The sequence below is a fragment of the Cinclus cinclus genome, chromosome 2, assembly GCF_963662255.1.
Source record: "Cinclus cinclus chromosome 2, bCinCin1.1, whole genome shotgun sequence".
NCBI classification, from domain to species: Eukaryota; Metazoa; Chordata; class Aves; order Passeriformes; family Cinclidae; genus Cinclus; species Cinclus cinclus.
Genome location: NC_085047.1, coordinates 32,002,857 through 32,111,690, shown reverse-complemented (window position 1 = coordinate 32,111,690; position 108,834 = coordinate 32,002,857). Strand labels below are relative to the sequence as shown.

The window sequence follows — 108,834 nt, the reverse complement described above, 5'->3', positions numbered from 1 at the left end:
TCAATCCCCTGTGTTCTCTGTGGCTTGTGTGCAGGATGTCACCACCTTGCCATACCTCTGCCTTGCTGCTCGTATTTATGGCCCTGGCTGTAGCGGGGGCCGAACAGTCAGAAGAGAGGAGCTGTGATGTGATTGGTGATGAGAGCAGTGAGTCACAGATGGAGAGAGCCCTGCTGAAGAAATTGGAGCCCCTGAGCCACATGAGGTACAGCACAACACTCTTCAGGCCTCGGGGCTGCACAGTGGGCCAAGGGGAAGGGAGGATTTGGGTCAGACTGCAGAGTGGACTCCCCTGGTAGTATGGTCTCTGATTGGCTCCCAGCTCTGAAGTGCCCACTGCTCTGAGTGTTCTTTGTAATCCAAGAAGCTATCTCTTCTCTCCCTGCTGCAGGTTTAACGTGACTGTGGAGAAAGGCAAAACAGAAAATTACGTCTACCATTTCAGGGTGTGCAGGGAGGTCAACAGCACCTTGCACGACTTTGGTGGCCTGGTGCAGATAGATAGACAGAATGGAAAGACCACGGTGATAGGAAGAATCAATGAAACCCAGGTCTTCAATGGAAGTACGATTCCACTCAATATTTTGCCTTACTCAGTAGCTGCCTTTTCCTGCTGATCTGGATTTGTAGCCTATATTGTTTCTTTCCTGGCAGGTGACTGGATCATGCTGATTTATAAAGGAGGTGATTCATATGGCAGGCACTGCAGTGGTGAGAAGAGGCGAGCTGTGATAATGATTTCTTGCAAGCAGGGAGTTACAGCGGTGAGTGACACGTGGTGTGAGAGAGCATCAGGAGGCTGCCAGACCAATGGTTGGTTGTGAGCAGAGGAGTTTTGAGGGGACAGTGAGCTGGCCTCCAGTGTCTGGTGCCCAGCTGCACCAACAGTGATAAAACTGTCACCTAGTAAAGTTCAGCATGCACAGGCATATTTTCACATGACTTCACTTTTCCCAAATTGCAGAGTTCATTCAGCATAATTTCTGAAGAGCGGGAAAAGGAGCAGGAGTGTTTCTACCTCTTTGAAATGGACAGCAGTGTGGCTTGTCCAGCTGAGAATTCCCACCTCAGTGTTGGCTCCATTCTGCTGATCACGTGAGTCATTTGAAGAGCTGTTTGTGCCTGAGTCATAATCTCCAGTGCTATTTAGAAACATAGCAAATGCTATAGTAAGACTAAATTACTGCAGTGTATTTTCCCACAGCCACGATTAGATGTTACCGTGCCTCTGAGCATTTTGGACAAAAGATGTTGCTCAAGGTATGATGCAGGGCTGGTCTGTTCCCAGTAAACATTTTCCTTCATAGCTTACAGACATGTGCACTGAAACATGGGAGATTTGGCTTCCTAAAATTGTATGATGGCTCTTTGCCAGAGCTGGGAACTCAGACCAGGAGTCTTGATTCATTTTCTGTGTTTGTGCTTCGAGGCACTACTTCATATAATGCTGCTAAAAGATTTATACAAGCAAATTGATAACTTGGGGACCTTTTATGGTCTGGTGTGTTTACAGCTCTGTTCTTGAGTGGTGCTAGCATTGTTCCAGTGCTAATGCGAGGCAGGTAGCTGGCTCGGAAGAGATTTTCTATAGGATTTCCTCAGCTTTGATTTTTCCTTTTTTTTTTCTTTTTTTCAATTCTGCCTTTTAGGTTTGTGTCACTGATTGCAGTCTACATCATTGGTGGTTTCCTCTACCAGCGCCTCATTGTGGGAGCAAAGGGCATGGAGCAGATTCCTCACTTTGCCTTCTGGCAAGATCTGGGCAATTTGGTAGCAGTGAGTAAAAATTCTTATGTATTCTCAGCCTGGCCCATGTTAGGAGAAAATGGCATTGACTTTGTCTTTTGGGTAGACTTACCACCAGGGTGGAGTCCCTTGAAGTAGAAGAAGAGGGTATCTGTTTCCTTTTTCTTGTGTATACCATTTTTTAGTCCTTGCTGAGACCAATTTCCTGCCTCTGTCCTGCAGCTGTTACATAACAAACTAGAACGTGTGATCCTCAGGAGTTTACACCTTCCAGGTAGAAATGTTCACCTGGTGACTGTGAAATGCATACTTCTGACTCCGTGAAATCATTCGTTGTTCATTGTAGGCAGTGCTATTTTCCTTCATACTTGCCTTGGCCTGATATTGCTGCATTACTGTCCATAGCTTCTAAGACTGAGCAGGATATTTTCATGTCAGGTTTTGGGGAGACGTTTCAGGTAGCACAGGGATAGGCATAATCCCTTAGCAAAAGAAATGCCAGCAGCTGCTGCGGTTTCAATGCTGAGTCAACTTCAAACAGTCTGATGCTGGTGCTGTGTCCTGTGCTCGTAGGATGGCTGTGACTTTGTGTGCCGCTCCAAGCCTCGGAACGCGCCAGCCGCGTACCGCGGCGTGGGGGATGACCAGCTGGGAGAGGAGTCAGAAGAACGGGATGACCACTTACTGCCCATGTGACAGGCTTTCCACACCAACATCTTTTCTCCCCATCTCCCCATTGCTTCTTTAGCCAGGTGCCTCCCAGCCAGTTCTCCTTCTCTCACTTCCGATTTTCTTTACACTTCGCTTCCGCTGTCTCTGGTGTGTCGAGTCCCATGGATGCCTCTGGATGTGAACAGCACTGGTTCCTAATGGCATGTCTTATAAATGTAATGCTGACTTCGGTTTTAGAAGTGCAGCAGAGCTCAGAGGAGAAGTGTTGGCAGTTGAGCAGAAAACAGCAATATGAGTGTTCAGCACTGAGCAGGAATGGGAGATGAATCACTAAGAGGAAAAAAGGGGCATGGATGGGTGCAGAAAGGGAAAAAGGTTATGGGTTAAAACAGCTGACACTGTAAAAGGGATATTTTGTGTCTTTTTTATTTTTTTTCCTAAGGTTTACAGGATCTGTAAGACACTGGAATTACTTTTCTTTGAATGCGTTTTCAGCTTTTCTAGCTTCTGCGCTGTTATACAATTTCTGCCAGCATAACTGGCACAGAGTGCTCTATGCCAGACTCTGGGGGTGAAGAAGCATTAGCACCTCTTCAATCTTTTGTTTTCCCTAATGGCAGTGGTGTGTACTTCTCTACAGTTTGCTTCACATCTGTAAAGGGATGCGTGCCATTCTCTTAGACTGGAGAGGGGCAATGCTAAAAAACCATAGGAGTTAAATGGAGTCTCATTACTTCAGTCAAAATATTGACTCAGTCTTCTCAATCAGTGAGAAGCAAAAGGAAAAGATATGCTGCTAAGGAAAAGGAACATTTGCTGAAACTGAAAGTGACATCAAGACAAAATGAGACAGGTAGTTGCCACTTGACTTCTGACACAAGTTTCCTGAGGTGACTGCCCCCACACCTCAGTCACTGTCAGCCTTGTGATTTCATGCTCTCCAGAAGTTCATTGTTTTGTAGAGGGTTTTCCTATGAAGCATTCAGTATTTATTTTTATAGCAAAGAAACCATGGAAGCCTGGGCTAAGAATGCTAACACATTGAGAACTGCATAAGGGACTCTTACATGGTCAGCTCTCATAAATCACTGTCCCATTAAGCAGGGTGCAGGCCAGTCTTAGGACACTTGCCCTGTGCAGATGGTACTTAACATACTGCCACTGGCTGGGAGTGAGAAAGACCTCTTTGGGCCCTGGTGAAAAGCAGGTACAATTGAGTTGTAGACTTAATGGGAACCTTCAGGAACTTCGCACCTTGATTCTAAATTGCTTTTTTATTTGAGAGGCTAGACTGAGCAATCCCATTCTACCCTACTGTGGACTGGCAAAGAACTGCCCTCAGTCTGGGGGGCAGAGACTGAATAAGCAAGCCACCACTGTGTTAACAGCAGAGTACAGACAAGGTTCATGTATTTTTAAGACGTAGAAAAGGAGTGGCCCTGCTTTCTTTCTGGATTTGGAGTGGGCACACAATTCCTGCTTTCTTTGACTTTTGTTACAGTCTCTACATGGGAAAAATAGGAAGTCAGTAAGTCTGTTACTGTTTTCATGGTGGTGTCTGAGGTAATTTTTTTTTGTACAAAATACAACTTTGAAAAATAAAGTGACCAAAAAACCTGATGAAGTGTTGTGGTGATGGAGCAAGAGCTTGCTTTGGTGCTAGAGCTGCTTTTGGGTGAGAAAAAGGCCCTTTAGTGTGTGCTTGTGCCTGAACTCTTGCTGGTAATGAACACGTTCTTGTTAGTTCATGGTTTTTGCTGCCACATTGTTTCACTCCAGGTCCTCTATGGCCTGCTAGGGAAGGCTATCCACATCTTTCACAACTGAATTTAGAGGCTCAGGTAGCTGCAGATGCATGGATTATGCTCTGTATTTTTCTGCAGAAATTACAGTCAAAAATAACTTAGTGATGAAGTTTGTACTTTCCAAACACTTAGGGGTTAAAAAGCAGCCAGACCTGCAAAGCCTGATCAAGCATTTTTTTATTAAGAACATTGAACATGAAACGAAGAAGTGAAGCCTTCCCATTTGACTGAAATAAAGTCCAGTCCTCAGGAGTAGCTGGTAACAGTGGCAGGCTACCTGCCTGCCGCCCCTGCCAAGCATCAAACTAAACAGGAGTTCTATCACACCCAGCCTGCTAAGAATAAAATGGGTCAAGGGCAGCCTTGCTCTGCTCACTGCTGATTCTAACCTCTCCCTCCCCTGACCCCAGATTACATCATACCAAACTGTGGTCCCAGGGTGCAAGCATGGACGGCTTCCTTTGGGCCTAGCTGCATTCAGAAAGCCTCAGAAGTCTTCTCACATGAACAAGGATGTCACAAAAGTGAGATTGAGCAGCACAGTTAAGACTAGGAAGCTGCTGCCACATTTTATCCATCTAAGCACTTTCATTCCTCTCTTTCTAACGTGGGTCAATAAAGAGCCCATTTCAAAGACCTCTAATGTTTTCCTACCTATGCTATTAGGCTTTCTCCCATGCCACTACAGGTTTCCTACAACAGTAGGTGCTTAACACAGAGAACAGTTTTGTTTCACTCAAATATTCATGTGAAACTTCTGAAAACAGAAAAGCTGAGAATACATGGTTTATAACACCATCTTGCTTTCAGGTATTTGGCTCTAGAGGGCACTTACCTCTTCATAGTTTGTGTAACTCCTTCAGGTATTTTGCCTGTTTGAAGTAGAGATGCTTGTGGAAGAGAGTAACGCTGCCCACGTTTTCACCTTTGGCAATTTGGCTACAAAACCGCAGAATACCACATTTGGCCCTTAAAAAACAACCAAAGAACCCCTAACCAAACCTGGAGGGGCTGAGTAGGAGAAAATCAGCCTATAACATAAATTCTACCCTTTAAAAATGAGAAGTCACATTAAAAGATTAGCATTCAGTTCGTGTAGGGTGTGTGTTTGGTTTCTTGTAACTGAGAAATACTTGTTTTACAACACAAAAATAAAATAAAAAGGCCTGAGGCAAGCAGTACAATCCTGCTAGCCTAAATTTTGTCCAATAAACTCTCCTGAGGATGATGAAGACAGACACAAAAAGAAAATACAAACTGGTAAGAAAACACACAAAACAAAATCCCAGCCCATTTAATGAAGAGCCTTGGTGCTTCTGGAGACTGCTTTGGATCTGTAAATTATGCTCTAGCACAATGGGAAGACACACCTAGTGCTGGAAGGTTCCCCTAGTGTAAAACAATCCCCTCCCCTTCGAGTTTCCCATCACTTTGTCATAAGTACTCAGGAAAAATCCTCTGACTGGTTCTGAGAGGAGCACCTGGAGTGAATAGCTGCCACAACACTTTAGCTTTACTGTCTCCTGTAGACATGCAGTGAAGACAAGACAGCTCCTATTGCCACAGGCTTTCAAGTTTGGTATGCATGCTGGAATGGCTATTAAACCCAGTTCATAAGCAGCCTAGGTATTTTTCAAAGTGGAAAAGCAGCAGCCCCTTTTGCTCAAATTCTTGTCACCTCTCTCACTTGCTATTTGCTAGTTGCCATTCATAAAAGCCCCAAGCACAGGTGCTCCCAAAGTCCATGTGGGGCCAGCTCTTCCTATGCCTTGAATTCTGGCAATGATATTCAAAGCTAAGATCTAGCAGACCTGCTGTGGCAAAAACGGTTGAGGGCAGTTCCCTTTCAGAAGTCTTTTAAGACAGAAAGAGATCCCCTTAACATCTTTATGTGGTGTATATGGGGGAGGCATATTCAAAATCAGGAAGAAGGAAAGTTATTTAAAGGCCCCAGGTGGCAGTTTTCCTCAACCTTGTAGCACCATTAAGAGACCAAGAGATGGGCTTGTGCATGGCAGTTTCAAGCAGTTAAATTCCTTCTCATTCTTGAATGCAAGACCACAAGGGACTGTGTCCCATTCTTCCCCGCCCCAGCAGGATGCTCCAAAACTGGCAGCTGCCCTGGGGTCAGAGCAAAAGTGAGACCTCTGGCTTCAGAGTTCTTAGGTCTCCTTGAGGACATTGATCTTGGCACAGATCTTGAGAGCTGGTCCCAGCTTGATGTTCATGGCACTCATGAGATGTTCCTCCTTCAGAAGCAACAGGGCCTGACCATCAATTTCCTGTGACCGAAATTCCTCAGCAATTTCCTGACACCCTGTGAAGCAAACAAACAAAAACAAAAAAGTGAAAAACGTGTGCATTGGGCACTTCCCTCATTCCTACTCTTTGCACCTCTGGCAGGTATGGAAAAACATGCTAAGAATCTAACCAACCCCTTTTCCCGTTCTAGTCCACAGTCTCCTTGAGCACAAGGCTACTTGAGAAATAAATCTTGAGAATTCATCTCTATGATCTACTCCAATTCAGAAACATGTTCAAAAGCAGTAGGCACCACTAACAATATTTTCTTTCCAGAAAGAGAGCCCAATCTCCCCATGCTACTGGATCACAGGAGTGCAGGAAAGGATCTTCACCTTGCAATGATGCAATGAACTCGTACACTTCCTCCACACTCCAACGACTAGGATTGCTGGACAGGAAGACTGGGTTGATGCCATGTAGATCTGGGGTAGGAGGGGCCATATTAGAGTTTGCCAGGTCCCTCTCTCCATGACTGGCCCTTACTGACAGGGGTCCTGAAGATGTAGGGGACAAAGCTTCATCATAGCTGGAGTTATCAGAGCCTCGACTTGAGTCTTCTTGGCCCTACAAGCCCATAGGAAGGAAGGAAAAGAAAAGGGGTTTTATAAGAAATTCACAATTACAAACTGCAAAACAAGACACTGGGAGCAGCAGCTGTCCCAACAGTCTGGAACAACTGTCTCAGGCTGTTGGTCCAGGGGCAGCTGACACAAGACCTCCCTCTTCCTCACATCAGACCTGAGGCTCATTCAATTCTTCTACAGCCCAATTCAAGTAATTCATATGAAAGACTGCTAATTAAATGGGAAAAGTGGATTGTTTCCTGCCAAGGCTGTCAGTTTGCCTCACTCACTGAGACCTTCAAGATGCACACGGGAGCGAACACAGAGCGCACGGAACAAGTACAAACGTGAACACACTTCCTGCAGTCCATGAGGGATCAGAACAGCTCCCCGTGCCTTGTGTAACAAGTGTGTCAGCGTCAGCATTCCCTCGGCACATCCTGCATGACTGCACCCACTGTGACAAAAGTGGCATAGCCAGCAGGGCCAAATCTACACAGACCTGCCTTGACAGGTATGTGTCCTCACCCTGTGGCGCTTGCCCTGGATCTTTGTTCGAGCAATTTCAGAGCTGCTGCGCCGTGGTCCCCGTCGGCGCACACGGGCATAGTTGGCTTCCTGGAATTCCTTCATCTTCTTTCTCTGCAGCCGAAACTGATGGCTACAGCTGACATTGTACCTCAAGTAAGCAGAAGCAGAGCAGCAGTTAGAAAGCAGCAACTATTTAAACCTACTACTTCTCCTTGCTCTAGATGGGGATAAGACTACTTTTTACCATCAAGTTCTGTTCATCCTCCTTCTCAGATTCCCCCTTGGAAGGAACCAGTCCAGACTTCTGACACAAGCAATATTTGGACACCAGAGTCTCGATCTAACATCTGAAGGGTCAATTAAGTCATTCCCCTAAGGGAAAAAAGACCCATAACAAGCACTCCACTATCAACAGGAGGCAGCAATGACTAGTCTAACTTCTCCCCATTTTTTTCTCCAGTGCACCCCTGTGTCTTCATCTAATACCAATGCATCAGACAGCTACTAGTAGGCATTTATTTAGTCAGTCAAATGTACATTTCTCTGAAGAGAGGGTCTTCATAGTCCCAGAATTTCCCCCTTCCCACTTCATTGTCTGAGAAAGCCAGACATCCTGTTTATACTCGGCCTCACATCCACCTCTCCAGACCTCGAAGCATTTACAAATCATTTAAAGTGCTAAAGAATCTCTGTGGCCAGCACATGCCACAGAGGAAGGATCAGATGTACTGAAAGGTGGTACATGACTTGGAGAAGGGGCACATGCCCAGTTCCAGCAAATGTGTGGTCAGAGATAAGGAATACTACATCTTGCTCTTATTACCTTTTAGCACAGGTCATGGAACAAAACCTCTTAGAGCCACGGAACTGGGTTGCTGGGGCATACTTCCCACAATATTCACACTTCAACAAGTTTGCCTTCTTGTCAAGCTCTGGTGAGATACAGAAACACACATCAGTTGGTATCTGAAGTGAAGCACATCACACACCCAGTGATTCCCCATTCCACTGCTCTTCTGCACAGACGGATTCCAAGCACCATTTTCTACTGAATCTAGTAAGTCATTAGCTTGGGGAAGCAACAGGGAAAAGACAAGCACAAGCTCCGCTAATTAGAACCCCAGGATATTGAACAGAGCAGTTTTTTTCCTCCTGGTCAGTACCACTTCATGGAACAAAGCAAAAAATAGTGCAATCCTCACATCCTACAAGGCTGTGGAGAAAATCTCCATCACTGCACTCTCTGCTCTGTCCACACATCCTTCACAGCTTACAGTCATTAAAAACAGGTACAGTTCAGAATCTCCTGCTTATTACTGACATAAGTTAGATCATATTTAGAACAAAAAAAAGCACTGTCAATGTTCTGGCACTCAAGAAAAAGTGAGATCCTAGTTCCATAGCTCAAGTCTCTAAGTCAGGAAGAGATACAAGTCCATAATGCATTAAGTTAGTAATACAGAGCAGAAACTTTCAGTAACAGTAGCTAGTCTTCCTGGTCCTGAAACTCACCCATGGAAGCACTATCTTCTCCCAGAGAATTGCTGGACAGGTTTTCATTCTGGCCAGGAGGAGCCTCGCCCTGCAGTGGTTTCTCAGATTCTTTCAGCAGCTGAGAACAACCCACCTGGATAAGGAGAGAATGAGTTGGACCCATCAGTAAAGGGTTTCCTGTGTCCACCACCCTCTGCCAAGGTATATGAAGTTCAAAATTCAACTCAGAAGAATCTCTTTGCCTAAATAGGGAAGGAAAGATGCTGAAACAAGTCATTACAGCTTCCTGACTCACAGGCCTGGTTATTCACTTAAAGATCCCCAAGCATTATCTGCCTTGAATAATGTCCAATTCCATGGAACTCCATTTCCCCTTATTTACTTCAACTTCACTTGCTGCCTGCTCAATAATGCATCTTTCCCTCACAGAGAGGAGAGCCTTCTTACAGTACCTGCATTAATTACTGCTTTAGTGACTACTGGAATGAGCAGTTGCTGTAACACTTGTTTTAATCCTTCAAACCCCTTCTCTTTAATGCCACCTCTTAAGGGCTTGCTTCATTCATGACACCTACTTCCCTTCCCTTCCTCTTTACTGCCTGTGTCTCAGGCTAAAAATGCTGAATTTGAATATGGGAAAAGATACTCCTATGCAAAGATGGAAGTCCACCACCCTTCCAAGAAAGTGCTACAACTCCTTCCCCCACAACAAAAACATCCCTACTGGAAAGGGCTCTGCTCCCTCCTGGATGACAAAGCCTTCAATGATGTGTGTGAGGATCTGGGGCTTGACAATGGCTTGAGGAGGTTTGGAGTCTCCCATCTGACGTGATGCCAATGCCAGGTTTGGGGTGGAAGCAGAGGTGGGGGTGGCTGAGGCTCCTTCACTTGATGTGGCATTTTGGGTTGCAATGACAGCAGTATCAGAATTATCTGGAAAGTTAACAGCACAGGAGTCAGTTACCTTTGCTCCACCTACTTCAGGTCATTAGCACACACAAGCAGAGCTCTCCTTTGTACCTCACCTCCAAGGCCACTCTTCTCCTCCATGTTTTTGGGGCTATCTGTTACAGGAGAGGACCTGGCAGGCAGGAGTGCGTTGACACTGGGAGGCTCTTCCTTCTCCTCCTCTGACTCTGCCTTGCGCTTTACTGCCAAGGTCTGAGATTTGCTCTGCATGAATAAAGAGGAACACATAAGTAGATAGAAAAGCTCCAAAGCAAAGAACAAGCCAGATTAAAAAAAAAGAGAAAAAAAAAAGAAAATATATGTCTCTAGCTCCCTTAGTACCTACCTCTACTTGGGAGCATTTGCCTAGCAAGGAACAAAGCTTGAGAAGACTCACTACTGTGCCACAGACTAGGGTCTGGTGTCCCAAGTCATGTTGATACACTGGTATAAAACCAAGACACTGTGTGCACCTCAAAGGATTATTGCAGGAAGAAATGGAATGGCATTCAACCAGCAGTTTCCAAACATGTTTTTTTGATAAATCAGATCAGTTTCAATGGAGAGTCAAAAGAGCAGAGGACAGACATTCATCAGAAGCAGAATTGTCCCCCTGCTCTAAAAATCAAGACAAATCCTACATCTCCATGAAGAAGCAGACAGAGTTTAGAGAGTCAGCAGCTGGCTAAGGAGGCACTCAAGGCAAGGCTGGATGAAGCAACCTAGTCTACTCAAAGGTGTCACTGCCCATGGCAAGCATGATGGAATTATATGATCTTTAGGGCTCTCGTTAACTCCAGTTATTTATGATTCCATGATCTGAGTGCTGTTTTCTCAGAGATTTAGGTAGGGCCTAGCTGGACAATCCACAACAGCATGGACAGGGCCTATGGAATTTGAGTTTTCCACTGCATAGCCTGTAGCTAGGGGATTCTCTGAGGCCTGGAGCTGATGGCTGGTACCACACACCAAGGGATCTGTAACCCAGAAATATCCACACTGGAGCAGTTAATGAAAAACTGCAGCCTGTGGGAAAGACCCACACCGGAGAAGGGCTTTATGAAGGACTGTATCCCATGGGAGGGATTCCCCCATGCTAAAGCAAGGGAAAAGGATGAGGAAAAGACAAAACCTTATGAACTGACCACAAGTCCCATTTCTTGTCCTCCTGAACCATTCAGGGGGAGCAGGTAGAAGAATCAGAGTTAAGCTGAGCCTGTGAAGAAGGGGGAAGGTGTTTTTTGCATTTTCATTATTTCCAATTATCCTACACTAAATGGGCAGCAAAATAAATATATTCCATAAACTGAGTTTGTTTTGCCCATGGTGGTCATTGGTGAAGTGATCACCACATCCTTGTCTCATCCAACAAGCTCTTCACTGTATTCTTCTCCTCCTGTCATGCTGTGAAGTGGGAGTGATGGAGCAGCAACTTGGTGGTGGTCATCCCGCAGCCAGCCAAGGTCAACCAAACCCCACTGTTAAGTAGGATACTCAGTATGCAATGTGGACACCCACCCCACCTGGGGCAGGTTCTGAGCCTCATCTATTAACTTTATGCAAGCCTATGAATGTGGAAGAGTAACGCTTGTAGTCAGTAACCCCAGGGGTTGGATTGGAATTAGTGGTTTTGAGGGTAAAAAAGTCTCCACATCCCTTTCCCCAAACCCCTTACCCATCCCATCCCACTGACCTGGGCCTGGACTGCGATTGGTGTCCTAGGAATGAACAAAGAGAATCCATATGCTATTCTCCTTCTCAATGGTATCACTTACTGGCAACTGGACAGACTGCATGTAGAATGCTGCTGGCATCTGAGCCACAACTGGAGAGGAAGCTGGGCTCTTCACCATGTGGGCTGTGCCTTGAACTTGTGCCAAATTCACCCCTGTGGTGAGAGGGGGAGCTTCCTGTGAGGATGCTGGAGCTGAAGATGATGATGGGGAAGCAGCATGGGTTTGGGAAACAGGCTGGACTACAGCTGGCATTCCCCGGGATGTGGGCACTGCTGCAGCAATCTGAGCCAAGCCCAGTGCTTGGGCTTGGCCTGAGCCCTGCTGCCGAGTGCCCACTACCTGCACTGGGATGTGTGGCGGAGGCTGCTGTGTTGCTGACATTTTGACAGGCCCAAGCTGAGGGGGTTTGATGGGGGTGACCAGAGATTTTGACTGAATAGGAACGGGTGACTTGGTGGCTGGCTGGCACTGACTGTCCTGCTGGAGCTGTAAATGCTGTGGCTGGGACTGCAACATAGGCTGCACCACAAGGGTCTGTGCCTGCTGCTGGTTTGGAGGGGGAGCCTGCTGCTGCAGAGGCTGAGCTTGCTGCTGCTGCTGGGTCAGAGATGCTGCTTGCTGCTGTTGCTGCTGTTGCGCCAGTTGGAGATGGGTGGCCGTGTGGAGGAGCTGGGACTGGCGGTGCTGGAACTGCTGCTGGTGATGAATGGCTATCTGCTGCTGGATCACCACCTGCTTCTGCAGATGGATCTGCTGCTGCTGTTGGATCAGTGAGTGTGGCTGGATCTGCGTATATGTTGCTATACAAAAACAGAGTAAGAAAGAACAGAGCACAAAAGTTAGCCACATTGCAGCTGGGAACAACAACAACAACAAAAATAAGGCAGCCACTGCACTGGTTTGAGATATTAAACTCCAAAACAACCGACAGCTTACTTGCAGAGGACATGAGGGATTAAATCAACTTCTTGTGCTAATAGAAAGGGATAACCCCTTGAGACAAGTCTCCGGGAGGACAGAAGCTGGGAGATGTGCTGGAAAAGCTTTTAACACCAGGCTTCCAAATGTCATTTTTGTGAAGGCCCAATGACTTGGAAGAGAACAAAAACAGCTGAGTGCTTACCTGAGCTGATCAGCGTCTGGCTGGGTGCTGGTGTAGCAGTCCTGGTGAGGTTCATGCCCACTGTTTGCTGTCCACCATTGTCTGTGTCACCCTTCTTTGCAGCTGCATTCTCTGTCTCTGTCTGGCTGCCCTGGCTGACAGTCACGGCCTGGGCAGCCGCCACCGGCAAGGGTTGAACCACCCCGGTGCCTTTCCTCTGGCAGCTGCCAGCGGCACCTGCCGAGGAGCTCTGGCTCAGTCCCATTGAGGGCTGGCTCCCACCACTGGCCACCACACCTCCGGAGACACCATTGCTGCCCACAGCTGCCTGGCTCAGGTTGAGGGACTGGCCTGCCCCGCTGGAGGAGGCCTGGGCCACTGCCATGGTCTGGCCTGTGCTGGTAGCCTGTGGTAAGCCCGAAGCCTGGGAGCTCCCCGGCAGGGCTGTCTTCTGAGCAGAGCCTTGGAGCTGGGCGTTAGTGGCGGAGGTCTGCTGGCTCCTCACAGCCAAGTTCTGCACCTAGAGACACACACACCAAAGAGGATCCATTCGCTTTATACACAGTACTTGCTGGGAATGTGACAGAGCACGAGCAAGCAACACACTCTGCTGGGATGCAGGCTGAGTTGATGCCTTGGGTCTCTTGTGAGGAGCTGCTAACGCTGCAGGGCAAAGCTCAGCACGGCCCTCTCCAGGGTGCACATTATCCTGAACTCCCTCCTGCCCAATCTCTGATGGAAATGAAAGAACTCATGGTACTTTGTGAACAGGATCTGGGGGGACAGTCTTTCTGCAGGGCATGGGACAGACTTCAGACCTGCCACTCCTTGACATTGGTAGGACCCAGTTCAGCACAGCTGTAGAAGCACTGAGATACCCCTTTAAAGACTGGCCATTCCTTTTCAATTTTTGTGCCACCTGCCTGCTCCAGGCCCATAGATCTACTCATGGCCCACATTCCTTCCGATTTCACTGGTTCCTCTGCATTTTGGTGATTCCACCCTCTGTATTTACTTCTGCTCCAAATGCCACATTATCTCTAAAATTTGATCAGAGCTGACTTTTCTTCAAAAAATTGCTTCAGACAAGTCTGTGGCATCTTTACAGCATTGAACCACATGGATGAAGGAATTCTACCTCTGGCAAAGACTTTTAATTGCACAGTGAATGAAAACTGTATGCAGAACTCAGTTGTTCTTTTCACACAATCACAGCCAAGAAACTGTGGAGGTGGGATCAATCCAGCCTGTGCTCACCTCAGAAATTTTAAGCAGAAATTAATCTCATCTCTGGAGGCAAAAAGCAAACATGAAAAACATGGTGGCAAAATCTTCTGCCTGACCAGGGACACAGGCTGGGGATAAAGTAGCTCTAATCTGCTGTACAGGGATAGCTTGAGACAAAGACCAGAGTGTGGGGTGGCAGAAGCATGGGAAAGGGAGGACTCTGGGAGGGTGCCACTGACCTGGTCTGTGTCTGTGTGGACCCCAGGAGACTGAGTGGGTTGTACATCCTGCTGGACAGCAGCCACAGCCCCATTGGGCATCAGGATGAGTTGGGAGGCGAGAGGCACATTGCGGCCCAGGGTCCGGTTCACCTGCAGCAGGTTCCCCAGCTGCGGCTGTTGAAGATCAGGTGATGTGCAATGAAAGGAATGGAAGTGGAAGAGAGAAAGGAAGAAAAAAAAAAAAACACAAGCAAACAGATTATAAAGTAATACTAAGATGCAATGTCACACATTGCAGTATCACCAACCCTTCCTGCGCTATAACACTGAACATAACCCTCCGAAGCAGGAAACTGTGAACTGTCTCCTTATGGAAACAAGCACTCTTCTATCAAACATAGGCCGGGGCTAACTCCCACAGACTGCCCAAGGCTGTATAAGTAAAACTGGTTGCACAACAAGTGATGAAAAACATACATCCAAGATTAGTGTTGCTTGAAATGAACGGGATTAAAATTTGTATCTGAAGTTGACTAAAAAACAGAAATTATTTTGCAAGTAGGTAACCAAACCCCAGACCAACTCCACAGTCAAGCCTAAGCTTCCTACCTAGGTGCGCTTCATAGCACTTAAAAGGATAACATTTGTTCACATTGATTTATTTGTCTAGGCTTACTGAATTTTGACTTGCATCCCTGAACTCAGCAAGCAGTAAAAGAGTAATTTACCATGTATCTGTTCCAGCGTTGAACCAGAAAAGTAGCTTTATTTCTGTGAGCTACATTCAAGTCTAGGACATATATTTCAGAATTACAGTCTAGTGAGAAAGTGCTATGGAACCTTTAACATCTATGCAGAGCAGAGACACACACAGTTGTTAACATTCTCACCTGAGCCACAAAATACAAAACTCATCTATCTCAAAGGCTGAGCCCAGAATCAAACTTGTGGTTTCAGGGATGAGAGCTTCCCCATGCAATTTTAAAATATACTGCAACATCCTTAAAGCTAGGTTAGTCCATAAGTGTTGGTAATCCCAAGCAGTGAAGCTCTGCAGTGGCTGGTAAGTGGGGCTCACGGTCAGGACAGACTTCGATGCACATCTCTTACCCGAAGGTACATCTGTGCCTGTGACTGGTTGAGAGGTGGTGACGTGGTGTTCCCAAGGAGCACAGACTGGGTCAGCGTTGTGGCGCTCGGGGAACTCACACTCTGGGACCGACTGATCAGCTGAGCAGCTGAGGTGGTGGCAAGGTTGATCTTAGAAGAGGAAAAAAAAGCTTCAAATCACATATGAAGAGATGGAGGCCAAGAAATAAGTACAAATGCACTTAGTGGGGGTACAGGCAGAACAGACATTTTACAGTTTTTTCCTGTATCCCACAGGGGACCAACAAGAAGAAAGTTCTTGTCTTAGAGGGCTTGTCCTATAGGCTACACAGTCTAAACTAGCCAAAGCCCTGAATACTGACCTCATTTGTATGCTGAGCTTGAGAATCACTGTTAGCATGCAACTGCAATAAGAGATCCAAAAAAATACATAATTTTCTCCAGCCCCCTAGGTAAAGGTAAAAAACCCACAAAATCTTTCCTACTGACTCATCTACTCTGAGCAAATCCAAGCTGCTCAACACTCACTACAAAACCAGACATCCTCTCATTCAACAAACTACTGCTCTGCCTAAGACAAAAGCTGCTCATGACTCTTCCTTCTTACAAGTCCTGATCCTTTTCTAATCCATGACAATGTATCCCCAAAGCCTCAGCAAACAGAGATCCACGTCTACATTTCCAGCTAAGAGGCCTCTCCCACCCAAAAACCTTATCTGGTTTCCTCAAGCCCCACCAATAATGACAGCACCCCAAATCCTCAAAAGTTCTGCATCTTGATTCCCAGCATTCTTAGAAGCTGTGTGCATCCTAAAAGACAAGGAGACAGAACAAGGCAGGGAGCGGGAGGGAGGCTTCAATTTGTGTGTGAGGGAACAGTTTTACTTACAGAAGCCTGGGTGGTGGTGGTCTGTTGCGAGGTGCTAGTGTTGGGGGAGCTGGCCTGTCTACTGGCTGCAATTGTAGCCTGCAAGAGATTGGCAGAGAAATGAGTGCCTGAACAAACTTTTCAATCCAGCCCAATTATTTGGCTCTGTCAGAACACCTACCAGAACTTAGCCTCAGAGTGTATCACCTCCAGTCCTTCCACCCATGGGTAAATGCACTACTCTTGCCCAGCTTATCATACTGCAACCTTCACCCCGATGCTGAAATCCACTGTTAACACCCAGACATTCCCCACAATACCAGCAATTTGTTGGGCTAATTAGGCAGTTTAGTAGCAATGCAATGATAGCACTCCAAGTAAGAAAATTCAGATTCGAGAGCATATGGTTTGTGGAAGAACATAAATATTGATAGATTTATTTTCTCCTCTCCGATGCCACGGGAATTCCCTTGTACAAGTTCAGTCAGTTTTGCAACTAAGATTTGTGGAAAACTGATGAGAAAGCTCTATTTCTTCTATACTATAAGACTGCAGGCAGAGATTTTAAGAACAATGACATACTGAACTAACTGCCAAGGAGTACAGCTACTGAGATATTGTTACATAAACAGAATGTATTCATGTCACACATAATCAATTTTGAACTGATGATTAAGTCTAGTAGGTGAGCGAAGTTGATAAAGGAAAAAAACCCACTTAACAATTACACATCATAAAATATATTGATTTATATTGATCTGCATATGTCTCAATTAGAGACAGCTTCCTGGTTGGACAGGTTTACCCTCCTGCTGGTAAAGAAAACATGGCTACTAAGTTCCAAGACAGAAATTTCAGAGGATGCTGCCTGAAATTTCATGCAAACATAAACGTTTATTCACAGAAGTAACAACCCACTACTGCATCCACTGCTGATTCAACCACCCATGTTTTATTTAAAGAAGGTGCAGGGGATAGTCATAGGCCTCTGAAGTGCAAGTTCCTTGATGGGGATGCCAAATTTTATCTTTCCCTGCACTGTACCCAAAAAAACAAATTAATCTTTGCTTCAGGCTTCCAGTTGACTGGCTTTTTGTATTAACTCCAAACAATGTGTTTAGGGACTCATTGTCTCATCAGGAATCAGGATAACTTGGTGCACAAGGCACTGTATAAAAACAGAACCTCTGGATCTTCCCCAGAGAATGATCCAATTCCTCTCCTTCTGCCTCTTGGCAACTTACCTGCTGGACAGCAGCCAGGCTGTGAAGTTGGGCACTGTTAAACTGCTGCTGGAGCATAAACTGATGGAAGTACTGGGCTGCATTGGGCTGTCTCTGGAGTGCCTGCAGGGCCTAGATAAAGAAGAAAACCCAATTGTCAAATATTGCATGCTGTTGAAATGTAATTGAAGAGAGCAATGAAGAAGTAACAGCCATGAAAACATCCCTAGACCACACAAGAAAGCAGGCACGAGGTTAGCACATCCAAATCTGTAGTACAGTTACAAATCTGGTGACACACTGAATCACAAGAATATTCCAGGATAGTGGGAATCACACTTGCAAGACTTTAACAACCCTCAGGAATCTGGGGATGTGCACGCTCACACTGACAAACTTCCTGTGAAGTTTGTGTATTGAGACCATAGAGAAACTAGGATGGCAAACTGATGTGCTCCATAACAGCAGGCTAAAACCAATCTACTGGATCACAATACAGATTAAATCTAAGAGGCTGGACACTGAAGGAGTAACCTATAAAACATGAAGCCTCAGGCTACAAGAACTAAACATCAGGCCTAGCATAAGAATTTATAGATCTGAAGAGATGACAGTCCTCTGAGCACTGTCCCACCTTGACACACAACAAGAGGAATCCAAAAGGCTCACCACCACCTTCCAGTGATGCACTGCCATCCCAGAGCACAGCCGTGTCTCACCTGTACTGCCTGTCGCTCATAGAGAGACATCTGTGAGATCTGAGGACGGGTGCTTCCTCCAGAGCTGGAGCTCCCGCTGGTGGAGTTGGAGTTCTGCTCACTTTCGGTCTCCATGGCGACAGGATCCCAGGAGCTCAGGCTGAGATGGGCTCCAGATCTACACCAAAAGAATTGGAAACTAAGTCAGGCTACAGAAAAAACCAAACTGTATTTCACTACATTGCACAGCTTTTGTACTAGAGTATCTCAATACCAGGCTCCCTGCACAGCTCTGATACACCACAGAGGCCAGGGAAGCCGGGATTCTGAAATCACACAGAAATCTTACTCACAGTTTAAATCTTTTATTACCACCATCAGAAATGTAATGCACATGTTCTCATATGTTTATTGCCATGCTATAGTTAGAAGCTACAGTATCCTGAACTCTTAAAAAGGTAATGGAGTGAAAGAGCAGGTGCAGCTCATTGAAGCAATTCTGGCTACAGACCTGACCACCTCTCCTTTCAAGAAAGACTAGAGAACAGAGGCAAACTGCACTGTGCTTCCAGTCTTCCAATGCACTTTGGCAATTTCTGATCCTCTCTTCCCCCCGTCCCTCAGCTCCAATGCCCTACTGATACCAACTCAGTCTCTCTTTATCCCAGTTTAGCCCCCAGCCCTCGACTTTTTCTCACCACACAAACTATCCAGCTACTTGTTGCTCAGAACAGATCTTAACTTGAATATTAGATTAGAAGCTGGTGTCTGTAGTGGCATGCTCCTTTCAGGAGGAACAGAATCAGAAGCAGAGTGGATGAAGTGTCCACTGTAAGGCAACTTGTGAGGCAAAAGCTGCTGAAGAGGTCATGCAGAACCAGGGAGATCTTCCAGCAGCAGAAAGATGAGTTGCAGTGAATTGCAGGACTGAGAAAGGACTGGAGAAGGCTTTCATCAGCCAAGAGGAAGAAAAGTGAGGCTGAAGAGAGTGCTTAGCAGAAGAGTAGCACATTGATAAGACCAGGGAGTTTCCTGCAGCAAAAAAACATGAGCTACACAGAGAGTAGCAGCAGGAGGGACTACAGTCAGAAAAGGGAGCAAAAGTGATTATTCAACAGAATTCCACTGGGGAAAACAAAACAAAACAAAAACAAAAACAAACACACACCAAAAAAAAACACCACCCACCACCTGACTTTTTAGAAGGTTAAAACTCCATGTAAGATTGAAAAAAAAATATTTCTGGTAAGTCTTATTATCACCGATAGCCAATTTGTTTCCAAAGTACCAGAGCTGGTTCCTCTGTAGCATATCTGAGACCTCTAAATGAGACCCCTAAATGAGTGTCCAGGAGCCAAAGCACCAGCACAGTCCCTTTATCTAGCCCTTTTTAAATCCAGAGATTATGAGCTTTACAACCTTCAAACAATTTCCTGGCGTACAAGCAAATAGACCAGTGCAGCAGAAAAGGAGGTGCAACAATAGTCTCAGCCAGACAACTTTTTAAATTCTGAAATGGTGTTAAGGGCAGCAGATGACTTTAAAGTAGGGCAAGAGCATTAACACTGCAGAGGACGGGTGGCTAAATCAGGAAACTCTGGCTTCAAACCTGCCCCTCAAAATCTGGAAAATTCTTTAACTGGCAAGCAGAGTGCTGTTGTTCCAGTCTGGTCTTTCAAATACATCTTCACCTCTGCCCTCAAGCCCTGCCCAGGCATCTCCTTGCTCATCCAAACCTGGCTTCCAACACTGCTTCAGCAGTGGCCACCTTCTCCTGAGATACAGCTCCTCCTAACTGGCCACTGCTGTCTTCACACACAACCCTATTTCAGCTAGTAACAGCTAGTCAAGAAACCTACCTAGAATATAAAAGCTCTTGGAGAAGCAACTTGCCTTAAAAGACCTTCCCCAAAGGGGCAAAATTAAATGAAGCCTGAAAATAAACACTGAGAAGGGAAAGAATACAGACTTTTTGAAAGAATGAAACTGTAGCGGACAAATAAAGTACTTTGAGTGGGGTTAAAATGCACATGAAGCTACACACATTACACTAAGTTCTCTAGTAGCTCAGATGCCATTAGGAGACAATTTATGTTCCCTTGTCCACCCTCAGCTTCCCCATGAAGATCCTCCTCATTCACCTTGCTTCTTGTGCTCATTAGAGCAATTTGCTAACAGCAGAAAAGGTGCCCTAAAACCCTGTTTTCTGCCAGATCACAGAGCTGAATTACCTTACTTGTGATGCCACAAGCACCCATGAGAGAGGAAAGGATGTAACTGATGTTCAGCTTAGTTACAGCAAATACCCTTGCCCTCAACAGCTTCACCAGGAGAAACCAGGCTTCTGCCTGGGTGCTCTGCTCCACCAGTCAATCTGTGCTTCCTCAGTAAGCAGCACCACCAGTTCCTAAGATTTCCAGCATTTTTGAGAGTTACACATTGATATGGATCTTATTAAAATCAGGTCCTAGCATAAACAGAATCTTACTGAAACATCTGAGACACAGAAAAATTTGGGTCTCTGTGTAGGCAGAAGGCCTTTTGGAGAAGTGGATAAAGAAGCATAGAGAAGCATATACTCCCTTTACAGAAGGGCAAGTAAGAACTTTAAGTCACTCACAGCAAGGAGAATTATCCAGCAAAACCCTTTCCAAATACAAAAGTGAAAAGGCACAGCATTTCCCCAAACAAGTTCATCTAAGGATGCAGCTCCATGTCAGTGTAATCTGATCCAAACACAGGCCATTTCCACACAAAATAGGAGAATTACACACTCTCCCCTCCTCCAACTGCATCCCCAAGCACCTTCCTCTTACAAAAACCTAGTTCATCACTTGACTCAGCTAGCTGCTCCATGAGATGGATAACCTATTAAAAATTATTAAATCATGGATTTTCCAAACAAGCAAACAAACAAACAAAACCAACACACAGTTAAAGTGTGGCCATTACTGGAAATTAACCTTTGAATAGCAGCTAGAACTGCACCCCTGAAAGGCAGACACAGAAGGCTACAAAAGCCTTTAAGTATCAAGGCAGGAATGACCACACAGCAGAAAGGACAGGAAGGAGAAGGGAGAAAACTGGCTCAGGCAGCAGTAAAAGCATGAGAACATGGGCCACTCCAGAGCCTAATCCACACTTGCTGATCTCAGCACACACCGAGAACACCACAGGTGGCCCATCTACAAGTTCCTGACCTTTCTCAAGCACAAGGGCAGACAAAAGTCAAGCCAAACAATACTGTAATCACTGAGCACTTGGTAGGAGGTTGAAAAGTTTTACTTGCTCACCCCATCCATTCCCCCGGGACATGACTGCTGCCTGCAGAATATTTTCTAAGACGTTTTGTCACTTCATCCTTGAGAAACAAAGTTAGGAAACATCTAAGATTTGCACGGGTTTACACCACAGGTTTTGGGAAATTAGCACCCCGTACTACAGCATACTCGCTGCTGCTACTACGTGTTTCTACAGCACTTTCCAAGCCGCCCAAGCAGAGGCGTGGAACTGCCGGGACACGGTGACTCCGCTCTGGGATGCTCTGGAAGCAGCAGTGGGTGCGATGCTCCAGCACTGCACCTCCTGGTCCCCACCCCTCGGTGCCCAGCCCGCCTTTCCCCGCCAAGCGCCTCACCCGGCCGGCGGCGGGAGAGAGGGAGGGAAGGAAGGATGGAAGATGGGGAGGATAGAAGGGGACAGCGCGGCGGCAGCTAGCCAGGCCGTCGGCAACTCCGGCAGCAAAGTTCACCCGACACGGCGTGCGGGAGCCGAGCCGAGCCGTGCCGTGCCGTGCCGTGCCCGCAGCCCCGCCGCGGCGGGAGGCGGGATGCGCCGCAGGATGCCCGAAGCCGGGCGGCGGCTGCCCGGGAGCGGGAGCGGGGCTGCGAGGGGGAGCTGCCCGGGGCCGGGCCGGGCAGACAATGGCTGCTCCGCCGCCGCTGTCAACTTCCATCCCGCGCCGGCCCCGGGGAACTCTCCTCGCCGCGGCCGCCCGCGACCCGGGCCCCGCCTCACCTGCAGCCGCCTCGGCTCTGCTCTGCCCCGCTCTGCCCCGCTCCGCTCCGCTCCGCCGCCCGCCCGCCCGCGGGACTCGCGCTGCCGCCGCCGCACCGGAGCCCCCGCGCCGCCGCCGCCGCCGCGCCCGACACGCCCCCCGCGCGCGGGCAGCCGGGCCCGGCCGAGCGGGCGGGGCGGGGCGGCAGCTCCGGTGTCGGGGCGGGCGGGGCCGGGGGCGGGACCCGGCGGAGGCTCCGGCGGGGCAGCGGTCTGGCGGAGCGACCCCGGAGGGGCGGGACCCGAGCCCGCTCCGCCCGCCCCTCTTTCCCTATCCATCTTTTTACATCCCTTTTTTCCTTTTCTTTTTTCTTTTTTTTTCCTTTTTCTTTTTTTTTTTTTTTTTTTTTTAAATCTCGGCCTCTGGGGCTCCCCCGGCGCTCCGTCACTTCCTCCCTCGAGGCGCTTCCGGGCACGTGGTGCCTTCCCCGGGTGCCGCTTGCCCGTTGCCCGGGTGACGGGAGCGGGAACCCGGCGGGAACGGAACGGCGGGAGCAGCGCCCGGCCCTGCCCGGCCCCGAGCCGGCCCCGAGCCGGCCCCGCTCCTCGCCCGCGGCTGCTTGCTGTGCCCGCGGGGCTGGCACCGGAGCGTCACGGTGCTGGTGAGAGTCACAGCCCCGGTGTCGGGCGGGCCGCACAGCGCTCGCTCTTCGCCAGCCTGAGAGGGTGTCCCCTGTGCCGGGGCTCGCTTTACCGTCCGTCCTTCTTGGACGCTGATGCACCTTGTTAAACGTTAGTTGTTTTATGTATCACAGAATCAATTCGGTTGGAAAAGATGTCCAAAACCATCGAGTCCAACCTGGTGAGCAAACACCACCATGTCAATAGACCACGGCGTAAAGTGCCACATCCAGTCTTTGCTTAAACACCTCCAAGGACGGTGACTCCACCGACTCCCTGGGCAGCCCATTCCAATGTCTAATTACCCCTTCTGCGAAGGAATTCCTCCTGTTGTCCAGCCTCCACCTCCCCTGGCACAGCTAAAGGCTGTGTCCTCTCGTCCTGTTGCTAGTTGCCTGGGAGAATAATGTAGGTTGTAAACTGTGTTAGTACCTGCAACAAGCTTTGATAACAAACAGGACGCAGAAGGAGGTTTTCCGCTTTCTACGTGTGTACACACGTAGAGGTGCACAGTGGAAACCTGCATGAACAGGATGAAAAAAAAACAAAGTGCCAGAGTTTGCTGGCAGCTGTTAGAAGAGAAGCTGTGCTGTGCAGGCACTTGGTCCTTGCTTCTCTTGATTGCCCCCAAAGAGCATCCGTTTGTTGCCTGTCAGATGCCTGGCTTAGGGTATGATTGGTTATTATGGTAAACTGGGTCATAATCAACATGGTTGATTATGGTAAACTTAAAAATTTTTAGCTGTAATGTCATCTTTAAATGGTAAGTAGAGAGGAAATGTATGCATGTAGTGACAGGACAAGGGGCGATGGCTCCAAAATGAAGAAGAGCAGGTTTAGATTAGCTATTGGAAGAAATTCTTTTCTATGAGGGTGGTGAGGCACCGTCACAGGTTGCCTATAGAAGCTGTGGATGCTCCATCGCTGGAAGTGTTCAAATCCGGGGACTTTGATCAACCCGGTCTAGTGGAAGGTGTCCCTGCCCATGTCCTATTGGTTTGGAACTAGATGATCTTTAATGTCCCTTCCAACTCAGAGCCTTCTATGATTTTTCTGAATACCGTATTTGTTTCTAAGAAAATCAATGCCCATGGGGTCACACAAGTGGCTCATCTTGAAGAAAGCTGGTGAGCTTCCTTTCAGAATGCCATCACGTGCGTCAAGGACAAGTGGGATGCAGCAAAAGACAAATAGGAATGAGTCACGCTCCAGCTACATGTACAAGGTGCAGCACCACTGAGGCTATAAGCATCATAAATACAACAGCAAACGGCGTCTTTGAGCTTCGTGTTGCAAGAAAGTTGCATCTGGCTCTGTAATGACAGTGCTGGGGTATCAGTTCACAGGAAAAAAAAATCCCATTATGAATTGCAGTCAATTCCCATTGACTTAGAATCACATAATATCTGTTGCTGCCTGAAAAGCAGCAAAACACACCGTACAGGAGGGCATTTGGGCTGCTACCAAAAATACTTGCTCTAAATGCTGAGGGTTCTTTTTCAATTCAGATGGAAAACTGTCTGGCTGATTTTCAAGGAGATATTTAAGGTTATTCAAAAGAAAAGGTCAGACAGTGAACAAAGAGACAATGACAAAGCAGGAAACCCAGCAAACAGTAATCCCTGTGAATCAACCACGCCTAAAAGCCCCATCAACTGGATGAACGACTAAACCATTTGTCCCAATTGCAAAACCCACTGAAGTGGATTCAAAGGAGGAAACTCCCTGGAATGTATGCAAACGAAGGGCAGTTACTGCAATAGGACTAGGGGAAAATACTGCAATAAAGAGGCTTTAGGATTTACGGGAGGGGGGAGGGAGGAGGGAGAGGACTACTTAGCAGCTGTCGGGGGATGTTGCAACCGATAAAGAAAATTTTAGGGCTTTCAAAACTGCACTGGTGTGCTTGGGGTAAAAATCACAGGCAAGGAAGTGGACCAAGGAGTGGATCAAGGTGGATCGAATGGAGAGAAGGTAGGGATAAACCAAGACAGTCAAATGCAATCAGTATGTTTGCACATTTTTAATAAATTTTATGAATTGTTTCCCATGTTATTCTGCTCTTTGTTGCATGCATGTGGTCTGTCTAATCAGCAAGTAGGATGAAAGGTGTATAGGGCCCAAAACCTGAGATCTATGAAAATGCATTTCTCTGAGTGCTGATCATTAGGAAAGGATCAGGCCAGTGACACTGTGCTGATATGGGTGTCTCTGAAGTATTGTCTCCTCTCAGTCACCTATGTGTGCATGTCTTTTGTGGACTTGCATGCCACAGCTACTGCTGGGGTGTGAAACAAGTAAGCTCTCGCTCATCTCCACTGACCCAGGAAAAAAGGAAGCCACTGGACTTTTCAGTCCACCAGGTTCAGCTGCCCTCAATACTTTCCAGGGAAAGCAGGTGTACCTGACCAATATCTACAGTCCATTCTCCTTGTTCTATTCCCACATCCAAGCATGGTACTAGGAATGGTGAAGAACACCCCACAAACCTGTTCCCTTTGGTATAGTCTAGCTTTCCATTAGTTTTCTATGAGCTTTCTGAACTTGATGATATTTTTGTCTTCTGTAACTCCTGTAGCAGAAGGTTCTTACAGTGTAATATGTCTTTTTTATTTGTTTTAAATTTCTTACCAGCTAGTTTTATCACATGCCATGCAAAGATTTGCTGAATAGTAGTTTTCTATTCATTTTATTCATCACCTTCATTATTTTTGTAAACATCAATATTTCATCTTCTCAATAAATTCTGCTCATTCTGCTCACCAAGTGATGAGATCCCAGCCATTTTAGTGTCTCTCGATAAAGCACCTGTTCAGTTCCATAATTGTTGTCAGTGAGGATCACGCTGCAAATTTTAAGACTGGCTTGGAGGGTCTGGCTGGAAATCTGTCAAATGCTTCGCCTAAATATAAGGCAGCATTCATTTCATAGAGAGCTCACGTTTTAGGTGCAGCTCTTCCCAACTCCGGGAAGAAGCAAAAAACACTCGATTTTCATTCCAGTATTTATTTTTTTTAACTTATTTCTCATTCCAGCTCGTTTTAGGAAAGGATGGTAATTCCCCGGAGTAATGGCATCTTGCAGAGCAAGCCACGGAGCGATGGTGACACTCAGTGGCCCTGCAGGAAAAGTGCACCTTCCAAGCTCACGGCTTTTTTCCCAATTTATCGGGAAGACAATGGTAGTAAATGTACCTTATACACAGATGAATAAACAGCGCGTAGCATAAGCATGAGCCTGGATACTGTGCGGTGCAGATCCTTGTAGTACAGACATATAAACAGACATGTAGTCTATGTAACTGCACTTGTCTTTCACTCATTTATTCACTTCAGCCTGGAAGTGAGACCATCACCTTCAAGTACCTCAGAAGGAAAACCCTGTCTCTTGTGGTGGACTATTCATTGTACACACTACCTTTTTCATGTTTTCATGTACAGTTTTTAAATATGCCTGCTTTTTTTTTTTTCCTTTTTTCTTTTTTTTTTTTTTAATAATAGTGCCCTAACAAGGTCAGAATCCATTTGGGACCATCTTGTGTGCTTACAGTAGTCCTCTTTTTAAGGGAACTACTTCCCACTCCTCTTAAGAGCTTCTCTTTGCAGAAAAATCCCTTGCTGCCTGAGATGCTGGTGACCAGACTGCCTGTTAGCTTCCACCTATGCTCTTGTGGACCTTTTTCTTTACAGATTAAAGCAGCAAAACTTTGCAAGAAATTTCCCAGTTGCCTCCAGGCCATTTGGGCAACCAAGACCCATACAGCTGCTTGTAGTGAGGTGGTGGAAGGAAGTCTCCTGGCCACCAGTCCTACCTTTGCTTACATATTACAAAGGTTCTTTTCTTGCTTTGTTAGGTATTTCCTATGGATGTCAGCAAGGACAGGGAGCACTTTTCAACAGCCACAGAACGGAGCAAGCATCAGATTGCCCATCTAGCACAGACCAGCCACTTATTGCATTCCCTAATATTTAATTCAAGAGGCAAAGACCTCACTGACCTACTGTACATTCCTATCTTATGGAAGCTTGCCACACAGCAGCTTTTTTTCAGCTCTCTGCTTTGCCAATTTCCTCAGCCACTCATCTGCAGCTGAATAACATCTATCTGATTTGAAACCACAGCCTGGAAATATCTGTTTGTATTCATATTTCACACACTTGTTTTTCTCGCTTATCTACCTCACGCAGGTACAAGGTGCCAAGATATCCTATCATGAGAAGCAGAGGAATCTTGGTGGCCTGCTTCTATCGAGATCTAGTTTCATGGCAATCTGATGCTGTGAAGTGTAAAGCAGACCCTTGGCACATGTCCATTTAGAGACAGGAGAGCCTGGCTTACAGGCACAATGAGCACACTGGCTTACAGGTTTCAGGTTTTATTTACAACCTCCCTATCTGAAGTACAACAGATAGAGGGCTTTGACCCCAAAGCTCTTCCAGTCCAGCCCAAATATCCAGAGGAGGAGACTTGCCAGGACTAGGCAGGCAACAGGTCTCACTTTGCTCCCTTTGCAGAGCCTTATTGAAGAGTCTCTGCTGACTCCTATAGTATCTTGGGAAGGCACAATGCTAGGGGAACAATCCTGGGAGGCCTGCTCAGTCCCCTCATGTTTTTGCTTCCTTGAACTCAACCCCATCTGCTTTTTTATCAGCTGTCCACATAATGTATCACTTGATTCCTCAGGTTTTCTACCTCCCCTAAATGCTTGTTAAGTAAGCACTTGGGAGGTAGAAAACTCCTGCTGTGAGACTTTTATTTTCCTTTTGTCAGCTGTGGAAGGGCTGGTTCTGCCCACTTTATGGACCAATTGTTCTGAATGGTCAGAGAAAAAAAATGTATTTGCTGTCCTTTTGCAATCTGTGTTAATCAGGGCTAATATGCAGGGATAACCCAAGCAATCCTTGTGACATGACCTGCTTCACTTTATGTTCCTTTCCCCCCCCCCCCCTTTTTTTTTTCTCCTTTAATACTTCCTGTTTAGAAGGACTGCCATTGCTTCCCAGATTCCCATCTTATCTTGTTCACTCCTTTTCCATTGCCCCTGGGCTTGTTGACTTCATACATTACTTCAAATTTTTGGCATGACTGCTGGTAATTTATCTTTTGGCAATCAGCTCTGTAAAACTAGTACCCATTTTTACTTATCTAGTATCCCCCTTTTTATGAGTGCTATCTTCCTAATGGCAGTGCATATCCCGCTGAGCCATCTGCATGCACTCTGTTGTCTTGTTGCATGTGCTGCATACTGAAATTCCTCAAATTGTTGTCTTTTTAAAGTAGTGCCACAGGGAAGGATTAGTCATTTGGGGTTAAAGTCTTGACAGGAGGGGACTAGGTGTTGTCAGAGTCTAAACATGTAGTGAATTTGGAGTGAGTGTTATTTTGATTTCATGCACTCCATAATACTTTGCTGTACAGTCCTCTGTCTGAATGAACTGGTAAAGTATTTGTTCCTTAGCATTCCCTTGCCTGTTCCCACTCTTCAGTTGTGACAGAAAAATGACTCACAGAGTCAGGTAGTAAACCAGATCAAGGTTAAAAATGAGGGGGTCAGGGTTTGTGTGTGGAGTTTGGTTGCAGATCAACTACTGTATTAATTGAATTGAAAAGGGAGCTCAGAGATGAGACTTGGGGAGGAGAGATATTTGAAAAACTGTGGTGACCAAATGCAAAGTATGTAACCATAACATGCACAGTGTTCCCCTCTTTTTCATGCACTGAGATCTTTATCAACTGTCAAGTCACTGCCTTCTTTCCAGGTTCCACATACTTTATTTCACTTGCTCCCAAACTAATGTGTATTAAGCCAGCTTTCACATAGAAACATAGGGCAGACGAAATAGGGTGTCTCCAACACAACAGGGAAGAGGAGAGCTGGAGCAAAGAAGTTTTCCCTATGGAGGCAGAAAACTCAAGTTGCAGAGTCAGAGCATACTAGGAGGAAACCTGCTTTGAGGCATCTGTAGAAAGAAAGAGGAAAGAAAAGGTAAAGTGCCTGATGAATTTTTAGGAAGGTGTCTGCAGACTAAGAAATCTTATGGGATGAGTTGCAACATCTTTTTATCATTGACACAGGCATTTCCAGCTGCACTTAGATTTGGGATGCTGTAAGGGCTGTATGGAAATGAAATAAAGAGATCATTTTAAGCTTCCATGGTATGCCCAAGCCTTAGTCTACATTGAGATTAATACCTGGGCTAGAAACTGTGCCCGCTACTAGTAAGTAGATCCCAATTCCACCTGCAGTCCAAGAAGGCTCTACATCGCATGACAGGATTAAATGCAGAGCAGAGGTGGGGTGCTCTGCCTGCTTACCACCAGTTCTCTGCTCTGTTCCAGCTGGAAGCCTGTTAGCACTAACCTGAACTGCAAGGGAAAGCATATTCTCTTGCCGTGCGGTCATCTGTAGAAGCAAGAGGGAAAGGGTGGTGAGCTGCAGGACTGCATGGTAGGGTAGCACAACCATCCCACTACCTTAATTTGTCACTCCTCAGACTGTGAATGCAGGAACAAACAAATGTTTCTAGTGGGTAAGGATAGAAATCTGTCCCCACAACATGTAACCCATACAGCTGTAAAAGCACTCTCTGATACCTTCTAATGCAAGGATATTTTTGGTAAATCAACACAGCATGTCCTAATAGCCTTGCTTATTTAGTGATAATTAGTATTTTCAATCAGATAACATTCTTTAAATTGTATGTACTAAGCACAACAATTCTTGTACAGGATGAAATAGTAGAGAGAGAGTATATTAGGGAGCAATATTTAGGTCTGTAATAGCTGGATTAAAAACTGTCCTTTTCTTGCCACAGTGTGGAAGGGGGAACAAGAATGGAATTTAGTATATACATGGACATGTAGTGCTTCTTATCTAAACTCCAGAGGCAGTTTTTCCATTTTGTTCTCCAATTAAAAAAAAATAATAATTCTAATGTTCCATCTGCTGTTTTGGCTCATACTGAGCACAGAATAATCATAGAGAATCAAAATATCAAGATCTCTCTTCTGTGAGCTAATAATTCCTTTAGAGCTTGAAAGGGAAACAAATTATTTTCCTATTATCCTCCAAGACATGGCAGGACACAATGGATTATTACACTGTACATGAAATGCACACAACTAAATTCTGCTTTCTAGTGGATCTGGGTAGCACTATGTAATACTGATTTTACATAAATGCCTAAATATTCTCAAGAGAGCTAAAAAGCTGGAGAAGTCATGGCAAATTGTCAGAGAAGTCTTCTAACTTGAAGACAGAGGAAGAAAACAAACACAGTGATGGAACACTTAACACTTAATCGTAGTGCCAGGTAGCCTTGTCTCAAAAACTATTCCAAGCAAATGGCTGCTTGAATATTGAAGTTTTTTACAGAGGAAACCCAAGTTAGAAGTTGCAGAAGGACATGTACTAGAATAAGGGAGTTAAAGGGAATTAAGGTCACAGACATAATTATTATAATTAAAGCAACAATAGTTGCTTTACTCCAATGTCAGTGAAATCTCACCTGGCTTATAGTAGTCATAGACATGCACTGTTGCAGCTTTCAGATTCTGCACTTCAACATCTTGTTCCACTGAGATGTTAAGCTTCAGAGAACTCTCACCCAGCTGGAGAGAAGAATGGAAGTAAGCAGAAATGCACTGATCATCTCAAAATCACCTACATACTAACTTTACTCCTTCTGCATCAGAGGGTTTTTTTTCTATCTTTCCAGATTCTTCCATCCTCTTCCTTTTCTGTGATAAGTTTATCCTGCTTGACCAGCCTAGAGATTTGCATTTCTAATCTGCAAAAGTCCCCATGCAAAGTACTTCAATTGCTATTACTTGAATGAGCAGTTCCCTGTGATCTTCCTCTTACCTCCTCCAAGTAGATTGTGATTTTGTCTGGTTTTATCTCTGTCTTTTTCACGAGGGGTACCTTCTCCAGCTGTATAAGAAGGCAAGAGATGAGCTTGGTTAAAACATCAGCTTATTTGCCTTCCCTGTTTCACATCAGGTTTTGTATTTGTCAGTGAACCACTGTCGACAAAAGCATTTAGCCTAGCTTAAGAACTAGCCAGGTTTGTCTTCCTTGGCATTGAGATTGTCAGGAGCACATCAAGCCTTAGAAAATATTTTTCAGTTTTGGTGCAAGTGTCCTTGGGCCGTGTTCCTATTTTCATAACTTGTAGCAAAGGGAAAACTGTTTAGTACAAAGCTATGGTGGATCTTCCTACCTATTGTGTGGAGCATTGGAGCATGCTGTTGAACAACTCTATGAGATTCAACACTACTTTATGGAATATCCCCAAAATTGGCACTGATAACTGCAAAGGGGCTCAGTGCACCCCAGGTTATTCTAACTAGGTGCTTTTTCATCATCACTCTGACCTCTTCCTGTCTAAGCAATCCTCACTGTGAATGTGAAAAACTGCACAATCACCTGTGCAAGTGGAAAGCTCTCGTGAAATAGTCTCTTATATCTGTATCTGTAATTGCCATTCTCTGACACTTCTTAAATGTTTGGATATTTCTGAGTGAGATACATCTGGAAAATAGATTTTGACATCCTCAAGAAGAGCCGAAGGAAAAGTCTTACCTTTTTCACAGAGCTCTGAGCAGGAACGAACCCTGACAGCATCTCCACCTCCACCAGGGCCATGTTACTTGTCCCACGGTCTCCTACATATCTGAAGGGGTCAGGAGAGAAGCATGTTAGATGTGGAAGACAGCACAGCATTTCTAGGAGATACTAATGGATGCTTCCAAACTTTGCCTGCCCTAGAGTGATATGAAAGCTCAGCAGCATGTCTAACTGGTGGGACAAAGGGACAAAAAATGGTCCCCATCTACTCATTCAGTATGGACACAGACTGTGCAGCAAATGCATTATGGAAATAATATGGCTTCCTGTTGCCTTCTCCAATAGGTGGAAATGACCTTTGCTGTTACAGGCTGAGACAGATGCAGGCAAGTGAAGTACAGGATGGGGACTGGAGTCCCCTGTCTAGTTCCAGCAGAGAGTCACATTCAGGGGGATGCACCTCAGGGCTGGTTCAGCCCAGGATGCCAAGCATCCCCCAGCGTGGGGGTTCAGCTGCTGAGCTTCTCCGTGCTGCCTGAGGTGGTTGCTGTGATTCTGCAAGACACTACCAGTGCACTGCCATGCTTGTCCAGGCCTTAATTCTCAGTTAGCAATCTCCTTGGGATCCACAGAGAAGGGTGTCATCCTGTGTCTCTAATTCTACAGACAGGAGGCTTTCATGGGGTTCTAGTCATACAGCTGGGTTCATGCTTTTTTCCATTGAAGAAAGAGCCTCAAGGGATCTCATACCTGACAGACACATGGATGTCAAACTCTTTCCTGATACCATCACATTCTTTTGGTACTGTTTCCACAACCAGGACAAAGACATCTTCTGTTTTTGGTGGTGGGATGTTATAGTACAGAGTAGTCTGGTGGGGGAGAAAACATCTCTGTGAAGTGCCCCAGAGCTTCCCTGAGTAAAGCACTATCTGTGCCTCCAGCTTTAACAGATTGGTAGCCAGTGGCTAGCACAGTTGGACTCACTGGCTAACACAGTTTGACTCAGATGCACTTTCTGTTCAGAGATGTGCTGTTTCACACATTGCATCAGATACACCTGTCAAATGCAACCCAAAACTTGGAGACTCAGCTATCTATGATTCAAAGCCTCCTTCAGTCTCATTAAAAAAAAATTGCTAATTAGGTTCAAGGAAGCACATTAGCTAAAGCACTGCCCTACAAGGAGGAAGAATTTTAATTGTAAACTCTTGACATAGGTCTCAAGGGGAAAATACTGGTAAAACAATTACAATACCTTAAGAAAGTAGAACAAAATATTGGAAGAAAACAAGTCAGCAGGCAGGATGATCACACTCATCCAAAGAGCAGCATAGGCCAATCTTCCTCCACCTGCCTGCTGGAGACTGACTGTCTCCCCAGCACGTGCTCATCAGATGCCTTATGCTCATTGACTGTATGAAGGTGTAGCCAAGCAGTATGGTTCTAGTTACCTCCTACACACATTAACAATTAATAATTGTTGTGTCCTCTTGACTACACACTGCTTGCAGATTCTCTGTGTCATAAGATTCCCTGTAGGCATCATCTGAACAGAAGTGACCCAGCAAAAAAGGTTTTCACAGGGAGTGACTTGAATTCTTTGCTGCATGAATGGCTCATGAGTGAATGACTGTCAGAACAGCCAGTAAAATAAGATGTATCCTTCTGAAGGACCAGTTGTGTTGGTGTACTGGAATAAGAAGACTGGAGTACTACATCACTCCTCATCTCTGTATGTGATAACAACCCAAATAATTTTGTGTCAGTAGACATAGTGTCCAGCTCCAGAAGCAGTGACATCAACAACACACATTCAAAATGTACTCTTCTGTGTCTCTGTTACTCCTGACTTCAGATTTACTGGTCTCCTAATAATGAACTCCTGACTTCAGATTTACTGGTCTCCTAATAATGACATGCCTCTGTAGGATAGGACAGCAAAGCTGAGATATTCCTGAGAAGATACCAGAGATGGTTACGTGAAGCCCTGTCAATAAAGTACACCTGAGTACTTTCAAGTTTAACATGATTCTGCCTAGAAGGCAAAATCCTACTGAGAACTTGAGGCTATAGTACTTGCTTAAAGGCAAGCCTCACTTCAGTAGAGGCAAAACCTGAGAGCTCTGTTCCTTAGGCATACACACCTGGACATAGACGCAGCCCCTGCCTGTCGCTTGCACTGTGTAGGGCCCTGTGTCTGCAAGAAGAGATGACTGATGCAGGACCAACTTGTTGTTCCTGTGCACATGGAACTCCAGTGGAGAAGCCCCTTTTCCTTTCACTGCCACCTTGACATCTCTGATGTCCTGAGGAATCAGGGCTGCATATTGAGCGAGAGCCTGCAGGCTGACAACCGTGTCCTGGAGGGAGAGTCAGAGTCACTTTGCTGTGGGGCCATGCAGGACAAGACCCAGCACACCAGTTCAGGGACTGCAGAGAGAACTACAGTCCTCATGGTCCTGATTCACACTCCGACACAGGCAGGCTCTATCCCACTAAGTGCATAGGTAGGGTCTATGCCACGGGCAGAAGGATGATTTCTGTTACCTGGAATGGGCAGCTTGTGAGCTCTGCGCTTAGCAGTGCCAGGGACCCTGGGTAATCCCAATTACACCACACAGAGAAGAGTTTCCCCATGCCACTCCCTTTCCCAAACCTTTGCAAAGGATGAGTCTAGAGTGACATGAACATGAGAGGTGTGCACATCACTCCAGGCACAACAACTCTTTCCCCCATGATTTTCCCTGGTTTGTTACCTGTGTAGAAGCAAATCCTCCAAAGGCATTTCTTTGTGTACTGAGCCAGCGCACAAGCTTGCTCACTGAGGCTTCATTGAGTGACAAGTCTGGTTTGGAGACATGAGCCAGGACAATGTAGGCTACTGTCTCAATCATGGAAGAAGACTTTTCATCAGCAGAATGTGATGTCAGTATCTGTGCTGATGGGGGAAGAAATATGTGGAAGAGAAGAACTGTAGACCCCTGTATATTCAAAGTTATGCCGCCAAGCTTCAGCATTTTTGCTGTTTCTGCCTTTGCCTAGCACAGAGTAATGGGATCCCCTGAGCTGAAAAACTCTAGGACTCATTTCCAGTCACTTGTACCTATTGTACAAGAACTGCTCAGTCTTTGAGGGCAAATCTCTGTCAGGATACTGGAGGAGAAAGACTACCCAACTTACTTTGCTGGCATCCTCACTATGCAGTGCATAATGTAGGGCAATTTTAGCAACAGCTGGGCTCCCACTTCAGATCCAAACTCATAAGCACTGAACACATCTAAGTCCAGTTGAATATTTTGCTGCAATGGTAGTAGGGGACTAAGCAAATTCAGCTAAGAATTTAGCTTAATTGTACAACGTTTAATTGTGTAAGAATTTTCTGCAATGGTACAAGTGTGGCAACCTGAAATGCATTTAAATTCAAAGTCAGTTTTCAGAACAAACCTTCAGATTTGAAAGGAGAACCACCAAATCACTTGTTTGCATAATACCAGCCTCAAGACTTCAGAATTTAGCTAAGACCCTCCACAGAGAACTTTCATTATGTTTATCACAGTGGGAGGTTTTTTCCCTTTTTCCATATGCATTATCACAGAGGCAGCTCTGAACCAGTACTGCACTGAACGTGTGCTAACCTCCTCCTTCCAGTTTGCCCACTGGCTGTCCTGTGAAGCCAGCTGGCAGCTTGTGTGGCTATGCAGTGAGCAACACTCAGCACTGGTAGTTAGTCAGACTGAAAAGTCCTCTCTTCCTTCATTTTTTCCTGTTTTCAGCCCCCAATGTAGTTCACCACACTACCAGACAAGCAAATGTGGGGAAGAACTTATTAGATAACATTACCAACTGTTTAAATATAGGCTTAGGTGCTTTGAATACTCATCCCAGCATCCTTACTCAGGACAGAAGTCTGTTTTTCCCCAAGCTAATGAGCCAAAGGGAAGAACCAAGCTCAGCAGCACAGCAGTAAAGGTCCACCCACCCCAGGCCTTGAGCTGAATAGACCAGCAATGGGGAAGCAGTCAAAAGGTTCTAACTATTCAAGTAAATCTCCCAACCAGCAGCTGAACAGACATGGTGAAACAAGTTTGCTCTGCAAGGTCTCATGTGCTATGTATGAATTGCTGAAGAATGACAGGAGCATCATGACACAAATAAGCATTTTAACTGTACAAGTTAAGCATGGATCACCTCTGCTGCTTTTGATTAGAAATTTTTTCCTGGGTCTGAGAAAACTAGAGGTTCTAATACCTGGAATAATTATGATTTTTTTGACACAAAAGCGTATTTGTGAATAGCTAAATTTCCCAGAATGCTGCAATTCAATGCTACAGATATCAGACCTTGAACACAGTCATGAACTCTAGGATCCCAAAGCAACAACCTACCAATTTCCTTCTCTACCATATCCAGGAGCTGCTTTCTCATCTCCATGTCCTTACTCAGTGTGAAGACATAAGCCATCAAAGCCTTGACATAAAGGCTTGTGTCATCAAGTGTTACCTTCTTGAGGCAATGTAAGGCATTATCCAACATGGTGTCCTGAAAAAGGAATCTAAAGCAAGTGAATTTCCTCTGACCAAACAACATGTTGTAGTGCACATCTATCCCAGACACATCCCTGATGTATTTTAGTGCTAGCATCTCTCCCGGGACTATGAAGACAGAGAGGTAGAGTGGCCAAACCCACTGACTGTGGGTTGAAAGCAAAGGTGTGCTGGACTTATCACTGGGATAGGGGATTGCTAATACACTGCAGAATCCAGCTGTAGGAAGTGTCTGGTAACATGCTGGCTCAGAACTGTCAGACACACATTCTGTTGGTGTCTGATCCTGAAGGGTGTAATGTTTTTAGAACTGTACCATTAAGCCTGGAATATCAGTTCTTTTTTTCTAGAACAGTCTACACTTGTCTTGAAGATCACTGCTTTTCCTTGGGGGAAGGTGGGACAGTGCATACCTGAAAAGTAATCCTTTTTTTCTGCTTTGGCTCTGTTGATCAGTTTAATAAAAACCATTGCCTCACCCTCCAAGCCCTTTATTATTTTCAGACACAATTGTTTCCCTTGAGATGAGCTGGGGAAAAAAGCAAGTGCTCTGCTTTACTGCAAATCAGGCCATTTATATAAAGAACTGCCCACCAAGTTAAAATTTTCCTGTTTAGCTTATTGTGTAGCAAGGTGGAATGACAGAACCTTTCACCAGCTCAAACTGGGTACTCCCTGAAACCCCCCAGCCAGGGAAGGAATTAATAGTAGAGCATGCTCCCAAGCCTGCAGGAGTTTAGATGTGACTTACATTCCTCTCCAGGTGGAGTTCCACCAGTGCAGCAGCAATATAGGCTGTTAATGAGATTGCATCATCCACACCACCCTGCAAGCACACAGACAGTCATCAGAAAAGGACAAACACAACCACTGCTTGCCTGTCATTGCATAGCCCCAAAAACTGCATCTGGGAGATACAGCAATGTGCTTCTAGGCATTCTTGGACAGGAAAGCCCTCCAGGCTCACGTGCTGAACATCCTGAAAGTTTGCTGTTGAGGGCAGTCTCAGCCACACTGTTCGCACAGCCTAGACATCCCTTCTCATAGAAAGGCATGAAGTAAACTGCAAAGCAATTTATTTTATTCAGTATGTTACCACTGTACACTTGAACAAAGTTTTTATGATGCAGGATTTGCATACAAGAAGTTATGCAAGTTTACATCTAAGTCATCTGACTTCGAGAAACTACAGGTTAATGTGTGCTAAACAGTTTTTCAGGAGCTGCTTTTCATTTCAGAGGACATTCATTCTTGGGGAGGTTCTGCTTACATCCTCAGATATGAGACTAGAATACATATAAAATGAGAGGGGGAAATTGGGCTAAGATGCAAAGAAGCGTCATTCACACTGACTAGAAGAAATTTTTCAAGCATGAGGCAGGTGGAGGTGCAAAACCTATTCCAAAAAGCTCTATTCAGATAGAAAGATCAAGGTGGAAAATTAATGACAGTCAGACAAGGATGAACACTCTGCATGTACACTCTGGTTTTATTTTGTACTGCATCCAAAATTTAGGAAAAACATGAGTAACCCTTCGCTTTATGAATGTAGCAGCCTGTTTTCTTTCATAAATTTGCCTTGTATTTAGTGTGGGCAATATTGTAATCTGACCAGAGTGGATTATTTGTACCTTTACAAAGGCAATGAACCCAAGTATTGCCATACTGCACACACACTGCTCGGTACGTAAGCTCTAGGGCATGTTCACCAAGAGTTTGGTGCATTTTCAGCTACACTGCAGGGATCATTTTGGGGATGTCAAATTCCAGGAGGAGTCACATTTTTGGGGCAGTGGAGGGACAACTGTGTCTCCAGGCAATCCTGTATTAGAGCACATAAAGTATTGTTCACTGTAAGGTATGAGAAGAGGGAGAATCCAGCCAGGGTATTCTAGACAAGCACTAAAATATAAAAATATTTCTCATTTCCCTGTGGCCTCGTAGTGCCTTGGCACAATTAGCTGTTCTGTCTTTTAGCTAGAGTGAAAATAAAGAAAGCCAGCAGAGTCTAAAACCTCCCATAGAGGAAATGACTGCTGGTTTAGGCCACGTTTTTCATTCAGCTCTGGGAAGATGCTTTAGCTGTGCTAGGCCATGGGGACATTGCTTTGGGCTACTGTTCACAGTGGAAAAGCTGAGGAAGCAACCCTGTGCCTCACATGGAGTTCCTCCCACTCCCTCCCATGTGTGGCAGCCATACCTTCAGATCATTGTTGAAGAGTTTCCCCACACTCTGGAAGCAGCCACCGGGCAGCTGGTGCTCCTGCAGCCAGCGCAGAGCACTGTGCACATGGTCCTTGTCGATGTAAATATGAGAGCTGGCCTGTCCAAAGGACCTGGCTACAAAAGCTGTCAGCCTGTGAGCAGAGCATGGAAAAATCCATGTCACAGCCAGGAGACGAACCAGCAAGGATGACACGTTTAGGGTGACAGCAGCAATTCTGGTCACTCACCATGTGTTGCCCTGCTCATCCCCTTTCCCAAAGGCGCTGTAGGAGCCATCATCGTGTTTGTAGAGCAGCTGGCGCTGGTAACCTGTGACAACAAGACATGGCTCATTGTGAGCACCTGTAGCACCTCAAACTGTATTCTTGTCATGGGAAGATTGCTTCACAGCAAGAGGCTTCACCAGGTCTTACAGTCAGAACTGCTGAGACAAGCACACACCCCCAGAGTTCCCCTGCATCCCACAGCATCCCTGTGACAGGAAGAAGTTGCACAGCACTGCTGAAGTGGCTGTGCACCTGCTCTGCATCACTGGAGCTGTTTGGAGCAAGTGCTGTGGGTACCTGTCCTGCTGCTTCGCAGAAGGGTGACATGCTCAGCCACCTCATGGCTCCCCATGTGACAGGGAGTTGGGACTAAAAAGAGTGGTTGGAGTGAGGGGGAAAGCTTTTCCTAGAGGAGACACAAATGAAACCCTAATTGCTCTTCAGCACTTCTCCTAGCCCTGTTGGGACTCAAGAAAGCACTTTTTATGGGATGTACAGGAGGCAATAAGGCATGCCTTTGAGCTCTGAGGGGAGAATGTGTCTGCATCAGTCTGATCTCCCTCCACCCTCTTCACATCCTTATTGTTTACCCTTTGCCTTTCCTCTCTGCCACCATCATTCTCTTGGTAGGTCCCCCTCTCAGATACATGTACATGTTCTCAGTACATGCTTGCAGAACCAGAGAAAAAGGAGGAAAGAAAAGGAGTCAAATCCTGTCCAGACAAGGAGACTGGCAAGCTGAAACATGAGGCACATTACAACATGAGACAAACATAAGCACTATATTAAATTCAGTTTATATTGGAGAGAATTGACATGACCCCAAAATATGTTTTCTAAAATACGGGAAAACATTAAGCTACTGAATTCTTATTTACTCTCAAAGGGTATTCTTTACTCCATGTAATAGCAGCTGATGCCCTATTTTCACAAGGTGCTTCTGTCAGCTGATAAGGGAACAAACAGGCATCACATAAAGATGGAAATCACTAATTACCTACACCTTTCTCAAAAAAGCGGACTTAGTACCTCAATTACCAGCAGACACAAGTTGTGCTTTCTTCAGAAACTTTTCTTTCCATGAGACATTTTCCTTTTTTTCTGTGATACCTTCCTTTTTCAGAGCTCTGGCAGTTGCTCCTACTCCTGCCCTTTAGATCCCCCCCCACAACTGTGCCCCACACTCTTAATTTCTAGCAGCTTCATTCTGCAGCAGAAGGAAGAAGGACAGTGCTTACCTGTTGTCAGAAATTTCAGTGCTTTATCCATAATTTCTGGGCTCAGTTGTTTAGTCTTGTTCAGATACTGAAGTATGAAGATGTTTGGTGCAAATTGGACCATGTTCTGTTCACCACAGCCAAAGGGCATGCTTAGCAGCTGGTCCAAATTTTGAAGTGCTGGACCCATTATGTCACCTTACATTTGAGAGAAGAGACACAAGAAAGGAAAAGCACAGACATTGAGCAGTGTGAAACAAAAGGACTGCTGCCTTCCCTAGACTCTACTGGGATCCTAGAAAAGAGCCAGTCCCTGCCTGAACAGAGATGACTGAGATTTCTTGTGACCCCTCCTACATCAGGCCAGCACAAGAAGGGAGACCATCATGGTTCTGGGAGGAGGAAAGGAAGCTTGAGGGGGTCTGAAGAAAGGCAAAGAGAGCTGTCATTCCTGGGTGGGTATCAAGGTGGGAAAGGAATTACAGAGAGAAAGTTGGTGGAAAGATGCAGGGGTGGTTTTGGTTCACTTAGGTGGATGGGAGTGGCAGAAGTCAGAGGGGATATCCTGTTGTGTGCCTTTCCCTCCAGACACTTGGGGATCACTGAGAATCATTCCTTACAAAAGGAGTAAAGATTGGAAAAGATTACTTGATTAACATTTCTGAGGCCAACATCACACCCTTTATAAATGATCTAATTAGGAGCTGGGTCAATGCATCAATAAAGCCAAAGCTTTGTGCAAGTTTTTTTCACTACAGACCCAAGAGCAGGGAAAGCCTTTCTCACCAATCACAGAGAATGTGACTTGGGCAGATCCCTCCAGCACTTCTGCAGGCAGAGTCATGGAAAACTCTTCAGAGATGGTGTTATCTGGGGAAGGAAAAACACAGACATTTATCCCCTGGAAGAAGCCATTCATACAAATGTAGCATCCAAGGAGACCCAGATAAGCATAATGTGCTTCAATCAAGACACAGGAGCCAAGACTTGCAAACAGATGCCTCAATACAGGAAATTTTGCCAGGTAAAAGATTGACAAATTATAGTGGCTGTTCTCCCAGGCAGGATGGTGCCACCAGTGCTTGCTCTCTGATTAATTCCCCCCCGCCATGATTGGGTATTTGCAATAACCCTGTCCCTTCCATCCTGGTCTCATGATAAATGATAGTCAGGAATTTTTGTCCCCTACCTGCAGGACAGAGAATGGCATTTTGGGTCTTCTCTTTTAGGACACCTCCTGGCTGCAGATGGAGAAAGAGTATTTCAGATAGGAAAGGGAGTCACCCTCTCTTAGCAAGTTTGTCTGACTGTCCAAGAAGGGGCTAAACTTCCTCTTAGCATCTTGCTGACTGCCCCAGGGGACAAACCCCTGTCCCCAGGGGTTCTCCACCCTGAGATGTGACCAACCTTCACAAGCAGAGATTTTATCACTGTGTCTCTCCCTCCTTGCAAAGGTGTCACAGCAATCCTGTTACCACACAGACTGTGTGACTCTTCTGCCACACTGCTTACAGTGACGTTCACTCTGCCTGCAGGAGCACAGGGACACAGGGACACTGAGCACTTAGAGCAGACAGCTGCATGTACGAGCATTATTTCTAGACATGTAGATGTGGGCAAATTCCAGCTCTCCTCCCATGAGCTGCCACACATCCCTCTGCCCAGCCTCACCCAGCCTGGTTGCCGTCACATTCCACACAAAGGTTTTTGCTCCATTGGCACAGAGGCAGCTGGTGAACTGGCATCTTGGACAGGCATCCACCTCTAGTTCTGGGGTCTCTGTGAGGGTAGTATGGACCTGAGCGTGGTTGGATGTATAAGAACACATTGGGTTAATGTTAGTAGCAGGCACTGCACCAAGCAGCAAATACCCTGGGTCATAAAATGCAAGGTTGTTCTTTATGGCCCAGACACCAGCACCTAGGGCTCCTGAGGAGCTCAGAGCTTGCATTTGGGGTCAAGTTTTTGTTCTGACAGATGCCATGTAATTGGGGAAATTCACCTGGAGGAACTCACCTGGATACAGTCCTTGAGGTAGTTGAAGACAGTGGCTCTTAGACTGAAAGTCTCTCCTTGGATCACAGAGTATGGCAGTGATACATCCACAAAGAATGGCTGGAAGACCCTAAGAGAGGCCAGAGGCGAGAAACCAAAGCCGGTATCGGCAACACAGAAGGTGTTGGCATTCCATTCTGTGATGGTGTCAGGTACAGCAGCTTGGAGAGATGCTTGTCCATCGCCCCTACAGCAGGAAGCAGAAGAGGAGGACTTGCTTAGAAGCAGTCCAGGAGTGTCCCTGGGGGAGAAAGGCAGAGGCTGTTACCAACCCAACGGAGACCAAATCCCAAATCCAGGTCTCTGGGAAAAGTGTCCGTGGTTTTGGCTTTTCCTTGTCATCAGAGTGAGGTTTAGAATCAGCACGGGTAGCTTGGCTGCCTGGTAGAAAGTGAGTGATATCTCAGAAAACAGTACATATAGCTACAGGTGAAACTAGCTCTTCATTCACAGGCAATCTAACACAAAACACAAATGTTGTTTCCATGTTTGTGACATGGAATATGAGTGGACAGGGCTGGTGTTTAAATGAGAATCTGACATAGTGTGGGTATCTTTGGGGAACAGAGCTTTAGGAAGACAGAGTTGGATAGAGTTTAGCCCAAGGCTCAGTCTGGCAGATCCAATTTGGTCTGGATCCAGGGGGAGACAGCATGCTAAAATGGAGTCACACTCCTTTAAATAATCTGAAAGTGCTGGCAGAGAGCACACTATGTTTTGTGTAAAAAGCACTGAACACAGGGGCACCAAGAAAGCATGGAGATTTGAACTTCTACCTGTGATCTGTAAGTCAGGTCCATTGAAATGGACACAAGCTTTGTTGCTCTTACATGCAAACAAGAAACACAGCAGGATGGGAGGCAGTTGTCTCAGCTGCAGGCTGGCCAGAACTGGGAGAGGGAAGAACCTTCACTCAAGAAGTTGGACATGTCTGTTCCTTACCGACAATAGACTGTTTCTTTAGATTTATCTTTTTTTCAAAGCCTGGAAGCACACAGGAAACAGGTTTCTTGATTCTAGTGTTGGTAAATATTTTCATGTGCAGTTTCTGGGAAAATAGTACAGACAGTAAATAATTGATAAATAAAAGGGGAAAAGGAATGTTGAAACTATCTCGTGATCATAGGTATCAAATGGGGGTTGTTGGCCAGTGGGGAAACACTTTTAAATGCTGCTTGTTTATATCTATATGCATAACCTTACAGGCTCAGGCTCTGACCAGCGCATGAGGAATGGAAACCAGTTTCTGAGGAATACTGAGACCAGCTATTACTTCTCATACAAGTAGATTTCAACTAGATGTGCACTTCATATGCCCGACCCCAGCAATGACACACAGCCTAAAGAACAAGCATCTAGGAGACAGCACAGTAACATGCCTTTTGAAGGGAATCAGGGTCCATATTTGTATGGCAGAATTCTGTCAACTGAAGAAAAACCTATGCAATTCAGACTACATTTTGGGTTGATTTCAGTGTGTTTTTACCCTCTTTTCCTATTTTGAGGCGCTTCAACTTGCATATATTTTATTAAAGAGCATTCTGCCAGAAGCAGCACTTCTTGCATTTCAGTTAGCAGACATGTTAACACTTTTCTGGCTATCATGTTTGTTAGCACATTAGTTTATTTCATTGTTTTCATTGACAGTTAGCTATGAAGCCAAACAGTGAAAGACTTCCTTTTATTAAAACTGCTTTGAGGATAAGTAAGGAGACACTCAATGACACACAGAGTAAAGCAGTTTGTAAAAAAAATAATAGCCAAGTGGCGATTGGTCAGAATATGGTGAAGTTGTCAGGTATTACTGCTGTATTCTTGCCACTCCCCCTTTGTAGTTATGGGAGCCTGAAGTAAATTTGTTCACAAATTTGTATCTTTTTCTAATCAGGTGGTTTGTACTATGCTTACTCAGCTTTCCCCATAGTCCCCAAAGGAGAGTGGCTACACTGAACAACAAGGAACTGATGACTTCTCGTAGGCATTCAGGGCAGCATATTGGAACTCACTAGCTCAGGAAAAGTTAAGAGGAGGTGTAAGCACTCACCTTAAACAGGTTATAGACATCAGCCTCACTTTGGTACCATGGTGCACCCATCTGAGCCTTTTTATGGAGGCTGGGCTGCTGGGGCAGGCAAGGGTATGCCTCGAAATCTTCCAGGCGGTAAGGCAAGCCTCGTCCTCCAACCGTGAAGCTGTCCTCGAAGAATTCCTCATACAACTGCAATGGAAAAGCACAGGTCTGCAAATGGAGCTGGCCAACAAGCACGTGTACGGGTCAGACTTCTGGGTTGTAGCCCTCTATTACATATTGAAGGGCTTTGCAGCTGAGGAAGTCGGCACCGACCCAGCTTACACTAAAGGACATAATATAAAGGACATAAATAGGACAATATATACTAAAGGACATAAATCCAAGCAGTGGATGTAGACAAGCAGCTTTTAGGCTGCAGGACAGTTCAAGCCTTTCAACGCTAGGATGCAAAATTAGGAGAAAAATGCTTCAGTTTAAACACAAGGCATTGGCACATCTGACCTATATATTTAAAGATTATTACTTTAAATACCTGTTAGTAGGTGATGCAAGTGCTCTGTACTAGAATAGCATTCCTATGAAATGGACCACCAGATCACACTGTGGGCCCTATCAACAGGAGTAGTGCGCTCACCTGGATTTGGTGAGGCTTCTTTGTAACACACTGTACTGCTATAATTGAACTTACAACTTTGCATGAGGCATATAACTATTTTATCTCTGCTACATGTTGTGGATTTATGTTAGGATTTTCAATTTTTACAGTATTTTTGCTCCAAGTTTTAAATTCATTCCTCTGAAACACACAGCTGCTTTAAGGTAGGTGTCTCCAACCCTTCTGATTCTCAGAACCCACCTGGGTGCTGACAAAATACTGACCACTTCTCGCCAGCCGCTGTATTCTCTGGGTGCTCTCGTCTAGCTACAGTTTTCTAAAGAACTGCTCTGAACCACTGATCTGTCCACATGCTTATAATTCAGCAGTCGCTGGGGCAGAGGGAGGAGGACCCAGACAGGGCAAAATTCCATTTTAAAGGCTTAACCTCACTGGCTGGTGGAAGATGGTAGAGCAGAGATGTGGATGTGAGGGAGGCTGCTGAGCACTCTCCCTCCAAGCAGAAAGCACCAGCATTTCCTTGAAGCAGCACGGAGCAGAGGATAAGGAACACGATCACCCCATAATTGCTCAGAAGAGACCAAAGAAGGGGCATGGCAGAGCAGCCAGCTAACACTGCAGCTGTCCTGGGACGTGCTGTGGGCTTCCTGCCCTCCATGCATGGAGGCAGAAGGCAGGCAGACGTTAGGGGGTTGGCCACGGCAGGCTGCACTCACGCTGTCTGCTGTTAGGGTTTGGTTCTTCTTCAGGAGGATGCTCTTGTCAACAGCTCGCACAGAGCACAGGGACCCTGGAGCAGCCTTGAGGTTCAGTCTGACTTTTGATCCTGGGACCTCCTCCTTGTGTGAGAATGACAGTTCCACCTGCAAAAGAAAACAAGGTCTGGGGGCTTAGCCTTGGAGGGTGGGACTTTGTGACTCTTACGTATCTGGGTAGCAGAGGCAAAGACTTTGAATAAGGTAGGGAAGGGGGATGAGAGGAGAATCAGGCCATCCTGGAAACCAGCTAGGAAGGTTAAAGAGGCTGCAGTGCACACAGCCCTCACCAGAATTCCTCTACCACCACACATCCAGTACCCTCTGATCCAGAATTACCACAGGGAGCTAAGCAGACAGGTTTCTTTTCTGTGTTAGGGAGCATATGAGGGACAGTGTGTTCCCAAGTCAGTAACAGGGAATGAGGGCAAAAAAGAGTTCAAGGGGACCTGGTTCACTTCTTGAGCAAAGCTTGCCAGTTGGTGTTGTGAAGAGCAGGACTAAGAATTTGGGGTGAAGGAGGTTACCTGTCTTGTTTCCCATCACAAATACTGGGCATCTGGTTTTGCACATATCCAGCTTACACCATTTGGATGAGGATAAAATGGGACCATGAACTACAGCAGACCAGAGCACATCAACAATGCTATCGCACTCCTTGTGTGATTTCTGCTCACCTTATGTCTAAAGTACTTTTCTACTTCAAACTGCTCTACATCAGCCACCACCTCTCCATCTGGGAGTACCGCATACACCAGAAGCTTGATGTCAGGCAGGAAGTCATTGCCAATAGGCAGAGTCAATGAGAAGGAGCCCTGCAGATCTGTACAAGACAGCACCAAGGAAGAGAGGGACAACATCCAAACAAATCAACTCATTGGAGTGGGACACACATTTAGAATCAAAAGAAGAACTTGATAATTTCTACTTGCAGATAAGATACAAGCTTAGGTCAAGACATGGATAACCCAAGCTTAGGGCAAGATATGGATAACACCCCACATAGACAATGTCACAAATTAACAATAAACCAAGCATACCAGCCATTTATTTGACTCATGTCTTCTCCAAAGGTACAAGTTAGCAGCGAAGTCATAAAATTAGATATTAAATCAATTAGACAAGACAGAAGGAGAACAGGTGCCTAGAAAGGCACTGAACTGAGAGGAAATTGTGTTGGTCTTAGCAGAAGGATCACCACTAAGAACTCAGTTCAATATTTCCCACTTGTGGATAAGAATAACACCTGCAGACAGAGTCACTGGAGAGCAGTCATTTTTCTGGGGTGCGTTATGAGACACTTCTCATGTTTTTACTCACTCTTGTGCTGGGTAATTGGCACCTTCTTCTCTCTGCTGAAAAGGATCTTGCCTTTTGCTATCACCTGAAGAACAAAGAGAAGTGCCATCCAAGGTTCTGAATTCCAAGAGCATGAGGAGAGTGTGAAAAGAACACAGGAAGAGAGAATGATGTCTGACAAATGTTCTTCTGGCAGGACATGATTTCCAGAGTTCCGGAGCAGAGATGCTGATGGTACAGCTGGGTAGGGCTTGAGAGATGTTGATTAGGCCATGAGAAGGTGGGGCTGCTTGCAAAGCCAGAGGTACTTGTAAAGCTGCGGGCAGCTGCTCTTAAGGCCCAGTGAACTCTGATCTTTGCATTACTAAGATACAGTACTTTTTGATTGTACGAGTGAGTCCAGTCCAGTCACCAAAACAGTCATAACCTCTTGGCTAGGCTTTAGTCACACCCTTGCTTTGACTCACTTTCTTGAAAGTGGACTTAATCAAAACACTGTTACATACCTCTGGTGTACATCAAGGCCCTGTGCAAGGGCCTTTCAAGCTTTCCCCTGCACAGATACAAGCGGGGGAATGTCAGCTGCCCCAGAGTTTGCCTCTTAGTTCTCAGACAGATTACCCCAGACACAGACTGACATCTGGGGCACACCTTCTGGGCAGAGGTCAGGCTAGCCCTCCACTGCCATCCATGTGGACATAAGAGAAAGTAGAGCAAATGGCAGGCATCTATCACCCAAGCTTAGGTCAAGACATGGATAACAAAGCAATGCAGCTGGAGGCTAGGAGTAGGTGTGGGAAGTGGAAAGCAGGCACAGCTTTGCACAGAACAGAAGTCACAGACTGACTGTCAAGGAGTAGCTTTGCCTTTCCTCTGAGTATCTCTGCTGTGAGGAAAGGGTACAATGCCAGTGAGCATAACCTTGCCCTGAGAATCAGCTGTCTTCTGTGCTCACCAAGTAGTAGAAATCAATGTGGTCTTCTTCAGAGCTGAGTTTATTCTGGGAAAGGATATAATCCACCTGTACTTCCTGCTCTTGATCACAGGACATCACATCATTCTTGGCCTTGATCTCGAGGAAGCTGTCGCTCTCAGAGTAGAAAGGTTTCAGCCAGTGGAGGTCATCTCCTTCACTTTCACCAGGAAATGTACTCTTGTCACTTGGAGGGTTGTAGGTACCCTTCCAAGCACATAAATACAAGGTGGAAATACAATTAGGATCAAGTGATGCAAGGGAAATTGCGCACCTGCTGAAACTCTGTTATCACCTGACCTGATGGCTGACTGCACATCTGTATGCTTAAAATAATTTGTTGAAATGTCATTTTAAAGTCTTTTACGAGATTTCTTCCTACAAAGTTTTAGCAAAAATCTAAGCCTAGTAGATTTGACCAATATCTCATTTTTCCTCTTTCACGGGACACAGCCCACACCAGACAAAATATTATTAGTGGCTGATACTTACCCTCAGAGAAACCATTGTACTGTTCCAAGTGGTGGTATCCAGTGTGAAGTGAGCTTCCCCCTTCTCATCTGTGAGGAATGACAGCTCTGTCTCCTCATCATTGACATCAACTATTAGATGGACTGTTTCATTTCTGAGGGGAGACTTTTCACTGTGGCAGAATATCTGCAGGGAACAGGAGGAAGCCAGACTCTGAGGCACTGCCAGTGCTTAATATTAATCTTCTATCAGTGGGTTCCCTCAGCCCTTCCAGCTTTCAGACCAGCTGGAAGGATCCAAATAAAAGCCCAATAAATACATGAAACCAACAATTTGAGGCTGTTCAGAACTGTAACAAAATGTTAATACAGGCAAATGAGACACCTCTACTGGGAGAAAAGGTGAATTCCTCAGATCCTGAGATGTTTCTTGGACAATGCAGCAGGATCTTTGATGATCAGAAAGAGATTTATCTCCAGCAACTTAACTCCTGCTGTTCCTTGCCCTCCATGCTGGAGTCCATACTGGCCCAGGTGAAAGTGTTTCTAGCCTCAGGACAGCAGTCCTAGCATCACCCTGGGGACCTGAGTCAGAAAGGACTGCCAGTGAACTGATATGCAAGGCTTTAAAGATTTCTGCCAAGTTACCATGAGCTTTCATCCAAAGGGAATGTTATGTGCCTGCTGACGCCACCCTCATTCCATATGCACAGATTAGTTTCAGGAGGTGCTCCTGGGGAAGCCTCCAGAAACTGCAGCTGGCCCCAGAATTTCAGTCCAAGAAATATACTATGCTAGGATGGGGAGAAAAAATTTCTTTTTCAGGAGGCTTCACTCCTAGTTTCTGGTGCCAGCAGAGAAGCATTTACTTTCCTGGAGACTGTTCCTTTCTTCCTACAAAAGGTTATATCTGTGATGCATCCTCAGCAGAGAAGGGATCCATGAATATTACCTTCCCTGTGTATGGCATCCCACGTTTGTAGAATGGATGGAGGTTGATAAACTTCACAGATTTCATTATTGTTGCAACAGGAATTAAAGCTGTTCCCACAGAATAGGCTCCTGGATGGGGAGATGAAAAATCCATTGGATCTGAAGCAGTGCTTTTAGGGAAGTAGTAGAAAAAAAGGCAGTTCAACACTACCTACAGCATCTACAAGCTCTAAATGTAGGAGAGAAAATACATTCTTCTAGGATATGATTCTCTCAAGCTTTCTGAGATTCCTGCTTCTTGAGATGATACATCATAGCCTAGAGGTATTTATTTATATGTTTATTTGTTTATGTTTTTTGAAGATAAAGGGAAACTAGATGAGTGTTTTATTATAAACAGTCCAGCACTTTGCAACTATCTGAGAAACACCCTGGTGTCCAGGTAATCACTAAAGAGTTATACATATGTGAAGGGAAGTGAATGGTGGAGAGGATTAGGAAATCTGGTGAAAACAGATGGAGGAGGTACTAGAATAGAGACTATTACCATAACAGAAGATTTGGGAACCTTAAAGTTACTTTTTCAAAAGAAATTCCACTGCCATGTAAAGACCAAAACCAAAAATGTTGCCTGTGAAGAAAAGAATGCTTCACATATTATCCAGTACCTGTTCCATTTTCCACCAATCTTGCTCCTACAGTTACATAGCTGTCAGCTTCATTTACTTCCAGAGCTTCTGTCTTAATTGTGAAAGTAGCACAGCCATCCTTATTTGTCTGCAGAGAGAGGAGAACAGAGAGAAAGAGTGTGGTGTGGAGGAAGACAGACTGTTCCATAGATGCCAGGCAATCCTAAAGAAGTATTTCCAGATATTTTTGGAACAGAGGAAAGCGTCCAAATCCTAACTGCAGAAACCCATCATGGATACCTTGGGCAGAAAAGAAAATCAATATGCTTGTATTAAACAACCAATGAAAAAGTGGCCAAAAAAAAAAAAACAACCAAAAGTACTCAAAGCAAATCACATAAGGGTTAATTATGTCACAGAGAAACTCAGGAGACTGGATTCAGCCCAAATCCTGTAGCTGAGAGAGCATGAATTTCATTATGTGAGCGTAAGGTCTCCCTGAAATGCTATGGCCCAGATGAATAAAGCCTGACAGTGTGGCTTTCCAGACATGACCATTCCTGTGACATGGCCATATTAAACACAGGCATCCTGCCAGGTACAGATGGCAGGAGCTTTGCCAATCATTGAGGCAGAGCCTGGGTACAACCAGTGTTTCTACCCATGCCTGTGAAGTGCTCCTCAGAACCTTCCAGGGCCTCTTACATGCCATGTGGAGCTGGCATTCAGCTGATGTTTTGCACAGCTAAGACTGCACAGCATTCCAGCTGGAGTGCATTTTAAAAGATCCAGCTAGATTTTTATATTCTGGCTCATTGCTGGCTCGTCTGACATTTAGAAATATTTTCCTGCGCCTCTCAGGCCAAAAGAGATGCATCTGAAACCCGTGGGAAAAAAAACAAATGTGAAGCACAAACACAAAAAATAATGAGAACACAGATGAGAAGTGTAGCCAGCAATGGACATCATTTCAGACCAGACACTAGAAATCTTAAGATTGTGCAGGGATAGAGCAAGAAACACGGCATGGATCCACAATCCATGTGATAACCTGCTTATAGGTGGGAGTGGTCACAGGGCTGAATAGGCCAGTGATCTGAAATAGCCCCACCTGATGGGGTGAGCTGATTGCACACAATATGTTACACACCCTTGGAAAAGGTCCCAGGCACCATTGCTTCCCATAGCTCACACCTTCTCCCAAAGCACAGTCAGGTATGCACAGCTGGAGCAGTAATTCAAGCAACAGGGAAGGGGAATCAATGATCTGATCATGTCCAGCAACTGGGAAGACGACAGAACTGGTTGGTGCCCGTCTGAGGTGCATTGAGGCATGTTCAGGGGGCAGGAACACATTTCCAGCACACGCTACTTTTTGATCTCCTATTTGTTCACCTACCCAGCCGCCTTGCTTCTGAATCGCCGAGCTTGTAAAATTGTGTTCCACTGCATTCCATGCTTCCATGGCCTGGGAGAATGTCATAACAGTAATTTCTAGTTTCCCTTGGACAGGCATCCCATAAGTATACCTATGTCAAAAGAGAGAAACATTCACCAAAAGACAGTCTGCTGACTGTCAGCAGAAATATTTATATGAGGCACCTCCCATCCTCATCAGGGGAAGTGGAGCCCAGAGAGCTTTCCTTTGTACCTTGTTTGCTTGGGAACTTTAACTCATCCTTTAAAATAATTTTGCATCCCTCCCCACCCACTATACCCAGCATCTTTAGTGTCCTTCAGCCTCACAGAAAGTGACCAGGCGTGAGAAGGAGACCATTCCAGAGAGTGATCTGAGTGATCTGTCTCCCCAAGACAAAGGGTAATGTATAAAGGTCATACTGACAAGTGGAAGACCACTTTTTTTTAAAAATGAGAAATCTGGAGGTGACAGTGGAGTCAGGGGGAAGAGATCACAACAGTATCATGTACTCACTTGCCACAGATACCCAGCTGAAATTCCTCATCTGCTGTAGTGATATGTGGAGGGTGCTCAATTTTTATCTCAAACTTTTTCAGCACTGTATGGAAGAGAGTAAGATAAGGATGGAGGAAAAAAACAGTGGATGGTATGGATGAGTATGTACACTGACAGAAGTTGTGTTACAGCTGCAGTCCAGATGAAGGAAAGACAGTGGTGCCCCCAGTTTTTTACCACCATGCTGCAATCGAGTTGCTCCCTTCAGGCACACCACTATGTATTTGCTGCTGCAATTGCACATGGGACTCCTTTCTACTCCAGTTCAGTCAAGCTTAAACATTTAAATGGCACAGGGTATTGTCTTTACCAATGTCAATTAATGGGACCAAGACAGGATTCCACTTCCTATAATAGCAGCTGACTACAGTGGATTAGCTGACTAGGGTCACCCAGTGACCCTAGTGAGCAGCAAAATGTGCTCATTGCAGGGCCCAGATACAGGTAGAGTGAGATGTCAGCCCACAGCCTCTCCTTTGTACCCTATGCAGCTGCAGAACCTCCAGCCACATGTGAGGTGTGCACACAGACCCGTCCATCCTTGTTCCCATTCTGCTGTTCTCCCAAGGCAAAAGGTGGGACGAACACAGCTGCATCACCCTGCTCTCTCCTCCAGCTACCCACACTGCTTTTCCCTCTCCTCTGGTGTTGGGGTCTTACCATATTCCTCAACACTGAAGGTTTTTTGAGCCATGTCCTGCTGCACTGAGATGGTGTACTTCCCAAGGGATGCTTCAGATGCCAGGGGGAAGGAGAGATCCACAATGCCATGGTTTGACTTTACATTCAGCCACTCAGCAATACGGTTGTATTCAGGATCCTATTTGGGAAAGGACACACAGTACCACAAGCACATGTACCTGGCAGGTCCAGCCATACTCAGGCACTACAAGGCCTTAAATTTGACCCAGTAGAGAGGACTCCAGATTGCCAGGAGAGATACCTTCACTTCCCCCCAGTATTATTTTAGTAAACTTTGGGATTACAAAGGCTTCCAAGAACAGTAAAGCTACTGGGAAGTGGCAACATCATAACACCACAGGAAGGAGAAGCAGCTGTGCTGCATCTGTTGAGTGCCTGTCCCTGTGCTCTGTGCACCCAGGGTGTTGGGCAAAGGTTCAGTACTGCCCTCCTTTTGCTGAGATGTGTGCACCACCGAGGCACTGATCTGAGAAGAACCCAGGCCTGACCACACAGAAAAACCTTTGTCAGAACCTGAACTATAACCATAACTTCATGAGGTTACATTTGTGGCACAACTCTGGGAGCAAAAGATCACAGTAGAAGAGACAGATATATCCCTTTGGTCACTTCTTTGTCACTTACCTCCAGCCATATCTTGGAATACTGTAAAAACAAGAGAAACACAATCTCAGTTTTATAAAATAGCATCCATATGAACCAGTATAAAGAACTCTGCCTGACACACGTCCCTGAGCAGAAATTTCTGCCCCCACAGTCCATCACCTCCTCCCTCTGTGCCAGCTTACACTGGTCTTTCTCCAAGGGACCAGTGGATGAGTGGTTTCCTCATAAGATAATTAATTCTTATGGTTTAATAGGCAGGAAGGAAGATATCTCTTTCATGAGCCTCTCAGTGTGTCTCACGCTGAAGCTCCTACATCTAGAAAGGCACAAGGTGATACTCACCTCATTTTTAATGACCTTAAGGTTCTCATCAAGGTTCACAATTCGAAATTTCACTGTAGATAAAAAGAAGAACATAGTAAAGCATTCTGGCTGCAACACGTCCTTACACAAACCTGCTTCTCCTTTTCTATGCTGCAGTATTCATGTCTCTCTGTTTACCTCAGAGATACTCAGGTCTTTTCCCAGACAGCCCTCCCCAGCACCTCCCACCCCAGAAGGCTTTGTCTGGGAGGCTTATACACAGCTGTGTGCTGCAGAAACCCACTGCCTTTCCCTAGAAAGATTACAAAGTTTGGATAAACAGTGGGGTTGTCTATAGCAAGGTCTGCTGCAGTCCATTCATATTGTGAAGACTGCGGGGACTCTCTAATTCTACAGCTTGGAACTGACACTCTGGGTTTTACTCAAATATGAACAACAGTCTTCAAGGCTGTCCAGTGTCCTGGAGAGTCCTGGCTTTCCCTTTAGGTCTCACTAGAGATATGACACCAAAACAACACCCAGGAGCAGTGAGCTGAGAATTTGTTGCAGCATACCTTGGAGGGGAACATGCTGACTCAGACTGTTCCTAGAAATACTGGATGGATAATAGAGATCTGCTTCCTTCCATCTCCAGCAACCTTAGCTTGCTGCACTTGGTGAAGTCTTCCCTCCAGGTGTGGCTACTATCTTGACCCTTCCCTCTCCATTTCCATATGCTGTCTTCTTGCCTTACCTGTTTCTCCAGGTTTGTATAAGCCCTTGTCCGTCTCTATCAGAATTATATTCTTCTGGGGCTTGACCAGAACTTTCTTGTGACCCTCAAGGAGCACACTGTCTCCACTGTGGATCAGGACATGCAGAAAAGCCACCTCCTCTGGCTGTCAGGTTAAAAAAAAAATAATAATAATTACCTCAGACTACGAAGAGCTTGAAAGAGAACCAGAGGCACTTGTCCTTCCAAAATCTCTGATGTCCCCCTCCTCCTTTCATCTCCTGTGATTTAAGTCTCTCCTTTCCCTAGTCATAGTCTTTTTGTTGTCCAGCTTCTTCATTCTCTTTCCTTTGCCTTTCTGCTTGTCACCTTTGCCTCTTTGCACATTTATTTTTCCTCTTTGCTATCATTCCCACCCTGCATCTCCAACATCATCATGGCTCAGGCACAGGAAAGGCTGAAGCCCTCTAATTTGTAAGAGGAGAGGCAGACAAGATACATATCTTACCTGTGTCTCGGAATCATCTGTTTTCTTTGGAATCAACATGAGGTCTGGCACCTAGTTTGATTGACACAAGGATATGGAAAAAAATTTGTAGAAACTTTGCATCTTATCATAGAGATAAGACATCATCTCACTGTTAAAAAATCCCCAAACCTCAGAGTCCAAATTCTTCTGTAGGACTCTGTAACCCACTTGTGATTCTAGGGAGAAGCAGTCACTGCCTTATTCATGAACTTAGCAATGAACTGACCAACATGTCATTGTCCCACTTAGCATAAATGGGAGAGTTTTATGGAACTAAGTAAAACCGTAGGAAAGTCAGATCTGGAGTAATGGGAAATGGAACACTGATGAGGCAAACACAGGACATCTCAGCATCAGAAAGACTGAGCTCAGTAGGAGAAATATTTTTTTGGTGGTTTTAATTTTTTTGCTAACAGCAGACTTCCTCAGCTTTCCCGAACCAGGACTTGCTCGCTCCTAAGGCCTGGCATCAAACTCTTAGTTAATCATTGTTGTGTTTAAGTAAGAACCAAAAGTGACTACAGCCCCTCCTTGAATTCTGCTGAGTCTGCAGGGTAGACTTAGGGCATAGGCACAGTGACTTTGTGCAGTGCTGAGGAAGACAGGGGTAGTTTGTAGAGCCTTAGCACCACACACATCTCCACGGCTCTCCAGAAACATAGCTGAAGGTTCTGTAGTCATTGTGACTAGATAAGCTAACTACAGCAGTTAGCAACGACAAGAACTCAAGCCACTCCAGAAATATCCAGACTGCCTTGGTGAAATTCAGTTCATTGTGGGTTCAGTGTCATCACAGCTAAATTAAAGCAAGCTCAGTGCTTGGCTGTGCAGGCTGCAACTACATCTGGCAATGTAGATGCAGCATTATAGCAGAATGGTCCTCTTGGAGATGAAGGGGCAGGCTACTGAGGAAACACGGATTAAAAGATTGTATTCCCAATTGCATTAACTTTTGCTGTGATATACAAGCACTTTTAGGGACAAAACACTGAGTAAACTAAAAATAAATGTTTAGCACCATGCTTTAAGTGGGATGAAATGTGCTGATACAGATCAAAAGAACGGATTTTTTTCTACACAGGAAAGATTCCCTACTACCTTAGACTCCAGGACACTGTTGTATTTTGCCTAGCACTGGCAGGGAAATATACTTAGCCTGCTTGGAACCTATGGCAAGGAAAAGGACAGTGTACCCAGAGAAGTGCTGTGCTCTTGTTGCGAACATAAAGCATCCACTGTCAAATCAGTAGCCACATCTACACTCACCTGGAAAGCGATGCTCTGAAAAGTGCCTGGCTTCTCCACATCCTGCTCCACCAGTGTGTGATTCTGGGTTTTTGTCTGCAAGGTGACAGCCAGGTGGATGGCCTCAGTTAGGGAGCTGAAGTGAAGGTAAAGCTTCTCCTCACGGGACTGCTGAATGATAGCAGGGAACACCACCATATAGTGACTAGAAGGGAACAGTACATGTTCAAAAACAAGTCAGGGGCTGAGGTGGACAGGCCAGAATCCATCTTTTCTGCTTTCATGAAGAGGTAGACCAAGGGTGAGAAATATCTGGAGGACTGCATTGAAGGAAGTTTAGGGGTTTCAAGCTCCTTTCCAAAGTAGAAAGGAGGAACATGCCCAAATTTCAAGAGAACTCCCAATTTCCCTGTGTTGCCACCCTGCCACCAGCCAGGACACAGCTGCCCAGTCCATGATGCTCCAGTTGTGAGTACACAGAGCAAGGCTGAGGAAGCCAAAGAACCCAAACATTCAGTGGCTGAGGCATAAGTTTTCTATCCTCACACCAGACTTCAGCCTCACTAGCACAGCATGAACAGAGGCAAAAATCCTTTGTCTTCTGTAGTTTCGTGGTGTGCGCAGTGCAGTTCCTACACAAGCCAGCACGGGGGACTGCCCTTGCAACAGTGCTTGATGCCTGGGACTCTGCAGGAGCTGCTTCTGCTCAGCCTCCCTGGGAGCCAGGCCCTCACCATCCAGCTCTGTGATGCCGAAGAGTGCAGCCCCTCAGCACCACCCTTCAATAACAGGCCCTTCCACCAAGCCCCCCAAAATCAAAAGGAGAGAATCTCACGGTTCCAGGCTTGCTGTAGCTGCAACTGGGAATAGGGTCAGGGCTAAGAGGAGCAGTGGTGCTCCCATTGCTTGGGCTGGGACAGGCAGCTGACAAGATCCACACTGGAGGAGAAAACTGTGTGTACTGATGGGTTGGAGCAATCCTAAATACCCCCTCAGATACTCCTAGGTTCAAAGAGTAGGGGAGTTAATATATGGAGATAATATCTTTTCTGGGCTAATGACATTAGCTAATATTTACTTGCTCCCACCAACAGCAGAGTGAAGGTCACGTAGCACAGCTCTCCACCCACATTTACATTCAGGTGGTATTCCAGGCCATGGGTGCCAGGCCACTGAGAAGGATTATGTGGAAATACGTAACTCTAACTCAAGCTGGAGGGGACTTGGGAGAGTCTCATCTCATCTGTGGTTGGTCTGGATCCTGGCTGTAGTATCTGATGAGAGCCAAATCTGCACATCAGCTACTCTACTCAGCTTGTGAAAAGCATGCTCACTTTTTAAACAGCAACATTAGTGATCTTCCCCTCATCCATTCATTACTCCAAGCTTGGAGTAAAAACCTTTCACATCATCTCCATTCCATGCATCACTACCTCTGTCCAGCCATCCATCCCAGCCATGTCTGATCTTCCTGGGTACAGAATCTTTTCCAGAGCAGTTCCTGCTACCTCATAGTTCACTGTTAGGCCTTTTCAAACAAAGCATGACATTTTAAGTCTACACATATTTTATCAAATCTCTACTTTACATGTGCCCAAGCTGGATGCCCAGTGTTCTGGCAGATTGTCCCAGCCATAAGGTGATTCTACACTGACACCACCGCCCATCTCCTCCAGACTCTTCCTGGGCACTTCACCCTTGTGTTTCCATCTCCTGAGTGTCAGCAGTGAAGTGCACAAGGCTTGGATAAATTTGCCCCCTAGTTGCAGCCTCACTTGAAGGTGGATGTCCTCATTCTGTCCTGGCCCCTGTTGCATTTTAGCAGAGCACAAACAAAGGTACACAAGCACAGAGAGAATTTGCCATCCACCCATGCCTTGCTCCTGGCTGAAGCAATCCGCTGGATTTATTTTGGCACAGTCCCCAGCTGTGTGCTTAGCACCCACTCTCTTAGACCTCAGTCTGATGTAACAGGGGCACACCAGCCTTTAACCTAGCACTGACATTGCAGATAAACCTCAGGTTTAAAGTACTGTATGTCACTGATCTGGGAGCACATTTGAGTCTCCAAAACTAAAATGGGGTTTGAGTTCAAGTCCAAACTAGCCAGACAAAAACCAAAAAGACAACCAAAAGATAACAAAATGCTAAAGTTCTTCCGCTCCTCTGAGGAGGAATGGGGACATGGCAGAGCTGCATGTGAAGCCCTGGGCTGGTCCAGCTGGAAGCTGCAGGTCAGGACTGACATTTCAGTAAGAAGTAAATAATACCTAAGAAGTTCTACAGAAGAAGAACCACGGAGAAAAATCCACTGACATCACAAAGAATTAATTTGTGTCCAAATGTTTCTGATGACGTCCCAGTAAAAAAATGGGGGAAAAAATTAAAATTGGCCCCCTGTACCAAATACAGTAACTAAGTACTCCTGCTGCCAGCAGCTTTGCTGCGTAAGGCAGACAAGCCCTCTCCTAGAAAAACACCAACAAGCCTTAGGAAGTCTGGAAGCAGCTGCCTCTGGTTTGTAGGCAGGGAACACTGTCACCACCCCTTTCTCCCGCCCACATTCCAGCCACGAGCAGCCTGATCTCCACCTTGGTTTTGAAGCCAAGGGAGGCACGGGTGTCTAGTCAGGGCAGGAGTTGCGTTTTCTTTCGGCTCTGGATGAGGGGGAGAAGGAAGACAGCAGGAGCAGGGGTGAATGGGGCACTGAGGAGTGGCTAAGCTTTCCTTGGAGGGATTCGACCTGCAATCAGCTATGTGGAGGATCATCTTCCTGTGGGGCTGCATCCTTCTCCTGCCTAGCACGGCCGGAATGCCTGCAACGCTGTAAGAACTTCACTGCTTTGCGAATGTGCTCTGGTCTGTGAGGGAGCCTGGCGGGGGGTGGCAGTGTGACAGAAGTGGGACAGAGGTCTTAAGGTGAGGAGTGTTTTTCCAGGGAGGCATAATTTCTCACATTCCCAAGGTTTCACTTGGTTTCCATGTGCCCTTTCCCCACATTCCCCCGCTAATTGGCTCTTCCTCTGGTGCCTTTGATGGACACCATGTATTTCAGCAAGGACGCAGGCAGAACGACTCTGCCAGCTTTCTGCATGTGCTTAATTCTGACCTGCCAATATCTCATGTCTCCCACTGTGTTCCAGAATATGTTTCCTTTGGGCTAAGCTTCTTCTCAGAGCCATAGGTCACCATTTAATAGTTTAGCCAGCAAAGCTGAGCGTCTTTACAAAGTGAGCAAACATGGGCCCAAGTATGTGATAGGGATGCTCTTGTTGAAGCAGTGTGTTCATTCAGGCTTGGTTGCGCATCTGCTCCCACCACTCCTTTTCACAGACCTCTGTCAAGGACAATTCCCGGCACAGCTTCTCTTCATATCCTTTGTCAGGAATGCAACTCCTGTTCCAGCAGGCACTGCTGTGATAGTCTGGCTTGTGAACTTGTTCTTGCTTTTTTTGAAGGTGTTTGCTTTTGCAGCCATGGCACAAGCGCAAACAGAAACATGACTGTGCTTGAACAGTAGATGTTAGTGAAAAATATGGCAGTGGGTTGTAGCTGGGTTCCCTCCTGCTGCATGTGGCATGGCGTGCACAAGCCTAGTTTTAAGAAACTTCTCCAGTGGCAATACTTTCTCTAGGACATGTTCCATAGGCTGACAAGCTCCCACGCAAAGGATGTGCTTTACTTCTGCCTGCTTGCCTGTTACTTTCAGCATGAACCCTTGCTTTATGGAAATACCACTTGCTTCAATAGGTTGTCTGCTGTCCTGCCTGTAGTCAATTTTTTTTTTGTCTATTCATGGTCCAGCTTGGATCTTGGGACCCTTGGATGACAGCTCCAGAGATGTTCTTTCTTACTTTTATAGCTCAGAAGGCAAGGGCAAGGGATGAATTGTTAAAGGGATGTAATAAAATGTTCTAGAATAAAGGATCATTAAGAGCAAGGGAGATAGGGGAGGTTTCAAGCAATGAAATTTTAGTGCTCATCCCATCCTTTGGCACAAGTGGCAGGAGGGAGGTGCCATGAGTCAGCTCAAATAGGAAAAACAAAATGTTGTTGGTATGTGTTCTGAAATCCTCAAGGAAGCTTGGCAGCACTCAAGTGTGACAGCAGTCAAAGGCTCACAGCCAGAAGGACTTTGACTCTTTCTCGCCAGGGTGCTGAGCTCCAGCTGAGAACTGCCAGCAGGTCACCTCCCTTCCTCCTGCTTTTCTGATCTTTCCAGGCCCTGCTCTCTGCTTCCTGCAAAACATGTTGCTGGCTGAGCCTGTCCAGAGGCATGAGTGGGAGGAGTCAGCGATAAGAATTTGGAAATTTGCTTGAATGTTGGCTTTTTGTCTGTCCTAGATGCTACAGTACAGTAAAAGATGAAAACAAAGTGTTAACAGCTTTTTGGTGTTATGGACGCAGCTCAGAATAGATGCAGAGATGGGAAAACAAGTAAAGTGCAAAGAGAGCACCAGTGTCAGGAGCTGAAGTGTAGGTGCTCATAAGTCTCTGTGGCTGGGACATGAAGCTGGGACACTGGGTCCCTCACATAGGGCATTGTTTCCATTGTTTCCCTCACATAGGGCATTGAGCCCAAGGGCAGTAGGAAAACCAGCCAACAAAACTGATGGTGATAATGTAGTGTGGTTCAGTGAAAACACTGAAGACTTGGGAAACATGCAGGAGAGGCAAGCTGCTGCTGATCCCTTGGGTGATGTGGGGAGGTCCCTTCACCTTACTTTCACTTTCAATTTGTAAGGCAGTGACTTTATAATTTTACATGTGTGTGCAGCATATAGTGCTGCCTCACTGTCAGTGTCTGCAGTACCCATGCATGAGAATAGCCCTGTCCCACTGGTGTCATGACAGTGGAATGAGGAGACCAGAAGTCTGTTACGAAGTACCTAAATGCAGGTCAAGACCTTCCCTCTTAGAAAGTCAGTTTAACCTTCCTTTTTTTTTCTTTTTCTTTTTCTTTTTTTTTTTCTTTTTTCTTTTTGTTTCTTTTTCTTTTTGTTTCTTTTTCTTTTTTTTTTAAACAGAAACTATGCCGTGGCAATACCATCTCAGCTCTACTACCCCTTCTCAGAGACAGTGTGTCTCCAGCTCAGCAGAGAGCAAGCAGTCCCAATTCAGGTGTCGGTCACCTTGCAAAGCAGAGCTGGGAATGAGACTCTCATCACTCAGTCCATCTCTCAGTTCCCCTTTTTTCATTGCACAAGCTTCCAGGTAAGGAAGGTACTTTCAAGGGCTCTCATTAGGGTGGATATTGCATGAGTTCTGCTCTTGCTGAGCAGGAATGCAAACAATTGTCTCTTCCCTTGAGGACATCTTAATTGGCCAGTGAATCTTCTGCTTCAGCCTGCATAGGTCTGCCCGTGTCCTTTCTGCTATGTAGTCCCACTAATATTTTACCCCTCTAGAAAACTTTTTGAAATGTTATGTGAAGTCTTTCCAAGCAAGAAGGGCTAGAGCAACCCAAAAGTAATATCATAATTGTTATTCCAAAAACCTCAGGATCAGTGAAGGGAATCCACCTTGAATTATGGTTATAACTATACCTGCAGGTCCCTCCTCCTGTTGGACACCCTGATGAAGTGGCTTTTGTTGTTATCACAGTCATGGAAGCCAACTCAGAGTTCCAGAAGAAACAGAAAGTCTTAATCAAGCATGCAGACAAGAAGACTTTTATCCAGACAGACAAACCTGTGTATAGACCTGGACAGATTGGTATGGACAGAATGCCATGTCTTGTGAGAGCAAGAGTGGTCCTCAGGCCACAAAATGTGAAGTACTCTCTAGTCCTCTAAACAAGCCCTGCTCAGGAAGGGAGATGGGCCACAGGCTTCCTTCTGGTCTTTGAGGGGTTTGGGAATATCTCTCTCTGTCAGTGTGCCATGTGCCACTGTGAACAGGGCTTGTGTTTTTAGCTTGATGCGTGAGGAAAGATTTAGAAATCACAGTGTTGTATTCATGATTGCTCCAGTCAAAGCTATGACTCTCTGTCAGGGCCCTAAATCCCTCTTTTCCCCACAGACTTCCTCAGGTGAGGATTATAGTCCTACAGGTTCCACCACTGCCCTAGCACAGCCCAGATCACCACAGGGTTCAGCTGTTTGCCCCATGCCTCTCCACACTTTCCACTGGGATGACCTTCACTGCAGGCAATACTGAGTGGCCCACCACAGGTCCATTGTCCAGAAAAATGCTCTTTCCCACCAGTACAGCCACCCTTTTCAGACAGCCCCACACTGCCTGTCCTAACACTTTTTCCTAGCAGGTTGCTTTGGGTTCCTAGGAGGGCTTTGGGCATAGGGCTAGGTGTGGATGGCACTCTCTGCTGCCCACAGTCTCTCAGTGAAGCACATGTAGACATCTTTCTTAGCCATATGTTCTCATTATTTACTGTTGAGAGACTTGATTGCATTTCAGCCAGTCTTGTTTTCCTTTTGTTTTATAGTCAAGTTGCGGATTGTGACCTTGGATCAGAACTTCATTGCCAGCAGTGAAACAGTAAGTCAAGAGGGAAGATACCTGAAGTCTGGAAATGTTATGCACTGCCTGCATGTCTTCTAGATCAGTGCTTGGCCCAGTCAGGAGATGTGTGTACAGCTGGTCTCAAAATTGCTTTTGGTGCTTACAAACAGTGTTGGGCAGCACCTGCAAGACAGGAGCTGCTCATGATGTTGGGTTATGGGCAATCCCTGGGAATTGCTTAGAGAAGACTGATGCATGGTTGGGGAAATAAAAAATACCAGGGAGGTGGTTAGTAACTTACCTGAAATCATCCCAGCAGTAACTGGTGTTTCCTCCCCACAGCAGCGCCTGGTGGAACTGAAGGTAAAGCTCATACTTTATTGAAAGTGATGAACTCCTCTCACCTTGGGGAAGACACAGGTTTGGAGATGGTAGTAGGGAAATACAGGTGCAGAAAGTCAGTTACCTTGGAATGAATGGGAACAGTCCTTGACTGCTTGTCCTTCCTTCATTCCATGTCCACAAAAGTTTGGGAGAGCAGTGTCATAACACTTGATCACACAGGGATCCCATGCAGCAAATGGTGGGTGCCACTGAAAACCAGCAAACCTTCCTAGAGTGGGTACTGGAATTCTAGTCCCTCTAGCCTGTGATTTGAAGACTTGTAAAAGTCCTGAAGTTTCTTTAAAGAGACTTCTATATTTACCGTATAGAAAACAAAAGTTTCACCAGTTAGTGTTGTGACTGCACAGCTAAAAACACTTCCTAAAGCAGCTTTCAGGCTATTATTCTTAAAATCTGTTCAGTATAATCACTGTGCTGAGAAAAGACACTTGGAAGTGGTGGTGGGGTTTGTAGTACCCATGCAGAGAGGTCAGACTCCCAACTAGCAATGGGCAGTAGTTAATGTACATGTCATACCCAGCAAGGAATCATTACATAAACCATTACATGGCTTATGAGGCTTGCATCTAGGCAATACTGTACGCCAGTTTATGCAAACATAGCACTCTGATCCAGCTTCACCTCCTCCAGCAGCAGTGCCCCCTTGTTCCACATGAAGCACCCATCAGCTCATCATAGAGCTCCTACTGGCTGGGCATTGTGGCTGTACCCAGAGTTCTGCATCCTGCCCTTCCAGAACAAGCAGTGGTCCTTCATGACTGGGCCTCAGTGGTTTCCCTGCACGGAGTCCTGGACTAGTTTTCCCATTCTTTCCTGGAGATTCAAGAAATCACTCCCCAGTAGCTGGTGCCTTAGGCAGAATGTCTCCATAGTGACCTTGTGGGCTGTGCCAGCTCAGGCGACCACAGAGATGTCTAAGAAGGATCACTTCTTAGTGAGACAGGCAGCAGTAAACAGCAGTTTTGCAGCAGTCAGAGATGGCAGTGCCACCAGGGAGCAATGATGTGATGGATTTACTTTGTCAGTGAGACAGGGACAAAAGTCCTGTCCTCTTTTGAGCTTGTACTCACCTGAGCACTGTAGCTGTGCAATAGACCTGGGCTCTCAGGATAAGAGATTATGTGGTCAGACCAGCCCTAGTATCTTGGACACCCTGCAAGAGAGTCTTTTTGCACTGGGAAGTAACTACTCTCTACTACACCTGTGCAGGACCCCAAAGGGAACCGAATTGCACAGTGGCTGGATGTTACACCTGTGGGAGGCATTGTGGATCTGTCCTTCCCGCTGGCTGCAGAAGCACCACTTGGAGAGTACACCATCAAAGTGCCTGACCTCACACGCACCTTCCGGGTAGAGGAGTATGGTAAGAGTCTCAGGAAGCTGGTGGCAGCAGAGCAAGGTGCATTGCCAGCCTCCAGCCCCCTGTCCCCACACACACAGAGCTGGGCTATGCGGCTGTGAACAGCTGTGCTGGTTGTGCTGTCTCCTGGGAAGAACAACTCCCTGCCCATAGGTGTAATCACTGACCTCACCCAGGCCCGCTGGCTTTCTCTTCCCCATGTCCTGAGGATGGAACTGAGACAGTGTCCCACAGCTGTGCTGTGGGGAGGAGACTCAAACTGCCTATTCCTATGCCATTCTCCTAGCTGGGCTGTTGATGTATTCCTACCAGGCCCTTTGCTGGTAGTCAGGGAACAAAAGGAGAGATTTTTTTTTCTGTAAACAACCACTTAGGAAGGCTTGGAGCAAATTAAGTCTTTCTATTCTCACTGAATTATTTCTCTTGCTTTCACACAGTGCTGCCCAAGTTCAGTGTCTCCATCCAGATGCCTCAGGTGGTCACCATCCTAGAGGAAAACTTCCCTCTCCACGTCTGTGGCATGTGAGCTGACTTATCGTGGCAGAAGGTGCATTTTTACTGGTTTGGAAAATGCACAGCCATCAATAACTGAGCTCAGAATGGTCTCTGCCAACCCTACCCCCACCCCAAGAGTTGGTACCCTGGCATCCTTTGCTAAGCAGTTCTCTTGGACTCTCTCCATATTCTCTCTCCCTGCTTTCTCTGAGTCTGAAGTGTGGCAGCGCATTCCCTCAATGTAGCACATGCCCTACAGTACATCACCTGTGCTGTATTTGTTAGTGACAGAGTTGTAGGAATAATGGCTCCGCTTGTGGCCAGCACAATGTTCCCTAGCCCTGCCTGTGGGGACTAGTCTTGGCTTGGAGAGGACTCACCCACCACTGCCTTCTGTCTCAGTCTGGTGAGGTCATTTGTACTTCTTGGCCTTCTCTGCTGCTCTGATGACCCATGAATATCCTGCAGGCTGCTGGGCTGTGCAGCTGCAAACCACAGGATAAAGCTGACTTTGCTCACACAACTTGAGCCAATGTGTCTGTGTAAGTCCTCTGTGCTCCCTTTGCCAGGTACACCTATGGGAAAGCAGTCCAGGGTAGCGTGAAAGCTGTGGTGTGCCGCAAACATATCCGCTATAACCGGAAATCTTCCAAAGCCAAGCGCAGTATTTGTAAGGATTACACTGGCGAGGTGAGCACGTGAGACACCCGCCCCACTTGCAAAAGGGAGGAAAGAGGAAATGGAGACAGAATACTCTTTTGCCTTCATGATTGAATACAATTTCATATTCCCAGACAAATGAGGATGGCTGCTTTTCCACTGAAGTGAATACTAAGATTTTCTACCGGAAGCATGGTGATAACTATGATTTCAACCTGGAGGCTGAGGCTTTTCTGAAAGAAAGTGGAACAGGTAGAAAAAACGGATTCTACACTTTGTGGAAAATTTTCTGTTTTACACTCGTAAAATGTACTTGTCTTTGGGTTTTTATCTGTAAGATAATTGGGTTCATCCAGTCTTGATGTCTGGTCTGGCAGTCATTTCCTTTTGACAGGGATGGGCAAGAGCTGCTTTTTCTTGTCTTCTCATCACATTAAAAATGTGTACAGAGGTGGGTCAGGCCAGGTTCTAGTGTACTTCAACCGTATTTTAGGACAATCCATTGGTATGAGATGTTATTCAGAGCAACTAGAGATAACCAAGGCCCTGAATGTGTACTGTTGTTAGGTCCTCATTAAATTTATCTCCACATCTCAGATAGGGAGATAAGGTTTCTTTTAAGGTTCCCTCTCTCACAAGATTTTACAAAGCCTTTCCTACAAGGAAATGTTTCTCAGCCCCTTGTCCCAGTGACACACATTCACTTAACAACCGACTGCAGCGATTTCAGATTGGCACACGGGACGAGACATTAGACTGTGAACTGACACGGGAAAGGCAAGGAAAAATGCTGCCTTCTAGTGGCTGCTGTCAGGAGGGAAGGAGAATGGAAGAGGGGAGTTAGGAGTAGGACCATCTTAAAGTGGGAAAGAGTGTTTGAGAACTGCCTGGCAGAGACCTCCAGACAGACTGCTGTCATTCTGTCACATCAGGATGTAGGAGGCACTATAGCTGAATGCATGTGTGTGTTAAATGACTCCTGAAATTGCATGGAGAAACTACAATCCCCTATGAGGGATAGTCCACCCCTTAACTGAGTTCATCCAATCTTGATGCCTGCTTAGACATGATACTCACCTGTGTGTGCCCCTCTCTTTCTCAGGGGTGGAGTTCAACACCACTGAAAACTGCAAGGTCACTTTTGATATCACAACTCTCCAGTTCTGGGGGACCAGCTACTACTATCAGCAAGGAGCTCCATACTATGGAAATGTGAGTGCAAAGGGAAGAAACATGGAAAGCCCAGTGACTGGGCCTAAGCAGGTGGTAGGCACAGAAGTGCCCAGGGGTGTCTTTGTTCTGAGCTGCCCAAAGCTGCCAGCACAATCCTTTGTCCCAGTCCCTCCTTTGACATATCTACCAAGAGGTTATCCAAAGGTGTGACAACAGGATCTGTGGCTTTGCCAGATGATATGGCTGCTGCATAAATAGGGAAGGGTTGAAGACATTAAAATTCACACTGAGAGTCCCTTTGCAGAGAGGGGGACTGGAACTTCTACTGGGAGGTGGATTTTCAATCCTGAGGCCTCCAATTCTCTGACTGTTCTCTGCATTGTTACAGCTGGAACTCAAAAGTGCCAATGGGACACACCTGAAGAACAAGAAGGTGATTCTTACAGTGTCGTATGGGAGCAGGAAGCAGACCAAGACCTACCTCACGGGTGACACTGGGATGGCCTCCTTCGTCTTAGAGACATCAGCTTGGGACAACAGCAGTAAAGTTATATTACAGGTTAGGAACCAGTTACTGCAAACCAGTCTGGACCTAAGCAGGTAACTGGAATTGGAATACATTATAAGGGCAGATCCATGCTAATACTTTATCCACATATATCAGACAGAAGCAATGGGTTCAGTGGTTTGATCCAGGGGCTAATAAGCCACTTTACATAGTCAAATGATCTGGCTTGCTCCCAGGGTAGCAGCAGCATTGCAGAATTTCAGACTTCAGCCAAAGCCCTAGTAATGCACAGCTCCCTGCTCCTGTTTAGGCACTAGTTATCCCAGAGTGTGGTACAGCAGGCAGTGCCATGCTCCACAGAAGAAGACTAATTGAACTGGGCGTAGGTGGAAATAGAAACCTTACCCTGGGATAGTTCACAGCTCACTGTTTCTTCAGTCTTGGTTTTGGCGTATCAATAGCTGCAAGAAATCCTCAGACACTTCTTACTGTGCCACAGGCGAGGTCGCAGCCGGAGGACTCGAGCAGTGGAAACGTGAAGGTGTCTTATGGCACCACATCGCTCCCACTCAGGGCCTTCTACTCCTCCAGCCACAGCTCTGTGAGGGTCCAGCCGGTGCAAGCAGTGCCAGCCTGTGGGGATGTGCAGCAGGTCACCGTGCACTACCACCTGCTCTCCTCAGAGCTGGCCCACAGGGCTGCCAGAGCACGCTTCTACCACCTGGTGAGTGCGGGGCAGCGCCAGCGAGGTCAGCTCTGCGCCGGGTCTGTGTCAGCACAGGAACCCTTGCTGGCCCAGAAACGTGGAGCAGAGGCACTCTCAACCCTTTGTTCTGTTCATTACCCTTTAGGTTATGGCCAGAGGGTCTCTTGTGCATCATGGCCAAACAACAGTTCTTCTTGATCCACCATCAGGTAAGAGCATCTAACTACCAGGAACAGATTAAAGATCCAACAAGAGAGTCTTTCCAGCCTAGATGGAGAAGGAGAGAAAAGAGATCTGAGACTAACAGGAAACCACAATGCTGGCACAAAAAACCTATAGGAAATACGCTATCTTTTTTCTGTCTTTTAATTTCCTTTTTTTTTTAATGCCGATCAAATGATTAAAATGTTAGTTTCCTGCCAAGCAGGAAATTATCAGAGACTTCCAAGGTAACTTATGGAGTCTTTCTGGGCTAAAGTGGAAAGTCATTTGTCTTCCAAGTGCTTACTGTTGCTGAGGTGTGTCATGATACAAGGTCACTGCTATAGAAGCCTCCATCCCGGCCTAGCTATGGTCTCCACAGAAGCAAACCAGAATAGTTTTTATCCAAGAATCTGTACAGAAGTATTACAGAGGAAGAGCACTTGCTGCTGTAATCCTTGGATTGCAGACTTCCTTGTATCTTGCCATACTTTTTCAATTTTTCCTTCTTCCTTCAGGTCAGTACAGTGGGGCTTTCAATATCACTCTGCCCATTGACCTCATTTCATCCATGGCTACCCTCTTTGTTTACACTTCCTTCCCTGAGGGGCAAGTGGCAGCTGACACCTTCCGTCTGAAAGTCTCCAGCTGCTTCAGGAACCATGTAAGCAGTGCATAAAACACAGAGGGGCAGGTAGGCCAGAGGGTGGAAATGATCTGCAAGCTGGCAGTAGATATCCAGCAGAATCCAATAACCACAGCTTCCCTTTCCTTCATCTCTTGGTGTCTGCAGTCTCCCTTTCTTCTGCTGTTTCAGGTGAAGCTTGGCTTCTCAGATGCAGTGGTTCTCCCAGGATCGACTGTCCGTCTCCATTTGCAGGCTGCACCAGGCTCCCTGTGCAGCATCCGTGCAGTAGACAAAAGTGTCCTTCTCCTGAGGCCAGAGGTTGAGCTTTCCAAGGATAGTGTGAGTCACTACTCAGTGCTGATTGTTGCTGGTTAATAAGGCATGGGGGATATACCGACAAGTACTTGAATGGGGTCAGGGTATGGTTTAATGAGAAAAAATGAAGGCCAGCATCAAACACCAGCCAAAATTTCCAGTGGGTTATTCTACAGAGAGTCGGTTATTCTGTTAGAATAACCCAGTGTCAACCCCAGTTACGGCCTGAAGTCACACCCTTGTTAAACTTACAGTGCTTTACCACAGTGGCAAGCAGAAGGAAAGAGACATCCATGTCCTGAACCGATTCATGACAGCACTCTGGAAAAAAAAAAAAAAAGAAAAAAGGAGTGTTTAAAAAAATGCCAAGCATGGGATAAGCTCCATGTCTTTGTTCCAGCTCACATGAACCAGACAGGCCTTCCATTCACAGAGTGGGCTCTAAGTGGTATACTGGCAGTGGAAGGGGTCCATTTTCTCCTCTAGACTTTGCTCTAAGGACACCTGAATTGCCTCTTGACACTGTCTTAGTGCATCCAGGATGTGCCTTCAGCCAGACAAGAAGCTGTCCAGTGTTCCCACCATGCAGGGAAGGTGTCCTTAGCGTTTGCATTGAGTTCACAGGTACAATTATTAAGCTAGAAATGGACACAGCTATGCAGCCATACCCCAGAGGGGCTCATGTTCTTCTCTGGTGCTATAAATCCAAAATTTGTGGAGACTGTCCATAAAATTCAAAACCCCTCAGGGCTGTTTTTTTTTTGTGACAGGCAGGATCTGAACTCAGCCTCCGAGGTCACAGTAAATCTGTAGATAGAAATTAAACTCTTCCCACTTCTCACACTGACCTGTACTGTTTTCATTCTCTCTCTACAGGTGTATAATATGTTCAGCTATGCTCAGGAGCAGCTCAGCACCCTCACAGATATCTACAGTGACTACTGCGCTATCCACAAGAGCCCAGGAATCACTGATGCCTCTCAGACCACCCTTTCACCAGGAATGATGTCACCATTCATGTACAACAGTTACTCTTATGCTGTGTCCCAACCAGATGTTTATGAACTTCTGAAGGTAAATCTAATTTCCAGAAAACCTGAAATATCAGAGCTGAGCCCTTTTGTATCCCAGGCTACCACTGGGTAGCTTCGCAAAGTGTCTTTCCTGTAAATGCTGGTGACTTCACAATCCGAATTTGCTAAGCTTCTGAACTAAGAAATCAATGAGACTCTGTGCTCCCAGCATGATAAATTGCCATTTATCAGGCAGATTCCTAGAACCCAGCTCCCCATTAGTCCCCTTTAGACTTTCTAGGGATTGGAAGCAGAGTGGATTGTCAGCCTGTGTCAGAGAAAATTGGAGGTTGGAAAAGCAAAGCACCTGAGAGGAAAGGGGGGACCCAGGAAAGGAGAGAAGGAATAGTAGAATGGAATGACAGTGAAAGATAAAGAAAAGTCTGTGTTAGGATGGGCAGCCAGCCGTGGTACCTAAATAATAACTTTGTGTATAGGCACGCACATGCGAGTGGCCACCCCCACAATCCTTTGGCATGAGGACCAGGCTCTGGGAGCAGGATAGTTCTGCCTTCTCTCTCAGTATAAATTTGCAGGTTGTGCTGAGGTGCAGCAACACAGAGTAGCTGTGATATGCTGGGAGGTAGGGGAAGAGACAGACCCTCAGACACACCAACCCCTCCACAGAAACATATCTTCTTTTCTTCCCCTTCTTTCCTCCAGAATGCAGGTCTAACATTTTTAACCAGCCTTAAAATCAAGTCTCCAATTGAGTGCCGCACCCACACCACTTTTGACTACGACTACATGTGTACATCTCGATTTTTCCTGTTTCTTTGGAGATCACGGGTAACATATAGGCTGCACATGGGCAGCTGAACATGCAGTGTTAGGAGCTGGGGATGGCTTACAGAGATGAGTGGGAGGTTGCACAGGAGTTGTGCTCCACAGGGAGAGGGGAAAGGCCCTGTGCACTGGAGGGCAGAGGGGTGGCTGCAGGGTTCAAACCTGTTTGGAAGCTTCAGCTGGTGAGCAGGAAGACAGTATGGTCAAGGAGGGAAATGGGGCATCTGTCTCAGGAAAGAAAATCTGTTTGTAAGACTAGGAAAGGTCTTTCTGGAAACCAGAGGATGAACCAAGATTGGCACTGGGCAGTATCTAGGCTTTTCTGCAGGAAATGAGAGCAAAGCTGTGAGCAGGTGAAATGTCTCATGGAGGAGCACACACATATTTGACTTCCCCTGAACTCCTGTGTTGTCTTGTGGAAGGCAATAATGAAGTTGAGGACATCATGGAGAGGACAAGGGGGTTTGGGCTGGGAGTTGGAGGGATGGAGAACTAAGCTTTTCTTGCCTGAGCTGTATCCTGGTTTCACAGTTGCTCTGCCTTTGAATGAATGTTTGTATTCTCGACAGCTTTTGACGAGCTGGCAGACTTGGAGAGCTTGTACCCCGAACCAGATGCTGCTGTTGAAGCTGCTGAGGCAGAGCACACCGAGCTGAGCAGTGAGTCAGCACCAGCACGTACCTGGTTCCCAGAGACATTCATCTGGACTCTGGTGCCCATCAAGTGAGTAATCACAGGCTGTGGCTCCACAGGGATACAGACTTTCTACCTGACACAATAGAAGGAATGGGCAGGAGCAGAGACAGGTCATTACTGCTTTCTGTGCACAAAGTAAAAGAGGGAGGTATGAAGAACTGGATAAGGACAATGATGTTTTGGTTCCTGTCTCTGCTTGAGGTTTTCCAAATGCTTTTAGGAATTTAACATCACACACTCTTGCAGGCTGTAAGAGGCCTCCACAGATCTGTAGCTCAACATTCTATACAAGGCAGGTTCTGTTAGATCAAGCTGTAGTAAAATGCTCTGTATCTCCAAGGATTGAGATTCCTCAAACTGTGTTTCCATGTTTGACCATTCTCATGGTACTTTCTTATGTCAGGTCAGAATCTCCCATGTTCCAGATGTGTGTTACCTTTTATCCTGTCAATATGCACCTCAGAAGAGAAATGTCCCATTGTCTCCACACCTTCCCAATAGGAGGTGTCACACTATACTCCATGGCACAGACTATGCATAAAACACAGACACCTCCACAGAGCCCTCTGTCCCCACACAAAATAAGAATTTCAGGTGCAGCACTGCTCAGAAGCAAATTTTGGGTTGCACTTTCTTCTCAAGTCATTCCTTGCCCACCTATTTGCTATCCTTCCCATGCCTCTGTCCTACTTGCCAGAAATCCCCACTCCTTCACATATGCTTCCATTTCATAATCTGAATTTCTGCATCTGTCTTCCCAAGAGAAATTTTTCCAGGGTGGGGACAAGCCTCTTGCACTCTGTTTTCTCTTCAGTGATTCAGGGGCTGCTGAGCTAGCTGTCACAGTACCTGACAGTATCACAGACTGGAGAGCCATGTCTTTCTGCACCTCGGAGAGCCATGGGCTAGGAATCTCAGAGACCACCAGCCTGCGGAGCTTCAAGCCCTTCTTTGTGGAACCCACTTTGCCCTATTCTGTTTTCCGGGGAGAGTCATTTCCCCTGAAAGTCAAAGTCTTCAGCTACCTGAAGCAGTGCATGGCGGTGAGTGGCTCCCTCCAGGATGTTTTGGAGTAGAGGAATGTGTAGAAACCTCTTTATTAATAGAGACCCAAACAAAGGGGCTGCCTACTTAGGCACTGGGCAAAAGATACTGAAGATGTTGTTCAGTTTTATTCCACACAGAGCCATCACATCACCACACAGTTTATCCCTCCCCAGAAGTCGAACCTTCCATAATTGCATGTCCATAGGACACTGTGGTGTCCTACAGATACTGCAACAGGCCACCATCATACTGACCACTGGCTCCTGGGATTGTTATTTGGATCAAGGATCTGAATGGAAAAATACAGTAGCAGCAGCTCTGTAACCTGAACTCCCTTTTGGTTCACCTTTAGCTCCAGGTTAGCCTGATGGACTCCAGGGATTTTGAATTTCTGCATAAAAATGTCAGGTTCACTCTTTGCCTGTGCCCTGATTCAGCAAAAACATTTTCCTGGGATGTGAAGACTACAAAATTAGGTAAGAGATCAAGGGAGAGGCAGGGGTAGGAAGCATTGGCAGAGCTGCTTGAGGAAGCCAGAGTTGGGCTGGAAGGGAGACTGGCCTACTGTGCAAAGCTTGAGTGAGCAGCCCGAGGTTGAGCAAATGAAAATGTAGGCATAGATGTGCCAGTGGGGCTCTTGATGTTTTGTTTTTTAGGGAGGGTGAATTTCACTGTCACTGCTGAGGTGATGGAGCGTGAAGATGTTTGCATGGAGCACATAGCTGTTGTGCCAGAGTCCGGAGGAAAGGACACAGTGGTTAAACACCTTCTGGTGAAGGTCAGGCTGCACTGCAGGGTTCTGGTGAGGTTGGAGCTCGGTCGGGCTCAAGACAGTCTGGTGGGTGGCTCTGGGAAGGAAGAGTCAGCTAGGGACTCCCTGGGCACATTTCTCAGGGAGACTGGTCAAGGAGCAATTCTAAGGGTAGATTGGATTGGAGCTCCTCCACTGGATGGGACAGAAATGACAGAACTGCTTGCTGGCAGTGCAGTGGGTTCAAAGGCCATGCAGCAGCTTAGAAACCTGCTTCCCAGTACAACTTCACTGTTGGTATGGATGTCTCTGCTGTCTTTGTGATGCCCTTTGCCAAGGTCCACAAGGATGGAAAAGGTGCTTGCACAAAGGTGCGGTGCTGCACAGCTGCTTTCTGCTTTTACCACTTTCCATTCTGAGCTGACTAGCCTTTTCCCCACCAGGCAGAGGGGCAGCTGGAGGAAAAGACCCACACCTCACTCCTGTGCCCTGAAGGTAGGTGCAGAGGCCTCCAAATAGTCTCTTACTGGGGCTGTGCTTGTGCACAGAGCAAGATCAAATCGAAGCGGTGTGGTGTTTGTACAACTCTAGAACTCTCTGGAGGTGTGTAGGGGGCAGAAAGTCTGGGATTTAGGAGCTTTTATGGGTAGGCAAAGCCATTCAGCCCTACCCATGCTCCTGGCAACATCAAGCCACAGTCTAACCACATCACAGAACCTCAGCAGTGGGTGGCTCCTCTCTTTTAAATGCTGATGTCACCAACTGATGAGGTGATCCCAGACCTGTTTACACCATCTTCTGGGGGACACCTGTGACTCTGCCATCTTCCTCATGCCTGTTGTTCTGATGTCTTTGCCATTTGCAGGAACTTCAGTTTCAGAGACAATCTCTTTCACTATGCCAGAGAACATTGTCCTTGGGTCAGAGAGAGCCCACATCTCTTTCTTAGGTGAGTTTTTAGGAGAGTCTTTGGAAGTAAGAGGACACATCTCTTCTGGTGCCACTGTGTCTTCTTTAGCAAACAAAGTAATGGAAGGGAATATGTGCAGCAAGTTGTGGTACTGTCTTCCAGAGCAGTATCCTATCTCTCCTACACAAATGGCACTGGATGGATGTATAATTTCACCAAGCCAGGGGAAAGACAGCCAAGTACCATATCACTGTTCCTACAATCTGTAGACATCACGTGAGCAGAGGTGAACTGAGATCAGTGTTAGCAGGTTATCTGGAGAATCTGTGAGAACAGAATTGTTTTACATTGGAAAATGTAAAGAATATGTATGGCTCCCAAAGCTGTGATTCTCTCCTACAGGTGACATTATGGGAACAGCACTGGACAACATAGATGAGCTTCTCCAGATGTCTAGTGGCTGTGGTGAGCAGAACATGGTTCATTTTGCCCCAAACGTCTTTATCACACGATACCTTGAAGAAACAGGACAGCTGACTCCAGAAATCAAACAGAAGGCAATTGGCTATCTGGAAAGCGGTGAGTGGATTTTTACGTGTTAAGCTGGTGATGTTCACTACAGTACTTGTGTGGAAGGAGCCTCAGCAGAGGGCTGGTGCTGAGCAGGATTTGTGCACCATTGCTTACCTGACACCATGGTAACTGTGGCAGTGTAAATCAGGCTAGTGCAAGTGGTGCACGGCACCCCTCTGCTAAATTCTTCAGAGATAACACTCTCTGTAATGATCAGCAGGATTGGTGGGGCAGGTTGGCACCTGGAGAACAGGACAGGCACACAGCATCTTCACTACCCCCAGCCTCTTCCTGCAGGATATCAGCAGCAGCTCCTGTACAAGCACACAGACGGCTCATACAGTGCCTTTGGGGAAGGAAGTGAACCAGGAAACACTTGGTAAGCAACAATATCCAGGCATAACTGAGGAACAATGTATTCACCTGGTCAGGTTCGAGCTGGCTTGGATTTTTGGTCTGGGGAAACTGAGGCAGTCTGAAGGCGTGGAATTTTGAACAGAGATTGCTCTTGAGACCTTTTGAAAGGTGTCATGACTTAAGCCCAGGTGGAAATTAAGCACCACACAGCTGTTTGCTCAACACCATTCTCATGCCAAATCCAAAACATGGCACTGTAACAGCTACCAAGAAGAAATTAACTCCGTTCTAGCTGAAAGCAGAGCAGTATCCATCTCTTACGCCATAAAATTTATGTCATGCCAGGTTTCATACTCCCCAATATGCCATCACTTTCCCTATTTAGCTGTTTTGATAAATATACAAAATCTTCCTCTTAGTCTATGGAACGCCTCTGTCAAATGGAACAATGAACTAACTTGACGTACCCTTGTTGGATTGCTTGTTCTTGGGCACTCCAAATGAGACTGATTCTGAAAACCTGGTAGCAAAGGTACCTTCTTTACAGGTTTTCAGAATGCGTGGTGCCCAGACAGGATTGGGAATGGGTCTGAGTGAGCGCACTAAATGTCAGCCCTCCAGGACAACAAAGCACCCTGTTGGAATTAGCAGAGGTCTGAAGAATTGAAATTTTCTCTCTTGCTGCAGATGGCTTTGACCTCAAGTTTGTTGAGCTCATGTGTATTGCTTCCAGTACTCCATCTTCACAGGGGCTGTAGCCTGCTGGTATTTCTACAGGGAGAATGTAGTAGAAGACACAGAGACTTGTCTCCTCTTAGAGACATGTATCAAGTCACAGTTCAGCTCTATTTCCCTCTTCCTTCCTTGGCTCTAGGCTTACTGCTCTTGTCCTGAAGACATTCAGCCAAGCCCGGGACTTCATCCACATAGATGAACAAAATATAAAGGATGCTGCCAGTGCCCTGATTAAAAGTCAGACTCCATCTGGCTGCTTCAAGAGTGTGGGGAAGCTCTTCAACAATGGTCTGATGGTATGACATGTTCTGGTGGTTCTCTAGGTACCTCAGAGCTCCTTCACTTTCTGGTCCAGTTTGGGTGCCAAGAAAAATGAACTCTTGCAGGAAGAAGGCTCTGAAGTGCCCAGGGTCACCCTTGGGTGACACTAAGGGTTGCCTAGTCACTGTGGCACTTTTTCAAGTCATGAATGATGAAGGTTTGCATTGATGATGGAACTGAAACAGTGCCCTGCCCTACCTCCATCTCAAAAGCTAACACACACCAGCTTGCATCAGGGTTGTGGGAACATCACTTTTGCCTGGCATTGAAATCTGTTACTGAAAATCTTATGTTTGGGAGGGGAAAGGGGAACGTGCTCAGCAGAGGGAGGGATTCAGCTACCCAGAAGAGATTGGAACCCTGGTAGAGAAGTGCTCTGGCAAGCAGGACCTTTAAAATTGGATACCAGTCCTGTCACTTCCTTAGGAGAAGCAATAGCACCAGCACTGTTGCCTGTACTGGTATTTGCTAGGGCACCAGAAGGCACTGGAAAACTTTCCCCTCTCCCTTCTCATAGCATCCCTCTTCTGTGTTTTGTGGTGTCTGCAGGGTGCAGTGGAGGAAGGCCTGGGGCTGAGCTCTGTGGTCGTGATAGCTCTCATACGCTCGGGGATGCCTCACTCCGTGAGTAGCGGCAGCAGGAGCGGGCTGTGTGGGCAGCCTCTCATAGGCAATGCCTGGCTCTGCCTCTGCTTTCCACCCTCTTCTGCACGTGAAATCTGCTTTTCCCTTCCCAAACACCCTGCCCGTAACGAGAGCGCTTTCAATTGTGTCCTAGCACCCAGTGGTGGGGAAAGCTCTGAAATGTATCAGGGACTTGGTCAATGCTGATCCTGGCAGTCCCAACCTCTACAGCCTGGCACTGGCTGCAAATGCCTTTGCAGTGGCAGGTGACAAGGCCCTCAGGCAGAAGATCCTCAAAAGATTGGATAAGGCTGCCATAATGTCAGGTACCACGGACTCTGGGGCAGGAGGGAGGACCACTGGCAGAACTGTGTGGAAATCCCTGGGCTGAATAGCCATGGAAATGGAGGAATGGAGAGCAGGAGGTGGGGTGGGGGGGGGTACTGCCAGAGCTTTGTGGGGAGTCCAAAGCTTGGCTATCCCAGCCTCAGTTTGCCAAGCTGTCCCAGGTTATATCCACACTGTGAGACAGATTGTCTCAATGAATGATCTCACAGTCCTTGCCTCCCAGTCACCCAAACCAGGGGAGCTTCACAGAAATTGTGGAGCTCCTCCCCAGCCTGCAGGTCTAAGGTTTTGCTGGGAAAAGCAGAATGTGGGGCAAATAGGGAGCTATGCACATATATTTTGTCCAACTGTATTATAGCCAATGTACATGTTTGTTTAGTACCTATATACAGGGGCTAAGTGGAACTCCAGTATCATTAGATACACGCTCCATAAATGTTCCCACTCCACCTCTAGATGACCAAATATTTTGGAGTCAACAGTCCAAACAGGAAGAAGATTCACTATCTTGGTATCGGGCTCCATCTGTTGATGTGGAATTGACATCTAGTATCCTCATGGCTCACCTTACAAAATCAAGTTTGTCATCAGATGAAATCAAAAAGGCATCCCAGATTGTGTCTTGGCTCACCAAGCAGCAAAACCCATATGGAGGCTTTGCTTCAACTCAGGTAATCCCTTTGAGCCATCTTCATCATCCTCAGATTTGATGCTGGTTTTTTGAGAGCAATGGGTTCTAACAGCCCATAGTAAAAAAAGAAAAATTAATAAATTTAAAAAGGATGTGTGGATTTACAGGTCCTGGGAGTTAGGGATAATCCCATGCTAAAAGCCAGAGGGAAAAGGTCAACTCTTATTGTGCTATAGCTGCAATATGAGGGAGGGAAAGGCTAAGGATTGGGCATGCACAGGAAGCAGGAATCATACTTTTCCTGATGTTTTTTTCCAGGACACGGTCGCTGCTCTGGAAGCCCTAGCCCTGTATGCAACCAACATCTTCAGCAAGGACAGCCCTGATCTTCAGGTTTCTCTCACTTCCAAGGGGTTCAGCCAAAACTTCCGAGTAGACAAAAGCAATCGCCTCCTTCTACAGTCAGTAGAGCTGCCAGCCATTCCCCAAGATTACACCCTGCATGTGCAGGGGCATGGGTGTCTTTTCCTGCAGGTAAGCCCAACCAGGAAGAAAGAGTGTCTGGTGAAAAGCCTTGAAAGCCAGAGAACATCTGACCTTGCTATTTAGCCAACAGTGAAAACAAACTGCTGTAGTAACTTGCAAGAATCTGAGCTTCAAGGCTGGTAGGGATAACTGTGATCCAACAGGAAAGTAACATCTATTTCTGAAATGAAATCTGGATCATCTCCATCCAGCCACAGCAGCTCTTCTCCTCCAAGAAATCCACCAGGAGCAGTGCACTACTAGCAGAACCTCTGCTTCTGCTGCAGAGTTTTCTCTTAACACCAATACAAGACAGCAAACAGTAGTAGCTGAATCTGGACAAGAATATTCTCCAGAAAAAAACCCCTCTGCTATTCTCTGCCATCCAGCTTCTTTCTGTCCTGGCAGGCCATCCTAAGGTACCACATCCCTCCAGTGAGGAGCGAGGCCACCTTTGCCATATCCGTGCAGACGGAGTGCACCGTGCCTGACGCCACCCAGTTCCCTGTCACCATTCATACTCGGTAGGTGACACTCAGTTGCCCCTTTCCTCCCCTGTGCTGAGAGGCTTATGGCACCACACCAGTCTCTTGGTGGCAGGGTTCCCCTTCACTCATGAGGTCCAGGTGCTGAGGTTACCCCAGTGTGCTCTCCCCAGCTGGGGACAAGGCCCCAGAGGGGTAGGTCAGGCTGTGCTCCTGTCTTGTCCCATGCCCCTCGCCACAAATCCTCCCAAAGTCTGAGGGTCTCACCCCCTTCTAGGATTAGGTCTCAAAACTCTAGTGATGTGAAGGTCCTGTGGGACTGACACACTCCTAAGTGTTCCCTCCTCTGCTCCTGGTTGACTGTCACACCACTCTCTCTGCTGCACTCCTGCCTGGCTTGGGGCAGAACTGCCAAGAGAACAGGCATAGGATATGATATTCCCTGCCATGCCTAAAGAAGGTAACAGCAGAAGGCTTCCAAGGAACTTCTTCTCCTTGGCACAATTAAAACCGAGATCAAGGGAAGCACAGAGATTTATTACAGTACAGAAACAGGTATGCTTACAGGAGAAACACTGGAAAGAAAGGCACATTCCTCCACCTGAGTACCAAAGCTGGGCTGGAGTATCTGGAGATCATGACTCAGAAAGTAACATTAGTGCTGTCCCCTGGGTTCCTGCTGCAGCTACACAGGGAACCGTGTGTCCACCAACATGGTCCTGATCCAAGTGGAGCTGCTGTCTGGATACAGCCCCGTGGCAGGTTCACTGGAAGAGGTGAGACCGCGAATTTGTGTCCAGCTGGGATGGGAACAGTAATGGATGTCCATCATGCAGAACTGTATGCTGAAATGTGATCATTCCTATGGGCAGAGAAACCAGGGTTATTTTCTTCATAAGAAATCTTTATACTCAAAGTCTCTTCCAAGCTGCGCTTTGCCTTTCCGTACATCAACAACTTCCCTGGCTGCATAAATATTTTGCCCATACTCTCACAAGGACAAATACCCCTGAATACTTCTGCTTTTTATTAAAACCTTTCTGATATTTCCCCTCTATTTTCAGCTAAAGAAAATGCCTTTAGTGAAAAAAATTGAAAGCAAAGCTGACCAAATAGTTCTCTACCTGGAGGAAGTAAGTGTAATTTGGGCTAATATCATCCTTAAAGGGGCTATGAACTGACAGCTTTTACTCTTGTTTACTGGTTTCATTACTGTTTTAACTATCCAGAGCTGTTGTTACTGCATACCTGCCACATTTGCTGATCTAGAGAAGTGTTAATCAGCAGTTGTTCATTTGTAGAGCCACTTACAGGGCTACTTAACTTGAGTGGAACAAGGCAAACTTTCATGTTAAGCCTAGTTCAGAGGCTATTGAAAGTTCATAGATATGGTGCCTGATTAGAACTGGGGAGTAGTAATAAGATCCATCTAGTAACTCCAAGCAGGCCTGGAATCTTAGAAAACTGTTAAGCAACCTGAATGCAGCAGATAGAGTGCAACATTGATCATGGATTTTGCCAAGATCTTTTGAAACTAAACCAGATGTTTGTGTGAACAGAAGTGCTCACTCCACAGCCTCATGAATCAACAGATTAACAATTACTCCAGCCTTTTTCTAGCTCCATGAATACCTAAACAGCACCCAAAATGAGACCTGGTGTGTATTTAAAACTCCATCATTTCTAAGGAGCATTTCTGTGATTCTTCAACTTCTCTCAATAGGCTGAGCTGAACTGACCCCATAGGAAGTGGGTTAGTGTCATGTGAATGCATTAGGCTTGCAGAGCTGCTGCTTTCCTTACATCTACAGCACAGAGCAGAAAGGTAATACAGAGAAATACTTCAGCTTAAGCTGCCAGGAAACACAAGGTGCACCCCAATCAACAGCAGGTCTCATAACTACTACACTACAGCAGACGTTCATCCACAGCTTGTATTTGTCTGCTTAATGATGAGGGTTATGTAAGGCTGGAGAATAAGAGCTGATGTCACTGTGAATAAGAAAGTAGCCTCTGAGGCAAGGTGCATGAAGGAGCTCAGAGTAGAGCTGGATGGGAAGGTGGGATTGGTAGGGAGTACTAGCACTGTAGTGCACACTGACTCCGTAGGTTTTTGATGTTCCTTATGAGCTGAGTTAAATTTGGTGACCAAAAAGGGGAGATAGTCACAGAATGGGAAGTAAAAGATATTTCTGAGATGGACTAGAAAGCAGAACAGATCTGTTCCAGTGGTGAGGTCTCCACAGAGCCTGAATACAAGCAGGTGAAAGGGGTTGTCTTACAGGACTTTTTGTCCTTCTCTGTTTTTAATCCTTGCATTTCTTGGACTTAGCTGACTAGACAGCCTCAGACCTACACTTTCCTGGTGAAGCAAGACATGCAAGTGAAGGATCATAAACCAGCTAATATCAAGATCTATGATTACTATATGCCAGGTGAGCTCAGATGCTGTACTGCAAAAAACACCAAAATGTACTTCTGGAAAGAAAATTTCTGAATTTTGTTGAGTCTAAGACAACACCATCTCTGACCTGGTTATCTGACTGTCCCTTAGAAGCATTTTAGGCATGAACTGAACCTGTTGGTTTTCAAAATGGTAGGTCCTCCTCTCTCTGGCTCCAGAAATTTCAGGCCTGCAGCTGGTGAACCACTGAGGGTCTGGCTCTCCCACCAGGAGTAGAAGAAGAAGTTTTGCTTTTGAGTACTTACTTTGTGGGAGACAGCAATGGCAGAGGGACCATAGTGAGGGGATGACTTAAAAGAGTAAGGGCCCCCTTAGAAGAATAACACCAAAATCAACTTGTCCTATGTTCTGTGGGGTTCTTAGTGGGAAGAAAAGCTAGAAATGTGTCAGGGATTGCTATTCCTTCAGAAAGTGAGGAATTCATAGCTGTGATGAGCTCTTTGGGACTTGCAGCCTCAGGCCTTGGGTGCATCCTGACCAGCTGCAGAGTCATGGGCACACACCATGGGTTCGTGTGTCAAGTAGAGGGGAGTTGTAGCCTGTAAACTGAGGGAGCACCTCTCCTAGGAGCAGTGCCACAATGCTGGATTGCTTTGGTGGGTTTTTGTCAATGTGTCTCACCAGCACTTTCTTTCTTGCCTTCCAGAAGAAACTGCAGTGATGAGCTACAGTGTCCCGTGCAAGTGAGGTGAGGGCCCAACACCTCTTTTGTTATCACAGGCATGGTCCTGAAGAATATGGAAAGGGAAGGGGGATGCAGGCAAAGGCCCTTGGTCAAGAAACTTGCCAGACTGCAGGTCCAGGGTAGAAAGCAATTTGCAATGCCAAGTAAGGGTGAGTTCCTGTATCCCAGTGGTTAAACTGAGGGGAAGAGAACTACAGTAGAAGATTTGATGTGACAAGATCATGACAAAGTTGGAGATATGTTCCAGAAAACAAGGACTGCATGTATCAAGTACTATCACCAGTCCTGGCCCTTTGCACTAAATACACTTTATTCAAGTCACCACAGTTCCCTTTCCTGGCACATTCCCTGTAGTTTTGCATCCCTCCAGCCCTATGCTCGCAATGTGCTGTGCTCGCCTTTACTGCAGGGCCTGGCTCCATTTCAGTGCCAAGCCTTTCTCCACCTCAGCCTGGCTTCTGATGCACACTAGGGAATGGACACCTGCCTGTCCTCCTTCCAGACTGAGCAAAAACAAAGCTGAAGCTTGACAAATGCCTGCCCCTGCTCTAAACTATCCTTGCACCTGCGTACTTTCCTACCCACAGCCCATGAGACCAGGAAAACCACCTGCTCCATGAATCACCTGTAGGGAGGAACATGGCCCTGTCCTGGGATGTCTGCCACAAGCTCCACAGCCTTACTGGAGATTCTGACATAGGCATGGTATAGATAAAGTGAGAGAGGATCTTAGGTCATAAAATATTCTGATTGGAAGGGACACACAAGGGTCATGGAGTCAGCTCCTGGCCCTGCACAGGACACCCAAAGAGTCACACTATAAGCCTGACAGCATTGTCCAAATGCTTGAACTCCACCAGTTTTGCTGCTGTGACAGCTTCCCAGGGAAACCTGTTCCAGTGCCCAACCACCTTCTGAGGGATAAGAGCTCTGTCCTTCTTGGCCTGACAATACCATGTGGTCACAAGGTGCAAAAATGCCCCTAAGTACCCAGTGGTTAGTTTTAATACTTCAGGAGCTTCCCCCCCTCCCCCCCCCCTCCTTTATTGTCTTTACAGGAACAGGGATAGATCCATCCTCTGCAGTCTCTGTCCATCAGTCCTTTGTCACTCACCCCTGCCAACTGTCACCACATGGAGATATGAAGAAAAGAGAAAATGCTTGGAATTTCCTGCTGAGCTGTTAGTTTCTAGAAGGCTCAGACTCTGTATGGCGTCTTATTAAAAGTAGAAGACTAGAACTGTCTGAATAATTATTCAAGTTTACTGTTTTTCTCCCAAACCAGGAAAACTGCATTTAAGAGCAGCTGGGAAAAATAAGTTTTCTGCATCTGCTCACATACAAAACTCTGCTCCTCCAGCTGCAGACGTGCACAGGAGGAGATAGAGCACGTTAAAAAAACCTGATCCATAGACCTAGAAACAGATACTTCCTGTTTCTAGCTGTGTACATGTTCCCCACTGCTTACCATTCCCCTTCCTGTCTTTGTTGTAGTCCGTGTTTCCCGCCCAAGACCCACCATTTCCTGATGCCACTGTTGGTGTCACACAGGAACTTGCTGCCTACCTCAACTGCAGACAGCACGGTACTCAGCCAAGGCTCGTTCTTCTGCAAAAGGAAATGAGGAAGGTGACTACACATGGATGCACACAGAGAAGACTGCATACCTTTTCCCAGCCAGAGAATCAAGAACCCAGCTCCCCACCCCTGAGCAGTAGGAAATCTGCAACCCACCTGGCTGGTAGTAATCATAGATTTTGATGCTGGCTGGTTTCAGGTTTTTCACCTGAATTACTTGTTCCAGTTGCAGAATGAAAGTCTGAGATTCATCATTGAGCTAGTGGAGATGGAAGGAAATTAGCAAGGAAGGGGAGAAAGAAGTCAGAGCATCATCTTCCTTCATCTGAATGTTTTCCTGCACTACATTTCTCTAATCCATTACAGATTCTGGACTCTACAATTGAGTAGTGTGTGAGGAATAGCACTATTCTAATCCAATGACAATGAAATTGGGCAGGCTTCCTCTGCCCCCCGTTCTACTTGTGCCCTTTTGTTACCTAGATCAGCCTCAGGTTTTTAACACAGCTCCTCGTCCTCTGACCTTTTGCTCTCAATGTGCCAAACCAAATGCTTTTGTTCTTACTTACCTTCTCCAGGTAAATGTAGACCACATTAGCTTTCACTTCTATTTTCTTAACAATGGTTCTATTCTCCAGCTAGGATAGGAAACAATAATTGAAGGAAATTTGTGAGCATTTTCTGTAGGGATTCCTGACCTGAGGGACCCAGTGTTTTAGCGAAGGGAAGGTAGAGAGCTGGTCTCTGTGTAGAACTGTGCCTTTCTCTAAGGGCTTTAGTGGTCCCTCTTGGATGTCCCTTGTGAGCATCTCACGTATGAACCACACTGACCCTGCCCAGGGCAGAGGAATCTCCACCTCTGGGACCAAAGGCTGTCTGGGTAGTACATATGACTGATATGTTGGGCAGCAAATGGGTGCAGGCACCAGTAGAGATTCTTGTTTCATCTCACTGAGTGCTCAACTGCTTTTACAGACCTGCATGGGGGCAGTGATTTAAGTTATTATTTAATTGGAAAACAAAATAATATTTTTAGCTAGAACTACAGTATCTCTGAGAAGCCCTGTCTTAGAATTTATTACAAACAAATCCTGGTGTCAGCACACCCAGCAGTACACTTTGTTCCTGGCCCAAGTCCAAATACTGTCAGGAGGAGAAGCTGAACCACCTCTGATCTCCCTTGTGGGGGCTGCAGGAAAACAAAAAGTTTTGGTGCAATTGCAACAGCAAAGGTCCCCTACAAATTTAGCTGCAGCCTGACCTGAAATGAGCAATTTTCAACAGGAGTAAGCAAGCAGGATCCATTTACCATAGCTGGGTTTTCTTATTCCTAAGTTCTTACCAACATTATGGATCTGGAAGTCATGATGAATCCAGATAGCAGGGAGACCTCTATGATCACCATGTTGGATGTGACTCTGCTCCCAATGTAGCTGGAGAAGAAAAAAACAGACACAGGGACTGACTCTCTGAGGATAGTGCCCTCCCAGCCCCTCTTCCCTCCACCACCACGCCCTGAGCCAGGTATCCCATCGGGGACATGGGCATGGCAGCCACTGCTCCCTGTCACACGAGTTAGCCAGCACCCTCCCCCTCCAAGCCTTCTGCCTGTCCAATTCACCCTCTGTCCTGTTCACCCCAAGGGCCGGGTCTCTCCCGAGAGTGTCTGAGACATTCCTGGCTGCTGTCCCCAGGCTGACTCCATCTTGCTGGAGGAGGAAGCAGCCCGTGGGGTCACCTGGTGAGGATGCGGGCGGTGAGGACACGCGGATTTGCCTGGCTGCAGTTGGCCAGCTCTGTGCTGACACGCAGCGTGAAGATCACAGGAATCCGTGGGGAAGGCTCGTGGTACCTCAGCACTGTCTGCGGTGCAGAAAAGACAGGCCAGGCACGATCTTGTGCAGGAGAAAAGAGGCAGAGTCCTCCTCCCTCCATGCTCATCCCTCCTCCTCACCTGAGCGAGGACACAGCTGCTGCCGTGGGCCTGCACCAGGAACTGCCCCGGGATCTCTGCCAGCGCTGCCCGCTGCACCAGCAGCCGCTTCTGGCGGCTGACCTGGAACGCCTTCCCAAAGGCCCTCTGGGACCTCACCCTCACCACTGCCTGGCCCGACGTGCTGAACGTCCTGGCTGCGTATTTCGCCAAGGCTTGCAAGGCAACCACTGTGTCCTAGAGAGGGAGAGACCATCACTCCTCTGAAAGCATCAGCCATAATGAGACTGGCTTGGAGCAGGAATACCTCAGGAGGACTTGTGCTGCCAGCCTAGGGTACAGAAGGATCCACGGGGAGCTGCTGCTTACCTGGGTGGAAGCAAAACCCCCGTAGGCATTTTGCTGCCGTGTCAGCCATGCCGCAATGCCAGCTGCAGTTGTCATGTCACCTGCGTGCACCCGTGGCTTGGAGAGGTACGCCAGGAGCACGTAGGCTGTCAGCTCTATGTCCCCTGACTGGGCACCAGGCCACGAGTCTGTGGAAGCTGGAGAGCTTGGCTTGGGGCTCCAGTGGATTTGTCCTCCTGCAGAAGCAAAAGGATTATGAAGGCTGTTCAGGGAGGACATAATTTAGGTTTCAGAGGAAACAAACCCCACAGTGCTTTCAGGGCTCCTTCAGTACATTCCCTGTACTCAGGCCAGGATTGCTTTCTTGAATTTATTCTCCAAGGCTTCACCTTGTTTTAGCTTACATACCTACCTCTTCCCTCAAAGGGATCTTGAAATACTCCAGTCTGAGGAAACTATTTCTTAGTCACCCTCACAGCTTGTGAAATACCTTATTGTATTTTCAGTAACACAATGCAGTTACTGCACAAATACAAGGAATATGTATAAATACATATATAATTTTTGACTGCTGTAGCTGGGCATGCATTAGTCCAGAATCCCAGCAGGCAGCACCTGATTTGATGGCCTGTTCCTCTAGTTTGTACAGCAGCTCCTGAGTTGTCTCATAGTCCCCAGCCAGGGCAAAGGCATAGGCCAGCAAGGCTTCTGTGTAGGTGTCAGTGATGTTGTGAACCACCTTCTGCAGGCAGCGGAGAGTAGTCTGCATCAGCTTGCCCTGTGTTGGGAGGAGACATGTGCCAAACTCTGACAGGGGTGAAACAAGGGGCTGGGGAACTCATTCCACGGAGCCACACTTGGACTTCCCAATGTAGCACCAGAGGAGCCCTTTAAATTACAGACTGTCTTCAGAAAACAGGCAGTGCAGCCCTGGTGTGCACAGGGAGCCATTGCCACCAAGCACCACTGCATCAGGCCAGTTTCACAACACTGGCTCTTTTGAGGAATGACTTCATCATTTGACCAAACTTTGACTCATTCCCAGAAGTTCCCTCCCAGTTACAGCCTGGAGAACACCAGAATCCCATGCTTGGTGTATCCCTAGTGTGGTGGTGCCCAGGAGAGCAGGAGGGAGCAGGAGGGAGCTGAGCATGCTCACCTGCAGTGGCAGACCCATCTCCAGCAGTGCTGCAGCAACATAGGCCCCCAGAGAGATTCCATCATCCATGCTGCCCTGTGAAAGGAACACATCTTTCACCCTTACAGGGTGTTAGGAGTGCCTGCTCCTCAGAAGGAAAAGCACTGCTCTCATGTTTTTCCTCCCTTTAGGTCTTGCACAATTTGTAGGATGACTTTCTAGGATCCTTTGGGATCCCACCATCTTCTGTTGTCACAAATCTGTCCATTCATTCCTCAGCAGTGCTACCTGCCCTGGTCCACCATTACCTTTAGGAAGGAGTGAAACAAGTTCCCTTTGGCAACAAAGCAGCCACTGGGGAGCTGGTTTTGCTCCAGCCAGCGTAGGGCATCCTGGATGTTCTTGCCATCTACATAGATGTACTTTCTGGCTTGGCCAAAATTCTTGAGTACAAAAGCTGTTAACCTAGGAAGAGGATGAGTTGTAAGAAAAAGAAGCAAAATAAATTTTAAAAAGGCAAAGAGAAAGTTAGAGGTGTCCTGGTGTTTGTCCCTGAAGAAGTGAGATAGTGAGGGTGCAAAAAAGAGTAATTTTCATGAAGTCAATCTAAAAGTAGAAATGGTCCACAAGACCCACCCCAGTGGCTCCTCTCCCTGCCTCTGTCTCCACAGATATACTACTTATGTACTACTTAGTGCTTTATCCAGTCATTTCACAGTTGAACACCTTCCTACTCCTTCTACTTTTACCTGTTCCACTTAATCTCCTCCAAATTACTAGACAATCTGGAATTCCCCACTTTCTTCCTTCCTTCCTTTCTCCATTTGTCCCAGCCAAACACCATAGGTGTAAGGCTGTGCAAAGGCAACTCCTCTTCCCTCACTGAGGAGAGGATTTCTTATTGCTCTCACCTGATTTTTTTCTTGAATCATGTGTACCCCTGTGGGCTGCCAGGTCACCAGTAGCATGACAGTTGTCTGTGGGTCAGCAGCAGGGTCACAGCAACCAAGAAAAGACCTTTCATTTCCTGGGACCACATCTTTGCTGTTCCACTTTCCCAGAAACTCTGCTGCCCTGCCTGACTGCTTTTTCAAGTGGCTCAGGTGCCTCAGACTCTCCCTGTCAGAGTTCCTTCTGTCTCCATGCCAAAGAAGGAATACCTTGTCAGCTTTGTCAGATATATTAGGTGCTCTGTCCCAGACAGGAAAAATCAGAAATGCAGGATGTTTGCAGTGCTTACCAAGTGTTTCCTTCTCCATCCTTCTGCCCAAAGAAACTATAGGAACCATCTCTGTGCCTGTAAAGAAGTTGTGCCTGATACCCTGGGGAGATGGGAACAGTTATTAGTACGGCACAGTAACAGAGGGGACAGTGCTGGCAGAGTGGGTGCAAGGGCAAGAGTCACTGGTATGTCAGACACAGGGGGAAAGCAGAGGGGCAGGGTGGGTCTGTTGTACTCACCATTGCGCAGGAATCCTGTTGCCCTGTCCCTGATCTCAGGGCTCAACTGCCTCGTCTTCTCCAGGTACTGCAGCACATAGACAATGGGGGCAAACAGCACCATGTTCTGCTCCCCACAGCCGTGGGGCAGCTGCACCAGGTGGTCCAGGTTCTGCAGTGCCATCCCCATGAGGTCACCTGTGCAAGGGTGTAAGAAATAAAGAAAGTGTAAGTGTGACTTGAGGTGCATTTTCAGCCAGGCAGGGGATAACAGTGCTTTATCTCAGCAGAGGGGAAGCAATGGAGAAAAGAGGAAAGAGGAGTAAACAACTGAGTGCAAGAAGGAGAGTGGTTACTGTTTAGCCTCTTTCCAGTTTGGCATCATGACTATTCTGTGGACTCCCTGGAGAACTTCCCCTTATCAGCTTTTGCATTCTGAAGCGCTCCAGCTATAACAAATGCTGTTTGTAAAAGGCTATGAATAGAGCTGCACCTGCTCAGTCTGTGTCATACAGACAAGCAAATATAATAGCACTCAGGGAAAGTGAGTGAAACGCTTCTGGTCTTTAGCCAGGCCTCTTCCACCTGGCCATATGTCAAGCATCAAAATGTGAGGAAGCAGCAGGGATGATAGTCAGATGGTGTGAAGATTATATCCTCCAGCCAGTCAGAAAAGCCTTGTGTTGTTTCCTCTGCTGAGGCTCTGTTGCACAATATTCATGGCTACTTATGCCAGGCCTGGCTTCATACCAGTTCTGGCCTGCAATACCAACAGATGTATTTATTGGTAGGTATGGCCAGTCCCAGTACTCTCTCCAAAGTGTTATTTTGCAACTTTATAATGCTGAGAAAGATTTCTTCTCTCTGGGAGCTTCTGCTACAGCATGGTTTTGAGCTTTACTGTTTGTATCTACACAGAAATAGCCGAGGTCCTAGAGTCTCTGCTCCAAGGTCCTAGCTAGAAAAAGAAGGATTATTCTCCTGTACAGATTACCCTTCCCATAAAAGACAAAAATCTGAAAGCCTGGTGTTTGCAGGTAATAGAAATACAGCATCCTCTCTTTTGGGCAGTTTCCTGTCAAGAGGAGCCTCTGACACCAAGCTAAGCCTTGCTCTTTGGCACCAGCAGTCTGTGAGCCCACAGTAGACATCACTTACCTGTGATAGAAATGGAAGCCCTGGTAGATCCCTTTACTACATTGTCAGGGAGGCGAAGGGACACGGGTTCTTCAGCCATGTTTCCTGTTAACAGTAGGATGAAAGGTGTAGCATGAAAAACCAAGCTGAATGCCTCTGACTGGAGAGACAAGACTGGTCCAGGTAAGTGGGACACTGATGACATCCCGCTCACACCGACTGTCCTGGTCATTGCAGCAAGGTGCATTGCCTGGAAACTTTTCAGATTAGGCCACACATGAGAGCTGCTGGTGAGGCCGAGAGCCCACCAAGCTTCACTTCAGCTCAAGTCACTACACTTCAGAAGGCTCACAAGAATCACAGCTGGACATCGCTCAACTGGAGGACATCCTGGCGAGACTTGCAGTGCTGCAGGGATGGGGTGGGAGGGCTGGAGCATCTCTCACTGGTGACTATCAAGCCCCAGGAATATTCAAGGGTTTCACTTTGGGAAGGAAACTACAGAGCAGGATTTTGCCACTTACACTCAGCAGCAAATTCAGTAGGACAGCTCATGTGGGAGTAATGGTTCTTATTCATTCATGTCTGATAGGAACTGAAAGTTCCTATGTGAAAAATAATTTCAAAACATTCTTTCATGAGACCTCCCACAGTTTAGTTCTACTCTCAGGTGTAGTTATTCCAGGCTGCAGAACCCATTCAGGCTGTGCACATACCTCGTCTCAGGCACATACCTCCTCTTGGGCACAGAAGGGAGCTGTAGGACTTCTCCACTAACACACCCTCTGGCTGCCAGGGCAGAAACATGCACATGGGACAGGAGAAACAAAAATACACATAAAATTCGCAAACGACAGCAACATTTCAGAGCAAGTTCAAGTCTGAATTCAGAGGTCAGGTACTCCACCCTCCTCATTTTTGGCAGGTCTGCCAGCTTCCCTGCTCAAAGGATCATGAGTAAGCCTGAAGGACAGGGCTCTCTGGTCAGTGAGCACATAAAAAAGCTCAGGTAAAGCATGAAAAGCAGGGAAAGGTATAGGGAGAAACACAGACATGGGAGTGCAGCTCAAGAAAGACTAATGAGAGAATAGGCCTGGCTAGGTCCTGGGAGAAATAAGGTGAACTAAGCCACAGCTTTGGTATACTATTGCTGGCCAAAATTTGAGGTGATAAAACTGTTTATCCAACCCCAGTCTGCCTTCCCCCTTGGGCAGGGGTATCATAGACAGAAGTGAGACTGTTCTCATACTGACCTGGACCAGCAAGTGTTTGGTCAGCGTGTGCCTCCCCCTGATGGCAGCTGGCAAGGGCTTCCTGCCCCCACACCGTGACGTGGTGTCCAGTGCTTCTGTCCTCACTGAGATATTCAGAGTCCCTAGCAAATAAAGTCAACAGAGTCCTTTTCTTATACCTGTGGCCAAGCAGAGTAAACTCTTTAACCAACAGTGGCTGAGATGCTTTGGGTTGTTGGTCTTCATGGCCTCAGTGGTTTGGCCAGTAAAGGTGAGCCAGCCAGTGCTGACAGCTTGTTCAGACACCCTGACATGAGGGAACTCCATAACATCTCACCAGCAGTGACTTCACTCTACTGCAATAGGACTTGAACAACAGAGGGTCCAGCAGCCCTTGGAGCCCAGCATGCCCTTCCCATTGGATATGAAGCACAGGACCAGCAATACAAAATTCCCCCCACCCACATCCAGGCAGCCTCTTCCTCCCCAGCTGGTCCCACAGCCCTCTCTTCAGGAGTTCCTGCCCTCTCTGGTGAGTCTAAGAGAGAAAGAAGGCAAACATAATGGATTGCATGTTTGCACTGTTAAGGACAAGCTTCAGGATTTAGAGGAGACGTGGCTCTGCCAACTTCTCTGGACCTCCCACACTCTTTCACTTCATTTTTAGGGCTCCCCATCACCTGTCCCTTTTTACCCAGTTGGACTGCTGTCACATTCCACATGAAGGTCTTGGACTCCTCTGCGCAGAGACACTCCTTGTCCCTGCAAGTGTGACATGGCTCCACATGGAAGTCTGAGGATTTAGCCAGGGCCACCTGGATCTGAGGGAATGACAGATGCAGGTGGGTGACTGGGCAACTCAGGTGAGATGGCTTGGCACAATGAGCTTTAAATCTGGAGGGTAGAGTAGGTCTGTCCCACACAGTGTTACCTGTGGCACAGGCACACACCTGTATGCACTGCTGCAGGTAGCTGAAGACAGTGGCTTTCACCAGGAAGGTCTCTCCACGGATGACAGAATATGGCAGCATCACGTCCACAAAGAAGGGCTGAACTGTCCTGAGGCTCGTGGAGGGGGCAAGGCCAAACCCCCTCCCAGCCAGGCAGAACATCTTGACTTTCCACTCTGCAGCAGCAGCAGGTGCTGTGACTGAGACATTCCTGCTGCCATTGGAGCTGAGAGGAAGAAAGAACTTGCATAAAGAGATTCATCTGCTAGCAGAGAGGAAGGAGATGCAATGAGGAGTGCTCATGGTCCTGCTTAGGGAGGTGACACAGGTCTTCATGCTTGGATTAACCTCTGCTGTATTGCCAATGACTTTTGCTCCAGTGGCTCACAGCAAGGCATTTCTCAGCAATTTTTTCCCTAGAGCCATAAACCCTCTTTAAACGCCATCAGTAATGGCTTTATCTCCTTCTCCTGACAAGACCCTGCCCAAGCATTCCAGCTCTGTACACTCATGGTAGTTTGGTCTGGAGCCATACTCCTGTTCCTTAAATCTGTGTACACTTCAGTTCTGCATGTCTAAGTCTAGTAGTTTGACACATTAAAATGCAGGGAAGAGACACATAATTTGCATGCAGAGATCTCTTTACACCCCTTTTGCACAAATTCAAGTCAGCCAAGTCTCCATATCAAAGGGTCATCCTTCTGTCCATTTGTAAAGTCAGGAATCACTTACCCAATGGAGTATACATTCCAGATCCAAGACTCAGGGAAATAGTGGTGAAATCTTCTGTGAGTTGTAAATTTGGGTTGTTCCACAGTGGTTCTTTGTTCTTCTGTAGAAGGCAACCCTGAAAGAAAGAGTAAGGAGTCCCACCAGAGTGGGAGAGGTGAACCTTGCCAACCACAGACAGCCTAGCAGTGGGGCTGGAGGCACAGCAAGCAGTAAGAGAGACAAGAGGAGAGTCTGGCAGAGGAAAGCACCAGGGACTGGACTGATTTAATGGGGGAGATTAGAAATGAAAGGAAAAGAGAGTGATAGCAGGAGAAGCAGCTTGCAGTGAGCTGATTGCAAGGTTTCCAAGACTTGGTCAGACAAAGCCCTTTCCTGACCTGATCCAACCCAGAGTTGTTACTTAAGAGACTAAGAATCTCCAGAGAGCCATTTCAACCAACGCATCTATAATTCTGTGAGTGTAGTGTTTGCATGCTGCACAAAACTCACATTCCACAGCAAGCAATGGTTTAAATACAGGCAGGCATGCAAGCCACCAAGTACAGTCACCAAGTGCAAACTGAGACACAGAGGAAAAGCAGGACTGTCTCTGTGGCCACAAGTGGGGATAGAAGCTGGGTCTCAGTACAGACTCGGGTATGGGAATAGACACCAGGAAACAGATCCTGGACCCCACTTGGGTTAATCTGTGAGGAAAGGGAGTGCCATCCTTTAGTGTCAGGGAACATCCAGGTTCAACATTCTTCAAGAGCCCATTTTATAGGGACTGGGTCACTTCTACTGAGTCTGGTGGATTGGGCAGCTAGACTGTGGCAGCAGCACCCAATACTCCTAAAGAGAGACAATATGCACCACCAGCAAACCCCATAGATCAGAGGGCTCTGCCACCTGATGTGATCTCACATCCCAGGTGGGCTCAAAGTGCAGCTCACCTATGACTGGCTTCCTATCCGCCCGACGAGAGCATTGAGAGGGCTTCTTGATTACAAGGTTTGAGAAGACTTTCAGTCCCATATTCTATTAGGAAAAGAAGGAGGACAGGGGAGGCAGAAAAACATCTGTGAGTGGGGAAGATTGACTGCTGCTCTTCAAAATTACTCTGGAAATTGGGGGCCAGGACAACTCAGTGGCCAGGCAGCTCAGAGCAGCTGGCCCAAGCAGACAGTGCTGAGGGAGGCATGGAAGAGACCTGCCCTAAAAACACCAAGAGGTCTGTCTGGGAGCTGCCCAAAACAGTGGCAAAGAGCGGGCTAACAACTAAGCCATGTCAACAATCCGTGGTCTAATGCTTGGGATCACTCCCTGTCTCTCTTTTCTTTAGTACTGTAGATAAACAATACACAGCCCAGGACTTCATTCCCATTCAAGTCCAAAAAAATGGAGTTTGATGTATTTCATCATCCAGGATTTCATCACCTTGCTTTGTGCAAGTGTGGAGGGAAATACAGGTATTCCTATTCAGTGGGGTTGTACATCTTTTGAGACAGCACAGTTCATTTGGGGTAGACAGCAGGGTCTAGCTGGAGGAGGAAATGCCTTCTCAGAATGCTTGGGGAAAAAAACAACTCAGATGCTCATAACTGCAACAGCTCTGGGAAACATGGTGAGGTGATTACCCGGAAGAGGTTGAAGATGTCAGGCTGAAAGGAATTCTGTGGCCTTCCTCGTAGCAGAGATGATGAGGACTGGGGCTGCACACAGCGATCTGAATGCTCTTCTACTTGGGCAGGGTATCCACGTTGGTAGGCAGCAGGAAACAAACCATAGACCTAGGGAAACTCACAGGCAGGGAAGGATTGGGCAAGGAGCAGATACCTCCAGATGCTTCACTCCATCCTATCATGCACATCAGTTCCTGTCCTTCTTCCTAGGCAGGCCCTGCTTTCTCCTTCACACACAGACCTCCTCATTCACTGGCTTCCAGCTCCCCTTGCCACAGCCCCTGCCTCACCCAGCTCATCCATCACTCCCGAGGTTTTGCCTGGCTGCACAGACACTCACCATCTGGCTGGTCAGCTCATGGTCTGGTCTGGTGAAGAACATGTTTTCATCCACTGCCTGGACTGCACACAGGGAGCCAGGTGCTGCCTGCAGCTGGAGCTGCACTGCTGACCCTGCATGGGCTTCTTTATCCTGGATTTCTACCTTGATCTGGAGCAACACACCAGGAAAGGAATAAGAAAGAGGCGTGAGGAGGATGACAGACAGATGGCACAGACAGAAAGAGGAAGACTAGCTGGAATCTCCCCTGCACAGCCACTTCTATCAAAAGTCACTGCTGAAGCTTTCCTGCTCCCTGGGCTCTCTGCTGCAGATACCCCTTCCATCTCTTCTGCCCAGCTCTTTCTGGGAAGGATCTGAGGGTCTCTTTCCCTCAGGCCTCCTGATTCCTGCTCATCAGCTCCCACCCAGCCACAGAGGTGAGTCTCACCTGGTTATGGAAGCACAAGGCAACATCCAAACGGATGCTGTCAGCTGTGACCCCTCCATTGGGGAAGATGGTGTACACCACTAAAGAAGGTGATGGGGACAAGTCGGCAGTGAAGGTCAAAGGGATGGAGAACGAGCCCTTCAACACTGAGGAAGGAAAGGCAAATGTTTTCATTGTAGGCCCACTGAGACCTCCTTCTGCCCTTCTTTTTATACTATATAATCCCAAAATGTCAAACCAATCCCTGCTGCTGCATTGTCTGTCCTCTCCCTCCATTCTCTAACCCTATGTACTCCATCTTCCCCTACGTCCTCCCACTCTTTCTTCCCATCATTGTTTCATTCTGTCTTTTTGCCCTCTTCCAGCTGACACAATTGCTTTCTCAGGCTCCCTCTGTCCTGTTTGCTGACTGCTCCAGATGTACAGATTGAGGGAATTTGGGAGAAACTCTGGCAACCCTCATGTCCAACCTAGAAACCAACTGGGTGCAACTGTTTCCCCTTCTCTGCCATGACTTACTGTTCAGTTTCCCAATCTGGATATTCCTTTGGCCCCTGACAACAATTCCAGACTTGCCAGTGACCTGCAGGAGGAGGGACATGTGATGAGCAGACTGCTGTTTGCCGCCAGAGTGCATCCACATGTATCTATGTGCATCTTGCTCTCAAAAGCAAAATAAAGTCTCCAAAATTAACTGTGGGCTCAATCCAACCCCAGACTTGAGGAGATTTGCAGACATCACAGTTGGGAAGTGAAGCTTTGACACAGGAGTCTCTGGTCTAGTCTGTTCAGCGAGGACAAAGGATGGATAGAGGGTTCACTGCAGATTGATGAGGAATAACTGAAGTGTTTCTCCTCTAGTAGGCTGGCCTCCAGAGCAGGCCAAAATTTATTTTCACTGAGCAGCTGTTTGATAACCACTGTGAAAATAGATACCCTTCACCATCCAGTTTTAAAGGGAGAAGACACTTCCAGCTGCAGCCTTGGCAGAGGGTAAGGGGGGGTGATGGGCTACAAACACAGAAACCCTCTCCCATCCATGATGGTGACTGAAGCCCCAGCACAAGGATCACAGTGTGGCCAGGCTGATCCCTACCAGGTGTAGCATTCACCCACTCCCCTGAGAACAAGGCTTAGCCTGTCAGCCCTCCAGAGATTATCTAAATTACATCCTCAACTTTTCCTTGGGGTCTGGTCCTGTCAGTGCAGCCTTTCCCCCTAGGTTATCTACTCCCCTTACTCACATAATATGCAAAACTTATACGGCTGGTGTCTTCTCCCAGGTCATCCCTGCTGAGTGTGAAGGTCACCTGGACATTCTGCTTCAGCCCACAAGGCAGCGTTTCCATGGGTGGGTGTACGTCCAAGAAGCTCTTGGTTGTGACATGGAAGGGTTGCAGGTGATGGTAAGCGTTCGTGTAACTGAAGTCAGTCCTTCGAGGAGTGCGCATGAACTCCTCCAGTGTGAACCTCCCCTGAAAGGGCACCAGAGACACAGAAATGAAGAGTTTCATGCGTCAGTGCTTTGTTAGCCTGTCATCAGCTTGGTTTGGAAAAGGCTGGTGGCTTGGTGCCTTCCAGCTGGGCAGAGCTGTGTGGTGAGCCCAGGCCTGAGCTGGCAGGGGAGCTGCAGGGAGGAGGGGGAAGCACAAGTAAAGCTCAAGGACTCTCCCACATGCAGAGTTGGTGTTTACCTCCAAAGAGACTGATGAGCTGTTCCAGGCAGTTGTGTCGAGGTTGAACGATGCTATTCCACTGTCATCTGTGATGTATGTTTTGATAAACCGACGCCTCATGAACCTTATCACAAGATAAACTTTCCTGTTTTTCATACCAGTTCCATAGTGATCCTGAACCTTAATCTGGTGACAACAAGGCAGGAAACCAAAGTCAGATATTTCTTCCAGTGTCACACCCAAAACCTTCCTCTCTCTGACAAACATAGACCTTCCTGTGCAGGTCTCCTACAGACTTCAGTCTGGCCTCAAGAAGACAGGAGAATTGTATAATGCCCTAATCTCTAATGTGAAGGTAAGCATGGTTAAAATCCGTCTGCTCCAAAAGGTGTGTTTGGCCAGAACATAATGAGTTTCTCTCCTAGCCAACAGCTGAGACATCCTTGCATCCCAGCATTCCTGCTGAGACTCTGCTCATTGCTCTCAGCAGATGCTGGAGGTGTAAACACAACAGAGAACCTGAAACGCAGCAACTGTAGCCACACTGTCAAGCAATTTGACACAGTGCAAGGTAAAGTACTCTGTCTGAGGAGCAGGAAATGCTTTGGGTCAGCTAGCTTTACCAGACACTATATTCCTTGGCAAATGACAGGGAGCAAAAAAGCAAGGGAAGAAAATCACCTTCCCCCTGTACGGTACTCCAGGGATGTAATATTCATTGGGTGTCTCAAATACTGCCCTTGCAGCTGTCCTGGAGATGAGGATTTCGCTGGAGGTGTTGATTTGCACCCCTGTTGGAATGCAGAGTGCAAGGGAAGCAGGATCAGTACCAGAGGTAACCACTGTGGTTTAATCTCACTTTGTTATTCCCAACCCCTCTTAGCAGAGTGTCTGAAACTTCCTTCCCAGCGCCAGCATTCCTCAAGGTTTGGAGGCTGCTCCCGTGGCAGCTCCATCTTTTGTTAAGCTGTCTGCAAGCCTCTTTGTAGCCTCATAGACCCACACCACTCCTCCATTTCCCAGCCACTCCTCATCCTCCTGCTGCTGGCAGAGTAGCTCTCCATGTTCTGTGATGATCCCAGCAACAGGGAGGATGAGAGTGGGATGTATGCCCTCTCTAAACCTCAAACCCCCAGAATGGTTCCTCTTGCCCCTGTACCTTCCCTGCTGAGCCCCTGGGTACCTGTGCCCATCTCCAGGAGAGAGGCTTCTGCATAAATTTTGTTGTCTTCCTCACTGGGATCCAGATTGAAGATTGATGTGCTGACAGAAGGGGTGAAACACCCATTGCTCACCGTCTGCGGTAGGGAGTGATAGGTATTATTTAGGTCTGGGGAGAAGGGAAGGGGTCAGAAGTACAAGGGATTAGTCATTCCGTCCTAACTATGGACTACAACAAATAACAACGGAGAACTCATGAAACACTGAAACGTATTCCCCAGAGAGGTGGTGGACACTTCATTCCCAGAAACATTCAAGGTCATTCTGGACAGGGCTCTGAGCAGTTCATTCTGTTCACTCAGCCTTAGACACTTTGTTCTGTGCGGTGCTTCTTTACTGCCCATATACCATCCAGGACTTTACTCACGGGACCATTGTATTCCCTACAGATGTCCTTGCTGGCATCCTGGGGCCACCTCCTTGCTTTCTGGCACAGAGTCACGTGCATGGTCCCTCGCACTGCTTTCCCATAACTGTACCTGCAGGGAGATCACCAGAGGAGCTTCTGGGCAGTGGCTCTGAGTGCTCTGTCCAGCACATTGCTGCACACAAGTGCCTTTTGTGACAAAGGACTTACTGCAGCTGGCAAGCAGGCAGGCACAAATTAAAATATAGAAATTTGTGTACTTCGGTGCAATAGCATGGTCTGGCATCCAACAGATGCAGAAACAAATGAACAGATCCACACCCTCTGAAGTTCTCCCACTTCTGGGCACTTGCTGCCCTGGAATTGCAGGCAAACACAGAGGGTGGACCTGATTTATCCACTCAGTGAAGATATTAGTTTGGGGGCAAAAGCAGCAGAAAAAGGTGTCCCTGCAGACAGCAACAGCAAATTGCAGTAACAGAGTCACAGAGTGACCTCAGACTTGCCTCACTAAGGGCTTATTGCATGATCAGGGCTCTTGTTTCCATCATCAGACTTGCTCTGCTGATTTAGATGTTTAGGTATTTCCTCTGACTGCTACTGCTGCTTTTCTTTGCTTTGATTCCTCTCTGACTTGCCCTTTGGAGCAAAGCTCCTGATGGTATCAGTAAAAAGATGGTATCTGTGACCCATCCTGGTGATGCAGAGTGGTGTGTACTATTTACTACTACAGCCTCATATGACCTGGTTGTAACTGTCCCAATTAATGCAAAAATATGTCAGACCAATCAGTGGCAGAAGAGATACCAAAAGTCTCCAGATAATGCAGCCCCGAATACAAATGAGTTCACCAGATTTCGAGTGCTTTTGAGCTCATTGTCCTCCCTTCTTTGTGTTTATACTGTCAGAGGTCCTGTCCTCCTTCCCACCCTCATCTGCTCATTTTTTGCTGATAACCACATAACTAGAGAAATTTATCTACTGGTCCTAAGAAGGTAATAAATTCAGTAGCATGTAAGTGAAAAGGAAAAGCATAAACTCCTAAAGAAATGCCAGCTCCTACTCCTTTACCTCATCATGTCTGTCCCATATCTGGTGTTTTTCCCACATAAGGTCTTTCAGGGCTGGACAGACACATCTTCCAGAGAAAGGTATCTGCTGCCAAGGGCAAGTCTCACTATAGCTGGATGTTCAATTTCATGTGAGGCTCAGGTACCTCTTCCCCAAGGAAGAGCCTATTAGCTTGACTCTTGAACTACTTGGGATTCTTCTAAAGGAATGGCCCTGTTTGACCCTTCTTGAGCCACGTATCTTTGATGGATTGAAAAGACAGGAGACATATGGAAGGAGAGAAACAGTTTTGATGGAATCTTTCCTTTCCCCTGCACATTCACCTTACCTGCCACACACTTGCAGTGGGAAGGTTTTATCTGAAGCATAAATCTGAGTTGGTCCCATGAAGAAAACATCAAACTTCTGCAATACTGGAACAAAATCCTCAGAGTTACTCCATCAAAAGCAAAAGACTACCTGGGCACATGATCACAAAAGGGAAGAGTACATTCCCATGAAGGAATGCGTTAATGAGGTAAAAGCAAGCATTAATTAAATGCAGGGAAACCAAAGAAAGAATCCCCTTTTTTCCCCCCCACAGTCTTGCAGAGGTCTTTACTGTATTCTCAATTTGCCAGAAGATACCTTCTCCATTAATCTCCAGCACAATCTCTCTTGCATTTATTTCTGATATTGCCCATAGATTTGAGTTCAGTCATAGCTCTCAGGCAGTAAATCCTATTTTACAATATTTGGCTTTACATTGTTATACAGACAGGCAAGCAACAAACAAGCACCTTCTTACATCCTTTTCTTCATTCTCCTTACCACGTTCCTGCACTTTAAAGGTACTGGACTGGACTGAGCTGGACTTAAAGGACTGGGCACTGATGGTGTAAGTTCCCAAGGAAAGTTCATCAGCTAACTGGAAAGAGAGATCTGCAATGCCCTGTTTTGGTCTCACGTCCAGCCACTGGCCAATGCGGTTTTGGTTCGGGTCCTGCAGTGCAAGAGAAGGAGAGAAAAGGCAGTTATTACCAATGCTTTCCATTCTCTACCCAGAGCCCACTGGATTCAAAGGCATTTCAGAGATTTCAGAGGCTTTTGCAGGTTCCTGCTGGTTTTAGCCCAGATGGTGATGCTGGAGCACCAACAGAGGTGAACCGAACCCACCCAGGTTTACTCTGCTCTGTACAGCCATGGAAAAAGAAGGTATGGAAAGTTCTGACATGTAGACTCTCCAGTCTCCAGTACAGATGAACTATAAAAAATAGCTTAAGCCTGGCTGGCATTCCTGAATGTAGAAATGGATGAAGGCAAACCATTTGTATCATCAAGTCTTGTTAACAAGAAGCATTTGGAAGAAGAGAATGTGCATGCATGGAGCCTAAGAAAAGTAACTTGAATTAGTAAGACAGCATTCTAGGTAGTATCCATACTGAAATACCTTTCCTCATAACATCTGAGGAGTCTGGAACACCCACCTGAATTTCCACCATGGAGTACTGCAAAGCAAACAGACAGCACTGTCAAAAACTGGCATGACACAGCAATCAGCATATACATTTCTCTTACACTCCCAGCCCCTGTTCTGTGACAAACATTATGATACAAGAAGCTTGATCCTACTGAAAGCAGGACAACTGCTTTGAAATAGTAAGGAATAGTAAAAATCAATGTTATTCTTCAGATTTGCTTTTTGGTCCCTAAATATTTAAGATGCATTTTGATAGGTATTCAACAGAAATGAAAGCTAGAATTTGCTCTAATAAAATGGGGAAAAGTAGGAAGACTCTCAGATGCCATCATCCCAAGTTCACAAATATTAAATGGCCTCAGTTTTGTAACATATATATCCCAATAACTAGCAAAACTGCAACCTATAGGAAGACTAATCCACACATTTTTCTTTAAAATCCCTGGCATAGTAGGTAAGGCTGGGAGTTATGAATTAATGCTGACTGCAGCTGACAGTGAGAGGGAGGGACAAGGGAGGACACACTTCAGCCCTTCTAGGCCCATTAATTCTCTGTTTGTTCTTATATCATTGCATCTGTCATCCAGGAGGCAGTATTGCTGAAGAACCTCTAATCCAGGAGCACAACACATAAAGAGACAGGAGCAGGGCTTGGGAGAGTAACCAGACTGTAAACATGCAACTGACATGTATTTCACATTATTAATCATTCAGAGCTTTCATAAAAGTTATCAGGGGAAACTCTATTTTCATTGAAATAAAAATTTAAAAAAGAGTGCAGGTTAACTTGCTGGTGGACAGCATCAGTATTAACCTCAATTCATCTAATTTACAAACTAGGTATACTAAAGCTTTAATGCTAGATTATACTAAAGCCTTATAATAGCTTTGGCTAAACACAATCTCTGTGAATTTTCATCACAGCATAACTAACAGTTACAATGTTAATTTGTGTATACTCACACATAGACTTCAAGCATTTACGGTCAAATACATACATGAACCAATTGTGGGCATGGAAGCAAATGTACTGTTTATACTTCATTATCTTATTAATATAAGATATATGGCTTTGCTTTGGAGAGAAGAAAGGGGTGTTTGATCCTAGGACCTCACCAATAGCCTGGGAAAGAAGAAATTAAGTCAGCAATAAAAAGCTGGAAGGATCTCTCCCTTTATTTTAGTCTGGAGGGATTTGGTCCAGCTCCCCTAATGCGCGCCCTTCAGTGTTTAATTGTTGTGGCATGAATTCCTGTTGGCTCGCCCTAAATTGCTTGGGGACTGAGGAATGAAATAGCTGTAGCTGTTGGCTACAGATATAATTGCTTACTGAAGAATGGCACTAGTCTTACAGCTTCCTGGCCACCACATATGTAAGTCTCTGGCAACTTCTCACTCCCTTGACATGGGGACAATGAGCTGCTGCCAGCAGCAATTCAATATAATTTGGTTGTACTGTTTTCTCTCTCTCTCTTTTTTTTTATTTTATGATCACTTCCTGTGTATCCTTCCCCATATTAATTATTTTTTCTTAAAATATTGCAGCTTGCTTCAGGCTCTCCTGCCACCCTCAGGTGCCGCACAATGCACAAATAACTGAGCTTTCCAGAACTGTGGGAGGGGATCTTAGAGACTGGCGATGTCTGTACACAATATTGTCTGATAATTATGCCCACGGCCAGCAACCCACAGACTGGTCCCCAGAAGCCCTGCCTGCTTTTTTGGCAAAGGCAGGTGCACCTCAGCTAACTCAGCTAGCTGGCAATGCTGGCACACTCCTCAAATACCATCCAACCCTCCCATCAACCAGCAGCCATCCTATAGGAGCAACACCAGCCAACGGGTATTGTTGTTCAAATTTGGTTTACTCAAGGCTGGTATTGACCACCCTGGGTGCTGGGACTGTCCCAGCCTGCCTGGCATGGGGCTGGTAGAGGAAGCAGAGCCATCTGAACCCTGGAAACTTCCTTGCCTCCACTTAGACAGGCTTTACCTTGCTGTTAATGGGAACAAAGTCTTCGGTTAGTGTCACAATCCTGAATTTCACTGGAGGGAAAAAGTGGAGTAAAGCACATTACACACAGAGTGCACGCGAGAACAGACCTGCCCATTCTGTCTCACCCCAGAATCCTAGCTCCACACCCAGCCCTAGTGGCAGCCCCATGCCTGCCCTGCAGCCCCTCTCACCTTTTGCTTAGCCCCAAACACGTGGCAGCACCACAGATGCTTAATAATTTAGGGGTTTTCCCATGGGCTACACCCAGGGTTACCCTCACCTTTCCTTGTCTGCAGTGTAGGCAGACCTGTCCTACCTAGCCCTGGCCAATGTCCAGGTCTGCCCTCTTTTCCAAGCCAGCTCTGCTCCTAGAGCATGTGAGGAGCTCCCATGCCCCTTCCAGCCCCCTCCTGCTGCTAAAACATGGGATACCTCACTGCAGAAGGCAGCGACCCCCCTCTGTCCCCATGCCAATGGCTCAGTGCTCCACTCACAGGAAATTGGGAGCAAAGCCTGGGAGGGTCAAGGCAGGGCCACTTTCAGGGTGCTCCATGCATTGCTCACCTGTCTGTCCTGGACTGTAGATGGGCTTATCCGTCTGAATGAAGGTGCCTGTTCCAGCCCTGCGGATCAGGACTTTTTTCTCTTCACTTGCACTGAAGTAGTGGCCATTGGAGATGTGCAGGTGAACAGTGACAACCTCCTGGCTGCCTGCAGGTCGGGGCACCTGGGACAGAAAACAGGAGAGCCACTAGGTTAGCAGGCATCAGAGCAGTGCCCTTCCTGCTTCAGCTGCCCTGCAAGGCCAGGCTCTTGGCCATCTTACTCAGCATAGGGTGTCCCCTCAGTGGCTGAAGGCCATGTCTGTGGAAGCACAGGGAACAGTGCTCTAGCAGCTGAGATAGATGCTGGACAGGAGAAAAAGGAGTCTGTTCTGACACAGAAATTTTGTTTACTCCTTCGTGGGACCACTGTTAGAATCTGTATGGAGCAAAATGGAGAAGACTTAACTCAAGGGAAGAAAAGGTCAATGGCGATGAGAATTCTATTTCCTAGAGTGTGAGGGTCACAGAGATTGAAATCCCCCTCTTATTATCAGTGCAAACTAAGAAAATAAGGATCATAAGTTTGGCAAATAAGAAAGGTTTGTGCTGAGCTTGTGTGTACACCTTGCCATGTCTTTCCTAGTCCTCCAGGACACATTCAAGCCCAGAAGGAAAAGCATGGAAGGAAGCAGACATGAGGGGAACTGTCTGAGATGAGAGGTCTGACTCTTTCTGCATCACAGATTCACAAACAACTTGCTGTGACAGTGCATCCTCCTCACAGGAGAGAACGAGATGCACAACTGCCATTTGGGCACTTCTAAGCTATTCTCACTTTCTTTGGTGAGAGGCAAATGAGCAGGCTGGGAGCTGCCAGCTAGGGGTCCCTGCCAAGAATGACTCTGACCTGAAATCTGGTGCACTCGAAGATCCAGTCGTTCCGGACGACCTTGCGGTACAGGCTGAGGTTGCCAGATGGGTGCACAAGAGTTAAGGCCACACGAATAGGCTTTTCAACCCCACGAAGGTCCAAGCATGCTCTCTGGGATGAGGGGTAGGGCAGGGCAGCTGGAATGATGATCAGGTACCTCCTGCAGTGGGGAAACAAGACATCATCACATCCCAGGAGCCCTCTTGCCCACTCTTGGCACTAAAAGGCTGGCAGGAGAGTTTGCCATCTCTCTGAGACCAGGAGTGCCACTCTGCTGGAGAGACTAGGGCAGATTGCCTGAGTGAGAACCTTGCAGAGCGGGGGATGGAGGGTATAGAGTTCATTTCAGATAAGTACAAGATGAATACTTTCAGGTGACAGAACAGAATTTTCCCTTCTTGCTTTCACATGGCTCCTCAACTACCCTGACAGCAGATTGGTTCCTGCTTATCCATCCCCTGCCTTGCAGCCCTTTTCATTTGCCCTTCACTTTATCCTACACTTTTCCCTTCATCCCACCTCATACTGCAGTACCTCACTCTTGTTCCCAGCACCAGTGCTCATCTACTTCTTGTACTGCAGCAATATCCATAAGAGAGTTTCCCACCTTCTCTCCCTGCTATCTTGGCCCCTCCTCTACATTCACAACTATCAATCACTAGATTTTTAAATGGCACTTACGGCTGTGCCACTATCCCCAGGGTGTAGAGCAGGCAGCTCAGGAGGAAGGGAGTCCACATTTTCATGAGAGAGCCCCAAAGGTGTGGATTCCTCTGGAGGGCTGGTCAGGAGAGAAAGTGTTGCTCCTCTTCTTCCAAAGTCTCCAGGACACCTGCTGTTGTTGCTGTTTCTCCCAGGAAGCAGACAAGAAGCCCCAAGGCTTCCTTCCCTCCACCTCATTCCTGCATTTATAGTGCCACAGGCACAGGGTTGTACCATCCCGGATGCTCCCCAGCCAATCCAAGTCCTTTTGGACTCCAGCCTCACTGCTCTCCTACTCCCCTGTGGATGGACCAGCATCATTCAGACAAATGTGCCTTTTATTTTGCTAACCAGCAGCCTGTTTCCTGTTCACTGCACTGCCCCTGCTCCCTGGGCCAGTTGCAGCCCAAGTGCCATTGTTTTGCCTCCAGCTGGATTGTTCCGTGACCCCTTGGCACCCACGTGCACCCAGCTGGAGCTCACTGTGAGCTACCGTGGTCATGCTGTCCCCCAGCTTTCTGAGTCTGTAGCACCCAAGGCAGGTCTCAGTCCTGACATGGAGACCAGTCTTTGTACGAATTCAGTATATTTGCATAGCTCTCTCTCTCCACAGGTATTTCAGTTTGAAGAGAAAATTGAACAGCTGCAACTCACCCCAGCTGTATCCCATTACTCTGCACTCCAGTTCAAGGCCCATCTACTCACACCCTCACCAGTGGAGGAAATAGTGGAGGGCTAAACGTTGCTCAGGCAGGTCAATATCTTCATGGCTGAAGGCTTATGGGGTTTTGTCTAGCTATGAAAAGGCTGTGCTCAACCCCTGGGTGATGGTTTGGGGCTTTCTTTCCATGTGCTAATTTTTTTTATGTTAGTCCACTGATCGCACTGAACTTTTCCCTGAGTATCTTACTGTAATTATAAAGAGAATCTGGCTCTTGAAACTACTTATTCTCAAAAAAAAAAAGTTCTTCAATTTCAGTATCAAGGTCATTTAATATCCAAATGTAACACTAACTAATTCTTCAGTACCAAACTGAGCTCTTAAACATGTAGGGCCTAGTAGTATTTTCCTTTACTACACACTGACCATAGAAAGGAAACTAGGTTTTGGGGCTTTCTTTTCCCCGCTGATGCACACACACAATGGGCAGATACAACTCCTCTTTCTCCTTTCCCTCTCCATGGGCTCAGTTCAGGTCAGAGCTGCTGGTGCCAGCAGTTGAGAAAAATGTGTAAATGCACCTGGACAAACAAGCAAACAGGAACTGGAACAAGAACGTGAATCATTCTCTGACACTAAGCTGGCCTTCATTTCTTTCCATGGGTCTCAAGAAGTACAGGCAGTGCCTGCTGAACTAACCCAGCTGACATTTGTTTGCTCACAGCAGATCCACAGCAGTTCCTGGGGACAGCCAGATCCCTCATAAGAGCACAGGGGCTCACAATGGCAAAGGTATTGAGTATCTTGACTCCTACCGACTACTGCAGCTGCTTTGTGAAAGCAGACATGTAAACACCTCTCAGGTTCTGGGCTTGGCACTGATTGGAAAGCTACACCCTGAGCACCCAATCCAGTCTAATTCCCAATGAAACAGAATTAAATAAATGTAGAAGCAACAAAAAACAAAGTGTCAGGCTTGGTATGTGTGATTCATTTGCCTCAGTCCTATCTCCACCTCCTACTACCAGCACAGTGACCAGTTGCTGGTGGACAGGAGACTCTGGGGAAGGAGCATTTCTTAGCAGGGCTCTGTACCCCCTAGGACTTGGTGACAGGGCACACGGGACCTGGCTGCTGTCCTATGCTAAGATCTTTCCCCACCCCACAGATCCATTCATCACCTGGCCCAGAGACAGGCAAGAGGCACATCCATAGTGGATTTGTGTCCCTGGAGGCCAGCAGTTCTCAGTGCTCAAGCAGTGAGCCGATCACAAGCTAAATGGAAGGATGCACACCACCAAGCTCCAGCCTGAATCACCACAACCCCTCGATTTTGTGAAGGATAAAAAAATGACTGGGATGTTTGACATCTTCTGCTCTAAGCAGAGAAGAGGACATTTAAGCCAGAGAGAAATCAATGTGTTTTATATAAAAGTGTTTTTCTCCCTGTCTAAATTCTCTTAGAAGACAGCCACCTCCTTCCAAATGCTCTCTAGTAGCCAGACATCACAGGTATTATTGTTTAAATCTCATAAAGAGCATTTTAAAGGACAGAGAAGAGTTGTTAAGAAAGTGGAATAGAAATTACAGTGGATATTGAGTCAAAAGTGACACTATGTGCAAGTTTTGTGGATGCATACACATAGGAGTGGCGAGGAGTTGTGTGTGACCTCCTTCAGCAGTAATGGGCTCCTGCATAAGCTAACCTTCATGGTGTCAGCAAGGTGGATTCCTGCGTGTGTATAACCACCACAGAAGCTGTTTTCCCAATAAACCTCAGTGCCAGGGTTTTTCTCAGACCTGTGCTTTGCTAAGCTCTGCAAAACAGAATATAAGACCACAGTGGCATTGTCAGTGATTGGTTGAGTTCCTCCCTCTCTGCAAGACTCCAAGCTCTAGGCAATGTAGTCTCCAAGTACCAGTACCAGCTGCAGACCTGACTGGCTCCAGTTTTGCTTTTTGATATCAGCAAGGACAGACTTTGCCAGTGGTAAAGGCAAGGGAGAGAGAAGACATTTGCAAAGAAAGCAGAAATATTTGCAAAGTGTTTTTTAAAAGTTTCAAAGAAAGTAATTAAAAATTCTGTTCTGCAGAGTTGAGACCTGCATTGCTCTTGGACTACTGAGGAAACTGAATAAAGAGAGGAGGAAAAGCACCTGTTTAAATAAATGTGCAAGAGGAGAAAATGACACTTGCAACGTCAGTTCAGCCACTTCCAGCACTGCACAAGGTATTGCTACCATCCAGCTGCTGTGCTGAGCTCATGCTTTCATTCTAGCCCTGTCAAACTGCACATGAAGCACAGAGCAGGCTGTCAGCAGCCTGCCTTGCTGGCACATCTCCTCAGTGTGTTCACTCTTAAACAAAAAATCTTGAAATGCTCATGTCTTTGTGTCACAGACAGGACTTGCTGAGTCTTCAGGATTACTCTGGAGCATCATAGTTAAAATTTAAACATGCTTTCCAAATCTCTCCCATTAAACCACCAAAAGTCTCAGCCTTGCTGCAGCGTATGGAGAGCTTTCAGGGCTGTAACCAAATCCTGACCCTCAACCCTCACCTGTCCTCCAAACCTTCCATTCTTAAACCTGTCTTTGCACTTAGCCATCACATTCTTGCAGCCAGCTCTAGGGAGGGTCTGTGGAGATCTACCTGTTTATACAGAGACATGTCACTGTCAACCTAAAAGATCCGTGATCACCAGCACTTATATTGTGAGATTTGATTTAAAAAGCAGTGATAGATGTAGAATTTCCACATGCTCTTTAGCTGTTGAATTGCCTGTCCAGCTCCTTGTAATGTGGCAAAGACCCTGTACGTTAGAGGGTTCAACCCCAGGACACCAACCCTTCCTGACCACTCATGTTTGACTTGTCCTGTGCAAGATCCAACTCCACAGGAGGTGCAGAAACTAAAATCACTCTCTTTCTGCTCTCTATGCCAGAAGGACAGAGTCAGTCTGTGAGATACACAGCAGGGTAGATTTACATCCACATAAAGTGCACCAGCAGCCAAGACCTTATGGCTCAGCTACATCTGTGTGCAGTAGATGGTGCTCAGTGGGATCAGCCTCCATGCAGGACTAGGAGTCCTCACCCCATACTGATGGATGCACAGCACTGCTGGAGGAGAATCCAGTGCTGGAGGAAATGAATGCCAGTGACGCGGCTCAGATACAGAGCTTGCTTCTGCTCCCTCTTCCCAGGTAAACGCAGTCACAGAGTCCAAACACACACCACAGTACCCAGATTTGTGATTTGGAGTTTATTTTCATTCTTTTTACAAGCAAGAAAAATCTCTAGATTAAAACAATCAGAATTAATCAGACACCCCAAAAAAGTCACCAGGTAATAGCTGTCAGAATGAGCAGCATAGGTTAGACTGGAGTTAGTCCGAAATCCAACCTGAGATGTCCCAGCACCAAAGTCCCAAGCCTGAGATGTGACTTTCCACGTGACATAGGTCTCATTATACCAGGAACAATAATGCAGCAACCCCACTGTCCTAAGACATCTTGCACTAGTGGGATCCCTGTGAGCTGAAGCAGTAGGCAGTAAGGAAGCAGTCCAAGTCCCTGGAGAAATGAGAGCAGAAGAGAGAGTAACCCAGAGTAAATAAGATGATCCAGATTATTACCTTTGAGATGCTAACAGCTAGGGGGCACAGGCTCTCGCTAAGGACTCATAAGGAAAGGGTTTGTTTGTTTGTTTTTGGGGGTTTTTTGTTTGTTTGTTTGATCCAGTATCTTTGTTTTACT

The 108,834-nt window shown here is 46.6% G+C and overlaps 5 protein-coding genes across 18 annotated transcripts in view; 2 read left to right on the top strand and 3 right to left on the bottom strand.

Moving 5' to 3' along the window:
* M6PR (mannose-6-phosphate receptor, cation dependent) overlaps positions 1 to 3,072 on the top strand; it is a 4,643-nt gene extending 1,571 nt beyond the window's left edge. Inside the window, exons 2-7 of the mRNA XM_062487454.1 lie at positions 35 to 205; positions 392 to 564; positions 655 to 764; positions 965 to 1,095; positions 1,650 to 1,776; positions 2,320 to 3,072. Coding sequence (XP_062343438.1) covers positions 35 to 205; positions 392 to 564; positions 655 to 764; positions 965 to 1,095; positions 1,650 to 1,776; positions 2,320 to 2,442 — 835 coding nt within the window. The 3' untranslated portion in view covers positions 2,443 to 3,072. The remainder of the gene's footprint in view (positions 1 to 34; positions 206 to 391; positions 565 to 654; positions 765 to 964; positions 1,096 to 1,649; positions 1,777 to 2,319) is intronic.
* Positions 3,073 to 6,385: 3,313 nt separating this feature from the next.
* PHC1 (polyhomeotic homolog 1) lies at positions 6,386 to 18,383 on the bottom strand. 14 transcript variants are annotated; one of them, XM_062487446.1, is made up of 16 exons: positions 18,270 to 18,383; positions 17,572 to 17,682; positions 16,349 to 16,426; positions 15,460 to 15,609; positions 14,368 to 14,523; positions 12,923 to 13,421; positions 12,368 to 12,599; positions 12,251 to 12,276; positions 11,839 to 11,951; positions 10,141 to 10,288; positions 9,840 to 10,048; positions 9,134 to 9,248; positions 8,445 to 8,553; positions 7,619 to 7,769; positions 6,860 to 7,091; positions 6,386 to 6,540 (listed from the first exon to the last, which is right to left on the bottom strand). In XM_062487446.1, the coding sequence occupies exons 1-16, from the start codon at positions 18,381 to 18,383 to the stop codon at positions 6,386 to 6,388; spliced, it is 2,598 nt and encodes an 865-aa protein (XP_062343430.1). The 14 variants fall into 14 exon arrangements, with proteins under 14 accessions (XP_062343430.1, XP_062343431.1, XP_062343432.1 ...); XM_062487447.1 differs by having other exon boundaries at positions 11,839 to 11,933; XM_062487448.1 differs by lacking the exon at positions 12,251 to 12,276 and having other exon boundaries at positions 10,141 to 10,286; positions 11,950 to 11,969; positions 12,325 to 12,599.
* A 10,476-nt stretch (positions 18,384 to 28,859) lies between these two features.
* On the bottom strand, positions 28,860 to 56,508 carry LOC134041139 (alpha-2-macroglobulin-like protein 1). The gene is made up of 37 exons (XM_062487437.1): positions 56,441 to 56,508; positions 55,627 to 55,810; positions 54,340 to 54,390; positions 53,853 to 53,997; positions 53,138 to 53,190; positions 52,814 to 52,834; positions 52,148 to 52,307; positions 51,446 to 51,530; positions 50,912 to 51,041; positions 49,552 to 49,660; positions 48,903 to 49,012; positions 47,973 to 48,137; positions 47,463 to 47,687; positions 46,529 to 46,592; positions 45,886 to 46,031; positions 45,170 to 45,316; positions 43,850 to 44,023; positions 42,748 to 42,853; positions 42,078 to 42,186; positions 41,767 to 41,992; positions 41,422 to 41,548; positions 41,158 to 41,279; positions 40,940 to 40,991; positions 40,537 to 40,620; positions 39,772 to 39,948; positions 38,495 to 38,576; positions 38,242 to 38,398; positions 36,793 to 36,867; positions 35,883 to 36,036; positions 34,254 to 34,435; positions 33,642 to 33,857; positions 32,245 to 32,366; positions 31,510 to 31,600; positions 30,790 to 30,858; positions 30,434 to 30,536; positions 29,287 to 29,328; positions 28,860 to 28,885 (listed from the first exon to the last, which is right to left on the bottom strand). The coding sequence occupies exons 1-37, from the start codon at positions 56,506 to 56,508 to the stop codon at positions 28,860 to 28,862; spliced, it is 4,359 nt and encodes a 1,452-aa protein (XP_062343421.1).
* Positions 56,509 to 58,360: 1,852 nt separating this feature from the next.
* LOC134041138 (alpha-2-macroglobulin-like protein 1) lies at positions 58,361 to 81,531 on the top strand. The gene is made up of 35 exons (XM_062487436.1): positions 58,361 to 58,431; positions 60,633 to 60,819; positions 61,158 to 61,320; positions 62,051 to 62,103; positions 62,410 to 62,430; positions 63,682 to 63,835; positions 64,270 to 64,354; positions 64,897 to 65,017; positions 65,122 to 65,239; positions 66,090 to 66,199; positions 66,549 to 66,719; positions 67,168 to 67,392; positions 67,520 to 67,583; positions 68,094 to 68,239; positions 68,393 to 68,542; positions 69,395 to 69,592; positions 70,255 to 70,342; positions 70,947 to 71,100; positions 71,888 to 72,116; positions 72,473 to 72,596; positions 72,777 to 72,898; positions 73,315 to 73,366; positions 73,737 to 73,820; positions 74,184 to 74,360; positions 74,652 to 74,733; positions 75,586 to 75,742; positions 76,317 to 76,391; positions 76,546 to 76,717; positions 77,196 to 77,410; positions 77,689 to 77,904; positions 78,304 to 78,419; positions 79,066 to 79,156; positions 79,445 to 79,513; positions 80,713 to 80,815; positions 81,491 to 81,531. Exons 1-35 carry the CDS (start codon positions 58,361 to 58,363, stop codon positions 81,529 to 81,531), a joined length of 4,404 nt encoding a protein of 1,467 aa, XP_062343420.1.
* A 1,565-nt stretch (positions 81,532 to 83,096) lies between these two features.
* Positions 83,097 to 104,454, bottom strand: LOC134041140 (alpha-2-macroglobulin-like protein 1). Its single transcript, XM_062487438.1, has 34 exons — positions 104,396 to 104,454; positions 103,691 to 103,874; positions 102,803 to 102,965; positions 102,236 to 102,288; positions 100,250 to 100,270; positions 99,594 to 99,765; positions 99,112 to 99,196; positions 97,713 to 97,824; positions 97,308 to 97,422; positions 96,806 to 96,915; positions 96,143 to 96,310; positions 94,961 to 95,031; positions 94,449 to 94,623; positions 94,019 to 94,168; positions 93,634 to 93,786; positions 92,950 to 93,034; positions 92,018 to 92,132; positions 91,286 to 91,511; positions 91,030 to 91,156; positions 90,357 to 90,478; positions 89,838 to 89,892; positions 89,125 to 89,208; positions 87,988 to 88,164; positions 87,767 to 87,848; positions 86,835 to 86,991; positions 86,548 to 86,622; positions 86,004 to 86,166; positions 85,410 to 85,624; positions 85,062 to 85,277; positions 84,846 to 84,970; positions 84,450 to 84,540; positions 83,677 to 83,745; positions 83,264 to 83,366; positions 83,097 to 83,137 (listed from the first exon to the last, which is right to left on the bottom strand). Exons 1-34 carry the CDS (start codon positions 104,452 to 104,454, stop codon positions 83,097 to 83,099), a joined length of 4,119 nt encoding a protein of 1,372 aa, XP_062343422.1.
* Positions 104,455 to 108,834: the final 4,380 nt, after the last annotated feature.

Coding starts and splice junctions, on each gene's coding strand:
- LOC134041139 (XM_062487437.1), bottom strand. CDS start 56,508: ATGGGAGCACCACTGCTCCTCTTAGCCCTGACCCTATTCCCAGTTGCA. Junction 39,949..40,536: donor AGTCACATTCTCTGTGATTG/GTGAGAAAGGCT, acceptor CTCAAATGTAAG/GTGACATAATGGGTCCAGCA. Junction 29,329..30,433: donor CTATGACTACTATAAGCCAG/GTGAGATTTCAC, acceptor TTGCTTCTACAG/ATGACCGCACGGCAAGAGAA.
- LOC134041138 (XM_062487436.1), top strand. CDS start 58,361: ATGTGGAGGATCATCTTCCTGTGGGGCTGCATCCTTCTCCTGCCTAGC. Junction 58,432..60,632: donor GCCGGAATGCCTGCAACGCT/GTAAGAACTTCA, acceptor TTTTTTAAACAG/AAACTATGCCGTGGCAATAC. Junction 68,240..68,392: donor CCAGCTGCTTCAGGAACCAT/GTAAGCAGTGCA, acceptor CTGCTGTTTCAG/GTGAAGCTTGGCTTCTCAGA.
- LOC134041140 (XM_062487438.1), bottom strand. CDS start 104,454: ATGTGGACTCCCTTCCTCCTGAGCTGCCTGCTCTACACCCTGGGGATA. Junction 94,624..94,960: donor GGGAAACTGAACAGTAAGTC/ATGGCAGAGAAG, acceptor CAGTGGGCCTAC/AATGAAAACATTTGCCTTTC. Junction 91,157..91,285: donor ACCTGCAGCAGTGCATACAG/GTGTGTGCCTGT, acceptor TCATTCCCTCAG/ATCCAGGTGGCCCTGGCTAA.
- PHC1 (XM_062487439.1), bottom strand. CDS start 18,383: ATGGAGACCGAAAGTGAGCAGAACTCCAACTCCACCAGCGGGAGCTCC. Junction 14,524..15,459: donor AGGCACAGATGTACCTTCGG/GTAAGAGATGTG, acceptor GATCTTCAACAG/CCGCAGCTGGGGAACCTGCT. Junction 8,554..9,133: donor AGAAGATAGTGCTTCCATGG/GTGAGTTTCAGG, acceptor GTATCTCACCAG/AGCTTGACAAGAAGGCAAAC.